The 144179-nt window shown below is 39.1% G+C and overlaps 1 protein-coding gene across 2 annotated transcripts; it reads left to right on the top strand.

The window, feature by feature from the left end:
- Positions 1-36962: 36962 nt before the first annotated feature.
- Positions 36963-122315, top strand: CCDC50 (coiled-coil domain containing 50). 2 transcript variants are annotated; one of them, NM_001429686.1, is made up of 12 exons: positions 36963-37335; positions 71739-71801; positions 72639-72765; positions 75970-76060; positions 86841-86958; positions 91888-92412; positions 100548-100663; positions 106085-106129; positions 106215-106319; positions 108943-109022; positions 113200-113306; positions 115809-122315. In NM_001429686.1, exons 1-12 carry the CDS (start codon positions 37287-37289, stop codon positions 115826-115828), a joined length of 1446 nt encoding a protein of 481 aa, NP_001416615.1. In that variant the 5' UTR covers positions 36963-37286; the 3' UTR covers positions 115829-122315. The 2 variants fall into 2 exon arrangements, with proteins under 2 accessions (NP_001416615.1, NP_001033236.2); NM_001038147.2 differs by lacking the exon at positions 91888-92412.
- The last annotated feature ends 21864 nt before the right edge of the window (positions 122316-144179 follow it).

Here is a 144179-nt window from a genome sequence, read left to right as displayed (position 1 = left end):
ATGTTGTATGACATCAATTTTTGTGTATTAAATGACATTTGTATTCCTGGGGTAAATTCCATTTGGTTGTGGTATATGATTTTCTGACTGTGTTACTAGATTCAGTTTGCTAGTATTTTATGGGGTTTTTTACACCTATATTTAAAGGGATATTATCCTGTAGTTTTCCTTTCCTTGCTATGTCATTTTCCAGCTTTGGTATGAAAAGAACAATGATGCCATTGTTAATATGCTAATGTAAATATGTTAATAATTAATATCCCAATTAAATTATTGGGAAGTGTTCTCTTATCTTTTAATTTTTAAAAGAGTTTTTGAAGGATTAGTGTTTACTCTTCTTTAAATATTTGGTAGAATTTGACAGTAGAGTCATCTGTTCCTGTACTTTTCTTTGTGGAAATTTTTTCTGAAATACTAGTCAATCTTACTTCTCATAGGGCTATTCTACTTCTTGATTTAGTTTTAGCAGTCTGTATTTATCTAGGAATTTGTTCATTTCATCTAGGTTATCTAAATGTTGGCATAAATTTTTTTCATAGTATTCTTTTATATGCCTTTTTGGAATAAATAATTTGATTATACATGTTTTAAATCTAGAAACAAAATACTGAGATACTTGTCACTTATCAAGAAGAGCCATGAGATATAGAGACCTCTCTGGCAGAATCTAATGCAGAGTAATAGTAATAATAGTATATACAACATATATTAAACAGCAATAAGAACCGAATCCAGAAAAGGCTTTACTACAGTGGATAAGCATGGCATCAGGAATTTCTGCTGCTGCTGCTGCTAAGTCACTTCAGTCGTGTCTGACTCTATGCGACCCCATAGACAGCAGCCCACCAAGGCTTCTCTGTCCCTGAGATTCTCCAGGCAAGACTACTGGAATGGGTTGCCATTTCGTTCTCCAATGCATGCAAGCATGATAAGTCATTTCAGTCGTGTCCCACTCTGTGCAACCCTATGGACCGCAGCCCACCAGGATCCTCTGTTCACAGGATTCTCTAGGTAAGAATACTGGAGTGGGCTGCCATTTCCTTCTCCAAGCAGGAATTTCTAGATACCTGCATAATATAAAGTAGGAGCTTAGCCTGTTTTCAAGTAGCATTTTTGATAATGATTGACAGCATGGTAAATATTTGAGTAGAAGTAGAGGCTTTGCCGACAAGGTTCGTCTAGTCAAGGCTATGATTTTTCCTGTGGTCATGTATGGATGTGAGAGTTGGACTGTGAAGAAGGCTGAGCACAGAAGAATTGATGCTTTTGAACTGTGGTGTTGGAGAAGACTCTTGAGAGTCCCTTGGACTGCAAGGAGGTCCAACCAGTCCATTCTGAAGGAGATCAGCCCTGGGATTTCTTTGGAAGGAATGATGCTAAAGCTGAAACTCCAGTACTTTGGCCACCTCATGCAAAGAGTTGACTCACTGGAAAAGATTCTGATGATGGGAGGGATTGGGGGCAGGAGGAGAAGGGGACTACAGAGGATGAGATGGCTGGATGGCATCACTGACTTGATGGACGTGAGTCTCAGTGAACTCCGGGAGTTGGTGATGACAGGGAGGCCTGGTGTGCTGCGATTCATGGGGTCGTGAGGAGTTGGACACAACTGAGCAACTGATCTGATCTGATCTGATCTGAGAGGCTTAGATTCTGGCCCAGATTGGGGACTTAAAATACATGCTTCCACATCTGTAGTACTTGATGCAAGACAGAGCATCATTCAGAACTGTAACCAAGGTGAAACCACAGAGCAAAAAATCATATGAAATACAGCCAATGGGAACAGAAAGAGAAAAATTGGGTTCAAAATCCAGGATCTTCCAGAGGATGTAAAATTAAATTAGCAATCTTTGATTAAAAAAAAAAAAAAAGTAGTTAGACTCTTAGAATTGAGATGAGAGGGAAAAAACTCAAGAATTTTGGGCCTCATTTTAGGTTTGGGCCTCCTTCGCGAACAGGGGACCTGGGTTATAAAAAATGTCTCAAAATTCACTATCTTCCTTCAGTTTCCACAGAGATGGTAGCTGTGAAGACAGTTTATCCTTCTATCATGAATCAGGAATTCCATGTGCCATAATCACTTCAGTTCAGTTCAGTCGCTCAGTCGTGTCCGACTCTTTGCAACCCCATGAATCGCACCACACCAGGCCTCCCTGTCCACCACCAACTCCTGGAGATTACCTAAACTCATGTCCATTGAGTCGGTGATGCAATCCAGCCATCTCATCCTCTGTCATCCCTTTCTCCTCCTGCCCGCAATCCCTCCCAGCATCAGGGGCTTTTCCAATGAGTCAACTCTTTGCATGAGGTGGCCAAAGTATTGGAGTTTCAGCTTTAGCAGCAATCCTTCCAATGAACACTCAGGACTGATTTCCTGTAGTATGGACTGGTCAGATCTCCTTGCAGTCCAAGGGACTCTCAAGAGTCTTCTCCAACACCACAGTTCAAAAGCATAAATTCTTCGGCACTCAGCTTTCTTCACAGTCCAACTCTCACATCCATACATGACTACTGGAAAAACCATAGCTTGACTAGATGAAACTTTGTTGGCAAAGTAATGTCTCTGCTTTTTAATGTGCTATCTAGGTTGGTCATAACTTTCCTTCCAAGGAGTAAGCGTCTTTTAATTTCATGGCTGCAATCACCATCTGCAGTGATTTTGGAGAAAAATAAAGTCTGACACTGTTTCCACTGTTTCTCCATCTATTTGCCATGAAGTGATGGGACCAGATACCATGATCTTAGTTTTCTGAATGTTGAGCTTTAAGCCTAACTTTTGCACTCTCCTTTTTCACTTTCATCAAGAGGCTTTTGAGTTCCTCTTCACTTTCTGCCATAAGGGTGGTGTCATCTGCATATCTGAGGTTATTGAGATTTCTCCCGGCAATCTTGATTCCAGCTTGTGCTTCCTCCAGCCCAGCGTGTCTCATGATGTACTCTGCATATAAGTTAAATAAACAGGGTGACAATATACAGCCTTGACAAACTCCTTTTCCTATTTGGAACCAGTCTGTTGTTCCATGTCCAGTTCTAACTGTTGCTTCCTGACCTGCATAGAGGTTTCTCAAGAGGCAGGTCAGGTGGTCTGGTATTCCCATCTCTTTCAGAATTTCCCACAGTTTATTGTGATCCACATAGTCAAAGGCTTTGGCATAGTCAATAAAGCAGAAGTAGATGTTTTTCTGGAACTCTCTTGCTTTTTCCATGATCAAGATTGGATGTTGGAAATTTGCTCTCTGGTTCCTCTGCCTTTTCTAAAACCAGCTTGAACATCTGGAAGTTCACAGTTCACGTATTGCTGAAGCCTGGCTTGTAGAATTTTGAGCATTACTTTACTAGCATGTGAGATGAGTGCAATTGTGTGGTAGTTTGAGCATTCTTTGGCATTGACTTTCTTTGGGATTACAATGAAAACTAACCTTTTCCAGTCCTGTGGCCACTGCTGAGTTTTCCAAATTTGCTGGCATATTAAGTGCAGCACTTTCATGGCATCATCTTTCAGGATTTGAAATAGCTCAACTGGAATTCCATCACCTCCACTACCTTTGTTTGTACTCAGGGCTTTTTTCTCTCCCATTTTAAAACAAACAGGAAATCAACTTTATTAGACTACTCACATAGTCTTTCAACTATGTTCTGAGTTTCTCCATTCCACCAAGGCCAAACTTCCTGAAATAATTTCCTGCCCCCAGTTCTTTCTCGTATATTTACTTTGCTGCTGCTGCTGCTAAGTCAGTTCAGTCATGTCCAACTCTGTGCAACTCCATAGACGGCAGCCCACCGGGCTCCCCGACCCCTGGGATTCTCCAGGCAAAAACACTGGAGTGGGTTGCCATTTCCTTCTCCAATGCCTGAAAGGGAAAAGTGAAAGTGAAGACGCTCAGTCGTGTCCGACTCTTCACGACCCCATGGACTGCAGCCTACCAGGCTTCCCCTCCCATGGGATTTTCTAGGCAAGAGTACTGGAGTGGGTTGCCATTGCTTTCTCTGATATTTACATTAGCCTATTTCAACCTTGCTTTCAGCTTCCTCTTCCCAACTCTATTGAAATGGTCCTTCCCAATGACCTTATTACTGCTTAGGTTTTCCTTTTTGTGGCTATCTTTTCAGAATCTCCTTGGTTGACCAAACTCTTCTTACTGAAAAACTCCCTGGTGTTCTCCTACTTTGCTAGTCATTCTTCTTCAGTTTCTTTTACCATTTCCTCCTCCTCTGACCTTTAAAAGGTGAACTTCCTCAGGTTTTGATTCTAGATTCTTTTTTCTTATCAGGCTTCAATCTCTTCTAGGAAATGTATGACTTTAACTATCTACATACCAGGGACTCAAAAATGTGTCTCTCACCTCACCTTTCTTTGGTTACCATGCCTGGTTTTCTTACAATTTTCTCAACCATATACAAAAGAGAACCATTCATTTTTCACTCTAGTGCTTCGCTTCTCTTCTAGTGTTTACTACCTGAGTAAATAGCAGGGCCCTTACCAAGTTACTCATGCAGGAAAACCCTTCCTCTCCATCTTTTCCAACCAAGAACAAAGTTCTGTCTAAACCTCATAAGTATTTTTCAGATCTTTCCATTTCTATCTTCAATACCACCTCCCTAGACCAAGAAGCTATCATTCGCACTTAGGTTACTGAAGTACACTTTTTAAGTCTCTTCGCATCCCCTTTTATCCCTTTCAATCCATTTTCCAGAAAGCTTTTAATCTTTTGAAACTGAAAATACCAGTCTGTATTACTCCTACCCTTCAACTTCTTTCCATTACACTTAGGATAAAGATCAAAGGCATAATATGGTCAGTGAGGTCCTACACTCTCCGCTTCTATCTACATCTTCCATCTTGTCCGGACCCACCTTTCTCTTACCACAGTTCAGCCACAACAACCTTCTTTCAATTCTTCAAAAATGTCATTTTTTTCTGCCACAGGGTCTTAGTAGCAGCAGAAAGTCACACTCTCCTCTCCCCCCTCCCCCCACCACACATACATTCCTCAGTTAAAATCATTTCCTTAGCAAAATCTCTGATTTTTCCATACTGGATGAGTCCTCCCATCATAGCCTCCCACCGTGCCATATTTTTCTGAATGGCAGATATTACTCATGTACGTTTTTGTGCATTGTCTGTCTCCACTGCACTATAAGGTTCATTCACTATACCTGTAAGGTTTATGTTTGTCTTGCTCATGACTATATCCCCAGCAACCAGAAGAGATCCTAGTCTATAACAGTCTTCCACAGAATATATAACGATGAAGGGTCCATTTGTAGTCCTGTTTGTGCTTGGATGTCTTCCATTAGTATGACTAATTTAAACTCCACCTGCTAGAGGCAAGAAGGCTCTGAACTATTCTAGACATAGAATAGGGCTATTTCAAGAAAAGTGGAAGGATGCCTAAAACGAGGCAGGGCTGAGAATCTCAGAGCCCAGAGGAAAAGAGGACAAGAGAAAACAAAGGCTGGCATACATTATGTTTCATTTTTCATTGTTCTCCTAAGTTAGGAAATAGCTGGCATTGAGCATGACTTTGAATTAATAGGCAAACTAATTGAATATATATATATATATATGAACATCTTAATGTGTATATAGACCAAGCAATAAACTATAATTATGCTTGCTATCCTTGAGAAAGAATGTTATTATCTATAGGGAAGAACAGTGTTGAAAACCAAATGATGTCAGAAAAGGAACCTGGCAGGCATCCTGCAGTTCACTTATAGCCTGAATCAAGGCTTCTCCTAGAGAAGCTCAGGAGCAAAAAGCCATTTTTAATGAGAATCTCTTCAAATAAAGAACTTCCCTATAAGTGTTTTTCTCTTTCTCCTTGTGTGTGACTTTGGGATTTGGACTGCAGATTAACTTAAAGATTTTGTCCCTTGTAAGTGTCTGACTCATAGAGTAATTCATATATGTTTGGCCATTCCTGACTTTATTCCTGTTAGGAACGAATCTCAGGAGTCCTATTTGCCCTTCTCTAACCCTAATTTCGGAGAAGGCAATGGCACCCACTCCAGTACTCTTGCCTGGAAAATCCCATGGACGGAGGGGCCTGGTGGGCCGCAGTCCATGGGGTCCCTTAGAGTCGGACACGACTGAATGACTTCACTTTCACTTTTCACTTTCATGCATTGGAGAAGGAAATGGCAACCCACTCCAGTGTTCTTGCCTGGAGAATCCCCAGGGACGAGGGAGCCTGGTGGGCTGCCGTCTATGCGGTCACACAGAGTCGGACACGACTGAAGTGACTTAGCAGCAGTAGCAGCAGCAACCCTAATTTCAGCTTTTTCCTTTCTCTTGCTCTGAGATCTGGTTTCTTAAAATTTGCCTCACTCTGCAGTGGAGTTGGGAAAACACTTTCAAGAGATCATTCTTTTGTTCCTGTAGTTCCCATCATTGAGAAGATTCTTAACCTTCATTTAACCTACCTTGGAAATTCATTTTTAAAAAACAGAAATCCAAGATTGTATTTTTCAATTAATAGTTATAAAATCTCCTTAGGGAAGAATAAATTGTTTGTTTTCCATATATTTATAGTATAATATAATTCTATGTGTTATGGCGCTTATTGCATAATATTGGTTGCTAATTAAGTCAGCATCTGGATCACTGTCTAAATCTGAGTTGCTTGAAGACAAGGATAGTTATTCTTTATTTTTCACTGTAACATATATCTTCCAGCCTGTGGTGAGAATTAAGCAAGAAAATATGAGATTTAAAAAAATTAGCATGGTTCATGTCACATAGTTTGTGATTATAAATGTTGGTCAAGGTGAATTAATGAATTTCACCATTCATTATCTTCATTTAGATGATCTCTTTACTAAGAAAATTTATTTAAGAAAACATTATTCATTATAAAATGTACTTAAATATGCTCATTTTTATCCAGTCAGGTTCAATGTTCTTTTGTCACTTACCTTAGAAAAACAATGAATACAAGTTGCTCTACCATGTAATATTGGGACTTTGAAGATCTGGACTCCAGTCTTCCCCATGTAAGATGCTGAGATTAATTATATCTTAGATTCTTTCTCCTTAAATATTCTGTGCAAAATTTGGCTAAATACTTTCTTATAAGCTATATTGTCATGCAAAATCATCTTAAAAATAATGCTAAATTCTTGTCATATATTTTCATACCCAAGATAGTACTGAACACAATAATAGATCCATAGTAGCCTCATAAAAAATTCATCAATTTAAACTATGAAAACATCACTGTTTTGTTTAACTTAGAATGTGTATGTGTGTTAGTCACCCAATCATATCTGACTCTTCAAAACCCCATAGACTGTCGTCCACAAGCCTCCTCTGTCCATGGAATTCTCCAGGCAAGAATACTGGAGTGGATAGCCATTCCTTTCTCCAGGGGATCTTCTGGACCCAGAGATTGAACCTGGGTCTCCTGCATTCCAGGCAGATTCTTTACAGTCTGAATTTCCAGGGAAGCCCTTAACTTAGAATGGTTACTATTTTTTTTTCTCATTAAATCGATTTTGTGTGTCTGTGTGTGTATTCTGGTTTATTATTCTTTTTCTTCCATTTATAGTAGTGACTTACTCCTTACCACAATATGTCACTTTCCTCTCCTTGACTGAGTCATCTCCTCCCCTTTTGTTGAATTCCAGGAAGTCTTTCTGGGTGGCTAAACAAATGTAAGAACTTATGTAAGCCTTAGTCAAACCAGCAAAAGAATTTGTCTCATTTTAACTGATGACCTGAAGATGTGAATGAAACACAGTCATTCAGATTTGCTTGGCTTCACATAATCCATTTTGCTCAGTCTTAGTTGATTCACAATGCTACCTTGCCACCCACAAATTTCCTTTTATTTCTCATTACAATATTTTTCAAGATTTCACTGTGAGAAATCTTCTATGCTATCAATACATTAAGTAATGGATGAAATTAGATGTTGAACAATTCAGTTTTATTAACTAAATTCTTGATGATATTAGTGCACCCAGAGAACTTCAGTGCAAAGAGCAGTGCTTTTGGAAGAAGATGCCATTATCATAATGAGATTTCTTCCTCTGACATAAACCATTAGGTGGAGTCAATATTTATGAAGCTTTTATCCTGACTTGTATAATTTGTAACTCCTGCCTGGGTACCACTTTTCAGCTCAGCTATTCTTAAGTCCATTAAGTACTATAACAGGATGAGCTGAGATTTATTGCCACTACTGAGAGCTTTTCTAAGATGTGTGAGTTGAGAGGAAAAGAGTCTTTGGGAAGTGAGGATGTAGAAACAATCAATTTTGTTGACTGCTGAGATTCACCTCCATACACATCTTCATCAGTACTCCTTGGAAGAAATATTTTCTCTGGGAATGGAGAACTTTAGAATTGGACAGGAGTACCTAGGGACATACTCTCTTTATTAAAAAAAAAACAAAAAAACAACTCACAGTTAATTCACAAGTACCTATTAAACCGCAACCATGTAACCATCAGTGAGCCAAGTGATATAAAGGATAAAAATGTTAGGTAGGTAGAATAGGGGAAAGGAATACAGAATAACGGTGACTAAAAGAAAGGGAAGGGAAAAGCCCGCAAAAATAGAACAAAGGAAGGTCCGAGGACCAGAGTGAGGACCTTGGGTAGAACAAACTGCACTTCTGGCTAGCCCAATTTACGTAGGGCAGGCCCAGGGGGAGGAAAAAATCATTTAAAAAGAGGAGCCAAAGGGCCAGGGGTCTCTCTCTCTCTCCCCCTCTCTCCCCCCACATCGCCCCCCCCCCACGGCCCCCACACGGCCCCACACACGCACACCGCTCCCCCCCACGCACACACACATGTGCTCTCTGTCTCTCTCTCTCTCTCTCTCTTCTCTTCGCGCCTTTTGGGTCGGCATGCCTTCACGCCTTGGGGATGTATTCCCCTTTATTTTCTAAATAAAACTAATCTGTCTGAGAACTATAACACGGACTGTCCAAGAGCTGTGATGCACCAAGGGTTTTAACATCCGTAGCTTCAAATTTTTGTTGAGACTAGACGAGACAGAACCCAGGAGCTTACATGCCCCTGACATCTATGGTGCCGTGACTCGGATTTAACCTGGCTGAAACAACCTTGGTGCAGTCCGAGCAAGGAGGAGGCCAAGCACAGCAGGAGCCCAACTCAGGGAAAGCTCCCAAGGTAGAAGCAGAATGCAAAGAAAACCCAGCGCAGGGGAAGTGACAGGAGGCCCATCGTGCTGGAAACCGGGACAGCGAAAAACGAACTCAGCAGAAAATTCACATAGCTCAGTCTCAGATTCCAGAAGACCTCCAATTAAGGTAGGAGGTCCTCGCTCCTATGTCTGGAGGGACATATGCCTCACAAAATCTTAATTCCTTTACAAACTCATGTTTCTTATTTCCTCGAACCCCTACCCAGTCTATTATTAAAATACCTTAATGCTCCTAACACAGCCAGATAACCCACTCCTTTGTCATTACTTCTGTTATTACCTAAAGTGGGTCTATGACAATGAAATGTTTACCATTGGAGACACCCTAAACTGCTCTTATGGAGGACTAGGGGAAGAAATCAGTGACCTACAATCCCTTAGAGCAGTAAGCGGATAAGGCTTATGACTGTTTCAGTTTCCCAGTCTTAGGGCACAGGCTTAGATTGCTTTACATCATGATATCTAGTCCCATCTGTAGTGAACAAACTGGCAATGAGTTAAAATTAAAACCCCTTAATCCTACCCAGCACTGGTCACGCTGGAGACCTTGGGGATGCCCAACTCCAGTCCAGGAGTCCCAGGAGGTCAACCTGCCTTTATCTGCCTAGGGATCTGGTCCTCAAAAGGTTGTCATGCCTCAGCTTGCTTGGGGATCCGCCAGTCCAGGGGTCCCAGGAGGTCATCACGCCTCAACCTGCCCAGGGACCCAATTCTCAGGAGGCCGACCTGCCTCAACCTGCCCAGGGATTCGATCTCCAGGAGGCTGTCATGCCTCAGCTTGCCTGGGGATCTGCACCCTGACCCAGGGACATCTGGCTCTCAGGTTGCAACAGTACTGGGTAGGATAATTTTCAGAAAGACTCACCCCTAAGGAAGTTGACCCATGGAAATTGAAGGAGCCCTATTAGTTGTTTCTTTTTCTTTTCCTCCCTGTCATGACTGTCTTTCAGAAGGGAAATAACCAATCCACTTCCCAGCAGATGCCCTTGAGATTTATCCTTGATAACTAGAAGCTGTTCGATCCTCTAAGAAGTCGCTTAAAATTCTTTTGTGCCACTGAGTGGCCACAGTATCCTCTGGGGGATGAGGAACACTGGTCTGAAGATGGAGTTTAAATTACAATGCCATCCTGCAGCTAGAATTGTTCTGCAAAAGACAAGGGAAATGGACAGAGATCCCCTATGTCCAAATTTTCTTCCAACTAAGAGATGTGAAGGAATCTGTGTTAAGTATGGGATTGTTGTATGCCCTAAAAGTGAGCCTACTAGGGAAATGGTGTTAGGCACAGGCAACCAAGAGAAGGAACCCCCTGTGAAGGCTCACCTCCCAAGCCCCCAAAGAGACTGGACCCTCCCACAGCTCCCTAGTTGCCTGGTGTTCTTTCCTTGTATCCAAATGTGCCCCCATGTCCCGGAGCACTCCCTCCACAAAAGCCAGCTCGAATGACCCTTAGTCAAAACTGGAGGAGAATTCAGACCAACCCAGGTCCATAAGCCCTTCCTCTTAGAACTAAGACAGATCAAACAAGACCTGGGAAGCTAAACAGATGACCCAGGCAAATATATAGATACATTCCAACACATTACCTTGGCCTTTGACTTGATGTGGAAGGACATCATGGTCATATTATGTCAAACTTTATGAGACCCTGAGCATGCTAGGGTCTTAAAGGAAGCCCGAAGGTATGCAACGTGGCTTCACATGTCAAGTGATAAATACCCAGTAGGAGAAACTGCAGTCCCTTCCTCAGATCCTAATTGGAATTATAATGGCCCTGAGCACATCTGGGAAAGGGATCATTTTCTAATCTGCATGAAGGCAGGACTGAAAGCAGCCCAGCAAAAAGTAATCAGCTATGCCCAGGTCTCAGCAATAACTCAGGAGCCCAACGAGAACCCTATTGCCTTTCTGGAAAGGCTAAAAGAGGCTCTCCAAAAGTTTACCAATCTGGACTTAGATTCTTATGAGGGGCAGGTGATTTTAAAGGACAAATTCCTGTCTCAGTGTGCATCAGATATCAGAATAAAGTTACAACAGCTACAGCAGCAGGACCCTGCTGTAGATGAGATGGTCCAGACAGCCACCAATACCCTTTATAACAGAGAACAGGAGAAGGAGGCCAAGGCCCAGGAGAGGGAGAAAGGGAAAGAGACAAGGCATACCCAGATGCTGGCTGCCCTCCAGGGAAGCCCTATGGCAAACCCTGAGACCTTAAAGGACAAGGCATGAGGCAAATGCTTAATCTGTAGACAGGCAGGGCATTGGGCCAAAGATTGTCCAAACCATGACAAGTCTCCTAAAACAGCTTGCTACAAATGCCATCAACTGGGATATTGGGTGGCACTCTGCCCTCAGGACCCAACAGCCTCAAGGTCAAGTGCCGAGCCTTCCCTCATGATGGTTCAACAGGACTGAAGAGGCCCTCTCCAGCCAGCCTCCTGTCACAGATAACCATCACAGGGCTGGAGCCAAGGGTGCAACTGCAGGTAGGTCCAAGAATTTCTTGGTTGACACAGGGGCTACCTACTCTGTCCTGACCTCCTACTCCAGAGCCTTCTCCTCCCAAACCTGTACCACTTTGAGTGCTGCAGGAAAAACATTTACAAAAAGATTCACCTAAGCACTTTGTTTTGGGGATGGATAAATATTTTCCCACCAGTTTCTAGTGATCCCCGACTGTCCTCCCTTATTGGGAAGAAATCTCTCCCTGCCTTTGAAACCTTGCAGCTATTGCATTCTTGATAGAAGATGTTTTAAAGCATCTCTCTCTTTTGAGGGCAAACTATTTTTACCAGCCACCAAGTAAAACAACTCCTAAATGGGAGAGGCCATTTATGGATGTCTTGATGAAAGTGAAAATGGAGAGTGAAAAAGTTGGCTTAAAGCTTAACATTTAGAAAACTAAGATCATGGCATCTGGTCCCATCACTTCATGGGAAATAGATGGGGAAACAGTGGAAACAGTGTCTGACTATATTTTTCTGGGCTCCAAAATCACTGCAGATGGTGACTGCAGCCATGAAATTAAAAGACACTTACTCCTTGGAAGGAAAGTTATGACCAACCTAGATAGCATATTCAAAAGCAGAGACATTACTTTGCCAATAAAGGCCCGTCTAGTCAAGGCTATGGTTTTTCCTGGATGTGAGAGTTGGACTGTGAAGAAGGCTGAGCACCGAAGAATTCGTGCTTTTGAACTGTGGTGTTGTGGTGTTGGAGAAGACTCTTGAGAGTCCCTTGGACTGCAAGGAGGTCCAACCAGTCCATTCTAAAAGAGATCAGCCCTGGGATTTCTTTGGAAGGAATGATGCTAAAGCTGAAACTCCAGTACTTTGGCCACCTCATGAGAAGAGTTGACTCATTGCAAAAGACTCTGATGCTGGGAGAGATTGGGGGCAGGAGGAGAAGGGGATGACAGAGGATGAGATGGCTGGATGGCATCACTGATTCGATGGACATGAGTCTGAGTGAACTCCAGGAGATGGTGATGGACAGGGAGTCTTGCGTGCTGTGATTCATGGGGTCGCAAAGAGTTGGACACAACTGAGTGACTGAACTGAACTGATCAAAGAGTCCTCAGACATCAAGTAGTGCTGATGGAAAATTCAGGCCTCACTATATCTCCTTGTGAGGTTCTTAACCCAGCCACCCTCCTGCCTACCCCTGAGGGCTCTCTCTCCTTTCACTCTTGCCTAGAAACCTTGGACCACTGGACAAAACCCCGAGAGGGATTGTCAGAAGATGCTCTGACCAATCCTGAGGAAATCTGGTACACTGATGGAAGCAGCTTTGTCTTGGATGGAAAAAGAAGAGCCAGATATGCAGTAGTCTCCAATTTTGAGACCATAGAGCCTAAGCTTCTGCCACCAGGTACTTCAGCCTGATTAGCTGAGCTCATAGCCCTGACTCAAGCTTTAGAGCTGGGAAAAGGAAAAAGAATAGCCATTTACACTGACTCCAAGTATGTCTTTCTTGTGCTACATGCACATGCTGCTATTTGGAAAGAAAAGGGCCACTTGACCACCCGAGAGTCCCCAATCAAATATGGTGATCTAATCCTTAGTCTCGTGGAGGCAGTTTATCTGCCCACTGAGATTTCAGTCTCCCACTATAAGGGACACCAAAAAGGGAGCACAGAAGTGGCACAAGGGAGCCAAGCAACTGATCAGGCAGCTAAGAGAGCAGCATTACAGAACCATGACCTAATAGGGGTTGCCACCTTAGTTCCACAGACTAATTTGCCAGAAACTCCTTCATATACTGAAGGTGAAACTCTTAAAGCTAAGAGTGAGGGCTTTCAAGAAGATCATATGGGGTGGTTCCAAAAGGAGGGACTCCTTTTTTTGCCTGGAAACCTCCAATGGAAGTTGGTTAACTCCTTACATGCCACTACTCATTTAGGGGAAAAGGCCCTCCAAAGACTACTAGAAAGGTCCTTCAGAGGAACAGGCCTCCAAACGACTATAAGGCAAATGGTCTCCTCTTGTCCCACTTGCTAATTAAACAACTAAGGAGCTTGAAGACCCCAGTTGGCCCAGCCCATCCAACTACGTGGGGCCTACCCAGGAGAGGACTGGCAGATGGACTTCATCCAGATGCCAGTTTCTCAAGGGTATAAATACCTATTAGTCATGATAGATATATTCACAGGATGGATTGAAAGCTTTCCCACCCAGACTGAGAAGGCTGAGGAGATGGTAAAAAAAAACACTTCTCCATGAAATCATTCCAAGATTTGGTCTGCCCAGGTCATTACAAAGTGGCAATGGAATATCATTTACTTCTAAGGTCACCCAAGGGGTTTCTAAAGCATTGGCCATTACTTATTATCTCCTTTGTGCCTGGAGGCCTCAGTCTTCAGGAAAAGTAGAAAGAGCCAATCAATTCTTAAAATCAGCAATAAAAAAGATAACCCAGGAGACCTCCCTGGGAAGGAAGAAGGCTTTACCAATAGCTGTCCTCCGCACCTGTACTGCCCCTAAGGAATAGGTTGGTCTTAGTCCTTATGAGATGCTATGTGGGAGGCCTTTTGTTTACATCAATGACCTCTTCTTATATCCAGAGGCTCAGACCCTCCCGTCTTATAGTATGGCCATTGGGCAATTCCAACAGGATATATGCTTGTGGGGTATAAACCAGGACCCAAAAGATTCTAAGGAGTCACCACTATATGATCTGGGGACACAAGTCCTAATTAAAATCTGGAAAGATGGGTCCCCTAAGGCTCAACTCCAGCCCACATGGAAGGGCCCCTACCCTGTAAGACTTTCTACCCCCACAGCAGTCAAGGTGCCAGGACACAACTCCTGGATTCACTACTCACGAGTCAAGCCTTGGAAGAAAAGAGAAGAGGACACTCAATACACCTATGAGCCCCTGGGAGCTCCCAGACACCTATTCAGAACTACAAATGAGTGCCATTCTAATGAACATGCCCAAAATTAAGTTTCTAGGGATAAGATTTATCAGGATCGCTCTAAAGAGCGAACACAGCTTGGCAAGGGTTGTACTCCAAAACAGACAGGAGATAGATCTTCTGATCCCTGAACAAGGAGGGACTTGAGCCATCCTAGCTATGGGAATTTGGAGTTGGCTAATGCACCTATGAGTCCTTGGTATGCCATATTGATGCTCCTTATGATTGTTCCATGTATTATCAATTTTCTAAGCCGTTTTGTCTCTGCCCAGGTCAAGCTACAACATGCAGTGACAGTTCAACAAGGATATATAAAACTACAGCTGACCACGGAAAATATCACTCACCCTTAGATGGACACCGCTATAAGGACTCTGAGGCCTGAGACTAGCAAGAGGGATAGGTCCAATGCCCCTCGCCATCCCAGTTCAGCAGGAAGTAGCCAGAAAGACCTTGACACCCCTATTCCCAAATAATTGGGTCTCTCATCTCTTGGGGGTGGGGGGGATATTATGTAGGTAGAATAGGAAAAAGGAGTCCAGAATGACATGGCTAAAAGAAAAGGAAGGGAAAAGTCCACGAAAATAGAACAAAGGAAGGTCCAAGGACCAGAGTGAGGACCTCAGGCAGAACAAACAGCACTCCTGGATAGCCCAATTTACATAGGGCAGGCCCAGGGGGAGGAGAAAACATATAAAAAGAGGAGCCAAAGGGGCCGGGGGTCTCTCTCTCTCTCCAGCGCACAGACTGTCTGTCTCTCTCTCTTCTCTTCGCACCTTTTGGGTGGGCATGCCCTCACGCCTGGAGGATGTATTCTCCTTTATTTTCTAAATGAAACTGATCTGTCCGAGAACTATAACACAGACTGTCCAAGAGCTGTGATGTGCTGAGGGCTTTAACATCCGTCGCTTCAAATTTTTGTTGAGACGAGACAGAACCGAGATTACACTCCCCTGACAAAATCATTTAATAAGCTGTGCTACCTAATAGTAAGAACCCATCACTAAGATTCAGAATGCCCAAGTTCAATCTGTGATGCACTATTCATGAATGTCACAATGCCTGGTGAATCTTGATTTATCTTCTTCCTCATCCACTCTTCTTCCCAGTATTTCAAGCTGATGGTACAATGAGCAACTGTTCATTGTCTGTGGAATGTTATACATATGATACAAACTCACAGCCAAGCCACCTGGAGTTATAGTTTTCTGTGTAGCCAGAGACATTACTTTGCCAACAAAGGTCCGTCTAGTCAAAGCTATGGTTTTGCCAGTAGTCATGTGTGAATGTGAGAGTTGGACTATAAAGAAAGCTGAGCACTGAAGAATTGATGCTTTTGAACTGTGGTGTTGGAGAAGACTCTTGAGAGTCCCTTGGACTGCAAGGAGGTCCAACCAGTTCATCTTAAAGGAAATCAGTCCTGAATGTTCATTGGCATGACTGATGCTGAAGCTGAAACTCCAATACTTTGGCCACCTGATGCGAAGAGCTGACTCATTTGAAAAAACCCTGATCCTGGGAAAGATTGAAGGCAGGAGCAGAAAAGGATGACAGAGGATGAGATGGTTGGATGGCATCACCGACTCGATGGACATGAGTTTGAGTAAACTCCGGGAGTTGATGATGGACAGGGAGGCCTGGCGTGTCACAGTTCATGGGGTTGCAAAGAGTCAGACTCGACTGAGTGACTGAACTGAACTGAACTAAGACATAGAATAAGATAAGACATACTTGTTTAGGGCCAACTTGGTGAAGGATCTATTGTAGAAAAGAGACTTAACTGATGGCTTTCAAATTATATCTAGTAAAGTTCCTGAGACAGTCTTCATCAATGAAGGGATTCAAGAAATAATTGTGTTGGCTTCCTTGTCCTTGACTGGGACAACTCTGAAGCATGTTCTTCACTGACAGCCCAGGTTCCCTATTAGATTATGCTCCAGGTTTCCACAATAGTGACCTACTTGATAATGTACTCTATCAGCCTTCTTCCTTTCCTAGGCTCATTACTCCTGTCCCCATCAATCTCTTCTGGTATTTCCTCCCAAATAAACTACTTTTATTGAATCCTTGTCTAAAGGTGCACTTCTACTGAAAGCAAATTAAGACACCTTTAATGCAGTGTATATATAATATTAACCTCAAAACTCCATTGTACATAAATTCAACAAAAACAAGTTATGTACATATTGTTTATCTTTTCCCTCACTTACCCTATAAAATAGAGGACTACATTAACATAAAAACATAAAGAGCACAAATTCACTTCAGAGAAATTGTCAACCTGTTCACAGATTTCATCATCTATAGATTAGATGTAATGATGATTTAACTCTAGTACGTTTACAACTTGCAGATAATCTGTTTAGGTTAATAGACATTTCTTATCTAAAATGTCCAATGGCATATTTGGTCCACACCAAATGGTTTTGGACAGGACCAAATGGTCATGCAAATATAAAAACATTTTGGCATGGACCAAATATCTAGTGGACCAAATGTCTTAGGGAGTTTCCGTGGTGGCTCAGTGGTAAAGAATCCAGCTGCCAATGCAGGAGATGCAGGTTTGATCTCTGGGTCAGGAAGATTCCCTGGAGAAGGAAATGGCAACTCACTTCAGTATTCTTGCCAGGATTATCCAAGGCCAGAGGAGCCTGGGGGGCTACAGTCCATGGGGATGAAAAGAGTCAGATATAACTTAATGAGCAAACAATAAAAACAACAACAAAGTATCTTACGTTTTGGACAGGACCAAATGTCCTGCAAAGATCTGCTTGTCATGCATTTTTTTAGTTTAGTCTATGTCTTTTCTTGTTTTATGCCCTGGCCCAAATTTAAGTCAGAAATATACAATAACCACTAGATTTGTTTCAGAAATTGCCTAAAGCATGATAGAGATATTGATAAATGGACAAAAGACCTGCTTTGGGGTTCTTTAGCTGCTTAAGCACTAAATCATCCCCTCCGGTAAGGATGGGGAAATTTCACGCTGGAGATTGCTGCAGAATTCTCATTAACTAATTCCCTGAAGAAGCTTTGCTTCACCTCTGGCAGACCTTTTCTCTCCAGCACATGAGAGATGGGCTACTGACAGGAATGAGAGTGCAACCCATGTAATTAAATGAAAGAGAGGTTCATAGGAATTATGTGAAGAGAAAGAATCAGCAATCTTCATTCCCTAGTTTAATTAGCTAATGAATGCCTGGACAGGCACCGAGTCACTTTATTGATGCAGAATTCCATTCGACCACTCTGTTTGAATACAGAATCATAGCTTCTTGAAACCTTCGCTTGCTTTGAATGCTGAAATTGACACTGAAGGCCTCCCTGACCTAGCCTAACCTGCCTCAACCTATCCCTATAGGTTCCTTGCTGACTACATTTCCATATAGCCTCTATATGCCAGTACACTGTGTTTTAGACCAAGTATTTTACAGAAGAAAACCTGTGGCAAAATTACATGCTGATGTTTTATTGGAGGGTACTGAAGGGTGACAGAATATGCCACTTTAAAATATGCCACTTTGACATAAGGATTATTTTGAGCTAAAGACACTTGAAAATTAAAAGAAGTGAAAGATGGATACTGTGCCCTCCTCTTTTTCTTCCTGAAAGCAGGAAATAAACCCCCCATATGCCCTTCTCATACCAAGAGGACAGTAACATTCTTCTCTGAGAGAAAACTATAAAAATAAACCTTGTTAAACTAACAGTTATCTTGCTGGTCACTTTTCTACTCAATTAACTACCCTAGCTCTAGGGTAGTTATTTTGCTACCCTCTCTATTTTGCTACATTCTCATGATTTACTACTCTTCATCCAATTCAGAATAAATATGCATTCAATTCTAACAGCTTCATTGGGTCTTCAGTTACTTTTGAGGGCTCTCTAGCCTGTAAAATACATATTAAATTCATTTTAATACATTTCTCCATTAATCTGTCTATGTCAATTTAATTCTGAGTCCCAGCCAAAAACTCTAAGAGGCTTAGAGGTACTATTTTGCCTCCCAAATGGTACAAAAAGGGAAAGTAAGTTGTGGAAAGAGGGAAACCAAATACAGAGCAATGTGCTGCTGTGCTGGCCACAGTCTCCTATGACTTACCTGAGTCCAGCCAGATGAATCCAGTCTGAGGTCAAGGAAGCCCTGCACCTCAAGAGTCCATGGTGGATCCGAAGGGTGAAAGTGAAAGTGTTAGTTGTTCAGTTGTGTCCGACTCTTGGTGACCCTGTGGAGTAGCCTGTCAGGCTCCTCTGTCTATGGAATTCTCCAGGAAAGAATACTGGTGTGGGTAGCCATTCCCTTCTCCAGGGGATCTTCCGGATCCAGAGATTGAACCCAAGTGTCCCGCCTTGCCTGGGAAGGCTAAGGGATACATCTTTTAGATCTTTTAGATATTTGATTGTGGTTCAAATCTCTTCCCCTGGAGAAGGAAATGGCAACCCACTCCACTACTCTTGCCTGGAAAATTCCATGGACAGAGGAGCCTTGTAGGCTACAGTTCATGGGGTCACAAGGAGTCGGACACGACTGAGCGACTTCACTTCATTTCACTTCAAATCTCTTCAATTCCTTTGGAATTGATATTGTTTCTTATAAAGTGCTGGTAATGCTATAGGAAATTGATTTAAAATTATTTATTCTCTAATTCTTGCTAGTATATAAAAATACAATGGATTTTTGTGTGTTGAACTGTACTCTATGCCTTTGTTAAACGTATTACTTCCAGCAGTTGCTTCCCTTCTAGTTTCTATTTACACGATCAGTGTTATGCTGCACACACAAAATAAATAGGGTCATGCTTCCACCTCCTGATTCATTCAAGTCTTCTCTTTTCACGCTTCAACCTCATAGTACTTCAATTTCATTTTTCCATCTATTACTTCATGCTTTTGTTATCATGAATCTAATTTTTAAATACTTTATAAACACTACCTATAATGAACTATTTGCTTTAAGCAATGAGTTGTCTTTTAGAAAAATAAAGGAAAAAGAAAAGAAGCTAGTCTTCCTTCAGCCTCTTGAAATTCTTGTAGTATTTCTTGTAGTGTAGATATTATGGCTACACATTTTCTGAGCTTTCATCTTTAATAAGTTACCTTTATTTATTTATTTTAAATATAAATTTATTTATTTTAACTGTTTATTTTATTTTTGAAGTGCCATTTTGTAACATATTGAATATTCATTTGATAGGTATTTGTTGTTATTACTTTACAGTTGTAATTTTTATTTTCTGACCTGTATTGTTTCTAGTTAGAAGTCAGTCATCATTTACATACCTTTTCCCTTGTATATATCTGATTGGTCAAAAACTTCTTTCAGGTTTTTCCATACAATGTTATGAAAAAACCCAAACCAACTTTTTGCCTAGCCCAATAACATGTCATTTTTCTTTGGATGTTTTGAAGATTTTCTGTTCCTCTGTGGTTGTCACCCATTTCGACTAAAGTGGTTTAAATGCTTTTTCTTTGTATTTCTCCCTGGGTTTTCCTGAGCTTCACGGACCTGTAGACTGACGCTTTGAAATAAAATCTGGGAAATTTTCAACCATTATTTTCTCAAGGGTTTTTGTTTTTTTTTTTTGACCTCATTACCTTTCTCTCCTATCTTGTGTCCTTAAATCCCTGTGTTATAAACAGTATGGTATTATTCCACTGGTAATACGGGTTTTTTTTTTAAAAAAAGAAATCTGTTTTCTCTCTTTTTTCTGACTAAATAATTTCTATTCATCTGTTCTCAAGTTCACTGAGTCTGTATCTGTCATCTCCAATATATCATTAAGTCCATCAGTGATTTTTTTTTTTCCACTTTAGAAATTGTAATTTTTGTTTCTAGGATTTCCATATAAGTTTTTGGTTTTTATCTGCTAAAATTCTATATTTGTTCATTGTTTTTTTGTGTGTAATTTTGATTTCACTACTGAGTTTCTCGGCTTCCCTGGTGGCTTAGTGGTAAAGAATCTGCCTGCTAATGCAGGAGATGCAGGTTTGATCCCTGAGTTGGGAAGATGGCCTGCAGAAGGAAATGGCACCCAGGCCAGTATTCTTGACTGGGAAATCCAGTGGACAAAGGAGCAAGGTAGGCTACAGTGTATGAGGTTGCAGAAGAGTTGGACATGACTTAGTGACTGGACAACTGAGAGTTTCTAGCTATTTATTCATTATGACCACATATTTTGCTCTAAGTCCTTAAAAATATTTGTAATAACTGCTAAAAATAGTCCTTTTATGTCCCTGACTGCTAAATTCAACATCTGGGTCATCTTGGTGTTTGTTTCCTCTGATTGCCTTTTTCTGTATTATTCATCACATTTTCCTACTCTTTTACCTGTCTAGTAATTTTGGGTGGGAAAACTTTTCTTTCCTCATGAACATTTTGAATGATACATTGTGAAAAATCTGGGTTAAATTAACTTTTTTTTTTAATGACTGTTGAGTTTTGTTTCAGCAGGCAGTTATATACTAGAAGTTCTTTCTGTCAAAGCTTGGTTTTAGGGTGTGTTAGATTAGATTAGCTACAGAACACTTTTTACAAGTAGGCTATCCATATAATTTATGGCCTTTTTGGTAGCTTACCTGAATACCAGATGTGTTAATGAGATCTCTCCACTGTCGGTGGATCTTGAACATTTTCCTGCATCTGGTGCCCTCTAGAATGGCCATTCCATCCTCTATTTTGTGCATGCTGCTTTTTTATTAGGCCTCACAGGGTTGGTTTCATCAGACGGATATGCAATGCCAGCTTTGACCAAGGACTTGGGAACTCCTGTGTGCAGTTTCTGCTTCTTCAATCCCCTGCCCCACAAGTTCTAAATGTGTCAGAAGCCCTGAACTCTATTTTATGACTCCCCAGAGAGAGTACTGGGATTCCACTCCCTTTATAAAAGTTCAGCAAAAGAGACACTGATGTATAGAACAGTCTTGTGGACTCTGTGGGAGAGGGAGAGGGTGGGATGATTTGGGAGAATGGCATTGAAACATGTATAATATCATATATGAAACGAATCGCCAGTCCAGGTTCAATGCACGATACTGGATGCTTGGGGCTGGTGCACTGGGACGACTCAGAGGGATGGTACGGGGAGGGAGGAGGGACGAGGGTTCAGGATGGGCAGATTCATGTTGATATATGGCAAAACCAATACAATATTGTAAAGTTAAAAAATAAAATTAAAAAAAAGAGAAAAAAAAAGTTGGAAAATTGTACCAAATTAAAAAGTTAATAAGAGCATGGGAGCTCATTCACATATTTGTCTTCTCCCAGGGATCATATTGCCTAAAGCCCAGGACTTTAAAACATTTGCCACATATGTTTTCTCTAAAATTATACTTGTTTATGGAGGGAGGACATGCTTGGAACTATTGACTCTATCCGAGCAAGAAGTGTAAGTCTAAATAAGCTTTTAAATTTTGAATGATGAAATATGTAATATTTTATATGTAAAGAAAAAAATGGAAAATATCTCCACATCCAGACCAAAGTCAGTATTTTTCCATACTAGCCTCAAATATGTGGCTTTTTTCTCAAAGAATCAAAACTTTTACGGATATAATTGAAATACACTCTTTTGGTTATTTACTGCTGGGCTTCTCTAATGGCTCAATGGTAAAGAATCTACCTGCAATGGGGGAGATGCAGGAAACTCATGTTTGATCCCTGAGTTGAGAAGATCCCATGGAGGAGGACATGGCAATACACTCCAGTATTGCCTGGAAAATCCCATGGACATAGGAGCTTGACAGGCTATAGTCAATGGTGTTCCAAAGAGTCAGACACAACTGAAGCAACTGAGCACAATATATCATTCTACAGCTTCTTAATTTTAAACAATAACATTCATTTCTTTATTCGATATTCAGAAAATTGAGGGCTTCTCTGGTGGCTCACAGTACAGAATCTGCCTGCAATGCAGGAGGTGAAGGTTTGATTCACAGGTCATGTAGATCCTCTGGAGAAAGAAATGGCAACCCACTCCAGTATTCTTGCCTGGGAAATGCCACGGACAGAAGAGCATGGTGGGCTACAGTCCATGGGGTCACAAAGAGTCAGACACAATTGAGCAACTATCACTTCCACTTTTTGACAAATTGCTCCAGATCAATGAAGACAGTTTATCTCTGTCCCATATGATTTTATCTGGAATGTCTCAACTGGATTTTGAAGATTCATTTTCTTTTTTTTTTAATTTATTTTTATTTTTTAACTTTACAATATTGTATTGGTTTTGCCATATATCGAAATGAATCCACCACAGGTATACCTGTGTTCCCCATCCTGAACCCTCCTCCCTCCTCCCTCCCCATACCATCCCTCTGGGTCGTCCCAGTGCACCAGCCCCAAGCATCCAGTATCATGCATCGAACCTGGACTGGCGACTCATTTCATCTGTGATATTATACATATTTCAATGCCATTCTCCCAAATCATCCCACCCTCGCCCTCTCCCACAGAGTCCAAAAGACTGTTCTATACATCAGTGTCTCTTTTGCTGTCTCATACACAGGGTTATTGTTACCATCTTTCTAAATTCCATATATATGCGTTGGTACACTGTATTGGTGTTTTTCTTTCTGGCTTACTTCACTCTGTATAATAGGCTCCAGTTTCATTCACCTCATTAGAACTGATTCAAATGTATTCTTTTTAATGGCTGAGTAATACTCCATTGTGTATATGTACCACTGCTTTCTTATCCATTCATCTGCTGATGGACATCTAGGTTGTTTCCATGTCCTGGCTATTATAAACAGTGCTGTGATGAACATTGGGGTACACATGTCTCTTTTGATTCTGGTTTCCTCAGTGTGTATGCCCAGCAGTGGGATTGCTGGATCATAAGGCAATTCTATTTCCAGTTTCTTAAGGAATTTCCACACTGTTCTCCATAGTGGCTGTACTAGTTTGCATTCCCACCAACAGTGTAAGAGGGTTCCCTTTTCTCCACACCCTCTCCAGCATTTATTGCTTGTAGACTTTTGGACTGCAGCTATTCTGACTGGCATGAAATGGTACCTCATAGTGGTTTTGATTTGCATTTCTCTGATAATGAGTGATGTTGAGCATCTTTTCATGTGTTTGTTAACCATCTGTATGTCTTCTTTGGAGAAATGTCTATTTAGTTCTTTGGCCCATTTTTTGATTGGGTCATTTATTTTTCTGGAATTGAGCTGTAGGAGTTGCTTGTATATTTTTGAGATTAGCTGTTTGTCAGTTGCTTCATTTGCTATTATTTTGTCTTATCCTGAAGGCTGTCTTTTCACCTTGCTTATAGTTTCCTTTGTTGTGCAGGAGCTTTTAAGTTTAATTAGGTCCCATTTGTTTATTTTTGCTTTTATTTCCGATATTCTGGGAGGTAGGTCATAGAGGATCCTGCTGAGATTTATGTCGGAGAGTGTTTTGCCTATGTTCTCCTCTAGAAGTTTTATAGTTTCTGGTCTTATGTTTAGTTCTTTAATCCATTTTGAATTTATTTTTGTGTATGCTGTTAGAAAGTGTTCTAGTTTCATTCTTTTACAAGTGGTTGACCAGTTTTCCCAGCACCACTTGTTAAAGAGATTGTCTTTAATCCATTGTATATTTTTGCCTCCTTTGTCAAAGATAAGGTGTCCATATGTGCGTGGATTTATCTCTGGGCTTTCTATTTTGTTCCATTGATCTATATTTCTGTCTTTGTGCCAGTACCATACTGTCTTGATGACTGTGGCTTTGTAGTAAAGCCTGTAGTCATGCAGGTTGATTCCTCCAGTTCCAGTCTTCTTTCTCAAGATAGCTTTGGCTATTCGAGGTATTTTGTGTTTCCATAAAAATTGTGAAGTTATTTGTTCTAGCTCTGTGAAGAATACCATTGGTAGCTTGATAGGGATTGCATTGAATCTATAAATTGCTTTGGGTAGTATACTCATTTTCACTATATTGATTCTTCCAATCCGTGAACATGGTATATTTCTCCATCTATTAGTGTCCTCTTCGATTTCTTTCAGCAGTGTTTTATAGTTTTCTATATATAGGTCTTTAGTTTCTTTATTTTATTTATTTTATTAATATAATAAATATTAATATATTAATATTATTAATATAATAAATAATATATATTATTTATTTTATTTTATCCTACATATTTTATTCTTTTTGTTGCAATGGTGAATGGAATTGTTTCCTTAATTTCTCTTTCTATTTTTTCATTATTAGTGTATAGGAATGCAAGAGATTTCTGTGTGTTGATTTTGTATCCTGCAACTTTACTATAATCATTGATTAGTTCTAGTAATTTTCTGGTGGAGTCTTTAGGGTTTTCTATGTAGAGGATCATGTCATCTGCAAACAGTGAGAGGTTTACTTCTTCTTTTCCAATTTGGATTCCTTTTATTTCTTTTTCTGCTCTGATTGCTGTGGCCAAAACTTCCAAAACTATGATGAATAGTAATGGTGAAAGTGGGCACCCTTGTCTTGTTCCTGACTTTAGAGGAAATGCTTTCAATTTTTCACCATTGAAGATCATGTTTGCTGTGGGTTTGTCATATATAGCTTTTATTATGTTGAGGTATGTTCCTTCTATTCCTGCTTTCTGGAGAGTTTTTATCATAAATGGATCTTGAATTTTGTCAAAGGCTTTCTCTGTATCTATTGAGATAATCATATGGTTTTTATTTTTCAATTTGTTAATGTGGTGTATTACATTGATTGATTTGCGGATATTGAAGAATCCTTGCATCCCTGGGATAAAGCCCACTTGGTCATGGTGTATGATCTTTTTAATGTGTTGTTGGATTCTGATTGCTAGAACTTTGTTAAGGATTTTTGCATCTATGTTCGTCAGTGATGTTGGCCTGTAGTTTTCTTTTTTTGTGGCATCTTTGTCAGGTTTTGGTATTAGGGTGATGGTGGCCTCATAGAATGAGTTTGGAAGTTTACCTTCCTCTGCAATTTTCTGGAAGAGTTTGAGTAGGATAGGTGTTAGCTCTTCTCTAAATTTTTGGTAGAATTCAGCTGTGAAGCCGTCTGGACCTGGGCTTTTGTTTGCTGGAAGATTTCTGATTACAGTTTCAATTTCCGTGTTTGTGATGGGTTGTTAAGATTTTCTATTTCTTCCTGGTCGAGTTTTGGAAAGTTGTACTTTTCTAAGAATTTGTCCATTTCTTCCACGTTGTCCATTTTATTGGCATATAATTGTTGATAGTAGTCTCATGATCCTTTGTATTTCTGTGTTGTCTGTTGTGATCTCTCCATTTTCGTTTCTAATTTTATTGATTTGATCTTTCTCCCTTTGTTTCTTGATGAGTCTGGCTAATGGTTTGTCAATTTTATTTATCCTTTCAAAGAACCAGCTTTTGGCTTTGTTGATTTTTGCTACGGTCTCTTTTGTTTCTTTTGCATTTATTTCTGCCCTAATTTTTAAGATTTCTTTCCTTCTACTAACCCTGGGGTTCTTCATTTCTGCCTTTTCTAGTTGCTTTAGGTGTAGAGTTAGGTTATTTATTTGACTTTTTTCTTGTTTCTTGAGGTATGCCTGTATTGCTATGAACTTTCCCCTTAGGACTGCTTTTACAGGTCCCACAGGTTTTGGGTTGTTGTGTTTTCATTTTCATTCGTTTCTATGCAAATTTTGATTTCTTTTTTGATTTCTTCTGTGATTTGTTGGTTATTCAGCAGCGTGTTGTTCAGCCTCCATATGTTCGAATTTTTAATAGTTTTTCTCCTGTAATTGAGATCTAATCTTACTGCATTGTGGTCAGAAAAGATGCTTGGAATGATTTCAATTTTTTTGAATTTACCAAGGCTAGATTTATGGCCCAGGATGTGATCTATCCTGGAGAAGATTCCATGTGCGCTTGAGAAAAAGGTGAAATTCATTGTTTTGGGGTGAAATGTCCTATAGATATCAATTAGGTCTAACTGGTCTATTGCATCATTTAAAGTTTGTGTTTCCTTGTTAATTTTCTGTTTAGTTGATCTATCCATAGGTGTGAGTGGGGTATTAAAGTCTCCCACTATTATTGTGTTATTGTTAATTTTCCCTTTCATACTTGTTAGCATTTGTCTTACATATTGTGGTGCTCCCGTGTTGGGTGCATATATATTTATAATTGTTATATCTTCTTCTTGGATTGATCCTTTCATCATTATGTAGTGACCCTCTTTGTCTCTTTTCACAGCCTTTGTTTTAAAGTCTATTTTATGAGTTTATTTTATTTTATGATATGAGTATTGCTACTCCTGCTTTCTTTTGATCCCTATTTTCATGGAAAATCTTTTTCCAGCCCTTCACTTTCAGTCTGTATGTGTCCCCTGTTTTGAGGTGGGGCTCTTGTAGGCAGCATATGTAGGGGTCTTGTTTTTGTATCCATTCAGCCAGTCTTTGTCTTTTGGTTGGGGCATTCAACCCATTTATGTTTAAGGTAATTATTGATGAGTATGATCCCGTTGCCATTTACTTTATTGTTTTGGGTTCGAATTTATACACCGTTTTTGTGTTTCCTGTCTAGAGAATATCCTTTAGTATTTGTTGGAGAGCTGGTTTGGTGGTGCTGAATTGTCTCAGCTTTTACTTGTCTGTAAAGCTTTTGATTTCTCCTTCATATTTGAATGAGATCCTTGCTGGGTACAATAATCTGGGCTGTAGGTTATTTTCTTTCATCATTTTAAGTATGTCTTGCCATTCCCTCCTGGCTTGGAGAGTTTCTATTGAAAGATCAGCTGTTATCTTTATGGGAATTCCCTTGTGTGTTATTTGTTGTTTTTCCCTTGCTGCTTTTAATATTTGTTCTTTGTGTTTGATCTTTGTTAATTTGATTAATATGTGTCTTGGGGTGTTTCACCTTGGGTTTATCCTGTTTGGGACTCTCTGGGTTTCTTGGACTTGAGTGATTATTTCGTTCCCCATTTTAGGGAAGTTTTCAACTATTATCTCCTCAAGTATTTTCTCATGGTCTTTCTTTTTGTCTTCTTCTTCTGGGACCCTTATGATTTGAATGTTGTAGCGTTTAATATTGTCCTGGAGGTCTCTGAGATTGTCCTCATTTCTTTTAATTCGTTTTTCTTTTTTCCTCTCTGATTTATTTATTTCTACCATTCTATCTTCTAATTCACTAATCCTATCTTATGCCTCTGTTATTCTACTATTTGTTGCCTCCAGAGTGTTTTTGATCTCATTTATTGCATTATTCATTATATATTGACTCTTTTTTTATTTCTTCTAGGTCCTTGTTAAACCTTTCTTGCATCTTCTCAATCTGGTGCTGTATAGAAGGAGAAGTTTTGAAACTACTGTAAAAAAAAAAAAAAAACCCGATAACTGGAAGCAGGAGGCTTAAGTCCAAACCCTGACTCCAGGGAACTCTTGACTCCAGGGAACATTAATTGACAGGAGCTCATCAAACGCCTCCATACCTACACTGAAACCAAGCACCACACAAGGGCCAACAAGTGCCAGAGCAAGACATACCAAGCAAATTCTCCAGCAACACAGGAACACAGCCCTGGGCTCCAAGATACAGGCTGCGCAAAGTTACCCTAAAACCATAGACATCTCATAACTCATTACTGGACACTTCATTGCACTCCAGAGAGAAGAAATCCAGCTCCACCCACCAGAACACCGACACAAGCTTCCCTAACCAAGAAACCTTGACAAGCCACCTGTACCAACTCACACACAGAGAGGAAACGCCACAATAAAGAGAACTCCACAAACTGCCAGAATACAGAAAGGACACCCCAAACTCAGCAATTTAAACAAGATGAAGAGACGGAGGAATACCCAGCAGGTAAAGGAACAGGATAAATGCCCACCAAACCAAACAAAAGAGGAAAAGATAGGGAATCTACCTAATAAAGAATTCCAAATAATGATAGTGAAATTGATCCAAAATCTTGAAATCAAAATGAAATCACAGATTCATTTTCAAAATGCTTGGCAGTCTTCTTGGTGTTAGCTGTCAATTGGGAGCTCCACTAGGGGTTCAGGCTTGGGATCTTTATTCCCCTACAGATAACCTCTCCACACGGCTAGATGAGCTTCACACAGCATGGAGCTGTTCAGATAGTCACATTTCTTACAAGGCAACTTACTTCTCTCAGAGCGTCAAAGCAGAAATTGCCTAGTCTTAATGCCAGGGCTTTCAAGTCTCAGAATGTTACTTCTGCTGCATTTTACTGGTCAATGTAGTCACAGATCCAGCCCAGATTCAATGGGAGGAGAATAGACTCCATGTGTTGACGAAGGTCTATAATGTCATTATGTAAGAGGGCATGTATGATAGGAACCAAGATTGTGGTCATTTTTGCAAATATAATCTACAACTCACAATCTTCTGCATTCCTTATTCCTTCCTCTCCTCCTCTACTCAGAGGTAGCCACTGTAATCAATGTTTAAACTTCTTATTCATATTTTTATACCTTTATTAAAGCTCTCTCTAGCACAGAACACCTTTCATACTTCAAGCATTCTTTACATAGAATCAAACAAAGTATTGAAGAAATTTACAAATGTGTAACATGACAGAAATTCCTTAGATGTATTTATCCAAGAATCTTCTAAGGCCATTACAGTGCTAACAACTTGAGTTACACAAGTTTATCCTGTTTCCTTCTCTCAATTTAAATTTATAGTCTTGCCTTTTAGTTATAGGTATCATGGGGAAAATAACATGGAGAAAGAAGATTCCTAAATTATGGGTCTCCTGCAGAAAAATTGAGTATGCAGTTCATCTTTAAGAGTGCATTCCAATCTTTTCTAAGTGGAAGATCTTTTAATTTAGACCTTCCTTCATTCATATTGTTTGCAGTTACTTTTGGTTGAAAAAAAAATATATACACAGAAAGTTACGCTGATCTTAGTAATGTTTATAAAAAATTTTATATATGAACCACAAATGTACCTGAGTTCATTAAAAAAATGGAATTGTGTTTTATGAGAGATTTATTATTTATACAATTTGCATATCATTTCATATATATGTGTGTGTGTATATATATATACATTAGTGGAACTAATGATAGTAACTCTATCACACAAGATTTTTCCCCCAGAGGCTAGGAATATTTTACTACAGCTCACATTGCTGTATCTTGCTTTAGCTCTGTCTTAGGTCATGATCCTCCACCTTGCATAGTCAGAACCTGTGCCAGTGTACTTAACATCCCTGGATGTGAAGCCTGTTGACATCTTACCCTAGTTGCTGCCAAGTCTCTTGGATGAGAGTCCCTTGCTCTGGCTCCATGTAGACTCACTTTCTTCATTGTTGTCTCTTGCCTGCACTCTCGTGGCAGCCATGAAAAATCTCCCAAATGACAGTGGTATCCATACTTACTTTTTATGGTCCTTACTTTTTCACTTAAGAAATGTATTTGTACATAAGAAATAAATGCCCCATAAGCAAAAGTTAGACTTCAGGACGTGGTTATAAATAAGTTAAAGTTTCCTCTTGGCAAAGTTAGAGTTCTGTCTTTTTAACCTAGTTGTTTCTCTAAATCTTTTCAAGGATGTCTACAATCTAGTAAGGTCTAGATTTTTTTTCTTAAAACTCATTTTTGAAAAGAAAATATTAAGAAATTTACTTTAAAAATATTATTTGATCAGCATTTTAATACTTCTTTACCAAATACTTTATTCAACAATGTATTCAATACATGTTTCATGAGCAGTTATTATATGCCAACACTATTCTATGTACTTAGGATTCAGTAATAATTCACATAGGCAAAGATCCAATCCTCTCACCCAACTAGACAGACGTATTGAATAAACATATAAACCTGTAATATCTGCAAGAATAACTGACGTGGAGAGAAAAAAAAGAGTGGACAGATATGGAATGACAGATAAGGTCAGGAAATATCTCTCTGAGGAGGTGGCATTTGAGTAGACACTTGAATGAAATTAGGGGAGCACATCATGAAGTTGTTTGGCAAAGGGTTGTGTAGGGGGAAGGCTTTCCAGGAAGAAGGACCAGTTAAGTCAAAGGTACTGATGCAAGGATATGCACGGCCTAGGAGGAACAGCAAGGTGTCAGAGTGAGAGAAGCCCTCTTCCTTTTTTCAAGAGGAAGGAAATGAAATCAGAGTGGTAGGGGTGATTCCAGTAGATTATGGTATGCACTTTGGATTATAGTCTGAAGAAGATGGAATGCCACAGATTCAAGTGCAAAGGAGTAACATTCTTTGACTCATATTTGAAAATGTAGGTGCAAAGGATTCAAGTGCAATGTAGGTGATTCTGCAGATACAGAGAAAAAAACTAGTGGTTACCAGTGGGGAGGGGAAGGGAAGGAAAGAGGAGCAACACAGAGATGGGAAATTAAGAGCTACAAACTATAAACTATAAATAAACCACAGAATATATGGTACCACATAGGAAATGTAGCATTTTATAACAACTATAAATGAAGTATAACCCTTAAAACTGTGAATCACTCTATTACACACCTGTAATGTATAATATTGTATATAAACTATAACTCATTAAAAACTCAGAAAGCAGAGAAAAGAGATAAAAAGAAAGGTATTTCTTTGTGTGTTTCATGTGATTGAGTCACTTGTGATTGAGTGTGATTGTGGTTGAGTCATTATATCCATCCTCACCTGAAATCTGTCCAGAGATGTTCAGTTACAGGAGCCAGCAAGCTTCCCTCTCTCATGCACATCAGTATGGGTCGTGTTTTCTGTTACTTGCCACCAGGCACCTCCTGCCTGCTAGGAGCAGCTTTCCATGTATATGCTGTCCACAGTTCTCAGGCAGTGTGCTCTCACCACCTGGCATCTCAGAACACAGTCACCCCAGAAAATGTGCAAACTATTTGAGGCTTAGGTTTGGAGAATTACATCATGTTCTGAGAGAGGAAAGACCAGCTTTGGAGCGTACACTGTCCAAAATCCTGGAGGAATGGATCCTGAGAACTGTCAGAGAACATCACCTGGCATCAGCTGATCTCAGCTGCTCCCTGAGCACTGAGGGCTAGGTGTCCTTCCTGAAACAGAGGGTCTTTGGCAAACTTGCTTCTGGATACTGATGTGTTTATGGTCATATCCATCAGTTGCCAGAAGCATGGGGTGGAAACTAATTCTGAATGCACAGTTTCTGTGAATACCGACATCATGCTTCAACATTTATTTCTGAAAACGTTTTACCAGTGTGTGCTCCTTTCAGGACAGTTGGGTTCATGATGAACAGGACTACCTGGACTTCTTCTCTCCTCGCTTTTCTGGGGCTGGTGAACCCAAGGGGTCCCAGGGCTGAGTTCAGCTGGCAGGTATGGACCTTACATTCCAGTCCCAGTAAATCCTTTGCTAGGCACTTGAGATCTTTTAGGATTGCCATAGGATGGGCTTCCCAGAGCCTGTTCTCCCCAGTTGTCTTGATTGTCATCAGTTTGAAAGGAATTCTAGTCTACTGACCATAAACATCAACAGCCTGCTGCCAGACTGTTGGGATCTGCATCTTAGATCCCCACCAAGGACTGTGCAAATGACCTTACCTCTCCCTGCTTCAGCTTCTTCCTCTGCAAACACACACACACACACAAATTTTTAAATTTATATGTCAATGGGAGTGTGGCTTTGGTGCATTTTCAGCAGAGAGTGAATTGGATACCTGGATTCAATCCACCATCTTTACTGAAACATCTCCATTCACTTTTTTTCTTCTTAATAAATATATTTTATTGAAGTTTAATTGACTTACTATGTTTCAGGTGCACAGTAAGGTGATTTGGTTATACATATACACATCAATTTTTTTCAAATTATTTTCCATTATAAGTTATTCCCTTTGTTGCTTATTACATGTCCATTTTTTAAAAGTATAAATCTAGCATTCTATTCATACTGAGTCAAACAGGTAGAATTAAAATGTCATACACTTTTTAGTTAGGTAAAAATTCATGTTTTCTAAAATATAAATATTATACATATATATATATATATATATATATATATATATATTACTGCTTGAAAGGAAAGTTATGACCAACCTATATAGCATATTAAAAAGCAGACACATTACTTTGTCAACAAAGGTCCATCTTGTCAAGGCTATGGTTTTTCCAGTGGTCATGTATGGATGTGAGAGTTGGACTATAAACAGAGCTGAGCGCCAAAGAATTGATGCTTTTGAACCAGGAGATCAGTCCTGAATATTCATTGAAGGACTGATGCTGAAGCTGAAACTCCAATACTTTGGCCACCTGATGCGAAAAGCTGACTCATTTGAAAAGACCCTGATGCTGGGAAAGTTTGAGGGCAGGAGGAGAAGGGGACGACAGAGGATGAGATGGTTGGATGGCATCACCGACTCAATGGACATGAGCTTGGGTGAACTCCAGGAGTTGGCGATGAACAGGGAGGCCTGGTGTGCTGTGGTTCATGGGGTTGCAAAGGGTTGGACATGACTGAGCGACTGAACTGAACTGAACTGATATGTATACAAAAAACTTTGTAATCTGATTACTCTCTCTCAACTCTCCTATTGCTACTTCCTTATGAATAACCTGGAAGTCAATCAAAAGTTCCCTTTTCCAGTCCTTTTTGCCCTTATTTTGTCAACATATTTGACACTACAGCCAATCAAACCTTTAAATGAATATGAAACTTAGCAGTTGGGTACATGAAGGTGGAACTCATGGAGAATTTGGGTAGAAAATATAAATTTTGGGGTTAGTCAGAATATTAGGTTGAACCACAGTAATTGTCAATTTTTTTTTTTCAGTCAAAACTGTGCCATACTGGCAATTTCATTTACCCAAGAGTTAATAATTAAAGCAAAGAGACTGGATTAATAACTAAAAGTAATAAGAACAGTTAGGAAGGAATAGTTTGAGTACTAAAGTGCAGTCTAAAACACTCCAGCATTTGAAGATCTAGGAAATTGGGAGGAACCCATAAAGAATGTCACATAGCAGTGTGTGTGTATGTGTGTTTAGTTTTGGTGTACATTCTAGGGGTTGTCAGTTGCCTAACTAGGAATACAAACTGCAGGTGTTATAACCTAGGATTTTACCAGAAGGCTACACTCCAAAGAAAATTGTAATAGGAACATTAAGCTATTTTTTTAAAAAATTAATAACAGAAATTTCATAGCACAATATAATGAATATTAGGAATCAGTTTAAATTTGGTGATATTTTAGATATATAGATATGTGAATTGGCTGAAATATTTTAAAGAAATTCCCCACTCTTACTTGGGTAGGGTGTAAGAACCAAGAGAGCCTTTCAGTCTTTAATTTGTACAATGGTGTTCAAGGCATGATTCCAAAATAATGTGTGTGTTTGCACAAATCTTTTATGGATTGTGTAGTTAGAGGCTATAAAAGGATAAGGAATTTAAGCTTTATTAAGTTTTCAGAGTGGATTTTATGACTTTTTGTACCTAAATGTGTGTATATATGAATTTGGTTTCAGACATACTTTTTTTATAACCTGGTAAAAGCAATTCAGATGGAATTGCTAGCTTATGTGTGTGTGTTCAGTTGTGTCCAACTCTGTGAACCCATGGACTGTAGACTGCCAGGCTCCTCTGTTCACAGGATTTCCCAGGCAAGAATAATGGAGTGGGTTGCCATTCCCTTCTCCAGGGGATCTTTCCAACTCAAGGATCGGACCCTGATCCCGCATATCTCCTGCACTGTCAGGCAGATTCTTTACCATTGCATGACCTGGGAAGCCTATAACTATCTCCAATAATTGGCAGATACCAGTATCCAGAAGAACCCTCAAAAGTGAACTTACATTATTTGAATCATTTTTTAACAACGTGGTTGCTGCTGCTGCTGCTGCTAAGTCGCTTCAGTCGTGTCCGACTCTGTGCGACCCCATAGACGGCAGCCCACCAGGCTCCACTGTCCCTGGGATTTTCCAGGCAAGAACACTGGAGTGGGTTGCCATTTCCTTCTCCGATGCATGAAAGTGAAAAGTGAAAGGGGAGTCGCTCAGTTGTGTCCGACTCCTCAAGACCCCATGGCCTACAGCCTACCAGGTTCCTCTGTCCATGGGATTTTCCAGGCAAGAGTACTGGAGTGGGTTGCCATTGCCTTCTCCGAACAACATGGCTAGTGAGGGAGATAATGAGTTAAGTGAAAACACAAAAACTGAAACAAGCCCCAAACAAAAAAAGTGTTAAGAAGATGAGTTGAATCATATCTATTACATGGGAATAACAAGCCAATAAGAGGAAAGCTGTGAATTGACTCCCGGATTTGGCAACATGGAGATCATTGTTAATTCTAATAAAAACAGCTGTTTTTCTGAGCAGTGAGGCTAAAAACTATGATTGAAATAGTTAAGAAAGACCAAGAGAATAGGAAGTGGAGATCATATGAATAGATGAATATGTTTTATGGTCTTACAGTGATCATAAGAAATGTAGATGTTGTTAAGGAAAACAAAGCAGTGACTCTTTGGCATATCTCAACTATATTAATCAGAGTCTAGGCAAAAGAAGGCATACTCAAAATGGTTAAACTGGAAAGAATATAATTAAGGGAGTATTTACAATGGTGTGGGTATGGTTAAGGGAACCAGTAACAGTGTGAAGCTATTACCATTCTAGGCCTAAAGGAGCATTGTAAAGAAACGGTACTATGAGAGACTCATGAGAGCTGGAACTCTAGGAAAGAGGCTTCTAGACAGGCGTTGTAGTCAGAGAGACACAGTATGATCAAAATTTTGGCCTAGCTAGCATAAAGGAAAGGCATGTAATACACACCCTGACATTTCCCTCCTCCTTTTCTTTTTTTTAATCTTTTGCCAGTGTTGTGCATTGGTCTAACTCAAAACAAAACCACAGGGCAAGGAGACCCTGGTGATGTTTTCATAAATGTCACCCTCCCAGAGCAGAGCATGACAGAGGAATGAAGACAATGAATTTGGGGGAGGAAAACAGACAATACTGTTATTATAAATATTCTCTATGACCATGGGAAGTTAAAAAGAAAAAAGTCATAGAAGGCAGGCAACTTAAAAATCCCCACAAAGCTACCTTTCTAATATTTCTATTTACATACTTAATTTGCTGGTGTTCTTTCTGCCTAGTAATAGGGTTGGCTAACCTTTTCTGGAAATGGTCCAATAGTAAGTATTTTATAATCTGAGTACAAAGAGGCGAGATTGAAAATATTATGTTGTATTTCCATAAGCAGTTAAATGTAATAATTTAAACACATAAAAAGCAGCCATTCAAATCCAGTGGCCCAGGGTTTGCCACCCTCTGGCTTAGAAAATCCTCTCTTAATTTTTCGGTAATCTTAAATCAATGGCAAGTCCAAATAAACCCTCCTCCACATGGCCTCTCATACAGTTACTCTTTGAGCTGTCGAGTGACAGAATATCAACTTTTACTAGTTTAAGGTAGTAAAATGTGCTAGCCTCAATTAAGATGCTGGAGGTAAATACCAGAATCCAGAGCAGTGGGAATCTCAGGGACCAGCTGGTTTTCTACTATGGTAACACCAGAACACACCCTCTTCATCTCTACTGTCTTCTTACCTTTACTTCTGTCTTCAGTTTGGCCTCATTGTCTATTAAGAAGAGTCAACCCTCCTCACAAGAAACAATGCCTATCTGTCCTTCTTCATATAATAACCCCAGAGAAGTATTCTGCCTGACTTGTCTTGGTCACACACCTATCCTTAGATGAATGTATGTAGGTGAGGGAGGAAGCTTGTTGATGGTGGAGAGGTTCTTTGATTGCACAAGCTTGGGAGAGGAGGCCCCTCCCGAAGAGGACTTCCCAAAGGCAGGGAGAATTCTGTTGCCAGGAGATGCTATTTCAGGGAAATAAAAATGTCACAATTATAGACCAATGTGTGACATGCCAGAAGAGGGAGATGTCTGACGCATGTTGTTATCACCCACAGAATCTAACATCGGACTCGGTAGACGTTCGTGCATTTTTGATGAATGAATGACTCAGTTCCCTCAACTGGTTGTGAACATTCTCTTTACAGGCCTAGCTTCTGATCAGCTGCTCTCTAGTTCTGTACATTGTAGTAGAGAGTTTTTAATGCCCAAACACCATCTTTCCTCTAATCCCAGGAAACAAAGAGTGCCCCAGAGAGCCAGGCACACAGGAAGCATCCTGTGGAAAGAACCCAAGAATGGGAACTACACTGGCGACAGTACCGACTCTTGTGGGGGATCCGTGCGACCTTTTGGCCGAGGCCTTCAGGACACAAGGCCCCCGCCGACAGACGCGACCCTCCCTTGGGAGGGAGGCAGGGCGCGGGGGCGGGGGCCTTAGCCTCGGGCGCGTCACTCGGCACAAAGGAGACAGCAGGGAGGCGGCCGCAGGAGCAGATCTGCGCTCGCCAGCCACTTGAATTGCGGTTACAGACCTGCAGCTCCCCTCCCCCTCCCCACCCAGGCCCGGCCGCCCGCCCGCCCGCCCGCCTTTCTGTCTCCTCTCTCCCTCCGTACTGGCCGGCCCGGGTCCATTTCCGGGCTCCGGGTATTTGGTATTGATCAGGGCCGGGGGCGCGAGCAGGTGGCTGCGGCGGCGCAGCCTGCTGCGCCCGGGTCCGTCTCCCGCCGCCCTTGTCGCCAGCCCTTGCACGGCGGCCCGCCCCGTTCTCCGGGCCTGAGCGCTGCCTCCTGGACTTTGCGCCGCGTCGGGCGCTGCTGCTGCTGCGCGCCGGGCCGTGCTGTGTGCAGGCGGCGGCCGGGAAGCCGGAGGCGAAGTGCAGCCCGGACCCCAGGCCAACATGGCTGAAGTCACCATCGACCAGTCCAAGCTGCCGGGAGTCAAGGAAGGTAGGGGCCGGGCCGTGGGGTCCTTCCAGCGCCGGGTCCTTCCCGAGGGAGGAGGGCCTTCCTAGTCTCGGGGGCCCCCCTCGGCCTTCGCTTGGCGCCCACCGGGTGCCGGCCCGCCCTGGCCGGGAAGAAATTGAATTCCGGTTCTGCTGTGGGACCTTGGGCAAGTCGCCTAAGTTCTGAGCCCCAGTTTTTCTCCACCGTCGGGAGATGGGGGGAGAGGCCAACACCACTCTCATCAAGTGGTTGTGCAGAGGTTCTCTGGAATAGCCGTGCCGTTAGTGAAAGCTCCAGACCTGGGTTCCTCTGACTTATTTCTCTTCTTAAAAATTCAGGCCCAGCCTAACTGGCTTGAAGGCTAGGAAGTGGGGAGTGGTTGACGTTCAGTTCCTTGTGGAACCTTTGTTTTGAAACTTGACTCTTTCCCTCCTTCTGTCTACGTTTCCTAGCGCTGCGTCTGGCTGGCTGACTTTCCCACCTTCTTCCAGGTTTAAAAGTTTAGTCTGGGCACTGCCCAGCGCGAGCAGCCAGATGGGAAGCTGCTATAAATAAGCGTTTTCTCACAAAAAGGAGTAAGCGAAGGGGAGCAGGGGACTCATTGTGATCTTGATTTTTACTAGCTTCCTATACTGATATCCAGATGTAAGAGCTTGATTACTACTGGTCTGGCTTGACTTCTAGCAAGAAGCCCATTGACTTCTTGCCTCTTGTCTTCATCCTAGACCTTTTTTTTTTTTTTTTAACTGAGCTCTTGGGTGCTGAATCGCCGTAATCTTTAGTAATCTTAGGCTGTTATTTGTCCCTGGGAAGCATGGAAGTCCCAGAGTGCTATCTGGGCTTGCAGATTGCTTCTGTAGTGGATGTCATTTGTTTCAGCTGACTCTTGTGGTCTTAGTTGTCCTGGGAAGGTGGAATTGAAAAGGATCTTTGCTTTCTTGGAACTGTGTGTTTCATTGCCAACCTGATTTGACTCATAGGGTCTTGTGGCTGCTAGGGCTGAACCCAGGATCCAAAGAAAGCTTGACTGCTTTAGGCCCCAGAGTTCCAAACACCAGGAGACAGTCGCTGGTTTTGTATAGAATTTTTAATGCCTTTCGGCCTGTCCTGTTGTTCCTAAAGGATGTTAGAGTTTTTTAGGCCGGAGATTTTTTAGCAAGCGGTGTTTTTCAACCCTTGAGTTCCCATCCTGGTTTTGGTAAAGGTTCTTGCATTCATATGTAAATGATTTTTTCTTTGCATTGTCAAGGCTGGAGCCAGAGTGGTGGGAAAGGCAAATTTGCTCTTTGAAGGTCCTAGTCTTAGAGATAGTCTTTAACCTTTGTGGTATGAAGTTGTGTGTGTGTGTTTATATATATCCTTGTATATATAATGCTTCCTTGGGGGGTGTGAGGAGTAGGATAAGAATTGGAGTTCAGACACAACCTCAATTTGTAAACTAGGGCTTCCCTGGTGGCTCAGTTGGTAAAGAATCTGCCTGCAGTGTGGGAGACCTGGGTTTGATCCCTGAGTTGGGAAGATCTCCCAGAGGAGGGCATGGCAACTCACTTAAGTATTCTTCTCTGGAGAATCCCGGTGGACAGAGGAGCCTTACAGGCTATAGTCTACAGGGTTGCAGAGAGTCAGACACAACTAAGCACAGCACACAGTCATGTAGTGCTATGAATTTACCTTGCTCCCTGTACATGTTAGTGACCTGAAACGAACTTGAAACTCACTTTCTTATGTATGCGTTTATATTACTCTTAGGTCTTTTGGTTTCTAACCAAGATATGAATGGTTAATTCTAGTATATTCTTTCTCAAGGGTTTCAACAAACACTTTCCATCTATAAATGCGAGATTTTTCCATTGCTCAACTCTGGCGTTTAACTCATTTGGATTGGTTTTTGTTTTACACAACTTGATGTGAGGCAGTCCAGTTTATATAATACGGTAAATTGGTATGGAAATTTATGTAGCTGTTGCATTACATTAGAATTACATATATTAATTTACTTTGAAGGTGGTCAGAAATTGTTGAGAAGATCTTTGTTTTTGTAAGCATGTGATTTTTCTGGTTCAAAGATCATCAAAGGAAATGATACACTATAGTAGGAATGTCCTAATGGCAGTGTGGTTTTTGTTCTGGGAGGTATTCACATCTAATAAAGTGTATCTTTCTCTAATATAAGTCTTGATTATAGTCTGGTTGCTCCCTAATGATTTTTTTTGGACCCTAATTAAAGAAAATAAAGTTGGTGACCATGATTGGGTAAAACATACACAAACATTGAGACTGTTCTTAATATTGAAACTCTAACTCAGTTTGAAAAGGAAGTTTAGTAATAATTTGATTAATATTCTGGCATAGATTTTTAAACTCCAGTTTTAAAAACTCTCTACTTCTCTTATTAATGTAAACCTTTATATACAATTACAATTTGGAATCATTGGGCAGATTCCAGTAGAGACTGAGAAGAACAATGCAGTGGATGTCTGCCCCTTCCCACTGCCCTTTTCTTTAGGAAGGGGCTGGGCGCCCTGGGACTTTTTTTGTGAACTTCTCAACAGAGGTCATGGTAGCGGCTGACTTTAGGGAAGGGGAATATTTGAAAACTTTCTTCTTCTAGGTTAAAAATCTAACACTTGCTTAGTTTTAAGATGGTCAAAGATACTCATCATTTGGACAGACCTTTGAAAAAATAACTACTGCAGTAGTTTTACCTTGGGAAATCCCTCTTAAAATAGGAGACAGAGATGTGTTTGAGTTCATTTGTAGTGAAAAGAATTAAGTCAAGAATTAAGTCTAAGATGAATTTTAACATACATCATTGTTTCTGGGTTTAAAAGCATTTTTTTGGGGGGAACATCTGCATACTTTTTGTAATGGAAATACTGTTGCCATTGTTTAGAAATAATGCTTTATTTCTTTGGAAACATTTGAGGTTCTCTGCTACAAGATTTGAAATAATTCTCAACCATTTTTTTGTATCAGTAGATGTATATCTCAAATGCATCGTGCAATTTGTGAATGCTAGACAAAAGTATTCTCCAATAGAAAAAAGTTCCAACAATATTCCACATTTTTTTTTTAGTTTAGATCAAAGCTTTTTTTCCCTTTAAAAAAAAAAAAAAGCACAAACTTAGATTTTTGGTCAGTTTTAGCTTCTTTGCTGAATTTTCTTTCTAAAACCACAATCCAGACTCCCCACTTTTTGCTGTCTCCAGTCTGATTCCCATCGCTGTATGTCTGACTCTTTGTGACCCCCAAGGACTGTAGCCTGCCAGACTCTGTTCATGGGATTTTCCAGGCAAGAATATTGGAGTGGATTGCCATTTCATTGTCCAGGGGCTCTTCCTGTCCCAGGGATCAAACCCATGTCTCCTGCTTTGGCAAGCGGATTCTTTATTGCAGAGACACTGGGGAAGCCGCTTCCATAGCTCTACTTAGTTTGAATTGCTCATGCTAATCTTGCTCTTTCCTGTATTTAGCAAAGTTTTCACATTATCTTAAGATTTTGGTTTGAGAGGTGTAGACTGTGCATCAAAGCCATTTCTAGACTCTTTAAAGTTTATTAATTCCTTTGCAGTTTTTTAGTCATTAGCGTTTTCCCACTTTTAAACATTGAGCATACAATCTACAGTCCTCTCATCTACCAGGCCAACCTTCTTTCTTCTTTCCTCTCAGCAGTAAGGGAATTTATTATGTATTATGTATTTTTACTGCCCTTCATATGGGAAGTTCCAACATCTCCAAAGTTAGTTTACTTGATTAGTATCTGATGAGCACCTGTGCACTTGTGGTAGAGACGTTTCTTGAAATGAAGGTAGCTAGCTATTCTGAGAGCAAATTCTTTTTCTTTAAAGATCAAAGTTAATGATTTTCAGAAATATGCCTAGAAAGCACTGATTCATTTTAGGTCCAGAACACCATAGTGGCAAGATGAGGGTAAATTAAATTAATGGCGTTAAGTCCAGAACTTTAAGCAGAAAGATATAAAATTATGTCTGTTACAGTAAGTTAATCAAGTAGTCCCAAAGATCTAAAGCATGTGGCATGCCCACAAGACACATAATGTGATGGAGGTCTCTAAGAGGTCCATTTTCTGGCTCTCAGACAAACTCAGTTTCTCTTTTCCTCAAAATTCTATAGGTTTTTTTGGGGGTAGGGGGTGGTTATTGTTTTTTAGTGAGACCTGTGCTAAATCTTGACTTAGGTATGTGTCTTGTTTTTCTTTACCTTGATCTGGCTTCACATCTTTCACATAGCTGGCAAAGATTCAGCAAATATGTGAATGTGTGAATGAATAAATGAGTAAATCATGGACTACTAAATTCTCTCTGTTAGTTTAGAAATCCTATCTCTGGCATAATTTCCTGTTCCTTCTCAGAGCATAAGTTCTTAGAGGGCAGAGATAATGCCTTTTAACCTTGATATCATGTATCTTAGTGCCACTATTACAGTTATGAAAATGTTTTATGTATTTTTTCTAGTGTTTTTTTTTTTTCATAGATATGTCTTATAAATGGAATCCATACAAAGTTATGGATAACATAGAAAGTAAAAAAAAAAAAGTCATTGCGTGCTCTTCCTTGTGATTTGGAAGGTAATCATTATTAAGAATAAAATTTTAGTAAAAACATTTTTGAAAATGCTATTTGGTGGTTTGAATTTTTTTTTTTGAGTAATAGGTTTAATTCCCCCCCCCCCCCCCCCCGAGGTAAAATGCAAAGCAGTATCATATGATTTGGAAGCTGAAAAGAACCTTAGATACATATTTTTTAGAGATACATGTGTGTCACCTATTGTGTGAGGGTAGTTTCACAGTAAAAAGTGCCCTGTGGTGGATGGTGTGATCTTGACTGTGCTGGAAAGGCAGTCCTAAAGAGTTCAAGGAGATGTTCAAGGAGTTGTTGTAAAGAACTCTTGAAATTCCACCCGGAATGCCTCTCACATTGCTATATGCAGGTATGTAGTACCTTCTTAAATAAATACAATGATTTTTAAAAACTGAAATAGCTGCTATTTGTAAAATAAAGATTATGTTAATAATTCAAGAAATGCCTTTTTTTTTTTAAACTGACAAGTACATAAAGGCCAACTTCTCCCTTGTGGGAAACTATTAGAAACCACTGCTCCACCAGATTTTCCAGATGAAAATCTGAGAGCCAGGATGGGGAAGTGAGTTGTAGTAAACCCCTTAGACTTAACATATCTAAAAATTGCCACATAGGGCCTAAATTTAGAGAAGTTTAGAGTTGAGTATTCCACAGCTCAGTCTTCCCTCCTCTCTCCTTTTTCACCTTCCCCTTCCTTTCCCGTCTCCTCCCTTCGTCGCTCTTCTTTTGTTCCGTCTCTGTGTTCTCTCTCTTTTCAGTTATTCTGTAGATAAAAAAGAATCACTCCTGATGTATTTCCTTAATGGGTGTATGTGTGTGTGCTCAGTCATTCAGTTGTATCCTTCTATTTGCAGCCCCATAGACTGTAGCCTGCCAGGCTCCCCTGTCCATGGAATCTCCCAGGCAAGAATACTGGAGTGTGTTGCCGTATTCTTCTTCAGGAAATCTTCCTGACCCAGGAATCGAACCTGCATCTCTTGTGTCTCCTGCATTGGCAGGCAGATTCTGTACTGTTAGAGCCCCCGGAGAAAAACAATGGTATAAAAATAATGAGTGGCAAAACAATTTCAGAGCTTTTTCTCAAGTTGTTTTAGGGATAATGTTTGATATGAATGTTAAAAAGTTGACCTAGGTTTCATTTTATTTTTTAATTAAAAGCTTTTTTTTTTTTCAGGTTTTTGTTTTGATTTAGCAAATGAATTGCTGCATGAACTACAGGAGGTCATATTCCTGCCTCAGTGGTTTTTCCTACACAGAAGATGCATTTCCTCTCTGTACACTCAACCTGAAGGGGCTAATGTTTAGAGGCTTGGATATTTTAAGACGATTAAACATGTTGTGGAAATAAAGCTGTGGGCCATTATCTTTCCTTAGTTCTCTTCAGAGATGTAGAGTTTTGATTGAGATAAGTGAATTTTTGCCTCAGTAACAAAAAACAGTGTGATACTGCACACTTCTCTTGAAATCCCAGTTTTTTAAGTAAAGGAGTGTATTTTACAATTAACTACCCTGAGCTATAGGGGGGAAAAATAAACCTTATCACAGCTATGTTTGCAATTTCAGATGTAGCCACTGGAAGGATTGTTGGATTAATGCTTTAAGCTGATGACCTATTTAAAAGTGTCCTGTGCTTCAAAACTGTAAAATTAGGGTGCCCTAGATCCTAAATAAGAACTACAAAGGATAATTGGTCTTATATACCTTGGGGTTATATAGACTGTTTATTCCCAGATGTTTGAATTTAGAAATCAGTACAAGGATTTCTAGATACTGTTGTGTGGTTTATGTGCTGTGCTTAGTTGCTCAGTTGTGTCTGACTCTTTGTGACCCCATGGAGTGAAGCCCACCAGGCTCCTCTGTCCATGGGGATTCTCCAGGCAAGAATAATGGAGTGGGTTGCCCTGCCCTTCTCCAGGGGATCTTTCCAATCCAGGGATTGAACCCAGGTCTCCTGCATTACAGGCGAATTCTTTACAGATTGAGCTACCAGAGAATCCCAGATACTGTTGTGTTGGCTAAAAGAGAAGAGTTTTTCAGTGAGCTGGAACAGAAGACCCAAACGAACTTTTTGGCCAACCCTCTGATTACGTTCTTTGCAGCCAAATAGAGAGAAGCTCTATATAGTCAGCAAAAATAAGACTGGGAGCTGACTATGGCTCAGATCATGAACTCCTTATTGCCAAATTGTTATCAGACTTAAATTGAAGAAAGTAGGGAAAACCACTATAGACTATTCAGGTATGACCTAAATCAAATCCCTTATGATTATACAGTGGAAGTGACAAATAAATTCAAGGGATGAGATCTGATAGAGTGCCTGAAGAACTAGAGGCAGTGATCAAGACCATCCCCAAGAAAAAGAAATGCAAAAAGGTAAAATGGTTGTCTGAGGAGGTCTTACAAATAGCTGAGAAAAGGAAAGATATGAAAGGCAAAGGAAAAAAGGAAAGATATACCCATTTGAATGCAGAGTTCCAAAGACTAGCAAGGAGAGATAAGAAAGCCTTCCTCAGTGATCAGTGAAAAGATATAGAGGAAAACAATAGAATAGGAAAGACTAGAGATCTTTTCAAGAAAATTAGAGATTCCAAGGGAACATTTCATGCAAAGATGGGCACGATAAAGGACAGAAATGGTATGCACCTAACAGAACCAGAAGATATTAAGAAGAGGTGGCAAGAATACACAGAAGAACTATACAAAAAAATATCTTCATGACCCAGATAACCACGATGCTGTGATCACTCACCTAGAGCCAGACATCATGGAATGTGAAGTCAAGTGGGCCTTAGGAAGCATCACTACGAACAAAGTTAGTGGAGGTGATGGACTTCCAGTTGAGCTATTTCAAATACTAAAAGATGATGCAGTGAAAGTGCTGCACTCAATATGCCAGCAAATTTGGAAAATTCAGTGGCCACACGACTGGAAAAGGTCAGTTTTCATTCTAATCCCAAAGAAAGGCAATGCCAAAGAATGTTCAAACTACTGCACAATTGCACTCATCGCACATGCTAGCAAAGTAATGCTCAGAATTCTCCAAGCCAGGCTTCAACAGTATGTGAACAGTGAACTTTCAGATGTTCAAGCTGGATTTAGAAAAGGCAGAGGAACCAGAGATCAAATTGCCAACATCCGTTGGATCATCGAAAAAACAAGAGTTCCAGAAAATCATCTGCTTTATTGACTACGCCAAAGCCTTTGACTGTGTGGATCACAACAAACTCTGGAAAATTCTTCAAGAGATGGGAATACCAGACCACCTGACCTGCCTCCTGAGAAATCTGTATGCAGGTCAAGAAGCAACAGTTAGAACTGGACATGGAGCTACAAACTGGTTCCAAATAGGAAAAGGAGTACGTCAAGGCTGTATATTTTCACCCTGCTTATTTAACTTATATGCAGAATACATCATGAGAAATGCTGGGCTGGATGAAGCACAGGCTGGAATCAAGATTGCCAGGAGAAATATCAAAAACGTCAGATATGTAGATGACACCACCCTGATAGCAGAAAGCGAAGAAGAACTAAAGAACCTCTTGATGAAAATGAAAGAAGAGAGTGAAAAAGTTGGCTTAAAACTCAACATTCAGAAAGCTAAGATCATGGCATCTGGTCCCTTCACTTCATGATGAATAGATGGGAAAACAATGGAAGCAATAACAAACTTTATTTTTGGGGGGCTTCAAAATCACTGCAGATGGTGACTGCAGCCATGAAATTAAAGGACGCTTGCCCTTGGAAGAAAAGTTATGACTGACCTAGACAACATATTAAAAAGCAGTGACATTACTTTCCCAACAAATGTTCATATAGTCAAAGCTATGGTTTTTCCAGTAGTCGTGTATGGATGTGAGAGTTGGAGTCTAAAGAAAGCTGAACGCTGAAGTATTGATGCTTCTGAACCATGGTGTTGGAGAATACCCTTGAGAGTCCCTTAGACGGCAAGGAGATCCAACCAGTCCATCCTAAAGGAAATCAGTCCCGAATATTCTTTGGAAGGACTGATGTTGAAGCTGAAGCTCCAATTCTTTGGCCACCTGATGTGAAGAACTGACTCATTGGAAAAGACCCTGATGGTGGGAAAGATTGAAGGTGGATGGGAAAGGGGACAACAGAGGATGAGATGATTGGATGGCATCACCGACTTGATGGACATGAGTTTGAATAAGCTCCTGGAGTTAGTCATGGGCAGGGAAGCTTGACGTGCTACAGTCGATGGCGTCGCAAAGAGTTGGACACGACTGAGTGACTGAACAGACTGACTATTTTTAAAAGGACACCACAAACACGCATACTCGAAGTGGTTTTTTTTTTTTTTAATGTCACTATTTCAATAAAACAAACACACACATTAAGATATGTAGGTCTTCATATGATATTGGTAACCATACACTGACAGAAAGGCACTGAAAACTTTCTAATAAACCAGAACCAGTGTAAAACCAGTCTTGCTTATATATCAGTGTTTTTTTCTTTTTAGCCAGGCTCATTGATGTGTAATTCATGTATAGTAAAAGTTCTTCTTAATGTGCAGTTCTGAGTTTGACAAATGTTTGGTCTTGTAACCACCACAGCAGTTAAGATATAGAACAATTGCATAACCCCCAAATTGTTCTACCCCTTCCTCCCCACCCCAACCAACCACTGATTTGTTTTCTGGCTTTGTACTTTTGCCTTTAGAAAAATGGCATATAAATGGGATCACGCAATAATAGCTTTCTGTGTTTGACTTCTTTCGCTTAGCCTAATACATCTAATACCATGTGTATATCAGTAATTTTGTTCCTTTTCATTGCTGAATTCCAGTGAATGGCTGTACCACATTTGCTTATCCATTCACTAGTTGATGAATATTGAGGTGTTTTTACTTTTGGTGGTTATAAATAGTCTCTATAAACATTTGCATACAATTTTGTGTGTGTGTGTGAATGTGTTTTCACTTCCCTTGGGTTAGCACCTGTGCTTAGTTGCTCAGTCATGTAAGACTCCTTGTGACCCCTTGGATTGCAGCCCGCCAGGTTCGTCTGTCCATGGGGCTTCTCCAGGCAAGAATACTGGAGTAGATTGCCATGCCCTCCACCAGGGGATCTTGCCAATCCCAGGGACTGAATTTAGGCCTCCTGCATTGCAGGCTGATTCTTTACCTACTGAGGCACCAGAGAAGCCCAAGAACACTGGAGTGGGTACTCTATCCCTTCTCCAGGGGTCTTCCTGACCCAGGAAACAAACTTGGATCTCTTGCTTTGCAGGCGGATTCTTTACCAGCTGAGCTACCAGGGAAGCCCTGGATTAGAACCTGGGGTAGGATTACTGGGTTGTATGGTGAATATATGTTTAGCTTTATAAGAAACTACCAAACTGTTTTTCAAAGTAGCCGTACCATTTTGCATTCCCGCAGGCAGTGTATGTGAGCTCCAATTGCTCTGCATCCTTGTCTGTACTTTACATTGTCAAGATATATTTAAAAAATTTTTAAGCAATTTTCTTAAGGGTTTAAATTCTGGTTCTGTTGTTTTGTAGCTGTGATCTAAGTTTTAACAGTATAATATTACCTCATGTGGCTTTAATTTGCATTTCTGTAATGACTAGTGATTGGAGACTCTTCTTGTGCTTATTTCCTATTCTTACATCATTTGTTGGAGTGTTCTAAAGTTTGCCTTTAAAAAAACATCAGGCCGTTTTCTTGTTATTGAGCTTTGAGAACTCTTTATGTATTTGAATTCAACTCTCTTTTCAGATATTTTGTAAATATCAGTGGTCTTTGAACCTTGGTGCAATGTTATGAGCTTTGCTGTGAGCAGGTTCCTGCTCTACTTGATATCAGCTGAATCTCTTGGAGATAGTCCCAGGAAACTGTAGTCTTTTATACCCAGATTATACATTGGGCTTACAATGGACATTTGGAATATACTGACTAAAAATACTGTGGCCACCGTAATGCAGGGATGCATCCTACCCTACTTTAATTTTTTGTTTTTTCAGTAGCAACTCATTACCTTTATCAGCGTTAAAGAATGGCAGCATGTTTTTCCTTTTGGTAATTGAAATTTGTTCTTCTAGGATAGAAGTTTGCAAACTATGGCCTGTGGGCCAGTCCAGCTATCCACTGCTTGTTTTTATACAGTGGAGCTGAATATAGCCTTTACATTTTTAAATGATTGAAGAAAAAGAAGAAGAAGAATGTTTTGTGACAGGTAAAAATGATATGAAATTCAAATTTCTGTGTCTAAAGTTTTATTGGATCATAACTTTGCTCATTTGTCTACATACTGTCTGTGGCTGCTTTTGTGCTGTAAAGGCTGAAATGAGTGAGTAATTACAGCACAGACTATGGTCAGAAAAACTTACATTGTTTACTCTATGTTACTCTGTGGAGAAAAGATAATTTCTCTTGGACCATTTCAGTGAAACCTTTTAAAAACTTCCCTAATGGTTTTTTTTTTTTTTTTTGATGCTTCATTAATCACTATAAACATCAGTTATCAAAACTTTTTTTTGATACAGTGGTGCACTGTTGGAGACTATTATTGGTTGAACCCATGTGACAGCATGTATTATTTTTGTAGTGACTTTTAAAAATATAGACTTACATTTGATTTTCATTTTTTAAAGAAGAACATGTGCTTCTTTGAAAACATCTAGGTACTTCAAAATTGATTATCAAAGTAGAAACCTTATGTAAAGTAAGAATAATCCATTTGCCAGTTCTGAGTAAGGGCCAGTGGGGCTTTCATAGGTGAAGTGTATGAATAAACAAGTTCAACTTTTGAAAAGTTTGCTTATGATTCTTAGTTTATTACTTATTACTGACTCTCTCCAAAACACGCAAACTAACATTTGCATGAATGAAGTGTCACTTTGTCTCTTGGAAACTTGCATCAGAAGTACCTAGGTTGATTTACCACTAAACTTTGAAGGCTCAGTGTGTGATGAGCATTTCCAGTCCTGATGCAGCTTCTCAAGGACCAAAATCAGGGGAGTCTCCCCTGGACTTTTTGGCTGTTATTTTTCCCGTGACTCATAAAGACTGAGTCACTTTCCGTTAACATTACTCAAGGACTTTAATTGCATTTAGTAAAAGCAGGGATGATTTACAAGGATATCTTTACCCCTTCTCTGCCTCCCCATCAACAATTTTTTGTTGTTGTTGTCTTTTGACTATATAGAGAGTCCGTGGTTTACTTTAAATATTACACTCACTAATTTTTGAGTTGCACTTCCCATTAAATACCTTAAAATATTGGCTTTTTCTTTCATATTATGAAATTCTGAAAAATTCAGAAAGTTAGGTTTGGCAAATACATTCAGACAAATTTTTATTGTCTAGATGGGAAACCAGAAGTAGAGGAGGACAAAGAAGGGACTCGATTAAGATTCATATCCTCCCATCTGCACATGTTCAGTTTGGCCTAACATCTGCCAGCGTCTGTTTTAGAAAGGATTTTGCACTCTCAGTGTCTGCCTTTACAAACGTTCCTTATCCTGTTAGTGATTGCCAGATTCTAACTTACCATATCTGCTTCTGTTGTTTCCCCAGTTTTCCATGGTCAGACCTCATTATTTTATTTAAATTGGACTTTAGCTTACCCATGAAGCCTTTCTTTTTTTCTTTTCTCCTTGTAGTTTCCCCATGAAAATGCCAAAGAGCTGATCTTTGAAAGATTATTTTAGCTGTGTGTGTGTGTGTGTGTGTTGGAGGGGAGAAGCTGGAGGTTTAGAAAATGGTTAGTTAGGGAGCTCTTATCAATAGGACCACAGTTTAATGTGCTTTCAATATCCCCAGATTCCAGGAACTTGGTTGCAGTGTCACTCAAGCTCCTCAAACTGGGATACCTATTGAGGTTTAAAAGCAGCGCTGCCAAATCATTTATAGGACAAACCAGACACTTTGTGAGTAAAAAGGGCAATTTTAATAATTGTACCAGAATAGATATATAAGAGACTGCTGAAATACCACAGGCAGTTGGGTATGATCAAGTGAGGTCCTTGTTAAAAAACCCTGTCTGGATATATAAAGTTTTCATTGACACTTACAGCATAAAGAATACCTGTCTCCCATAGACTGTCTTGAGATTCTTAATGGGTTTTCTATTTCATAACTGATACTAAATGAAACATGAAATCGGTTCTATAGAAGGTAGTAAGATTAAAGTTTCATTAAGCTGTTCATAAATGAGTTTCCCAAAATTCTGCTTTTAGTTAGTTTTCTTTTTGTTTCCTGTTTATCTGTTCTCCCCATATATACCCCTTGAAAGTGGGCAATGGGTGTTGAAAAGATTTGTGCAACTGAGGAGAGGTAAGAAATGCACACATTTCTGATGTAACACAACTATCATTCTCTTAATTTTAAAAGGAGTAGTAAGCTACCATTTTACTCTGTACGTTTCTGCTTATGTATCTTTTCAATAATTGAGCTCCTTCTGGAATTATTTTGCAGTATTTGCTCTAGTTTACCGATACATTAAATAATTTGTCCAGGTTGAAGTCAAGCTTGTGTAAAATTTAGTTTAAGCAGACTAACTTCTTTGGAAAGAGAAGTATTTTGAACCTAGGCTTGTAAGACTTGGTTTCACATTTCCTCATTACTACTCATTTGATGTAAGAACTCAGAGAAAACACTCAATGTCGTTCTTCAGTTTCCTTATCTGTTTATTGGAAATAACATTTACTATGTCTAATACATGGATTTTCCATGAGAGTTAATTGAAGAAATGGATATGAAAATTTTTGCAAAATGCAGTGTTGTATATTCAGTCTCAGTGATATTACTGTTCAAGTTACCCTGTAATACTCCCACTTCTCTTTTTTTCCAGACCATTGTTCTTTGAGCCCTAGTCCTTGACATGATATTTCCTTCTATACTATCCAAATATAGCCTGTTTCTCTCCGCTCATCCTCTCATCACCTCCTCAGGCCCAGCTCAAATGCTGATTCTCTGTTACATCTACCCTGCTTCTTTGCTGTGTGTCTCCCTAACCTACTTTTGAGGTACTTAACTTCCTTAAGCCACATGTCTCACCCACTGTATTGGTCTGCTGGCTCTCTGTCAAGACAAGACTGGTAGCAGACTGGGCTCAGTACTTTCTGGGGATCCTTATTCATAGGAGATACTCCGGAAAACTTGTCAGACTATCTGACAGGCCGACTGACCTGAGCTAACTACACTCATGACACTCAAATAAGAGCTGTGATCATTTACATGAATACAGTGGGACCGAACAGAGGATTAGAGGCAGTCACTTTCACTTTTAGTTGCATGAATTTTCCCCATCTCTCAGGTTTCTGTAGGAGGCTGATTGGTGTTAAGGTTAACTCAAGGCCTAAACACATAGTAGGTTCCTTTGGAAACAATGGCCTTACCTGTTTATGGGTTGATTTTAGTTATGTATGACCATATTACTGTGTGTAAATTTTCCAGGATTGTGATATGGTATCGTTTTGTTGCTGTTACTAAAGGATCCAGTTGGTTTCTTAGACAGCATTGGATTCTATTCAGAATTTTTATGTTTACTATTTTCTTTAGATTTATCCTTAGGAAGAGGGGTCAGAGTTTTAACAAAATAAGTCACATGTAACATGTATTTTTAAGTTCTTGATTATGGAGGTGATTGTGAAGAATGTAAAAGTTATGAGTTAGAAACTAAGAAGATGAATGTACAAATTGTAAACTTGGTGTGGTTTATGAGATGAAGAGAGAGTAGGAAGGCATGAGCAAAAGAGCTCAAGAGTTTCTTGCTTTGGGGATGGATATGTTTAATTCATACTTATCTGAGGGTGGTTTTGTCAATTAGGACATACAGTTTAGTCTGTTTCAGCTTCATTCTGATGTATTAAAAGTTAACCCTTTTAAAAACATACTATGCTACAAAAACCAATTTATATTGGTAATTAGATATTATAATGGTATTTTTAAATCATCAAAATGACTTTGAATCCTTAAAAAACAAATGAAACAAGTGAATGCTCTAGAGCAGAAAAGGTTGGACAGCTTGTCTTCCTGTTCGCCAATGCAGGCTGCCTCTGATTTTCTTTCACTTCCTCTGCAGGGGAATTACATGATAACCAAATATACTGTATTGAAGCCAATTTCGGTAACAACACATAGGGAAATAAATCCAAGGCATCTAGAACCCATTCTTGGTGAAGTTAAATTTGGTGATCTTCAAGATTTCTGAGTATGAAAGGTATTCGCTTTCCCAGGCTGTGCTCCGATCATCTGGCCCCAGGTTAACTAACCTTTTAGTAAATTGCACAGTCCACAGTTGAGTTCATTGGACAGTAAATGAGTCTTAACATGGTCTCATTTTATCATGAAATTGAAGGTTCTATGAGAACCGCTAGTTTAGACAGGATGAGTCTGCCTTTTTATGTGGCACTCCCTGGTGGCTTAGACGGTAAATCGTCTGCTTGCAGTGCGGGAGACCTGGGTTTGATCCCTGGTTTGGGAAGTTCCCCGGGAGAAGGAAATGGCAACCCACTCCAGTACTCTTGCCTGGAAAATTCCATGGACTGAGGAGCCTGGTGGGCTACAGTCCATGGGGTTGCAAAGAGTCGGACACGACTGAGCGACTTCACTTTCACTTTTCAGAGTGAACAAAAGATTATTTTAAGATTTATTGGTTGTTACTGGTGGCTCAGACAGTAAAGAATCTACCTGCAATGCGCGAGACATGGGTTTGATCCCTGGGTGGGAAAGATCCCCAGAGAATGGAATGGCAGCCCACTCCAGTATTCTTGCCTGGAGAATTTCATGGACAGAGGAACCTGGTGGGCTACAGTCCATGGGTTTACAAAGAGTAGGACATGACTAAGTGACTAACACTTCCACTTTCAAAACTACTGTGGGTGGTGGTGGTTTAGTCAGTCGTTCGTGTCCGACTCTTGTGATCCCATGTATTGTAGCCCGCCAGGCTCCTGTGTTATAAAATTTCCCAGGCAAGAATACTGGAGTGGGTTGCCATTTCCTTTTCCAGGGGATCTTCCTGACCCAGGGGTTGAACCTGGGTCTCCTGCATTGCAGGCAGTCTCCTGCATTGCAGACAGATTCTTAACTGACTGAGCCACCAGGGAAGCCCACTGTATAAATATGTAAAAGCAGATTTTTGCCCTTTTGTATGGCAGAAATAAAACCATCAGCAACAGTGAAGAAAACAATATCTGGTATAGAAGAAAGTGTAACAGTCTTCCTGTATGGATAGTCTACATAGGCTGTGCTTATCACGTTTTTAGATGATGTGCTTATATACTAGAGACAAATGTATATCACTTACACTGAATCAACTACACTTCATACTACTCTCTAAGTTGGAGGAATTACTAAAAATAATTTGAACCATTTCCTTAATAGGTCAGGACATTGAGGTTCTGATTTTGGAAAGTTCTGACTGGTATCTGGAATGAAGAACTGGGCTTTTTGTACTTCAACCTGGGAAAGAGATATCTAAATGCATGTAGCATTTTGGTATCTTACTAAATTTTTGTATAGTAAGATACCAAAATGCCATGTGAATTTGGCAGAAAGCTTTTACAGTTCAAGGAACAGAAATTAGGAAATTTTATCTAGGTTTAGGCATGCAGTATTTTAAATCTACATGTTAATATATTGTTTAGATTTTGACTGGCTCTACTTCTACTCAATAGTCTGCTCTCCCACCATACCTGATGGTGATACTTGGATGATTCTTATATTTTGATAAACTGTAACTACCTGACTTTCACATAGAATTCTTCTTTACTTTCTAATCATTAATATTCAACTGAAAAAAGTTTGGTGTGGTGGAGCTTATTAAACATTCTAGGCATTCTGATTTTCTTATAACTCAGGCCCACAGTGTATATGTGTGGAAAATGTGTTCTCCCTCATGAGAAAACCTATAATGTAGGAAAGAGCTATTGAAATGTGGTCAACTGTTGATTATATTGTAATTCCTTGCCAGAAAATATTTTCATGCATTCATAAGAGAAAGTAGTGATTGCTTATTCCGTTATAGATTCTATATTAGGGAAGTGATAGATCTGTGTTAATCCGTGACTTAGTGGGACCTGACTAAAAGAAATACTTAATAAAAAATAACTAATTATAAAAATTCATTAATTCTGATAAAAAAGTGTTAGTTGCTCAGTCATGACCAACTCTCTGTAACCTCATTGATTGTAGCCCACCAGGCTCCTCTGTCCATGGAATTCTCCAAGCAGGAATACTGGAGTGGGTAGCCATTCCCTTCTCCAGGGGATCTTCCCGACCCAGGGATCGAACCTTTGTCTCCTGAATTGTAGGCAAATTCTTAACCATATGAGCCACCAGGGAAGCCTCTAATTCTGATGATACCAATAATAATTGGAAGTTCCATTTATTGAACTTCCTCTTACCAAGTGACAGATATTTTCTTTGGCCCTTCATTACTTGTTTAGTCCTCACAACATTTATCTTCATTTCACAGATGAGAAACCTGAGGCTCAAAGAGATCAAATAACTTGTCTAAAATCTTTTAGCCAATAAGAGTGCGGTATTTGAATCCTGATCTATATAGCTCTAAAGGTGTTTTTTCTTTTCTGAAATACTTTTTAAACATTAAAAATCCAAATCAGAACCATGATGCCATTTTATGTACTCTGTTTACATTTGTGTGAAGAAACCTCAGCATACCCCTTATTGGAATTTATTACTGAACTTCAATTTTTGCTTCTCTCTTCCATTCACAGAGTTTCCAGTTTTCTTTGGGAATAGAGGACAATCAAAAGTTCACATCTAATTTAAATACCAATAAGGTGAATACAGATTTCTTCCTCAAAAAGAAAAAAAAAAAATATCCCCTCTGATGAACTATCAATACACGGAAACCCGAAGTGATTGATAGAATCCTTTTTTAAAATCTGCACACATCTCCCTATTACCTGCTTAGGAAGTTTCTGGCTGTACTGTGGAACTCAGGCTCACGTCTTCCAATTTGCTGTTGGGTCCTTAACCTTCTTCTGTATAGAGTATTTCTAGGAGAAGAACTCTGATTTTAGTGTAATCCTGCTTATAAGAGAAATCTCCTGGTATTCCAAGGAGGCAATCCCCTGGTAAGTGTAAAAACAGTTGATTCTAGGAATGTACCCATGATCTTAAGATACTTTACCAAAAACCACATTTTTAGTCAGTAAACATGACCAATTATTGAACATATGGCAGCATATCAGAGTAAGATTCCAGAAATCTCGAGATCACCCATTTGTAGCAACCCACTCCAGTACTCTTGCCTGGAAAATCCCATGGACAGAGGAGCCTGGTAGGCTGTAGTCCATGGGGTTGTGAAGAGTCGGACACGACTGAGTGACTTCCCTTTCACTTTTCACTTTCATGCATTGGAGAAGGAAATGGCAGCCCACTCCAGTGTTCTTGCCTGGAGAATCCCAGGGATGGCGGAGCCTGGTGGGCTGCCGTCTATGGGGTCGCACAGAGTTGGACACTACTGAAGTGACTTAGCAGCATACTTTGAGATTTACATAGTCCAAGATGACTGGAAATGTTGTAGAATTCTGACAAATGGTTATCACAGTGGAACTGTGAGTGTTGCGGTTTGCTTTATGGGAACAGATTGTAAGAATATTTTTCCCATACCTACTTATCCCATGAGCAGTTTTTTTGTTTTTTTTTTAAACTTTGAGTATTACTGTTCTCTCAGATTTTTGAAGCTGAAATTAATTTACTAATCCTAACATGAAAGTGCTAGCTAATGTATCTGCTTGCAGAAAAGTTGAAAGTGGAAATGTCTGACTCAAGGATAAATCAAACTTGCAGTAGCTAGTACTTAAGGAAACTTGTCATATGAAGCCAATAAAGGCAAAATGGTTTTTCTTCCCTTGGTGTAAACTTGTACTTAAGTTGGATTGGTGTGATCTTTTGGGTTTTAATGGGCATGACTGGGTTTAAGCCACCATCTCCTTAAACCTTAACAGAGGTTTAAGGAGATGGGTGGCTTTTCTTTCTAGGCTAAGGCAAACAGAGAAACCAAACCATTTGAGGCCTGCCAAACCATTTGAGGGCTTAAGTGCCAGGAAAAGTGCTTCAAATAGAGGACCAGAACATTGTAGTTTCTTTAGGGATACGTGGAGTAAAAATTAAAGAAATAGTTTTTGTTTTTTTTTTTCTATGAGGATATTCATAGTGGAAAATTGCTTTGAAAAAATTGTCTGCCACTGCTTATCTAGGGGTATTTTACCCTTTTGAAGACCCCTGTGGTTATCAGTGGTCTGTTGTTTTCTACATAAAAGGTTTATCTCTGTTGAAATCAGTTTGTGAGTACTTTTTTTTAAAAGAAACTGACACAACATTGTAAGGCAATTTTCCAACAATTAAAAAAAATGTAAAAAATACAAATTTCCTCTGATGCTTAAGTACTATAATGGTTATTACTACTCATATTACAGGTGAGCAAATGTAAATGATATTAATTTATTTGAGATTATTCATCTGGTGAGTGTTAGAGCTAGTATTAGAATCTAAGTAAGCATAGTCTTGGTTAAAGTGCATGTGTATGCAGTAGGTATTCACAGAATATCTCCTTACCAGGACTTTATGCAGCACACTACAGAAAACACTGTTTAAGAGATTTCATATTTTCCTAAGTGTAATTTGATAGTCATCTTTTTTATGTTTAAATATGAAATTTTATAAATCTATTTGGAAATCAGCTGAATCATTTTAAAGCAGGAGTGCTTCCTTTTTAATCATTTTTAGGTAATGTACACAGTAATTAGCTGCTGTGTAAATTCATATTTTCCTGAATTGTTCTGAAGTGAAGCACCCATGTAAAATGTAATTGTTTTTTAAGAAAACCACTAAAGACAGTAAATTTAGAAGTGTTCTCTGGTTATGATTAATTTAATTTTATAAGACAGTTTAAATTCACAAATGCATTTCTTTGATAATGAGAATCCAGCATTCTTCGATGAATAATCAGTAAGGTATTAGAGATCTGATAAGTTTATTTAGTAGCAGTTGTATTTCACAGAATCAAATTACTGTAACTGTATTGAATTAACAGCTCACTTTCCTTTCCAAGAGGATATTTGTTCACTTTGTTTCTGTGACTATATCTGCGTAGTGATTACTTGACAATGTAGAAAATCTCTTTTTCTTTTCATGCGGCTGAGGTTAGCAAAACTACCATCACATTAAGGCTGAGGAAAAGAAACAAAAAACACTTTGAAATTAAATCAGTAGCTACTACAAGACTAGAACTATATTTAGGATGGTTGATTGTCCATACTGGCAAAGTGAGTTATATCTGTTGGTTAAAATATAAGCGTGCATTCTCTCTCTCTCCCTCTTGTACACACACACACACACACACACACATTCACGCACACGATTAAAATGGTTTTAAATGCTGCTGAGTGGTCTGGTTGTCTAAACTGATACTGTCCTTTCTATTATACTGTGATTATTGTACAGAGCAGTGTTGTCCAACAAATCTTCCATGGTGGTGGAAGTACTCTGTATTTCTCATTGTCCAAAATGGTAAGCACCAGTCCTATATGCCTGTTTAGCACTGGAAATGTGGCTAGTGAGACTGAGGAATTGGATTTTTATAATTTAACTTTAGTCAATTTAAATAGCTAGCTATATGTGACTAGTAGCTGCCATAAACAATGTGAAAACAATTTTTTTTCTGACCCTCAGATCAGATCAGATCAGTCACTCAGTCGTGTCCGACTCTTTGCAACCCCATGAATCGCAGCACGCCAGGCCTCCCTGTCCATCACCAGCTCCTGGAGTTCACTGAGACTCACATCCATCGAGTCAGTGATACCATCCAGCCATCTCATCCTCTGTAGTCCCCTTCTCCTCCTGCCCCCGCTCCCTCCCAGCATCAGAGTCTTTACCAGTGAGTCAACTCTTTGTATGAGGTAGCCAAACTACTGGAGTTTCAGCTTCAGCATCATTCCTTCCAAAGAAATCCCAGGGCTGATCTCCTTCAGAAAGGACTGGTTGGATCTCCTTGCACTCCAAGGGACTCTCAAGAGTCTTCTCCAACACCACAGTTCAAAAGCATCAATTCTTTGGCGCTCAGCCTTCTTCACAGTCCAACTCTCACACCTATACATGACCACTGGAAAAACCATAGCCTTGACTAGACGGACCTTTGTTGGCAAAGTAATGTCTCTACTTTTCAATATGCCATCTAGATTGGTCATAATTTTCCTTCCAAGGAGTAAGCGTCTTTTAATTTCATGGCGGCAGTCACCATCCGCAGTGATTTTGGAGCCCAGAAAAATAAAGTCTGACACTGTTTCCCGTTTCCCCATCTATTTCCCATGAAGTGATGGGACCGGATGCCATGATCTTCGTTTTCTGAATGTTGAGCTTTAAGCCAACTTTTTCACTCTCCACTTTCACTTTCATCAAGAGGCTTTTGAGTTCCTCTTCACTTTCTGCCATAAGGGTGGTGTCATCTGCATATCTGAGGTTATTGAGATTTCTCCTGGCAATCTTGATTCCAGCTTGTGTTTCTTCCAGTCCAGCGTTTCTCATGATGTACTCTGCATATAAGTTAAATAAACAGGGTGACAATATACAGCCTTGACGAACTCCTTTTCCTATTTGGAACCAGTCTGTTGTTCCATGTCCAGTTCTAACTGTTGCTTCCTGACCTGCATACAAATTTCTCAAGAGGCAGGTCAGGTGTTCTGGTATTCCCATCTCTTTCAGAATTTTCCACAGTTGATTGTGATCCACACAGTCAAAGGCTTTGGCGAATAATGGATGGATAAAACATACAGAATTGGTTCAGTTTAAGGAAATCTTTTCTAATACCTGTTCCGTCTGATGCTGGGCCGTCTGAACACCTCCTGACTTGGGGTTTTGGAGAATTGTAGCTTTTCTTGGGTAACTTTTTTATTTTGTTACTGCCAATACAGAAAGGTTTGGCTTCAGAGCACCATTCCATAAAGTTTATGCCTGTAGCCCAGAAAGCTTGTGAGGTACTTTGTGGATATTTTTTTTTTTAATCATTTATGATAACTTGAGTCAAATATTTCCTAATGGAAAGTCTTCTCTCTGTCCAACAGTTCTACCTGGATAAGTAAAATTTGCTGTGTTTTCACCCTGCTACCTCCCTCCCTGTTTTCACTGTCCTGTTTTTCAGTATTTTTCTCATCGCCAGTCTTTCTCCCTGTCATACGGAAATTTCTGACTCAGCCATTTTCACTTTTCCAATAAGCTACCCAGTTACTCTGTGGTCTCTGATAATGATGTAGATGGTTTGTGATATTAAAGTAGTGCTTCTGATTTGAGGACATATTATCTCAGCATTTTCAAACCCACTTGCCTGCAATCTAGTGTGTCTGTGGTTAGCAATAATATATCTCCTTGCCAAACAAGTGGTTTGGGTTACTGAGGTTTTCATTTAACTTTGGGGGAGGTTGAGGGGGGTGCGGGGAGAAACTCAGGAACCTATTTTGATAAATTGCATCAGAGTTAAATGTTTGGATTAAATCACTTATTCTGCTTTTTTAACATCTCTTTACTGAGCTCAGGCTTGTGCTTTTTATTGAAGCTGTGTGTATGTTTGTATATATGTAGACACAAGTTTAAAACTCATACTTAAACTGTATATGAGTCTATTATATAACTTAAAGTTTGCACTAAAGTTCCAGTGTGTTAACTGACCTTGCTTTCATGTTTGGTGCTAGTAAAGCATTTCTCTTCAGTCAGGAACTGGTGTTTTTTCTCCTTTTTGATAATGGGAACTGAGCATCTTTACATATTTTCCTGATTGCTTTGGTTCTCAGGAAGATCAGATACAAATTTGGGGCCTCATGTAGACTTTGTTTTTGTTAGCATACTTTTTTCCTTAAAGAAAAAAATAGCTTATTCTCTAATCTTAGGGAAACAGTATTAATATAATTAAATTGAGTAAATAAACATTGCTACTGCAACTCGTTTTTTCCTCTAAATATTTGCTGCTTCACTGTTTAGGTGCTTAAATAGGATTAAAAACATATATCTATCTTTTAATTATAAAATTTTATAAAATATTATGAAAAGGATTATGAATAATAAGATTCCATTTCATGATTTTAGGGTTAGGGTTAGGGTTAGAAATAGAATAAATTAGAAAATAAAATATAAACACGTTTTAGAAGAAAAACAAGCTACATTATAGTCCTACAGTACATAATGAGTGTTAGGACTTTGATGTTTATTCTTTCTAGTATTTTCTAAATGAAATTTAAATTGAAAAACCAGATATTTCTACCGTAGTCCATGTACACTATAGCGTACCTGTGTGCTCAGTCATCTGTGACTTTTTGTGACCCTATGGACTGTAACCTGCCAGGCTCCTCTGTATATAGAATTTCCCAGGCAAGGATACTGGAGTGGGTTGCCATTTCCTACTCCATTGGTTCTTCCCAACCCAGGGATCAAACCAGCGTCTCTTTCATTGGTAGGCAGATTCTTTACCGCTGAGCCCCATCTGGGAAGTTCCCTGCTCTGTAGTATAGGCATATACTAGACAGAGGCTCAGAGATCAGCCTTGGGCTCTGCCCTTATTGTGTCGAGTCTTCAGGACTTCCTTCACCTGGGCATAGCTCATGTAATATTCCACGTGAATAGTCATCTATCATGTATGTAAAATAACAGACTTCTGAGTGCCAGTGCTTTGTACAAAGCATCTACGTACATTCTAGGAAAAGGTGAGTGCTCTGAGGCTGAAACTAGGCCCAGGGAATATCTATAGATTAGCAGGAGAGTCCTTCCACAGACAATTTTGTAGTTGTCTGAAAGCTATATGGAAGGGAAGTTGGCTTCCTGTGGTTAAATATTTAGGAGGAGTCCAAATGATTATTTGGACAGGATACAGCTGGACATGGCAGCTACTCACACTCTTTCTGATAATCGGTTTCTATAATTTTAAGAAAGTGATGAATCAGTCAGCACCTTTTTATGAACAATGACTGACATGTAGAAATATTTGACAAAACTTGGGAACCTCAACCTATCATCTAGGAACTTTATTGTTTTCATGATATTTTGAGGGGATTAAAGCCTCTTGATATTCTAAGACATTTTGGATTTCTGATCAAGGATTTGTAGATCAGATATTTGGTGGAGCTTTGCAGAAAATCTTGAGTTACACTGTTCTGGTCTTTGTGGAGTTTTTTATTAAAAAGGGTAGCTTTCTGACTTTCTGTAATGTTTATGGAAGGGTAATTAATCTTGAAAACATCTTTCTGTTACTAGACTTCTTAAGACTCCCCCTCTACCTCCCTCTTTTTTTGTCTCTGTCAATTTTGATTCGTTTTCCATTCACCTTATACTTATTAACATTTTCTAATTTTCGGGACTATTTAGCAGCCTGCAGCTCCAGTATTCTTGCCTGGAAAATCCCACGGACAGAGGAGCCTGGCAGGTTGCAGTCCTTGGGGTCACAAAGAGTTGGACACGGCTGAACGACTGAGCACAATTGCAGAGGACTTCTGAGGACATGAGACAGTTTTTTCAAATGAATAACTCAGGGGATTAGCTCCAGATTCTGAAAATTCATGCCAGCACATTAGTGCACAGTGTGTTCTGCTTCAAAACACCATGTACATCCTATGTACCCTGTCAGGTTGATTAGTTTAACAAACATGTCCTCATGTATACACATTTTTCATAGCCCTGAGGTCTAATCTGAAAGTGCCACATATTTAACTATGTGATTCTTGGCATGTTATCCCAACTTTCAGAGCCTTATTGAGTGATGTGCTTAATTGTCATCTAAAGGAACCAACAATTAACCACCTTACTGAGTGTACAAATTTTCCAGGTATTCTAGGAGTCTGTCAGGTCATTATCCTTTCCATTATAATACATCTGAAATCTGGATGTTGGGAACAGAAACCCTTTACTGTCACTTAAGGCTGTGTGGGTATATGTGAAGCTTCTTAGCTTTGTTTTGGTGGAGAATCAGGATGGATCACACCTCCAAAAAATACAGAATTTCATGGCACGTTATTTACACTAGTCATTTTTCTCAGGAGCCATCCTTTCCATAGGGATTTATCAGAAAATTATTATCCTAGATACTGGGATAAACGTTAGCAAGAAGATCATAAGATATTTTTCTGCCTTTCAGGGTCTTGAATGTTTGCTGGGGAAAGAAATGAATACATGTATTTATAATATGATTAGTCCTCAAGTATTATGTTTATTACATTTTATGAAATCATTGGGGAAAAGAGCATAAGTAAATCTGCTGGGTTTTGCAGAGTGTCAGTTGTGATGGTTTTGGTTGTATGTCCTGTAGGATTGGGTTCATAAAGAGGTGACATTTGGAAAGGTGCCACAGGCAGAAAGGAAAGGGTCCCTACCTCCACCATGTATATAGTGGTCACTGAATTCCCCTCAGACTTACATGGCTCTCCTGTTCTGTGTGTTTCACACCCACACTGACCAACCAAGAAAAACTCAAACCAAAACCAATAACCATAAAAATCCCCAAACAACTGACACATTGGTTAATGATACTTGGTGCCCTGATCAGTTGTACAATATGTGGAATGAAAATCTTTGCCTTTCACAAAGGAATTGCAGAAATCTCTATGTACTTTGTGGGTAGTTTAGTAAGTAGGGGTAATTATACCAAGGATAGTAAGTACAGGAAGGTGGATCTGATTTAATTACCATATTTTATAGATTTCTGCTGAGAAGGATCCTCTGTCTCCCAGACAGATGGAGTAACCGTAGTAAATTGGAAAGAACAGGGGATTTGGAGACTTGAGATCAGAAAAGTAACACTTCTTTCCATTGGCTACTTTTGAGCAGGAACAAAGTAAATGAAAATGGAGCAGCTGTGCTGTTAACATCAGCCAAAATTAGGTGCCACTGTGTTCTCTCTGTCATATTGTACCTCAATTTCGTTCATTACCACAAGATGGAAATTAGAATCACTAAAAGTCAGAGAAGGGTCAAAGGTTTCAGTTACCATTTATCCCTGAAAAATCAATTGCTCAAGCATTATTCAGATGTTATTCTAGTTGTTTTCAGCTTTCTACCTGAAAGTGGGAAATTTCACTTTTCAGAGTGACCCAGGGACTCAACACTATTTTGAGGCTCCTAATTTTGGGGTTTTTGGGGACTCATAATTGGGGCAAGTGGTTAGGAGAGTGTTTCCATTAAGAGACAAAGCTGAGCCTCTCTAAGAAGCTGATGGTGGTGGTGATGGATGGGGGTTGGTTTTGGAGTTGGTTTCAGTGGTGGTGATGTTGATGTCGCCTTACTACCTGGACATAAACTTTGCTGGGATTGAGAGTATGGAAGATTTGGCATTAGGATGAGGTCTGTTCACAGTTTACCTGCATCCCATTTCTCTTCTACTGAGGCAGTTTTATTAAAACTTTAAATACAGGGAAGAGACTCTTCTTTAATGGTTTAGAGACATTTCTCTTGTAGGGTAGTGAACAAGAACTTAGTGACTTACATATGCTATCATTTCTTAGTTAAAATTGTCTTTAACAACTATTAGACACATTAGTCTGAATTCATTAATACTATCTTACCAAAGGAAAGGAAAGCCATTGATTTTTGGATGGAGATAGGGGAAGGTTGTTAGATCCCAGAGGGAGATTTTCCTTGGAATTTCCCACTGCAGTTACTACCTAGGGTTTTTCTTATAGGTCATCTGTGAAGCACTGTACAAATGACAGGAATTTTTTTTTTTTTTGTCCTTGCTTTTCAAAAGTGAACATAGGCCAACTGTGATTGTTAGTGAGACAAAGTAAACTATGTCCCATTTTTATTGCTCCACCTTCTGACCTGAATTTTATTTTGTCCTCAATTTCAAAGAACCTAACTCATATTTGTCTTATCTTAATTAGTATTTAATAATACCACTCTTTTCTGACATACTTAAATATAGACCCATTTCTTCTACGAGTTCTTTGAACAGAAGTATTTGAGGCGAGAATAGTTCAGTTTGGTTTCCAATTCATGTGCTCATTTGTTGTGTTATTTTGGTCAAGGCACTTTATTTTTCTGAGCCTTAGTTTCCTCATAAATAAAGTGAGGATACTGATAAAACCTCTACCTTCAGAAGGTTAGGAGAGGTAGGTGTGAAAGTGCATTGTGATCCCCAAAGTACTCTATCAGTGTCAATTGTAGTTGACTGTTATTACCAATTTTTTTTTTTTTTTTTATTACCAGCTTTTCAAGACAACATCTTCCCCATGCATAGAATGTGTACCCGTGTGTACAGAGAAAAGGAAAGCAAGCCTAAACCCAGCTCTCAGTATTGAGGATATATTCCATCTGCTACTAATAGCATTTACACTAAAACAGAATAATTCACAAAATTATACCAGAACATAAAAGGTAATACAGACAGTTGAAAGATATAGTTTCTAGTGAATGTATTACTAATCTAGGCATTTTTATGTGGGAGGAAGCTTGTTAAGATTGAGTCATAGCAATTGTATTTTCAGAATGTTAGCAATGTGGGTAAAAAAATGACAAAGGGGAATGACTTCTTTACTCCTCTTTTAGTTTGTATGGTTAAATGGTCCCTCTGCTAAGAATGCTTACCGCTTAAACCTTTCTGTGACATTGGCTTTGTATCTTAGCTACTTTAAGGTTTCCTCATACAGCATTGCAGGTCACTTCCACTCCTTGTACCTGTCCCTCCCCTTCACCCCCCTTCATAACAAGCATAACTGCTCCATTGTTCTGCCTCCAAAGAATTTTCTATAGGTTTTTATGTGTGTTTGCGTCACTTAGTCATGTTTGACTCTTTGTGACCCCATGGACTGCAGCCCACCAAGCTCCTCTGTCCATGGCATTCTCCAGGCAAGAAAACTGGAGTGGGTTGCCATCCCTTTCTCCAATAGGTCTTTATAACCTTTATCAAACTTATTGTTTTGTCTGTTAACCTGTCACTTCCACCTCCTTGATGACTTGTAAATGACTTAACCCTTCTAATAATAGAATTCAGTAAATGTTTGTTGAATAACTGTGTTAACTAGGTGAATACTATGCCATTTATTTATTTAAGGGGATCCACGGATGAGTGAGAATCATCTTTCTTTTTGAGGAAAATAGGTGAGAGATCTATAAATCTTACTTCCCATTTATAAGACTTGCTTGCTTTTATGTAAACTGTTCTACTGTATATATGTACATATCTGAATTTTAAAAATCACTAAAACTCTGTTCTTTTCATGGGAAGGGAAGAGGTTTCTAGTTTTTATTTGAATGTTTGGATAATTTTACAAGCCTCTGTGATGCTGTCATCAAAAACAGAGCTTAATTCTTTTTATTCATAAGATATCATCTTCGTCCTTTGTCTATGGAACTCTGACTTTTTTTGACCAGTTTTTCTTCCTTTTTTTTCTATTAATGAGCATCTCCATCTCCTGAAGTCTTACTTTATGCTATATCCAGGACTAATTGGGTGGAATACATAGAGACTGCAGGGTTGGATGAGAATGGAGAATGATGCAGTTGGCTATTCCTGGCAAAAAGATAGCCTGAGATTAGGGTGAATGAGAATGAACATGGGAGGGAAAAGTTTGAGAATAGGGAGGGTAAAAGCCCAGGGTCCAGTGGTTCCTCTTAAATGTGCCTGCAGGGAAACAGTCAGATAAGTTGATGTTCTTTATTCTCAGTACAGTTTCTAGCTGTTTGCTTCAAAGTAGGTTAGAGGAGGAGCAAAGATCCTGTCTGAACTTGTCCTGACTGAGTAGTGTTTTCTGTAATTCCCAACCTGGTTACTGATTTACAAAAGTGGCTGGTTGTGTGACTTCCCCATCTTGAATTAGAGTAGAAATGCAAAGAATGTAGAGGCTGATTTTGAAAGGCACTAGGGAGGACTATCACAGTAATCCAAGTCTATGCCCCAACCAGTAACGCTGAAGAAGCTGAAGTTGAACGGTTCTATGAAGACCTACGAGACCTTTTAGAACTAACACCCAAAAAAGATGTCCTTTTCATTATAGGGGACTGGAATGCAAAAGTAGGAAGTGAAGAAACACCTGGAGTAACAGGCAAATTTGGCCTTGGAATACGAAATGAAGCAGGGCAAAGACTGATAGAGTTTTGCCAAGAAATGCACTGGTCATAACAAACACCCTCTTCCAACAACACAAGAGAAGACTCTATACATGGACATCACCAGATGGTCAACACAGAAATCAGATTGATTATATTCTTTGCAGCCAAAGATGGAGAAGCTCTATACAGTCAGCAAAAACAAGACCAGGAGCTGACTGTGGCTCAGACCATGAACTCCTTATTGCCAAATTCAGACTTAAATTGAAGAAAGTAGGGAAAACCACTAGACCATTCAGGTATGACCTAAATCAAATCCCTTATGATTATACAGTGGAAGTGAGAAATAGATTTAAGGGCCTAGATCTGATAGATAGAGTACCTGATGAACTATGGAATGAGGTTTGTGACATTGTACAGGAGACAGGGATCAAGACCATCCCCATGGAAAAGAAATGCAAGAAAGCAAAATGGCTGTCTGGGGAGGCCTTACAAATAGCTGTGAAAAGAAGAGAAGTGAAAAGCAAAGGAGAAAAGGAAAGATAAAAACATCTGAATGCAGAGTTCCAAAGAATAGCAAGAAGAGATAAGAAAGCCTTCTTCAGCAATTAATGCAAAGAAATAGAGGAAAACAACAGAATGGGAAAGACTAGGGATCTCTTCAAGAAAATCAGAGATACCAAAGGAACATTTCATGCAAAGATGAGCTCGATAAAGGACAGAAATGGTATGGACCTAACAGAAGCAGAAGATATTAAGAAGAGGTGGCAAGAATACACAGAAGAACTGTACAAAAAAGATCTTCACGACCCAGATAATCACGATGGTGTGATCACTAACCTAGAGCCAGACATCCTGGAATATGAAGTCAAGTGGGCCTTAGAAAGCATCACTACAAACAAAGCTAGTGGAGGTGATGTATAATATCATGTATGAAACGAGTCGCCAGTCCAGGTTCGATGCACGATACTGGATGCTTGGGGCTGGTCCACTGGGACAACCCAGAGGGATGGTATGGGGAGGGAGGTGGGAGGAGGGTTCAGGATGGGGAACACATGTATACCTGTGGCGGATTCATTTCAATATTTAACAAAACTAACACAATATTGTAAAGTTTAAAAATAAAATAAAATTTAAAAAAAAAAAAAAAAGAAAGCATCACTACGAACAAAGCTAGTGGAGGTGGTGGAATTCCAGTTGAGCTATTCCAGGTCTTGAAAGATGATGCTGTGAAAGTGCTGCACTCAATATGTCAGCAAATTTGGAAAACTCAGCAGTGGCCACAGGACTGGAAAAGGTCAGTTTTCATTCCAATCCCAAAGAAAGGCAATGCCAATGAATGCTCAAACTACCGCACAATTGCACTCATCTCACACGCTAGTAAGGTAATGCTTAAAATTCTCCAAGCCAGGCTTTAGCAATATGTGAACTGTGAACTTCCTGATGTTCAAGCTGGTTTTAGAAAAGGCAGAGGAACCAGAGATCAAATTGCCAACATCCGCTGGATCATGGAAAAAGCAAGAGAGTTCCAGAAAAACATCTATTTCTGCTTTATTGACTATGCCAAAGCCTTTGACTGTGTGGATCACAGTAAACAGTGGAAAATTCTGAAAGAGATGGGAATACCAGAACACCTGACCTGCCTCTTGAGAAATTTGTATGCAGGTCAGGAAGCAACAGTTAGAACTGGACATGTAACAACAGACTGGTTCCAAATAGGAAAAGGAGTTCGTCAAGGCTGTATATTGTCACCCTGTTTATTTAACTTATATGCAGAGTACATCATGAGAAACGCTGGACTGGAAGAAGCACAAGCTGGAATCAAGATTGCCGGGAGAAATCTCAATAACCTCAGATATGCAGATGACACCACCCTTATGGCAGAAAGTGAAGAGGAACTCAAAAGCCTCGTGACGAAAGTGAAAGTGGAGAGTGAAAAAGTTGGCTTAAAGCTCAACATTCAGAAAACGAAGATCATGGCATCCGGTCCCATCACTTCATGGGAAATAGATGGGGAAACGGGAAACAGTGTCAGACTTTATTTTTCTGGGCTCCAAAATCACTGCAGATGGTGATTGCCGCCATGAAATTAAAAGACGCTTACTCCTTGGAAGGAAAGTTATGACCAATCTAGATAGCATATTGAAAAGTAGAGACATTACTTTGCCAACAAAGGTCCGTCTAGTCAAGGCTATGGTTTTTCCTGTGGTCATGTATAGATGTGAGAGTTGGACTGTGAAGAAGGCTGAGTGCCAAAGAATTGATGCTTTTGAACTGTGGTGTTGGAGAAGACTCTTGAGAGTCCCTTGGAGTGCAAGGAGATCCAACCAGTCCATTCTGAAGGAGATCAGCCCTGGGATTTCTTTGGAAGGAATGATGCTAAAGCTGAAACTCCAGTACTTTGGCCACCTCATGAGAAGAGTTGACTCATTGGAAAAGACTCTGATGATGGGAGGGATTGGGGGCAGGAGGAGAAGGGAGCTACAGAGGATGAGATGGCTGGATGGCATCACTGACTCGATGGACGTGAGTCTGAGTGAATTCCAGGAGTTGGTGATGGACAGGGAGGCCTGGCGTGCTGCGATTCATGGGGTCGCAAAGACCCCATTCAGTCAGACAGGACTGAACGACTGAAGTGAACTGAGGGAGGATGTATAAGAAATTATGGATTAAGCAAGTAGTACTTCGGTATAAATGAGATGATGATTTGGAAGTTTTTAGTAAACCTGAAAGGCTAACTCTCTGTGTGTTGCAGCATAGCCTCATGCAGGTAGGGATTCTTGTACATATTTGTAGTCATGGAAGATCTTCTAGGTTCTTTTCTAGCTCAGGCCTTACCCATATTTTATGGGTACCAGTTTAGCCTCTACTGTAATAAGATTGAAGGTCAAATAACAATAATTGAATGTATTTCAGCCTTACTTTTTAAATATTAAGAAATGATTGACACGAGTCTTAGTAAGTTAATCATAAGTTCATAAATTCCTTGGCTTATTATGATATGTCATATATGTCATCATGTGTTTGGTTTAGTAGTGTGTGCTGCTACTGAAATAAAAGATGTGAATTTTATAAGTTTTTATATTGTTTTTATATTAACAATTCTGGTTGTAGAATTTAAGTGTAATATATATAAAACATTACAAAAAGTACAGAAAACATAGAAAATAAATATATATAAAATATACCATAAAAAACCCCAGGAACCTACCACCTGAATTTAATAGATATTAATATTTTTCCTTATTTGCTTCAGTCTTCTCTGTAAAACAGTGGAACAGGGTTTGTGGTAAAGGCACACTTGCTCATGTACTTGTGTCTCTGGGGTCACCACTGTTCTCGATTCAGTTATATCACTGCCAAATACTAAAAACTTATGTTTTTTCTACAGGCATATGTATCCATAAACATATTTTTAATGTCATGCTGACTTCTTCACATGGTTATCCACATGGAAAACTGCACTAATTTTATAATTTTTATTTTATTCAGCATAATATTAAAAGTATAGAAAAAATATATTTTTGACAGAACTTTTTGCCCTAATAACATAAATTGAAGTGGCTTTTAAACTTTTTTGAATGTAATTGCAGAATGATAATTTTTTACATTGTGGCCTAATGCATGTCGCATACGCATGTATGTGTATATAAAGCTGAAAAAGATTTCTCCAAACCATAGTTTCCTCTACTGTGTGTGATATACTCTATTTTCCAGGTTGGTCATTCTGAAATGCTTGTCCCAGGCTCAATAAATTGCTTTTATAATCTAATAATAGATTGCCATCCATGGTTTGAAAAACATTAGTAATCTAAAAAATTAGTCTTAATCTAAAATTAATACTGCCTTTAGTTTGCAAATAATAAAAACTTCTGTAGTTTAATAAATGTGCTTCAGATAGTAAGGTAGTGTGACTCAGCGGTAAAGAAACCATCTGCAGTTCAGGAGACACAGGAGATGTGGGTTCAATCCGTGGATCAGGAAGATCACCTGGAGGAGGAAATGGCAATCCACTCCGGTATTCTTGCCTGGAAAATCCCATGGACAGAGGAGTCTAGTGGGCTACAGTCCATGGGGTCACAAAGAGTCAGACACAACTGAGCAACTGAGCACTCGTATTAAAATAGCATTCTTCTGCAAGAGGTTTGATTACATTTATTTTGGCTAACTCATTCTGAATAGTTGTTTTCTATGAAAAATATCCATGCATGTCTAGCCATTTAATTAATTGATGTTAATTATTAATAGCTAAGTGTTTTAGAGAAAGCATCTTAGTCTTTGTATCTCCTTTCAGTCTGTCCTGACTGTGGTCTTCCATGAGTCCAGGAGGGCTGTCATGGCGTCAAGAACAGAAGGAATTCTTGCTTGCCCAAAAACTGACTCCCAGCCCTGCCACCAACAGTCTGTGTATAAACCCTTAATAAGTCCTTTCTTCCTTGTGGGCCTCATTTCCTCACCTATTAAACAGAAGGTTTAACTAGCTCTTCTTAAAAGTAGGTTCATTCTGTGATATATGGGAGAACTTTGACCTGGGCCTCAGTTATTAAAATTTTATGAGAATATATCTGGTGTGAAAGAATAGGACTTTCTATTGAAATTGCTGGTTTTGAGGTTGCATTTGAGCCAGGGGTCAGCAGGTCATATTTGGTTTAATATGATTTTGAGACAGAAATGGTTTTCCATCATAAAGCCTTTTCAGAGTAATCTGGTGTCTCCAAGCTCTGCCTGCTTTTTGGTTTTATCATCTCTCAACTAGGGACAGGGCTGTGTGAATGTGTATGTGAACATTCATAAGTGCTAAGAATGGCAAAGGAATATTTCTGCATTCTGTTTTAATTAAATGTCCTTACAAACAAAACCAGAGCTGCAGGAAAAAATCTGTAAACTCTGGTAAAAGCCCTGGAGGACAGGTTCTTGAGTCTTACACATGGCAGGCATCTGAGGCTTTGGGAACTGTGCTCTTTAATGTGAGGTACATGTTTGGAATAGAGTAAGGATATATCACCTAAGCCACACATCCTTAAACAGAACAGTATTTTTCATGACAAGAGTCCTTCATGTGTGTGTTTGCTTTAAGAAACAGTTTTAAATTACAGTTTGGGTGGAATGAACCTTTAAGACCATCTCTTCCTATTGGTGTCTAAAAAAATAGTCCAGGAAATACTCTGGGTGGCTGTCCCGGTGGAGGCAGTTAGTGGCAGATGCTTAGTTTCAAGGTTCTTACTGTCTTTTGGTTTGCGGATTCTTTTTAGGTATCTCTACATTTAGAGAAACCTAGAGAACCAGTTCTAACTCATGTGTGAAAGTGTAGACCCACTGAATGTGACTACATTTTAAGTAGAGATTTGCTCTTGCCTGAGGGGCTAATAAAGGTATGTTTTTCCCTGAGAGGATCAGGATAAACGTAAGTCTCTGGGAGAGGATCTGCTGAACCCCAGATGGCTGAGACATAAGCTGTGTGTGTGTGTGTGTGTGTGTGTGACTGCAGTACTTGCCCTCCCTTTATAGACATGGATTAGAATTTCTGGACCTCATCCTTAGGCCAGGATCTCACCATTATTTTGTTACTTTGTTGTACACCTGTACATGGCATTGAGCAGGTACTATCTGGATTTGTGTGAATGAAGACTTCTTACCAACTAATTACTCTTTTGTACATTGCCAGTTATAAAGTTGATCATCCTGAACTATAAGAATGGATTCTTTGAAGTCCTGAACAAAGCCTTTTTCTTTTTGTGTTGAAGCGCTACTAATGAGCTTTTCTGTCTGCCCTTCTCCATCCTCTGCAGTGTGCCGAGATTTTGCTGTCCTGGAGGACCACACCTTGGCCCACAGCCTGCAGGAACAAGAGAGTGAGTAATAGCCCCCTGCAAGCTCCTCCAGTTTTCTTTTTTAGTGGTAGCCTTGAGGCAGATTTCTTGCGGTGAGGCGGGGAGAAGACAGAGTCATCAGGCTACACCACCCATCATCCCAAGGGATCTGTCTAGGCAGGTGACACCTTGGTGAAGAATGTACTTTTCCGTGTTTTGAAGTGAGACAGCTGCTGGGGATGAGAAGACCGTTGGGTGTATCGGAGGAAAAGAGGGACTTGAGCCATTTCCTTTGCTTTAATGTTGTAGGAGGGATACAGTGGTTATATGTGGATCAGGAGTATATAGAAGGCTGGCATAAGAATAGGGGTCCAAATACCTTTACTTAGATTGGTAAAGATACCAGTTGGTAAACATACCTAGTGGTATCTAGATTTAGAGTTTTCTGAATATTTATGTATGTAATTATGAAAAGTAAATCTAAGTTATATGTGTTATACAAAAGTACATATATGTGAACTTGTAATTTGTGTGTCAGTATAAAAATCAGGTGTTGAAAAATGTAGTTTTTAAATGAAGTGGCAACTTGTGGAACAGGAGGAGCACCGGCCCTGGCTTTAGATGGTTTGAGTAGAAGTTTAGGCACTGCCACTGCTGACCAAATACTCATGACTTAACCTTTCTGATTCTCTTTTTCCTTAATGAAAAGATGAGAATGCCAACTCCTGTGCTGCATATTATGCAGCATTACTAAGTGTATACGTGGAAATGATGGCTGTGAAGTTCTTTTTAATTGAAAGGCTCTTCTTAAGTTTATTCTTAAGTTTATTACGAATAAGCCAAAGCATTGTAATTCCTCTCTCCAATCTTCCTGTCCAGTTGAGCATCATTTGGCATCGAATGTTCAACGGAACCGTTTGGTCCAGCATGATCTGCAGGTGGCTAAGCAGCTTCAAGAGGAAGATCTGAAAGCCCAGGCTCAGCTGCAGAAGCGCTATAAAGACCTGTGAGGACTTGGGGAGTGGGAGAGCATTGTGCCAGGACTGGTTTTCAGGGAAGAGCACTTTCTGTCTGTCCCTTTGATTCCTTTCACTATTAGATTATAAATCCTACAGTGACGATCCCATAGTTTTTTTGATTTATAAAAATTGTCTTTGTTGTTGGGATTCCTTTCTAGGTTTTGGGACATGCAGTTTCTGGTAGGACTTAGCACTTTTCACTGATGGCTTTGAGCCATCTGGTCCAGCTCTGTGTCTCACTTTTCCTTAACTGTGCGATGGGAAAATGATCTCTGTCTCCTCTGCCTCCTGTGGTTTTGGGGGGAATCTAGCAAAATACTGGATGTCACAGAATTTTCTGAAGTCTACTGGGTTCCTTTACTATTTCCTAGTAATGTTTGTTGCTCTTATTTTCCTTGAACCCCTTGCCTTTTGGGGGAGGGGCATGCCACTTGACCTGTGGGATCTTAGTTCCTTGAGGGATCAAACCCATGCTGTAGCAGTAAAAGTGCCAAGTTCTAACCAGTAGACTGCCAGGGAAGTCAAGAACCCCTTGCTTTTTATATGGAGGCAGAATCTTTTGGAAAGTTCTGAATTGTACCCTCCGTTCACTTCATAACTTCAGTGTCTGACCAAAATTACTTCTCCATCTCCTCCTAAATAGAGAGATCATGTCTAAGGTCTGTTCCATCATAATGACTTTTTAAACTTCTTTTTTAATGTTTTGAAAGCTCACAGAATACATCTCTTCTTTGAGAGAGGTTCCTGTACTTCAATCTGTAGTGGTAGACTTAACTACAAAATCATTTTGAGAAGGAAGGAGTAAAGGAAGAGGTGAAGGGACCCTTCTATTTAGTTTATTTGTCTTATTTAAATAAACATGAGAGCCTATTACTTTTCCATCTTTGAGGAAGGGTTTTTCTGTTCTGTTATTTGCAGAGAGGACTTTATTCATTATTTTATTCAGTTTTCTTATTTTGTTCATAAACATTCTTATTGACTCTTGCTAAATAAAATAACCCTTTCAACCATGAAAGGCACCAGAGAACATACATATGAATAAAAAATAGCCATTGTTTTTAAGGGACTCAGGGAAAAAACTCTGAGCACTTGCCAAAGTGACTTGAAAATTCATGAAGAATTCCATATTTTTAAAACTAGATTAATAAATACTTTTTTATCAGTTCAAAAAAGTGAGTGAATGAAAAGAGGATATAGAAATAATGAATGAGTAGATTTTTATTTTCAGTTCTGTGGTTTGGATGATTCAGAATCCTATAATATTGTATCTGTAATATGAAGTCATTAAATCCCAAAACTTTTGCAGCTAATAAGACAACATGAGAGGGCATGATTCACTGGTTAATAGTGGCAGGACCGGAAATCAGGTCTCCAGGTATCTTGTCCAGTAATTTTCCTACTAGTGACCAAAACAGCTTGCCGTTTCCACTTCCGGCCTGCGTTCTCTCTCATGTGTTCCCTTTCCGCTTCCTGTCCGATGTGCATGTTCTACATGTACATACACATCCCTGTATGTGCGCCCATCTGCTTTCATCTCCAACTGTCTATGTCCAAACATGTTGAAAAGGACCATTTCCTTATACAAACAAGAATAGTGTTCATCCCCTCACTTTTGTTAGAATAGAATGTGTGGATTTCTATTCCTCCAGAGAAGTTAGGATATTACCGCCACCCCCGCCCCCAACACTTTTCAGGTACCAAAGGCTGCTTTTAAACAGGGAGTATACAACCAAGACTAGATTTGTTGAATACTCTAAAGTTCAACTGGCAGGGCAAGAATAAAAGGGAATATTGGTTTAGCAAGTGAACTGCATGTGTAAGCCACAACTGTAGTTTTGTTCCAGCATCTTTTAGATACTAAGCTCTAAGCATATGTATATCGCTTCAGGTAACAACTAAAGGTTGTAAGGGCCATGTAAACACTGGCTCCCCAGCATTATCACACTCTGTAGAGTTATAAGCTGCCTGTTAACTTTTCCTGGGTTCAGGAAGATCCCCTGGAGGAAGTCATGGCAACCCAGTCCAGTATTCTTGCTTGTAGAATCCCATGGACAGAGGAGCCTGGTGGGCTACATTTCATAGGGTTGCAAAGAGTTAGACACAACTAACGCGACTTAGTCTAGTCTGACTGTTCCTGAAACCTGAAACCAAAAGACCATCTCTGTGATATCCAAACCCCATTTCTTGTTGAAACTGCTGTTTCATTTGTGCTGTTTGTAAGGACATGTTTCTCCCCACAAAATGATGTGTCTGGTTTCTCCCAGCAGAGTATATTGTGGGGTTCTGAGTACAGGATGGAGATTTATTTAGTTTTGTGTCCTCAGTGTTGAGCATGGTGCCTGGATGACAGCACGTGTTGTGTGAGTCCTTTTTGAATCCATGAATGCCAGTACAAAACAGAACTATGGGAGCAGCAGCATTACAACCTTTGGTTGCCTTAGTGGCCTGAGTGTTAAGAAAACTGGCATCAGCCACAGAGGTTTCTCCTGGCACCTGAAGCTGTGGAATATACATCCACCCCCCCCATTTTTAAAGTTTTATTGAATCTGAAAAAAATGTACTTAATTAAAAATATATAAAAATTGTTTTGAAGTCATACCACCACCTCTAAGTGACCACAGTATTACTGACATTTTAGTGAATTCACTCTTACTTTATGTGTACTTTGTGCATACTTGGATATTTGTGGATCTTATTCTCATAGTGTATATCTCTTTTGCAGAATCTTGAGGGACTGTGGTGGTGGTTTAGTCACTATGTCACGTCTGACTCTTGCAAGCCCACAGACTGTAGTCTTCTAGGCTCCTCTGTCCATGGAGTTCTCCAGGCAGGAATACTGAAGTGGGTTGCCATTTCTTTCTCTAGGGGATCTTCCCGACCCAGGAATTAAACCTGGGATATGATCATACAGAAAAGGCCCGGAGCTTTCCATTATAGTATCTGGGGATCATGTTCTGATTCTACCACTTATTTTCTCTGTGACCTTAGGGAAAGTGATTTTACTACTCTGGGCCTCAAGTTTTTCTAGCTATAGGATGTGATGGTATTGACCTCTTTGCATCATTATTGTAAGGATTAAGTGAGATAAAAATATGCCCTGGCTCTTAGTGAGTATTCAGTAAATTGTGTTGTGGTTAGAAAAATCATTCCTTGTGTTCTCCATTCATGTTGTTTTCTCCTTTGTTTTTCAGTGAACAGCAAGACTGTGAAATTGCTCAGGAGATTCAGGAGAAGCTGGCTATTGAGGCAGAGAGACGACGCATTCAGGAGAAGAAGGATGAGGTACAACTTGTTTAATGCCCCTCCACCCCATGGAGGAGGGCTGCTCAGCTCTGACTCTCTGTGTTCACAGGCTCAGTGTAGGGTTGCTGGCCGGGCAGGAAAACTTTCCCCTTTTGGGGGTGCATTGTCCAAGGGTTGCCCCCTCCATGGACCACTGTTTATTGCCCTTTGGTCGTTGTTTAAGTGGTAAAATCTTAAAAGATGACAATGGTTAATTTGACAAAAGGTGTGAATTCTTTCTGTAGGCTGCTGTAACGAATCACTACAAGCATGGTGGCGTAAAACAATAGAACTTGGTTCTCTCACAGTTCTGAAGGTTGCATGTTGAAATTAAGTGTTGGCAGGGCAATGCTACCTACTAGGGGAGACCCCTTCTTTGCCTCCTCTTAGCTTCTGGTGGCTCTTGGCCGTCTGCGTTCCTTGCCTTGTGGTTGCATCATGTCAGTCTTTACCTTTGTTGTCACATGGCCTTCTTCCCTGTATCTTTTTGTCCTCTCGTCTTCTTGTAAGGACACCAGTCATTGGATTGAGGGCCCACCCTAATAGAGTATGATCTTCTCTTAAATAATTCTGCCTGAAAGTCCCTATTTTTAAATAAGGTCATGTTCTGAAGTTCTTGATATAAATGAATTTTTAAGAGATAATTCAGCTCCATACAAGATACCTGCCTATGGGTTATTCCCACAACTTTAGGGAGAGCAAACCTTGAATGTAGCCTGAACAGGAGTCATGGACTGGTCATTGGTCTCCCTCTTTTTTGTTAGTGGGTTCACTTTCCTATGATACCCTGCCTCAAAACAGTGATCCATTTAATTCTGTATATATTTTTAAATTATATTGTCTTTAAGCTGAAAATGACTAAAATTAGCAGTAGTATATGGTTTGTAAAAAGACTTGAATTTTACTTACTGATCATTGCTTTTGTGTTATATTTTCAGCATTTCTTACAAACAGTTCCTTTTTCATTGTGTTGACTCTGTGTCTGCTTTTTAAATACCTATTCTGCTATTCGTGACCCTTGTCTTAACTTATAATAAAGAAAAAAAATGATTTTATCATTTTTAATAGTAGAATGACCATATGATATTTTGTGTACTGAGAAATTTTGTGTACTCTCCTGGGCACACTGGCACATGCAGTCACCCTATTAAATAAATATTTCAGGGTTATTAGTGAACCAGTCTGCATCTTCTCTTTCTCCTACTGAGCCACTCTGTTACTCTGGAACTCCTTGTTCAGTGCCAGGCGAGTGTGAGACACCTGGTGTGAGTTTATTTAGCTATTTCTTTAAGAAACAAACCATGATTATGTGATGATCAGAATTGTAAGTAAGAAAGAGGGATCCCTTTTCATCCTTCTGTTATCAACACAGGAGCTCTTTCTTACTGCAGGATGTGTTGCTTCTCTATAGTCAAGACTTCCTTGGAGATGAGTCTGGAAGCTGAAAGAAGTGATTATGTTTTATAGACAGGAAAGCGTCTATTTTAAAAATCACAGAGTAATGAAGTTGGCTTCTTATAAATGCTCCTGGTGTCCTGTAATATTTTTTCTTTCCGTTCAGGTGAAAGCAGTATTAGGGAAAACAAAATGCTTTATTTTATGCCTGTGGAATCTAAATAGCAATCACAATAAATAATCTCATTGTTATACTATATAAAGTATACAGTGTTGTGAATAACTGCATTTCTCAGATGAAGAAATTAAGTGTTAAAGAAGTATATGAATGACTGGTCCCGGCTATAGTAAGATGCCAGAGAAATGTCTCTGCAGTTCTGACTGCCTCCGACCTGGGTATACTGTGACACAACACGGAACACATAAACTATGGAGTTTGAATCTTATCTGTTTAACTTTTAGCTGAGACTTCCATCGTCTCATTTAGCCATGTAGCCCCTCAGGTTCCAAACTAAAGAAGTCATGATAACTCTACATTACCCTAAAGGGCTGCTGTGAAGTTTAAAATCATGTATTTAAGGTCTCTGCTACATATTAAGTTAATAGTTGTTCTTTCCTTTTTGCTTTCTTGCCCGGTGTTTCCCCCACCATTCTCCCTTTGTAACAACTCTGATTTGTGCTGAATTAAAAGGTGGGGGTGAAATAAGCAGAGTTAAGTGTGTTCCGATACGGTATGATTTGAGGAATCTTGAGGGGTTTTCTTGCCTTTGCAGGCCTCCTGTTACCTCCACTACTGTTTGACCTACTGAAATGTTTCCCCTTGTCCAGTGCAGTGGAGAGATGAGATGAGAAATCTAGTTGTGGAGGTTTAGTGAGACTAGCCTTTAAAAACTCAAGACTTTTTTTTTTTTCCAGACGTTTTTGACTTTTCGCTGATGCTTTAGTTTAGAATATGGCTGTCCTATCAAGAGATTCTTTAATTGTAGAAAACTGTGACTTCCAGCTGACTAGACTGCTTTAATATTAAATAAAAATTTGCATTATTCAAGTTTGATGTTGAAGGATGTATGATAATGCTTATTTGTTTATTTTAGTCCAAGGCACCTCATAGGGGAGACTGAAACAACAGTGCTAATTTTTCTGATCAACTTTGCATCGCCTGTTACTCATCAACTGTCCGGATTCTTTGTTTTGTTTTGTTTTTCCTCTCTCTGTGCTCTTCTGCTTCCTTGTAGAGTCTGCTTAACTAATAAGTTCTTACCCAGCAGCGGGGCTGTGGAAAACTCCTCTCTGGATTTTCACCCAGATCTCTTTTTACAGATTTTTGGAGTCAACTCTCTTTTGTAGCTTATAATCATCCAGAACAACCTAATGTAGAATTCAAGGTCCTTTCCTCTTGGGATAGATACTTTTTTTCTGAACAACATTGTTCATGAGAAGTAGAGTTATACAACTTTCTGTGGGTGAATTAGAATGTCTAACTTTGTTGTTGTATAATATTATTCTGTTTTTTAACAGAGTACAAATGTAGGCAGGTAGCATTTCCATTGGGGAGACAGATGTATAAGAGTTTAAAAAGATCTGTATTCTTACCACCACTGTGGCCCCTTCCCTTCCTTCTTCTTTTTCCTCATTCCCTCCTCTTTCCTTCCTTCCTGTCTTCCTTGCCTTTTTTTTTAACTCTTACATGGTGTCTTGAATATCGTAGTAGTAGCATTTCTTTCTTGGTGCCCTGTTGAAGGAGCATGTACCCTTTGTAATACTGGACTGAGTTTATGGGAGTACTTGCCTCATAATCACATGAGTTTGTGGTTAATATGGGTGGACAGATTTTATTGGGATCTTTCTCTTTGGTCACAGGTTTAGCATTTGTCAGTATTGTTTAATCAAGCCAAGAAATGTGTTTTTAGTTTATTTAATTTAGTTATTCTTAAATAACTAAAAAAATAAATAACTAAAAATCCTTAAATAGCTAAAGAGAGTTCCAGAAAAACATCTACTTTTGCTTTATTGACTATGCCAAAGCCTTTGACTTTGTGGATCACAACAAGCTCTGGAAAATTCTGAAAGAGATAGGACTACCAGACCACCTGACCGGCCTCCTGAGAAATCTGTATGCAGTTAGAACTGGACATGGAACAACAGATTGGTTCTAAATCGGGAAAGAAGTACATCAAGGCTTCTTGTCACCCTGCTCATTTAACTTATATGGAGAGTACATCATGCAAAATGCTGCGCTGGATGAAGCACAAGCTGGAATCAAGATTGCCAGGAGAAGTATATCAATAATGTCAGATACTCAGATGACACCACTCTTACGGCAGAAATAAGAGCCTCTTGATGAAAGTGAAAGAGGAGAGTGAAAAAGTTGTCTTAAAACTCAACATTCAGAAAACTAAGATCATGCTATCTGGCCCCATTACTTCATGGCAAAAGATGGGAAAACAATAGAAACAGAGAGACTTTATTTTTTGGGTTCCAAAATCACTGCAGATGGTGACTGCAGCCATGAAATTAAAAGACGCTTGCTCCTTAGAAGAAAAGCTATGACTAACCTAGACAACATATTAAGACAGTATATTAAAAAGCAGAGACATTACTTTGCCAACAAATGTCTGTCTAGTCAAAGCTGTGGTTTTTCCAGTGGTCATGTATGAATGTGAGCATTGCACTATAAAGAAAGCTAAGTGTCAAAGAATTGATGCTTTAGAACCATGATGTTGGAGAAGACTCTTGAAAGTCCCTTGGACTACAAGGAGATCCAGCCAGTCCATCCTAAAGGAAATCAGTCCTGAATATTCATTGGAAGAACTGATGCTGAAGCTGAAGCTCTAATACTTTGGCCACCTGATGTGAAGAGCTGACTCATTAGAAAAGACCCTGATGTTGGGAATGATTGAAGGCAGGAGGAGAAAGGGATGACAGAAGATGAGATGATTGGATGATATCACCGACTCGATGGACATGAGTTTGAGTAAGCTCCGGGAGTTGGTGATGGACAGGGAAGCCTGGTGTGCTGCAGTCCATGGGGTCACAAAGAGTCGGATGTGACTGGGTGACTGAACTGAACTGAACTTATTCTTAAATAAAACTCTTAACTACTTTGTGTATATGTGAATATTGATTTATATATGTGCCTTTGAACCTAGGTATAAATATGTGTGAATGTGAAACTATTTTTAGGGAAAGCCTTTTTTTTTTCCTTGAATAAATAGTATCATGGCCAACCATGTAATGAAAAGTCTGTGGCACTAATCCAACAATTTGGAGCCATTTATAATGTGAACTATTCAGGGATGAACTTAGTAACCAATTTACATTAAAAATTAATCTAGTGTGAGCCATGGTACTTTTTCATAGCATTCTTAATGTGACTAGAAATTCATGGTCTAAAAATATATTTATGTAAATTGGTAGTATCTAGAAAATAGCTCAGGTAGTAATAATTTAAGCTACTTATTTTTTTCACTATGTTGTGGCACTTTAAAAATAAGTTTACACATACATAGCCAGACAGGGGGAGTGAGTGGGAGGCCTCTGGTTGAGAAAATTCTTCTCTCCTTTTATCCTAGTTATATTGGTGTTTTTACAGTCATGAATTTGGTACTATCCTGTTTTTCTGGTCTTACAGAGTGACCCTTTTGGGATTATACCTGATTTGCATTTCCTACTGAGTTAGATATTAATATAGTAATTGCTAGGTAATAAAAAAGTTTAGCAATCTAATGGAATGGCTTTCCTTTTTTTTGTTCTTCTGATAGTCATTTGACAGTCACATTTTCACATCTCCCTTAGATTGTCTTTATGCCCAAGATTTTCTCATTTTGAATCCCACTGCTATTATGATAGAGGTGAAAACCTTAAGGGAGAAGTAACCCTGATATATAAAATTGTATAAACCATAAAAGTACCCAAAGGGATCCAACAGTTCAGTAATTTGTCTTCTATTTGAGAAAGTTGCATGGGGCTCCTCTGCACCTTACTGTGTGAATGTCTGTCTTAGAGCAGTCATCTTTGCATGTCTTACATTATGTTAATCATTTTGCTTCTAGCACCTAACAGACAAGGACATTAATGATAATGACCATGTATCTTGTTTCTCTGTAGGAGGTCTCTAGCAGAATATGTGAGCCATTGAAAGGAATTGGTGAATCTGTTTTCTTGACATAGCATTCCTGTAGCATTCCAGGAATCCTTTTTTTGTTTGTTTACCTTTGTTTTTATTTATTTATTTTTTATTATAAATTTATTTATTTTAATTGGAGGGTAATTACTTTACAATATTGGTTTTGCCATACATCAACATGAATCCGCCACAGGTGTACACGTGTTCCCCATCCTGAACCCCCCTCCCACCTCCCTCCCGTACTATCCCTCTGGGTCATCCCAGTGCACCAGCCCCAAGCTTCCTGTATCATGCATCGAACCTGGACTGGTGATTCATTTCATATACGATATTATACATGTTTCAATGCCATTCTCCCAAATCATCCCACCTTCGCCCTCTCCCACAGAGTCCAAAATACTGTTCTATACATCTGTGTCTCTTTTGCTGTCTCACATACAGGGTTATCGTTACCATCTTTCTAAATTCCATATATATGCATTAGTATACTGTATTGGTGTTTTTCTTTCTGGCTTACTTCACTCTGTATAATAGGCTCCAGTTTCATTCACCTCATTAGAACTGATTCAACTGTATTCTTTTTAATGGCTGAGTAATACTCCACTGTGTATATGTACCATAGCTTTCTTATCCATTCATCTGCTGATGGACATCTAGGTTGCTTCCATGTCCTGGCTATTATAAACAGTGCTGTGATGAACATTGGGGTACACGTGTCTCTTTGAATTCTTGTTTCCTTGGTGTGGATGCCCAGCAGTGGGATTGCTGGATCATAAGGCAGTTCTATTTCCAGTTTTTTAAGAAATCTCCACACTGTTCTCCATAGTGGCTGTACTAGTTTGCATTCCCACCAACAGTGTAAGAGGGTTCCCTTTTCTCCACACCCTCTCCAGCATTTATTGCTTGTAGACTTTTGGATAGCAGCCATTCTGATCGGTGTGAGATGGTACCTAATTGTGGTTTTGATTTGCATTTCTCTGATAGTGAGTGATGTTGAGCATCTTTTCATGTGTTTGTTAGCCATCTGTATGTTTTCTTTGGAGAAATGTCTGTTTAGTTCTTTGGCTCATGTTTTGATTGGGTTGTTTATTTTTCTGGAATTGAGCTGTAGGAGTTGCTTGTATATTTTTGAGATTAGTTCTTTGTCAGTTGCTTCATTTGCTATCATTTTCTCTTATTCTGAAGGCTGTCTTTTCACCTTGCTTATAGTTTCCTTTGTTATGCAGAAGCTTTTAATTTTAATTAGGTCCCATTTGTTTATTTTTGCTTTTATTTCCAATATTCTGGGAGGTGGGTCATAGAGGATCCTGCTGATATTTATGTCGGAGACTGTTTTGTCTATGTTCTCTAGGAATTTTATAGTTTCTGGTCTTACGTTTAGATCTTTAATCCATTTTGAGTTTATTTTTGTGTATGGTGTTAGAAAGTGTTCTAGTTTCATTCTTTTACAAGTGGTTGACCAGTTTTCCCAGCACCACTTGTTAAAGAGATTGTCTTTTCTCCATTGTATATTCTTGCCTCCTTTGTCAAAGATAAGGTGTCCATAGGTGTGTGGATTTATCTCTGGGCTTTCTATTTTGTTCCATTGATCTATATTTCTGTCTTTGTGCCAGTACCATACTGTCCAGGAATCCTTAACTCTGCCTTTACTTATGCTCACAGCTTCCCATTTTCCAGAGTTGAGTGTTATTTTAATAAATGTGTTTACTTAGAAAGTCTTCTGTGAGAGGAGAGGAGGGAGCCTTAAGAGGGAGCAGATATATGTATAATGATGGCTGATTAGTTGTATGGCAGAAGCCAGCACAACATTGTAAAATAATTTTCCTCTAACTAAAAAATAAATTAAAAAAAGAGAAAGTCTTCTGCACAACAGTTATTTCTGCATATTAACCCAAAGTAAGTCTACCTGATTAATATTATTAATTAAAAAATAATTGAATGTGACTTCAGAAGGATTTTGGAGTTCTTTTAGATTTGTTTTTTCCCCAAGTTATATTTTGTCAAACACTAATTTAGTAAGGCTTATATATATGTATATATTTTATGTAACAAAAAGACTTATGTCACAAAATAAATTTGGAAATTCTGGGGTTGCAAGAAGATAACATTACTTTTCTTTCATTAGAATGTTAACATGAGCTAATATGTTTAAAGAATTAGATATAATACATGTTTTCTGTTGAATGTTTTTTATTTTTTGGTGAACTTTTGATACCAGTGTTCTCAGAAACAGGTTGGGAAATGCTGTTATAGACCAACCTTTAACAGGAAGGAAGCAGAGGATCAAGGAGGTTGTTTATGTCAGGGATGACTAAGCTGCATCCAAGCATGGTGACTAATAATTGCTGTCTTTAGCTTGTTTCAGGGGAGATTTTTTTTTTTTTTAATTGAAATCACCTAACCAAACCCACTGTGCAGTAATGTTGGAAAGCAGGGAAGAGAGCTGACCTGGCTGAGCCGTGGTTTATAGTATAACAGCAGATTCCCGTTGAAATCCTTTTTCCTTTCCCACCTTAAGTACAGCTAGCTGTTCTTATTCTTGTCAGCCAGAAGAAGCTTACTCATAAAAAAGGAGCTGAGATGTTAAAAGAACAAAGGTTTGAGTGCTGAGATGCATGACACATTATGATTATTATTTTTCTACTTGGTTAAAAGCACTCCTTTTGACCAGCTAATACATTGTACAAAACAGGTATCACTTTGTTTCTCTTTGGTTCATTTTTGGCTCTTCACATTGAGAAAGTGCCCTATTACTATGTATTCATTAGGAATAAATTTGATAGGAAAGCAATTATAAAGTCCCTTGGAGGGCAGTTTAATAACTTTGGCTGACAGTTGGACCTGGTAGTTTTCCTCTATATTTTTATTCAGTTACATAAAGGGAGACTTTTTGTTTTCAGGAAAATAAACCACTTAAGAAAATGCAGTGTTGGGTGTTTAGTCAACATGACAACTCAGGGAAGTGTTTACATTTTCTTCTACTTTCATAGTAAGATGTATATGGATTTAGGAAATTCTGAAATAGATATTAGTGTGAGGAGAATAAATTATCTTGTCACACCCCTCCGTAACTGGTTACTTGATTGTAACGCATAAATGTAATGAACCTGGCACAGAGGAGGGCACCCAGTAACATTTCCAGATTATTACAGTGTGTGTTGGGATGTCAAGACATTTGACTTTTAAGGTTCACTAGCTCAGACTCTTCATTTTACAGATAAAGAATTCAGGCCCAAAGAAATTCATTTTAATAGTTAATGTTTTTCTTCCAATGTCTCTGAAGCATCTCTGACTTGAACTGGAACTTACCAAATATATGTATATATTTACACAGTTTCATGAGAAATTTCCAGCATAGAAGTCAGTTACAGAATATATGTTAATAATATAAATTTGAATTTAAGCCTATTTCGTGAACATTAAAAGCTACGTACATGGATGTGTGTGTGCTTACATGCATGCTCAGTCACTCAGTCGACTTTTGTCCGACTCTTTCATGGTTTGTAGCCTGCCAGGCTCCTCTCTCCATGGAATTTTCCAGGCAAGAATACTTGAGTGGGTTGCCATTTCTTCCTCTAGGGGATCTTCTTGACCCAAGGATCGAAGCCAAGTCTCCTGCATCTCTTGCATTATCGGGTGGATTTTTTACTGCTGAGCCACCTGGGAAGCCTTCCAAGAATACTGATAACCTCTGCTAATTCATCTAGCCTCAGCATCCAACTTTTTTCTACACTGATATAAGAGAAAATTAAGTCATTCAGATGAATTTTATTTGCCTTGCAGTCTTAGTATATTCTTCATTTGACTTATTCAGAAAAATGCAGAAAGAATGGTGATTAATTCTTGCCTCAGAAGTAAGCCCCTCAGAACTGCCTGTGATTTTTATTACCATTTGTATCAGTGAGTACTGTTGCCATATTTGTAAGATCTTTAAGAACCTAGTAACATCTAGGGATATTCTTTTTTAAAAAGTATACATAAACAAAGTTTATGTGCTATTTTATTGGACCTTTTATAGAAATAATCTTCAAATTCCAAACTCTATCTCCAGCTCAAAATCTTTAGGAACTTTTCACCCCTTACATTATAGACCAGACTTTTAACAATTGACCTATAAAGGGTGCCTAGCATCCAGCCTCTGTCTGTTAAACCTCATCTTTCTCTAACACCCCACATACAGTGTTCTAATTGGACTATTGGTTGTTTTCTAGAGTGATGCCCATTAAAATATTTATAACTTTGCTCGTGTTGTTCTCAGCAAAGAATATCTTCCCTTGCCTGTTGGAATCCAGTTCTTTGTTTAAAACCTAACATTAATGCAAAGCCTTGAACTAATTCATATAAGCAGAAGTAGTATTCCCTTTTTTCTGCGCTCATAGACATTTTCCCCCTTTTTTCTGAGGCATTTACAATTTGATTGTGTTATAGTTATTTGTGTATTGCTTTGTTTTCAAAGTGGGGTGGTGATTTTTTAGGGGATGAAATCAGAATGTTATTTGCCACTCAGCAGCTGCTGAAAACTTGCCTGGAGATGGAGCATAGGAGAGACAGGAGGAGGACTGTTTTCTGTTTTGTTTTTTTTTAAGTAAGACAGCCATCCTCTAATGCAAAGTTAAATCACAATCAGCTGAAAGATTCTTTAAAAAACTTTTTTTAAATGGAATGAAATCAGTGTATATATACATTACTATATATAAAATAAACAGCTAATGGGAAGTTAATGGAGCTCAATGTAGCAGTCTGTGACAACCTAGAGGGGTGGGGAGGAGGTTCAAGAGTGAGGGGACATATGTCTGCTTGTGGCTGATTCATGTTGTTGTATGGCAAAAGCCAACACAATATTGTAAAGCAGTTATCCTCCAATTTAAAATAAATTTTAAAAAAGGTTATAGATTATGGCAGTCTTCCTCATTCAGACTTAGTGAATCATCATCTTGGAAAAAGGGCCCATAAATATGTATTTTAAAAATTCTGTTCCATAACCAGTTTTAGGAATAGTATATTTGAATATCTTCAGGTTGAGTTAGATTTAAATTTAATTAAAAAACCTTTCTCCCTCATCTGTATCTTGTGCGCTTCCTGTTAAGCAGTCGTCTTTGACATTTGGACAATGTGAGCATAATACCAGAAGGTCTAGAAGACCATAGGCAGAGCCACAAAAGCCTGGGAGTGGAATGTCAAACCACTGACCAGTAGGGTTACTGTATGGCGTTTGTTCTTTCTCTGAAGTATTTATTTTTCTTCTCTCTGTATTTGCAGGACATTGCTCGACTCTTGCAAGAAAAGGAGTTACAGGAAGAGAAAAAGCGAAAGAAACACTTTCCAGAGTCTTCTGGAGTCAGTGCTTATGGTGATAGTTACTATTATGAAGATGGAGGTAACAATTCCTGTCTTTAGACTCAGTTGCAAGACACCCTTTAAATTTGTCTGTAGTGACTCTAGGGCCCATTTAGATTGTGGTGAAATTTTATCTTATCTAATGAATCCATCTGTTCTTTAGATGGATGACCGGAGTCATTTTTATGGCTGTAAAATGTGAATATAGTTTAGCAAAATCTGACATGTGTTCTTTTGCATTATTGCTACTTAGAATGTTATATTACATTCTAAGCACATAAACTAGGGTATGGAAAAATGGCAAATGAGTCTCTGCCTGAAGGAAATCTGGGCAGTACTGTTTGAAGCCTCAAAGTAGCATAAATAATAAAGGAGGTACAGCATTTATAGATTACTGAATACCAAAGCTTTTTTCCTATGCCTCTTATCTTTTAAACCTAGGCCAATGGATTATCCTGCTGGTGACAAAATTGAATATTATGATTTTCTGTTGAGGTTTCGCTTTTGATGCTTTCTTTGCTATTTCTACCATATAGAAAGTTTTCTGAGAGAGAGAGATCCCTTCTCTAGTGCCTGCTTCTGCAGTGTGGTGGTGGTGTGGTGGTGGTGGTAGCACTTGTGGTAATGGTGATTCTTTATCTTAAAAGTGTGTTGGGAAATGAGTATTTGCAAGTATTATTTAGTTCTTTTTAATGACATGTCAAAGGAAGGCTATTTCCTATAGTTTTTAGTGTCAGTATTTAACTGTAGTTCAGCTTGGAGACCATGTGCTGTGCTGTACATAGTCGCTCAGTCACATCTGACTCTTTGTGACCCCATGAACTGTAGCCTGCCAGGCGCCTGGAGATTGCCTGGGGATTCTCCAGGCAAGAATACTGTAGTGGGTCACCATGCCCTTCTCCAGGGGATCTTCCCAGTCCAGGGATCCAACCCAGGTCTCCTGCATGGCAGACGGATTCTTTACCCTCTGAACCAACTTGGCTTCTGTGGTAGCTCAGTTGGAGACCATATTTAGGATACCAAATACCAACCAAATAACATCTAAAGGCAGCTTCTAGAGAATAAAGATTTTAAGATGAGTAATCCCCAAGGCCCCTGAAAATTAATTATCAGTTGCTTTTCTATAGTATCATAAAACGTAAGTAGGTATTTTTCTTTGGTGAGTAGAATGAAAAGTATGTGTATGTAGATAATAGGATTATTATAGTTGAGTCTTCCAGTCACATTGTTCTAAATCTTTCAAAATGAGTAGAGCTCAACTCGAACACAATTAGTAAGCAGATTGATTCTCTACTTGTGGCTCGGTGTGTTCTTCCACATGTGAAATGCTCAACTCTTTTTTGATAGCCATTTTCCTTAACCTGTTTTTTTTTAATAAAATGATGTAATACATCATTCAGGAAGAAAAATTGCCAGTATTTTTCTGTACTAGAGATCAGAAGGTAAAGAGTTACTCATCGGCTTTAATTAAAATCTTAGAGATATGATCTAGTGTTTTTTTGTTTTTTTGTAATTCTGCCAGAAGGCACGTTCATTGCAGATAAAAATATAACCATTCTAAACTTGAATCTAGAAACATTAGGGTGGTAAATAAGTACACTAAAGTACTGATTTTAGCAATCCTCTTTTAAAACCTGTCACTTACTTGAATTGGGACTCAAACCTGATGGTTTTGACCAGAGTATTGTCATTGTGATTTATCTCTGTAGACATTCAGGGATACCTAAATTTTTAAAAAAATTTGCATTTAATGCTTTTGTAAAGTTACAGAGAATGCTGTATGTGCTTTTCTTGGAGTTGGGGCTGGGGGATTGGGAATAGGATCTAGGGATCTCCTGAATGTGTACCTGTAAAGTAGTGTTGGAATTTCTCTTCAGTTGTGTTGTTGCTGGGAGATGATACATTGCTGAACATGTGATCTTCGTTTATATGCCTTTGAGTTAGACCAAGGTGAGTTCCACAGAAACCACATTGTAGTCCACCCGACGTTTACAAAGCAGCTGTATGTTCTTTGCAGTGGTCCTTTCCCAACACATAAGGGATATTCTTGAATTGTACTTCTCTGCCTTTGCGTGCAATATAATTTTTGTCTTCTTATATAATAATCACAGTGAATCATTATGGAAATGGTCGCTTTAGCTTTAATTTTACTTAAACTTTAATAAATTAATCTTTAAAAAGTAATCATTTATAGATTTTCTACAAATCTGGAATTATCCAAAACCCCTGTCAGATTTATATCAACTGAAATTGTATATCTTATTTATGAAGCCATGTTTCTCTTTCAAAGCCCCTTACCTGTATGGCTGGCATATTAGAGGTTTTTTTTTAAGTCATTGTCTTTGGAGTCATTAGACCTTGATTCAAGTTACATCCCTTCCTTAGAAAAATTGTAATATTAAGGAAGTTATCCACTATAATCACTGTAATCCTTTTTCTCATCTGTAAAATGGAGATTCTAAAAATACATCCTTCACATGGATGTTGAAAAGATTAAACAATGGAATTTTTGTGAAGACTTATTAAACTCTAAAGTATTATTATTTGTACATATATTAATGTAAAGCGGACTTCCCTGGTGGCTAAGATGGTAAAGCGTCTGCCTACAATGCGGGAGACCCAGGTTTGATCCCTGGGTTGGGAAGATCCTCTGGAGAGGGAAATGGCAACCCACTCCAGTACTCTTGCCTGGAAAATCCCATGGATGGAGGAGCATGGTAGGCTACAGTCCTTGTGGTCACAAAAAGTCAGACACGACTGAGTGACTTCACGTTTCACTTTAATGCAATGTGTGTATTAAATATTTGGTCTGTCCAAACAAAAATCATTTTGTTTTGAAAGACAAACATGGAAGAATACAAAATGTTTGCAAATATATTTGTGTGTGTGTGTATATATATATATATATATATACACACACATACACACACACACATATATATGTATATGTATATACATATATGTATGTATTGCCTGTAAGGAAGTTAATTATATTTGCCAAATAACTTGGTCTCAAGAAATATAGACGTCTCAGTCCTTAACTGGACAGGGTTTTAAAGGATTCAAACATTCCTCCATCCGTGTCTTCTTTTTTGCCTCAGGTTTAAAGATATCACAAGTGATCACAATAAATATTTTTCCCTATCAACTCTGTGAAAATGTAGTAATAGCCCTGTTCTAATTGTTGCAACACACTTCGCTAAAGTACAACTGTTAATATCTGTTAACATATTAAAAGAAGTAAAAGTAAAACAATCATGACTTCACAAGTCGATGTTAAAAACAAAACCTTTCTTTTCTCTATGTGGGTTTATAGGCAGGCTTCACTCCTGCAGTTTTCTGTGGGAACATTGGTATTAACACTAAACCATTGTTTCCTCCTTGTGATCATCCTTTAAGTAGCTGGTCAGTATTATGTTAATTCACAGCAGTAGTAAATAGATTCTTTGTCAGTTGTCAAGATACATTTAAAATAATAGTTTGCGTAAAGCATACTTTTTTATTACAGACAGTAATTGTCTGTTTCACTTTTGCTTTATGTAAAAAATAAATTCTATCATAAATTATGAAGATAAATACCTCTACAGACTTTTTAGAAGACAGGTTTTAATTTAGATGTCGTCTTTGAAGCAAATGTTCTTTTCTTCTGGAAAGCTCAAGAAGAAACCATTTAGAGTTTTGAATGCAAGCTTTTTTTGCATCATTGATGCATTTAAGACATATCCATATCTCCCCTTCCTGTATTCCTTCACTAGATTAACAAATATTAACAAAAGCAAAGAGCCCAAAACCAAACCAAACAAACAAAAAAAACCCGATAACTAAGGAAAGGTATGGTTATTTATTTTTTCTACATCCCATCCAGTTGCAAGAGCTGTTGCAAATGCAGTTCAGCAAGTGACTAATTCCAATGGGGAATCTTGGCTGTTTTAGCAATTTTCCATGTAATTAGGATTTCTTTTTGTTATTTCCCCATTATAGTAAAAATCTTTGGAAATGTTAAATATGCTATTGGAATATGCGTTTTTAATTCATTTCCTTTGTTTTCATAGTTTTGCTGGTTCCTAAAAAAGACCTGACAACAAAGCACCATGTATGTGCTGTTTCTCTAGTTTCTGTTAAACTTAGGGACTTGTATATTTAGCACACGTTGTATTTCTATATACAGAATACAGTATCATAAAGTTTTCTGAAATATGTTTAGGAATTGGCTTCTTTTTATGTATTCCGTTATGACATCTATTTTTAATTATTTTCCTCTGCACAGCTTCAAGTAAGATTTGAAACAGAGTCATCCAAAGATAACAGGGTCATTTACTCACATAAAATTCTCCTTTGCTCCCTCTTCTTCCACACTGAACTGTAATTTTTCTGGGAATGTTTGCTTTGGCCACCTAAGGGGAGAGTGTGGAGGAGTACAAAATCTGTGGATCATCTGTCTGGACCAAGTAGAAACTAGCAATATTCTGATCTAAATTTATTGTTATTTCCAATAAGAATATTTGAAAGTCTGTGACTGGAATCACAAAGTATAGTTCTTTTTCTATTTTTATAAGATTCCCTCATCTCTTACTTACCACCCTCCCCCACCATATACTAGTTCCAAATTGATTTTATAAATAGAAAAGAACACTTAATGACTAGAATTTTTGTTATTGGCAAATATTAAACTACTGTGTTAATCCTTCCCTAATCATGATCAAACTCTTCTTTCAGATTTAACTTATTTCATTTAATTTCATTATAGTTTTATTACCTTTTTGGCTGTGTACCTAGAATCCTTCATGTATGCACAGACCATTCTGGCAAATACTCATCCATTCGTTTCAGTTTGTTAAGCTGAAAAAATGGTCTTCTTCCCTTTAAAATATATTAAGCTTGAGGCCTGTCTCCATCCTGTAGTGAGTTCATACTGAATCATTAAGCTAACCTGCATTTCTGTTTTTCACGTTCCTCCACCTCCGCTCAGACCAGCCACGGTCAAGGAGGGCAAGGGAGGTGGGTTCAGGAAGCTCAAGGCCTTGTAGACTCCAACATGAGGAAAAGACTGTGAAGCACAGGAGGGAGAGACCCAGACATCCACAGGAGAACTTGGGAGAACCGGAAGAGCATTGTGCATCAGAGAAACCTCCGTCATCTTCTAGCTCGGGTCAAGTGAGGGACGATCCCCAAGGTAACACTGAGCCTGAAAGAAAACGCTGTGGCCACGAGAGGCTCCGGAGACCTCCCCTCCCCAAGATCAGCGGTGAGGTGCTTCTGAGCACCGAATCGGATGACTGGGAGGCTCACTCTAGCCATCGAACTCGGAAGTGGGAAAAACAGTTCAGACAGCAAGACCAGCTCTCTCCCAAAACCTCACGGAAAGCGGGGCTTCCCTGCAAGGAAGCCATTTATAGGTGGGACCATGGGCAAGGTGAGCACAGAGAGAGGAATCGCAGGCCCCGGACTCCTCCCTTCTCAGAGAGTGAGGAGCAGCTCCCACTCCGTGACACAGGTAATGAAGGCCGGCCTGGTCGGAAGTGCTGCTACTGTGTATATACATACAAACAAATGTATCTGTTAAGCACTGTAGACATGTCCTTTCTCTCTGGTTTATGCTTATGGCTTTGAAATAAATCCTGGACCAGGTATTATAAAAGGTATTTACTTAATCTCAAATCTCAAGAAGGAGAATATCTGTACCTTTTCCCTTCTGCTTTCTAAGAGAATACACACTCCTTGCAAGGTTCTTCCAGCCCCACAGTTGCAGTGGAGGTACTCGTCCCAGGTACAGTTTTTAATCTGCCAAGACCTTACATCAGAGGTTCTGATACTAAAGCAGTGCTACTGAGTTTCTGATTTTGATTCCGTGAACCCAGAAGGTCTAATGACACCACCTTCATAATATTTGCCTCCAAAGAAGACCTTCAGGGCTGGAAGTACTGGATTTTCTTCACCTCATCTTTCTCAGTTGTGAAGTGAGAGATGAGACAGGTGGTCTCTTAAGATAGTGTTTTCAAATGGTGAGCCTCTAGTTTGTTTTCATCAGAATCAGCTGGGCTATTTCCTAAAAATGCAGATTTCTGGATCTTACATGTGTTATCAATCCCTGGAGTGCAGCCTGGCAACTCGGGCTTGTTTTACCAGGAGGTGATTCTTATGTTCTTAAAGTTTGAAAACAGTTGTTTTGAGTTCCTTCCTGTGCTTTAACCAGCTTCAGCTCTACAGTTGGTGCTCTGAAGCACCAGTGTCAGGTAAGTTCTTGGTACTTACTTACAAATGAGGTGAATGAGCCTCCCATTTCTGGCATCCCTGAGGCCCTACTCTGAAGTCCGTCAGTGACACGATAATGTTCTCTCCATGCTTTTCTGGAAACTGCCACTGTGATGTTTTTCCATATGGCTGTACCACTACGAGTTGTAGCACTGGCTGTCTGATGTTTCAATTAGACTGTACTCATCTCCCTAGTTTTCTTTTGCTCTTATGGAATGTTTACAGAGACTCGGGTTATTGGGGGGAAAATACGAAGGAGGCGACTCTTCTTACTTCCTTCCATTTACTGTTGCCCCGCCAACCTCTGCTTCTGGTTTGGAGAGTGGTTTCTAGGTTGCAGGTTCATGTTGATTCTTTTGGTTCCCCCTATCATTTTATCTCTTCCTGCATGTTAGTCCTTTAAGTTTTTAAAGGACTTGGTGATAAAGAAAATGAAAATCCAGTTCAGCAAGTATCTATATGCCGCAAATCTTGCCTCAGGCTTTATGTTTAGGGGTATGTTTATGGATCTGAGCCTCAAACAGTTCATGAGTCAAGCCGCAAAGGTGGATATGTAAACAAGCAATTGCAAATTCGATATACTGTGAACAAAGAGCTCTGGGGCAATAGAGGAGGAAGTGATAAAATCTACCTGGAGTATGTTTTGTAAGTTACTTTATATCAGATTTAGAAAGACGTAGGAGTCCAAAAAGTCTCAGGGAGGAAGGCTGATTTCATCGACCTCTGTGTTTCTGAGTTTGTGCCTCCAACCCGCTAAGTGTGCTCTGAGGGCTGGTTAACCTCTATGGCTTTTTTAGTATGCTCAAGGGTATTTTAAACAGACTCAGAAAGGGTGGAAATAATATGAAAGAAACTCAGTGACTCACAAACCCTACTACTGGAGTTGTAGGCAAACGTTTTGTTCCTTTTATTTTAATAGCATAAGAGTTTTAAAAACAGTGTGACTAGGCAGTTACTAAAATGGCAACAACATAGCTGCTAGCATCTGTCATCTCATTTTCAGCTTACTTTGCAGATTTCACCTACAAAGACTTTGTTGGCATTTGATTTTGTGATCCACCCACCACCCTAGAATAGGTCAGAAGATTACATTAAAGTATAATTATGTACTGGTGTCTATTCTTGCTGTTGTAAAAGTTCTTAAAGTTGTTAGCATAGGCCAAAGTTTTGTTTAACCTAAAAATGAAAAAACCAGCAGGACAACAGAGAGCTAGTTCTAAGAGCACTGGTTTGTGGTACGATCCATTGAAAAAGGAACACAGAATAAAACTGCTAAATTAAATATATGATTGGCTAATTTTCTAAAGAGCAGTAAATCCATATTACCTTTGAGGGTAACATCACTATTGGGCTATTAGATTGAAACAGCTTATTAATTTTCTGCAGTTTAACTTCCAGCCTCTCAGAGCCATTAAACACCATTCTATGATATTTCCCAAGGCTGGCTTTTTACAAAATATGCGTGAATGGTATCAGGATCCATGTGTCACCATATTAGCTTATTCCATAGTTTGAGATAAGTTTATCTTGAATACCAGTACTTTTAGCAGTTTTATTTTATCAAAATTTCTTTAAAGGTAAGCTTTGTTTGTTTATTGAGGGAGGTTCTTGTTTTCTCACACTGGAGAATGTTGAACAGAAAAAGATAAGCAAGAATTTGATTAAAAAGTGATTGTGGAACTGTTGAAAATATGGCTTACCTGGTTTTTTGAAATCTGGTTTCCAGATTATGTTTAGGTTACCAAAATGAAGACCGCCATTTTCTTAATTTCTTTGAATTAACTATATTTAATAACATTTTGAAGCATCTCTATTTTCCGTAATGACAGGCTTACAGTGTACTATCTGGAACTCCTTCTTAGGTACTTAGAAAAGCTCTTTTCACCTTTGGTATGAAATATGCTGCAGTTAGTCAGCAGCCTTGTCAGTCTAGAAATCTAGTATTCCAGGCTGTAGAAATTTTCTACTTAATGAAGTCCACAAGTTCCAAACAAAGAGTTCAAATAAACTCTTCTCTCTCCCTCTAAATATTTAACCTAGGGAGAAATTACCTCAAAATTTAACACTTTTTATTTTTATTGGGGTATAGTTGACGTATAACATATAAGTTTCAAGTGTATATTTGTATTTATTGCAAAACAATCACCAGAATAAGTCTAGTTAACATCATCCCCATACTTAATTACAATTTTTTTCTTGTGATAAGAACTTTAAAGATGTATTCTCTTAGCAACCTTTAGCTGTACAGTATAATACAGTCTCCATACTGTACATTATATCCCCATGACTTATTTATTTTATAACCGGAAGTTTGTATTTTATGACTTTCTGTACCCATTTTGCCCATCCTCCAATCCCTCCTCTGACAATCACACATCTGTTCTCTGTATCTTTGGGCTCAGGATTTTTTGTTTTGTTGTTTTGTTTTAGATTCCACATATAAGTGAAATTATATATTATTTACCTTTCTCTTTATAGTCCAGCTCTCATCCATACATGACTACTGGAAAAACCAAAGCTTTGACCACACGCACCTTTGTTGGCAAAGTGATGTCTCTGCTTTTTCATATGCTGTCTAAGTTGGTCATAACTTTTCTTCCAAGGACCAAGCGTCTTTTAATTTCATGGCTGAAGTCACCAACTGCAGTGATTTTGGAGCCCCAAGAAAAGAAAGTCTGTCACTGTTCCCATTGTTTCTCCATCTATTTGCCATGAAGGGATGGGACCAGAGGCCATGATCTTAATTTGATCAGATGTTGAGTTTTAAGCCAACATTTTCACTCTCCTTTTTCACTTTAATCGAGAGACTCTCTATTTCATCTTCACTTTCTGCCATAAGGGTGGTGTCATCTGTATATCTGAGGTTATTGATATTTCTCGTGGCAATCTTGATTCCAACTTGTGCTTACCTAGTCCAGCATTTCTCATGATGTATTCTGCACATAAGTTAAATACAGCCTTGATGTATTTGGAACCAGTCTGTTTTTCCAAGAGAGTTGGACTATAAAGAAAGCTGAGGGCCAAAGAATTGATGCTTTTGAACTGTGGTGTCGGAGAAGATTCTTGAGAGTCTCTTGTACTGCAAGGAGATCCAACCAGTCCATCCTAAAGGAAATCAGTCCTGAATATTGGAAGGATTGATGCTAAAGCTGAAACTCCAATACTTTGGTCACCTGATGCAAAGAACTGACTCATTTGAAAAGACCCTGATGCTGGGAAATATTGAAGGTGGGAGGAGAAGGGGATGACAGAGGATGAGATGGTTGGATGGCATCATCGTTTTGATGGACATGAGTTTGAGTAAGCTCCAGGAGTTGGTGATGGACAGGGAAGCATAGTGCAGTCCATGGGGTTGCAAAGAGTCAGACATGACTGAGCGACTGAACTGAACCTTTCTCTTTCTTACCTTACCTACCAAGATGCCTTCAGGGTCCATTCCTGTTTTTGTAAATGGCAAGATTTAATTTTTTTTAATGACTGAATAATATTCCTCTGTGTGTGTATGTGTGTGTATAAATCTCACATTTTCTTTATCCATTTATCCATCAATGGGCACTTAGGTTGTTTCATGTCTTGGCTATTGTAAATAATAATACAGTGAACACAGGGTGTACATATCTTTGAGTTTGCATTTTCATTTCCTTCAGATAAATTCCAAAAATAGAATTACTGGATTGTATGGTGGTTCTAATTTTTTTAAAAAAAAATTTTTGAGAGACTTTTATACTGTTTTTCATAGTGGCTACACCAACTTACATTCTCACCAAGAGTGCACAAGGGTTTTCTTTTCTTCACATCCTTGCCAGCACTTGTTGCCTCTTGTCTTTTTGATAATAGTTATTCTAAAAGTGTGCCCTATGATACCTCATTGTGGCTTTGATTTGCATTTCCCTGATGATCAGTGATGTTCAGCACCTTTTCGTACCTGCTGGCCATCTGTATGTCTCCTTTGAAAAAATGTCTGTTCAGAGCCTCTGCCTATTTTTTAATCAGATTGTGTTTCTGCTATTGAGTTGTATGAGTTATTTATACATTTTGGGTATTAACCCCTTGTCAAATATGTGATTAGTGAATATTTTCTCCCATTCTTTTTTTCTCCCATGCCTTTTTGTTTTGTTGAGCTTCCTTTGCTATGAAGAAGTTTTTTAGTTGGATGTAGTCCCACCTGCTCTTTTTACTTTTGTTTCATTTGATTTTGGTGTTGAATCCAAAAAATCATCTCTAAGATAACGTCAAGAAGCTTACTGCCTGTGTTTTCATCTAGGAGTTTTATTGTTTTGGGTCTTATGTTCAAGTATTTAATCCATTTTGAGTTAATTTTTGTGTATGGTGTAGGTAGATGGTCAAGTTTCATTCTTTTGAATATGGCTGTCCAGGTTCTGTAGCGGTATTTACTGAAGAGACTGTCCTTTCTCCATTGTGTATTTTTGTCTTCTTTGCCATAAATTAATTGACCATATATGCATCTAGGTTCTCTGTTTTGCTCCGTTGATCTGTGTGTCATTCTCTCTCTCTCTCTCTTTTTTTTTTTTTTTATTTTTGGCTGCACAACTTGCAGGATCTTAGTTCCCCAAGCAGGGATTGAACCCACACTCTCAGCAGTGAAAGCTCGGTGTTCTAACTACTGGACCCCCACAGAATTCCCATGTGTCATTCTCTTTATAGCTGCCAGGAAGTCATAAACTTAACACCCTTTCAAATCAATTAAAACTGTTCATTTTACCATTGCATTTGAATGCCTTCCAAACATCCTTGAGTGATAGTAAAGCAAAATATTTTCTTAGTTAATTGTATGGTATAGAGTAGGTGGCACAGCCATAGAGAAAGTTTAGTTCTCGAAATCTGAGTGCATTTCCACTGTATTTCTTCACTAGATGGATTACTTGAAGGAACAGGGTGTGCTCTCCCCTGTTGTCCTCATCTAAGCTTTGGACTGCTCGTGGAAGTGTCATTTCCCTGTAGATGGGCATGAAGTGAAATTGTTAGTCACTCAGTAGTATCCGACTCTTTGCGACCTCATAGATTGTGGCCCACCAGGCTCCTCTGTCTGTGGAATTCCCCAGGCAAGAATACTGGAGTGGATTGCCATTCTTTTTTCCAGGGGATCTTCCCTACCCAGGGATCGAACCTAAGTCTCCTGAGTTGCAGGCAGATTCTTTACCGTCTGAGACACCAGGGGGCTCTGTAGATGGGCATATGGTACAGAAATCCATCTTGTCCATTGATTTTTCCCAATGCTTATCTAGTTCTATTTATTTTTCCCTAAAATCTTCCCTTTTAGTTACAACCAAGCTAATCATAACTCAAGGAGGTTTATCTACTCTTGGGAGTGAGTATGCCACTGTTTCCTGATTGTCCCCAACAACTTGGAAATCTGCATTAAAACTAGCCCAGCCAGCATAAGATCTGGAAGCTCTAAAGATGATGTGAAGTTGAGTAGTTTCCATATTTTGTGTTAGCTGGTGCTAATCAAGCCTAACCTAAGAAACCCAGGTTCACTAGTCTTCACTTGTGGTAAGGCAGATGAGCCTGTGGCTTTTGGTTTTACCACAGTGCTGGATTTAAAGCTCTATAAGAGGCTGCACCAGATAAGTAAACTCTTCATTTGCCCAGAATTTAGTTGTATTTTTTTCCTTTACATTTTCCTCTTTTATTTAAAGCAAGTGAATCATAAAGTAAGGCATTTTGATAAAAATTATGTTCATGTGCAGTTAATTTGATGGACATAATACACTAGTAGTTCCAGAGGTGATACAACCAGTGCATCCTAAAGGAGACCAGTCTGGGTGTTCATTGGAAGGACTGATGCTGAAGCTGAAACTCCAATACTTTGGTCACCTCATGCGAGGAGTTGACTCATTGGAAAAGACCCTGATGCTGGGAGGGATTGGGGGCAGGAGAAGAAAGTGATGACAGAGGATGAGATGGCTGGATGGCATCACCAACTTGATGCACATGAGTTTGGGTGAACTCTGGGAGTTGTTGATGGACAGGGAGGCCAGGCTTGCTGCAGTTCATAGGGTCACAAAGAGTCGGACACGACTGAGCGACTGAACTGAACTGAACAAAAGCCAGATCTCACCCACACTACATGTATTAGAATCTCAGGGGTTTGGGTTAAAAATGTTCACGTGTATTTAAAGTATTCCAAGTGATTCTGATGTATAGACATGATTGAGAACCACTAATATAAAGAAATAGACAACTAGGAGTAAATTACTTTTCCTCCCTTCAGTGACACAGTTACTGAAAGTCACTGTTCCAGATGGTTAATCTTGTTCACTGCATAAAACATTTTTATTATTTTTGAAAATAATATATTGTTGAATACATTGTTGAAAAATTGTAATTTATAAAGGATAACAAGAGGGCAATACACACAATTTTGGAATAACCATTAGCATTCACCACCTAAGAGTTATAAAAGGAATATATGCTGCCCTAGTGGCTCAGATGGTAAAGAATCTGCCTGCAATGATTCTTTATGATTCTTTCATGTAGGAAACTTGGATTTGATCTCTGGGTCAGGGAAGACACCCTGGAGAAGGGAATGGCAACCTACTTACCAGTACTCTTGACTGGAGAATCTCCTAGACAGAGGAGCCTGTTGGGCTACAGTCCATGGGGTCACAAAGAGTTGGACATGACCGAGTGACTAACACACATAACATTTCAAAGTAAAAAGTCAAAGATCCCTACTAGTCTCCATGTTCCTTTCTCCTCAGAGCAAATAAAACTCTCAGGGTCATGTGCTGTCTGACATTTCACTTAAGTTATATCCTCCTTAAAATTTAAGAACATTAAACTGATCAGAGCGCTGAGAGAGATCTAAAGCAAGTGAATTTGGAGACCATCAGAGCAAAACCCAGGGCACGGCCACTGGTTGGTTAGTAGGCACTGCCACAGAACTCCCAGGCGATGCTGTTTCTCTTCCCTCTGAAGTAAGGTGTGCAAGGCTGAGGCAGAAAAATGCAAAGCCTCTCAGCTCTTCCAGCCTTGACAACTTAGTCTCTTCAGAATTCCAACTAACTTTCTTTTCTCTAAATTCTTTTTATTTCAGGGACTTAATCTTTTTTCACTTCCTGTTTTACAAAACCTTCACTTACAGTTCTTTGTATGGTTTACTTCTGTTGGAGAAACTGAGAGGCAGTTTTTACCCGGCAGGTTTGGGCGGGTAACTGTGTTTAAATGTGTGGATTACCTGTATCTCCTCTCCCATGCCTAGGGGAAACAGTCATTTCCATCACACCCTACACTGAATTTTAGAGTCGATGCAGTATTGTCACAGTTAGATACTGAAGACAAACTTCCTTTTCTTAAATGTTGCAACTTCTCATGAAATTACCCAATAGCCTTATTGCACTGACTTTTTTCTAGGAATGAAGCCCAGAGTGATGAAAGAAGCAGTTTCTACGCCATCACGAGTGACCCACAGAGATCAGGAATGGTATGATGCTGAAATTGCCAGAAAACTTCAAGAAGAAGAAATTTTGGTGAGCAGAATTTAACACAAGATTTTAGGTGAATCAGGTTTTTTTGTGAATTAAATCAACCTTGGCATTTACATAATAGGTGTTTTAGTCCTTTCTGTTGAGAAACTGATACCTTTTTTTATGGATGCAAAAAGCAAAACAACAGGAATAAAGTGTCCAGTTTAATTCATTGAGTAAGCAGTCAGTTCAGTTCAGTCCATTTGCTCAGTCGTGTCTGACTTTTTGTGACCCCGTAGACTGCAGCACGCCAGGCCTCCCTGTCTATCACCAATTCCCAGAGCTTACTCAAACTCATGTCAATTGAGTTGGTGATGCCATCCAACAGTGTTGTCCTCTGTTGTCCTCAGGGTCGTTTCAAATGAGTCAGTTCTTCAATCAGGTGGCCAAAGTATTGGAGTTTCAGCTTCAACATCAGTCCTTCCAATGAATATTCAGGACTGATTTCCTTTAGGATGGACTGGTTGGATCTCCTTGCAGTCCAAGGAACTCTCAAGAGTCTTCTCCAACACCACAGTTCAAAACCATCAGTTCTTCAGTGCTCAGCTTTCTTTATAACCCAAATTTCACATCCATATATGACTACTGGAAAGACCATAGCTTTGACTAGACGGACCTTTGCTGGCAAAGGGATGTCTCTGCTTTATAATATGCTGTCTAGGTTGGTCATAACTTTCCTTGCAATGAGTAAGCATCTTTTAATTTCATGGCTGCAGTTGCAATCTGCAGTGATTTTGGAGACCAAAATGATAAAGTCTGACACTGTTTCCACTGTTTCCCCATCTATTTGCCATGAAGTGATGGGACCGGATGTCATGATCTTAGTGTTCTGAAAGTTGAGCTTTAAGCCAACTTTTTCATTCTCCTCTTTCACTTTCATCAAGAGGCTTTTTACAGTTCCTCTTCACTTCCTGCCATAAGGGTGGTGTCATCTGCATATCTGAAGTTACTGCTATTTCTCCTAGCATTTTGATTCCAGCTTGTGCTTCCTCCAGCCCAGAATTTCTCATGATGTACTCTGCATATTAGTTAAATAAGCAGGGTGACAATATATAGCCTTGACGTACTCCTTTTCCTATTTGGAACCAGTCTGTTGTTCTATGTCCAGTTCTAACTGTTGTGGCCTGACCTGCATAGGTTTCTCAAGAGGCAAGTCAGGTGGTCTAGTATTCCCATCTCTTTCACAGTTTTCCACAGTTTATTGTGATCCACACAGTCAAAGGCTTAGACATAGTCAATAAAGCAGAAATAGATGTTTTCCTAGAACTCTCTTCCTTTTTTGATGATCCAGAGGACGTTGGCAATTTGCTCTCTGGTTCCTCTGCCTTTTCTAAAACCAGCTTGAACATCTGGAAGTTCACGGTTCACATATTGCTGAAGCCTGGCTTGGAGAATTTTGAACATTACTAGTGTGTGAGATGAGTGCAATTGTGTGGTATTTTGAGCATTCTTTGGCATTGCCTTTCTTTGGGATTGGAATGAAAACAGACCTTTTCCAGTCCTGTGGCCACTGCTGAGGTTTCCAAATTTGCTGCATACTGAGTGTAGCACTTTCACAGCATCATCTTTCAGGATTTGAAATAGCTCACCTGGAATTCCATCACCTCCACTAGCTTTGTTTGTAGTGATGCTTTCTAAGGCCCACTTGACTTCACATTCCAGGATGTCTGGCTCTAGGTGAGTGATCACCCCGTCGTGATTAACTGGGTCATGATGATCTTTTTTTGTACAGTTCTTCTTTGTATTCTTGCCACCTCTTCTTAATATCTTCTTCTTTTAGTTCCCTACCATTTCTGTCCTTTATTGGGCCCATCTTTGCATGAAGTGTTCCCTTGGCATCTCTAATTTTCTTGAAGAGATCTCTAGTCTTTCCCATTCTATTGTTTTCCTCTATAACTTTACATTGATCACTGAGGAATGCTTTCTTATCTTTCCTTGCTATTCTTTGGAACTCTGCATTCAAATGGGTATATCTTTCCTTTTCTCCTTTGCTTTTCACTTCCCTTCTTTTCACAGCTATTTGTAAGGCCTTCTCAGACAGCCATTTTGCTTTTTTGCATTTCTTTTTCTTGGGGATGGTCTTGATCCCTGTCTCCTGTACAGTGTCACGAACCTCCGTCCATAGTTTATCAGGCACTCTGTCTATCAGATCTTTCAGAGATGGCAGTGGCAACCCACTCCAGTACTCTTGCCTGGAAAATCCCATGGACAGATGAACGTGGTAGGCTGCAGTCCATGGGGTCGCTAAGAGTCGGATACGACTGAGCGACTTCACTTTCACTTTTCACTTTCATGCATTGGAAAAAGAAATGGCAACCCACGCTAGTGTTTATGCCTGGAGAATTTCAGGGATGGTGGAGCCTGGTGGGCTGCCCTCTATGGGGTCGCACAGAGTCGGACACGACTGAAGCAACTTAGCCGCAGCATCTATCAGATCTAGTCCCTTAAATCTATTTCTCACTTCCACTGTATAATCATAAGGGATTTGATTTAGGTCATAGCTGAATGGCCTAGTGGTTTTCCCCACTTTCTTCAATTTAATTCAGAATTTGGCAATAAGGAGTTCATGATCTGAGCCACATTCAGCTCCTGGTCTTGTTTTTGCTGAATGTATAGAGCTTCTCCTTCTTTGGCTGCAAAGAATATAATTAATCATCAGGGTCTTTTCAAATGAGTCAGCTCTTCGCATCAGGTGGCCAAAGTTTTGGAGTTTCAGCTTCAACATCAGTCCTTCCAATGAATATTCAGACTGATTTCCTTTCGGGTGGACTTGTTGGAACTCCTTGTAGTCCAAGGGACTCTCAAGAGTCTTCTCCAACATCACAGTTCAAAAGCATCAATTGTTTGGCGCTCAGCGTTCTTTATAGACCAACTCTTACATCCATACATGACCACAGGAAAAACCATAGCCTTGACTAGACGAACCTTTGTTGGCAAAGTAATGTCTCTTTTTTAATATGCTGTCTAGCTTGGTCATGTAATTAGAGATACCAAGGGAACATTTCATGCAAAGATGGGCTCAATAAAGGACAGAAATGGTATGGACCTAACAGAAGCAGAAGATATTAAGAGGAGATGGCAAGAATACAAAGAAGAACTGTACAAAAAAGATCTTCATGACCAAGATAATCACAGTGGTGTGATCACTCACCTAGAGCCAGACATCCTGGAATGTGAAGTCAAGTGGGCCTTAGAAAGCATCACTACAAACAAAGCTAGTGGAGGTTATGGAATTCCAGTTGAGCTATTTCAAATCGTGAAAGATGATGCTGTGAAAGTGCTACACTCATTATGCCAGCAAATTTGGAAACCTCAGCAGTGGCCACAGGACTGGAAAAGGTCCGTTTTCATTCCAGTCCCAAAGAAAGGCAATGCCAAAGAATGCTCAAAATACCACACAGTTGCACTCATCTCACACACTAGTAATGTTCAAAATTCTCCAAGCCAGGCTTCAGCAATACGTGAACCGTGAACTTCCAGATGTTCAAGCTGGTTTTAGAAAAGGCAGAGGAACCAGAGAGCAAATTGCCAACATCCTCTGGATCATCAAAAAAGGAAGAGAGTTCTAGGAAAACATCTATTTCTGCTTTATTGACTATGTCTAAGCCTTTGACTGTGTGGATCACAATAAACTGTGGAAAACTGTGAAAGAGATGGGAATACTAGACCACCTGACTTGCCTCTTGAGAAACCTATGCAGGTCAGGCCACAACAGAACTGGACATAGAACAACAGACTGGTTCCAAATAGGAAAAGGAGTACGTCAAGGCTGTATATTGTCCCCCTGTTTATTTAACTTATATGCAGAGTACATCATGAGAAACGGTTGGCTGGAAGAAGCACAAGCTGGAATCAAGATTGCCGGGAGAAATATCAATAACCTTAGGTATGCAGATGACACCACCCTTATGGCAGAAAGTGAAGAGGAACTGTAAAAAGCCTCTTGATGAAAGTGAAAGAGGAGAGTGAAAAAGTTGGCTTAAAGCTCAACATTCAGAAAATGAAGATCATCGCATCTGGTCCCATCACTTCATGGCAAATAGATGGGGAAACAGTGGAAACAGTGTCAGACTTTATCATTTTGGTCTCCAAAATCACTACAGATGGCGACTGCAGCCATGAAATTAAAAGACGCTTACTCCTTGGAAGAAAAGTTATGATCAACCTAGACAGCATACTGAAAAGCAGAGACATTACTTTGCCAACAAAGGTCCGTCTAGTCAAGGCTATGGTTTTTCCAGTAGTCATGTATGGATGTGAGAGTTGGACTGTGAAGAAAGCTGAGTGCCAAAGAATTGATGCTTTTGAAGTGTGGTGTTGGAGAAGACTCTTGAGAGTCCCTTGGACTGCAAGGAGATCCAACCAGTCTATTCTGAAGGAGATCAGCCCTGGGTGTTCTTTGGAAGGACTGTTGCTAAAGCTGAAACTCCAGTACTTTGGCCACCTCATGTGAACAGTTGACTCATTGGAAAAGACCCTGATACTGGGAGGGATTGGGGGCATGAGGAGAAGGGGAGGACAGAGGATGAGATGGCTGGATGGCATCACCGACTCGATGGACATGAGTTTGAGTGAACTCCAGGAGATGATGATGGACAGGGAGGCCTGGCGTGCTGCGATTCATGGGGTCACAAAGAGTCAGACACGACTGAGCAACTGAACTGAATTGAACTGCGGTTGGTCATAACTTTTCTTCCAACGAGTAAGCGTCTTTTAATTTCATGGCCGCATTTACCATCTGTAGTGATTTTGGAGCCCAAAAAAATTAAGTCTGCCACTGTTTGTACTGTTTCTCCATCTATTTGTCATGAAGTGATGGGACTGGATGCCATGGTTTGTTTTCTGAATGTTGAGCTCTAAGCCAACTTTTTCACTCTCCTCTTTATTATGCAGTGTATAATATGGTAAAAATAGACCCTGTTCTGGCTAATTAGTGCCAGGAGCAATATCAGTATCCTCAGATATGCAGATGAACTGACCTGAAAGACCTGTCCCACCAGATCGTCTGGAGCACAGAGTGCCTTACTCTACCCTGAGCTCCCTCAGGTTGTGTTGAAGGTCAGCAGCTGCCACAGTGCAGGGTTTAGTCTTTACAGGGGCAGATGGTGCATGCCCTATTTGTTCAGTCGTCTGCAACAATCTTGGCATGTTTCAGCTTGTAGTTGACTATATATATATATGTATAATGGAATACTGTTCAGCTATGAAAATGAGGAAATCCTTCTGTGCAACAGGCTCTGTGACTGAACTGAACTGGCTAATCAAAGTATACAAACTGATTGTCGTCTTCAGGGATGTTGATCACAATTAGTTTCAAATACCAGGGTTCTTTTTTTTTTGTTTTTTAATGTAAGCTTTTTTTCTTTCCAATGGCCAACTAGATTCCAGTTAAATTATACTTTTTTTGTATTTTCTGTACCATAGGCTACCCAGGTGGACATGAGAGCAGCTCAGGTTGCTCAGGATGAGGTGCGTGCATGTTAATTTGTTTAGCCATTATCCTTTGGAAATATCCCAATAATTTTCTACTTACAGCTTTGCAATTTTTGTTTAGGAAATTGCTAGACTTCTAATGGCTGAAGAAAAGAAAGCTTACAAGAAAGCCAGGGAGCGGGAGAAATCATCTTTGGACAAAAGAAAGCATGACCCTGAGTGGAAGGTAGAGTCTGTTTGTTTTTAAAGAGAAATACAGGTAAAACTATAATGGGGAGTCCTCTTCCAAGGTAAGCTCAAAGATATATTTAGGGCATATAAATTACCTGTCTCTCGTGTGAATCTGACTTATACACAATGGAGTATTACTCAGCAATTAAAAAGAATACATTTGAATCAGTTCTAATGAGGTGGATGAAACTGGAGCCTATTATACAGAGTGAAGTAAGCCAGAAGGAAAAACACCAATACAGTATACTAACGCATATATATGGAATTTAGAAAGATGGTAACAATAACCCAGTGAACGAGAAGCAAAAGAGACAGTGATGTATAGAACAGTCTTATGGACTCTGTGGGAGAGGGAGAGGGTGGGAAGATTTGGGAGAATGGCATTGAAACATGTAAAATATCATGTATGAAATGAGATGCCAGTCCACGTTCGATGCACAATACTGGACGCTTGGGGCTAGTGCACTGGGACGACCCAGAGGGATGGTATGGGGAGGGAGGAGGGAGGAGGGTTCAGGATGGGGAGCACATGTATACCTGTGGTGGATTCATTTTGATATTTGGCAAAACTAATACAATTATGTAAAGTTTAAAAATTAAATAAAATTAAAAAAAAAAAGTTGTTTCACCATGAAAAATCATATTGAATTCTTGAAAGTAACTATGTAAAGAAGTTACTTATGAGGCTGAAAAACTCATTTCCTTCATTTTAAGACCTACTGAGAGGTAGGTGCCTATGGCCACAAGCAGACATAGTTTTTTACTCTGCTTGCCTTCTAGGAAAATACAGTGTTTTCCACATGCTCTTAAATTTCCGCAGGGGCCTTTCCCTCTTCTTTGAACTTTTCTCCTTGCTTATATTGTCCTTCCTTCTTGATCCTATGCCAGCTTTCTCTCTTGCCTTTGGCATCACTTGATCCATGGCAGATGGACAGCCATTCTTATCACCAGCCATCATTGCTTATGAAACTATCTACTGTGAGCTTCAATTGTTACTTCTTCTCGTTAATCATAAATAGTAGAGGTAAAATAGTGACTGCTGTTCATTCTGACATAGTCTAATTATTGTATGTGGTGACTGCAAGTTTAGGTGAACAGATCTTACTCAGTAGTTTCTGTGTGCAAAGCACGATTCTGGCCTTACTGGGAGACACAAAGATAGATTTTCCTCAGAATAATGTATAATGTTGGGAAGAAGACAGACTATAGACAGCTAACAAATGTGAGGTCAAGCTGGCTGAAAAATGCATAATGGAAAAACAAAAGGAGCTGGAGTGATGATTTATACTGTAAAGGCTTTTAGGGAGGCAGTCTGTACTGGGCTGGAAGGATGCAACCAGGTGTGTATCCATGATATGGTTGAGGTTGCGCTCCGTTCTTCTCCCCGCTTCCCTCCCTCTCCAACAAAATCCTTCCTTGGGCCGCTGGTCCTGTCACAGTCTCGGCATATGTTTTGAGAAAAATGAAGAGAAAGTATTGTAATAGTATTTCTCTACTGTTGCCTATTGCTCAGTTGTGAATCCAAAAGCAAATGAAAATATTATTTCCACGTTATCTATTTACCCTGTTCGTAATTCAGGATTTCTCCAAACAGACATATATCATTTTCATAGAAGGCTTCCCAAATGCTCTTGTTACTTAAATTAAGCTGCAAGTAATTGCCCAAGAGTTCCTCAAGTTCTTTGTTAACTCAGCTATGCTGGAAGTAGGTATTTTTAAAGATTACACATCAGGAAGGGAAGAGGAAGAAGGTCACATTTCTAGCAAGCATCAGGACTTCTGATATTTTTAGATTCTGTCAGTGGGGCTGGAGTTGTTTCTAGAAAAGTTGGCATGAATATGCCTTATTTCTGGGCTTGAAAGTTATCATCCCTAAGTCAGATGTTAAGAAACAAGTTTAATAGCATGAAGCTGGATTCCATAGACTCTGGGAGTCCTCCAGTTCTGTTACTGAACCAAACTTGGATCTGCTTGCTCTTGCACAGTAAAGCAAATCTACTGATATTCCGGGTTGTGGTAAAGGAAAGTGTAGCGTTTATTGTAAGGCTCCATACATGCAGTCAGGGACAGCTAGTACTCAAAAGGGCCGAACTCCCCGGTGGGTTTCAGGAAAGCATTTTTAAGAGATCTGGAGACTGTGTGCTTGTGGTCATCAGGTAGTTCACGTCTTCCATTTGGTGGGGGTTTTCACATCTGTAAAACCACTTAGGAAGTGAGCACCGTATACTTTTATCTAAGTGCTTCATAAAAGAGCTGAAGCAGAGGATATGGGGGAGGGGAAGGCTTGAGATTCATGCTCAGTTACAGTTCTTGTCAGCTGCCATGCAGCTGCCTTGTTACTAATGGGTGACCAAGCGCATCTCTGTGGTAGAGCCTGTTTGTGAGGGTTTAGTCCACTCATCTGGTTGTACTGATAACCTGCAACACTCTTTCATAACTACAATTTTCTGGTCTCTAAGTGACTGTTTAAAAATATTTTATGTTGCTAAGCTAGGTGTAAGTAACCTAAAATTATGAAAGGAGAGTTTGACATTATTTAGATAATCTATAAATCTAATCTTTCTCTGTTTGCTGTTTTCTGTGTGTGTGTGTGTGTGTGTGTTTTCTTTCCCCCTTAGCCCAAAACAGCTAAATCAGCCCACTCAAAGTCAAAAGAGAGTGATGAGCCTCACCGTTCTAAGAATGACAGACCAGCACGGTAAGATGACACCTGAAAAGGGGAGTGTGGATCTTGACCTTGGAGTGAGCAAGAGATATTGGCTGCCTGAAAAGAGTGTTTGTTCATTGGAGAGGAGATCCAGAAATCTGCAGTTGTGAGGTGGTATCAAGTCTTGCAGGATTATTTTTAAGCTTTGTTTTCTGTTTTAAATTGTGTTGAACAAGTCAAGTCAGGAAAATGGGGAATTTTACAGAAGCTGAGGTAAGGAGAGATGCACTTTTTTGTCAGGACCAGTTCTTATCTCTGGAGTCACTGAATTGACTGCCCTCAGCTAAGAAGGGATGAGATTAACCATTTTCGTAAGTAAAATCTCAGGTTTTAAATGTTCACTGAGTTCCATGATCACACGGGTGTGTGCATGACATTTACACATGTCTAAATTCATTTCCGTGTGAGTCTCAGTGTCCTAGGCAAATGCTCATTTCAGGCATTGCAGACTGTTCTTCATCCCACAACAACAGGTAGCTGTGGCTACAGCATATGTATACTTTCTAACTTCTCTCAGGCAGTCTGGGGTCATGGTTATGGAGGAACTGCTACTTTTCCACTGCAGATTGTCAACATTTAAGTCTTTGGGAAGCAACCTTTATTTTTTCTTTATTGCTTTCTGTTGCTTTTCAAGGGAAAACTGATGGGAAGAGGAAGAGCGAATGTTAAATACAAAAAGACAAAAGTAACACTAAATCTAACATTTGAAAACTCTAAATTATTGAAACTTTATACAGTATTTTGGTCCTGATTATTAATAATATATTTACTAATTATAAAGCATAAGTTTTATGACATTGAAAAATATACACTCTTGTTGTCACTTATTGCTCACGCTTAAACTACTAGACTTATTTCCTTAAATAGAGTATATTTAGTGTTCTTGAAAAGCCATACTCTATTTTTAAACCCACGGGCTTTCAGAAGATAATTGTAAGACTTTTAGGGCACAGTAGTGTACTTTGTTTGCTGCTGCTGCTGCTAAGTCGCTTCAGTCGTGTCCAACTCTGTGCGACCCCAGAGATGGCAGCCCACCAGGCTCCCCCGTCCCTGGGATTCTCCATGCAAGAACACTGGAGTGGGTTGCCATTTCCTTCTCCAATGCATGAAAGTGAAAAGTCAAAGTGAAGTTGCTCAGTCGTGTCCGACTCCTAGCGACCCTATGGACTGCAGCCCACCAGGCTCCTCCATCCATGGGATTTTCCAGGCAAGAGTACTGGAGTGGGGTGCCATTGCCTTCTCTAATTGTGTACACTTGCTGCTTCTTATAGCTTTTAGTTACACACACGCCAAATGTCTTTTAAAGCAAATTTTAGATTTAGTTCAGCTTTATTTATATCCCTGTACGACATCCAAGTAAAATAAGAACTAATCTGTTTTCAGTAGGTAAATAGGTAGGTGTTGCTTATTATGCCTTTTTTTTTTAAATAAAGGGAATTAAAATCATCTTTAGAGTTATTTTGCAGCCTTTGAAGTCCTTGGACTTTTTAGAACACCAGTATTTTTGACAGCATATGATAGAACAGTCTGAAACGTCTATTTAAAGGATTTAAATTGAAAACAACTTTCTGAAATGTAATGGGTTCTCTTAAAAATATTTAATATATTGAAAGAACAAATAATCAAATGACCCTGTGTTAAAACTGGCCATTGTAAATCAGTGAAAAGTGGCCTATGACTAGTAAAACTGAAGTCATTTTTTGACTTAAGAGGAATATTTGTCTTTAACGATTAAAATAAAAATTTTACTTTTTTAATCAAAAAATAAAATACTAAAAGAAAAAAATATCTTTCTTTGCAGAAAGACTATATATATGGCAAAACAAAATGAATAAGAATTTTATGAAACCTGTGTTTTTATAGTTAAAACTTATAGCTTATGATCTTATTATAGATAAGTTGTACAGTTAATGTTAGAACGTATGCTTTGTTAACGTTAGATTCTGTGGTTTCCTCTTTCACATTTAATCATGGTGGAAGATGAGTTAACCATTTGTACAGAAAGAGATGGTTTCCAGGATTGAGAAACTTGGTGCTAGTTCAAGGTGTTTACTTCACTGTAGTACTAATAGTGGTACAGGGGAAACAGATTCTCATGTAGAGCTTGTAACAGTCGTGGTTAAAAGTCATTTTCATTGTCCATTAAAGATTTCTACTCTGAAAAACAGAAAACTAGTTGGCAATCTGAATTAATTCCAATTCTTTGTAATTGGAAAAAGTTTAACCTAAGTTCTAAACTGTTTTAACAGTTTAAGATTTTATGTTAATAATGCTACCTGGTATTTTGATTTTGTATTTTCCCTTAGAAAAACTTAAGAATTTTATAAATATCATTTGGTTCCCACAGTGTTCTTATGAATATGAAATATATTTTTCTCCACTTATTCATTTGTCCAGTATTTATTGAGCTCCATAGTAACTGCCCAGACCCAGAGTAAGTGGCAGTCAACAAAAATTTTCTTGCTCTTATGAAATTTATAATCTAAACAGACAATTATACAACTAACTACTATGATTGTGTTAAATGCTAAGGATGAAAAATGCAGGTTGTTAGAAGAGCATAAGGAGACATTTAACCTAGTCTGGGTGTCTGGGAAGGCTTCTTGAAGAAATGAATTTTGAGTGAATTCTGAAGTATATTTGGTTTTATCACTAGCTTAAAGATATAAATCATTTCATAAGAACAGTTGGAAACAGGTAATCCTAATTCATCAGAAACTATAAAACAATTAGTTAGCAAGATTTTTCCAACTTTGGATTTAAATACCCCTAACTGAAATAACTGTCTCCAGTGCAACAAATAATTTGGTAGGACCCCTGGAAGCATTAACCCAAGATTTGTTCTCCACATAAGCAAAAAATTAATAAAACAACACACCAGATAACTGAGGGCATCCTAGATTGATTTGTTTATCCTCATGGATTTGTTGACATCCTAAACTTTGTTCAGCACTTCAGCATCCCTTTCCTTGGTGATGAGTTTTTCTGATAGTACCAGTTAGCTTGTGTTTCTCCAGTATTTGGTCATCTAATGAGGGTAATAAAGAGTAAAATATAGATCCTGCCACCCTGATTACAAATCGTGTTTTCTTGAGTGTAAGTTACTTCTTTAGTTAACATTCTTAATTCTGGAGTCAGATTGCTTTGTCTCAACTTTACCTGCCAAGACTTATGTTACTTTTTAAAGGCAAATGTTCTAAATGTCTGTGAATAATGAAAGAAAAACACTTATTTAATTTCTAATATTTATAAACAAAGGATTCCATGCTCTTAACACACAATCTGAGCACACCTTTGGGAAACACCAAAAAAATGAGAGATTTTGTTTTACAGCCTTATCAATGCCAAGTGTCTGAGAAAATCAGTTATATAATTAAAATAATAAAAGTTTGGAGTGTTAAAAATTTCCTATATATTTTTTTACAGTTGACTTGTTTTGACAGGAAGTTGCACATGTGTTAAAACTGTCCTTTCCTTCTCTAAGCTCTACTCTGCCACCTAGTGGTTTAACGAACTTTGCTCTAAATTTCCTGTGTTGACCAATGTCCCATCTCCCTCCCTTCTTAGCTGCTGCCTTCTCTCCCTTAATTACTTTCTTCCCCCATCTGTCTTTTCCTTTCTTTCTCTTTTGCTTGATGAAACCTGCGAAAACAAAATGTATTTCTCATTAATGGCAGTGATCATATCTCATTAATGTTTATCTATCGCTTAGCACAGTGAATGAATATGAATGTATTAGTAGCTCAGTCGTGTCCGACTCTTTGCCATCTCATGGACTGTAGCCCGCCAGGCTCCTCTGACCATGAGATTTTCCAGGCAAGAATACTGGAGTGGATTTCCATTTCCTTCTCCAGGGGATCTTCCTGACCCAGGGATTGAACCCAGGTCTACCGCATTGCAGGCAGATACTTTATTGTCTGAGCCACCTGGGAAGCCCACCCAGTGCCTCAGAAGATACTTGTTTTTATTGAATTATATGCATCAAAACAAAGAAACAAGTTAAATAACTTACCCAAGGTTATACAACCGGCTAGGAACTACCATGAGGATTCTGAAATATTCTGGCTTTGCTTCTCCACTGAAACTGTGTTTTCTAAGTGATCCAGTGAGGGCTGGAATCGTAGTCATCACTACGTAGAGTATCTCTTTAAATCTTGACTTTTCTTAGGCCACCACCACCTCCCATGACAGATGCTGAGGGTTTGGATTTCACTTCTTCTGGAAACCAGCATAATTCCACACGTCACTACTCAAAGTCAGAGTCTTCTCATAAAGGTAAGACAAATGTATATGGTCAGCTGTAAGATCTTTTTTAATAACTGCCATGCTATAGTGGAAAAGCCAGGTGCTATATTATAGATCACTAGAGTGTAAAAATAAGTTAGTCTTCTTCTGAGCAAATCATTATATTACTCTTCATTTATTAGAGGGCTTCCCTGATAGTTCTGTTGGTGAAGAATCTGCCTGTAATATGGGAGACCATGGTTCTATTACTGGGTTGGGAAGATCCACTGGAGAAGATCATTATGTTCAGTTCAGTTCAGTCGCTCAGTCATGTCTGACTCTTTGCGACCCCGTGAACCGCAGCACGCCAGGCCTCCCTGTCCATCACCAACTCCCGGAGTTCACCCAAACCCATGTCCATTGAGTCGGTGATGCCATCCAGCCATCTCATCCTCTGTTGTCTCCTTCTCCTCCTGCCCTCAATCTTTCCCAGCATCAGGGTCTTTTCAAATGAGTTGGCTCTCCGCATTAGGTGACCAAAGTATTGGAGTTTCAGCTTCAACAGCAGTCCTACCAATGAGCACCCAGGACTGATCTCCTTTAGGATGGACTGGTTGGATCTCTTTGGAGTCCAAGGGACTCTCAAGAGTCTTCTCCAACACCACAGTTTAAAAGCGCCAATTCTTCTGCACCCAGCTTTCTTTATAGTCCAACTCTCACATCCATACATGACCACTGGAAAAACCATAGCTTTGACTAGACGGACCTTTGTTGGCAAAGTAATGTCTCTGCTTTTTAATGTGCTATCTAGGTTGGTCATAACTTTTATTCTTCATTTATTAAAAAACAAAAAATGATTTAAAAACAGAAAGCAGACACCTTAAATTGAATGGAAGGTTTTCTGTGTGCACTTTAGTTGAGCTTTGAACAACACAGTTTTGAACTGCTCAAGTGTCCACTTTATACATGGATTTTTTTTTTTCTTCCTGTGAAGAAATTCTTCTATAGTGAATACTGTAGTACTACACCATCCATGTTGGTTGAGCCAACAAACAAATACACAGAGGGCCTCTGTAGATTGTACATGGGTTTTCAGCTATGCAAAGGGTCAGTGCCTCTAACCCCCTCTGCATTGTTCAGGGGTCAACAGTATTTATTTGCATATTCTCCAGGGAGAGTTCATAGCTTTTATCAGATTCTTAATGGGTAGCTATGTCCCCCATTTAGATCTATTAGACTTTTACTGTCCTGGCTATTGTTTCCCATCTGCCCATGACTCTCTCTTAATTAGATTAAAGTACACAGATACACATCACACATAAGAAAAATGGGGCAAAGAAAATGAGGAAAGAACATGAGATCTAAGTTGGACCAGATCTTTAAAATGAAAGGAATAATCAGGTCTGTCTCCTTTAGCAACGATGGGCATTGACTTAATGTGTAATTTTATGACAGTCATAAAATCAGATAATGAAAATGTAGTTTCTCATTAATTTGCTCTTCTAAAAATATAGGTGATTTTAGTGGTGTCAGCATTGCCAGGATTATATAAGTAAAATACATGAAAGCAGATTGCCATAGACTTCACAAATATTAGGTCTTATTTGTTGATGTTTTTTATTTTTTATGTTTTTTGAAGATTTCTTAGGCGATGTTTTCATTATCTTTTCCCAAATCTAACGATTACCTTTCCAAGCTTACTTAAAGTTTCGCGTCTGCAATGATATACAAGATACCAATGCACAGGTGCCGCTCCAGACCCATTAAATTAGAATTTTGAGGACACGTTTTTCCAGGCATTGTATTTTTTTTTAATCTCTCCTTATTATCCTCCAATTAAAAATAAAAGTAATAAAAAGCTCTCCTTCTCCTGCTCCCCTATCATTCTGCCATTTATCCAATGTTGAGAATAAGACAAAAAAAGATTAGCAAAACAACCCATACACTACGATTTTCATCAGTTGGTAACCTTTTCAGCATCCCTTGTTTATTTCTTTCTCAAATATATACAAGCATTTCTTTTAGGAGGTGCATTCCTGTCCTTGCCATACATTTTATACATAATACTAAACCAACACATTGATTATGAATATAAGTACAGTTTCCCTAGGTACCTTTCTGCAGCAGATTGGTTCCAGAATTCCCGAGGATTTCAAAATCCCCGGATTCTTAAGCCCCTTACATAAAATGTCGTAGTATTTATATATGACCTACATACACCCTCCCCTAAACTTTAAATCATCTCTAGATTACTTATATTAATAATGTATAATACAATGTAAATGCTCTGTAAATACTTCAAACATATGTCAAATTCAAAACTTGAACTTTCTGGGATTTTTTTTTCTGAATATTTTCAATCCATGCTGGATGGAGAACCCACAGATACGGAGAGCCAATTTGTGTGCTTACAACCAAGAACAAACAAAACACGTGAACCATTTGAAATGCATAGAAATATAGATAACATTGTTTTATTTGAACAGGGAGAAAAACAGTGTCTCAGAGATTTTTTCCTTAATCGTTTTTCTTCCTTTTTCCTTCTCTCCTCAGGTTTCCATTATAAACCGTAAAAACCTAGGAATCTGCCTTGAAAACGGACTCACTGTAGCAAAATTACTGGATAATACAGAACACATTCCACGCTTATTTTTTTCTTCCTCTATTTTGTATTCCTGAGATTTATCCTCAAGTGTTTTTTGGACCATGAATAATTTTCATTCATTTAAAATATTTTGGTTATTCCTGATCACTTGGGCAGTACAAGAAAATCTAGCTTCTGAATAGTGGCCGTCTCTATGGAGCATATGCTTCCAGGGGTATAGTATCTAAGAGCTCTATAAAATGCCATTTTCATTAGGTATGGTATTGATATTTAATGAATAGGCTTTACTTAGCAATTAGGATTTTGTGGAGGTAATGATCAAAGTAAAACAATGTTTGGATGCAATGCAGAATAAAAGAATATAAGAAATAGCTTTTTTGGTGCATTAGTGTATGATATATTAAAAGATAAGAGACTTTTGCTTTTTTTTTTTTTTTTTTGCTATTCAGGGAAAGAAAAAAATCACAACCATAAAGTATTTAAAAAGAAAATAAAAAGGAACAGTTGAATATGTAACTGACTATAAAGACTGTAGAGGTTTTATGTATCTTTACGTATCCTCCTGGGAAAATTGGCCTAGATGTCATTAACTAACACTGTCTCTGCCATTGCCTCCTCATTAGCAAGAATGCTGAAGCCTCTGCGCATTGAACCATTTTTTAGTATTTATTGGCAAAAATTTAATTCTAAGAAGTTTTAACTCAAGTCTGCAAGATCAATTAAAGATGAAAAATTTTGTATCCCTTCTCTTATTTTACATTTACATATAAAGCCAAGGGAATTAGAATTGGAAAGATGTTTATGTAAGTAATGATGCTGTCATTTTCTCTGGCTGTAAGATTGAATTTTTCCTCTTGCATATAAAACATAGCAGCATTGGTTGGCAACCTCTCAAAAAAATTTTGTGTATCTGTCAATAAGCAGATTAATTGGACTTGAAGTTGATAAAGTTCTTCATCCAAGTATTCGATCCTGCACATACGTTAGTGACACATGGGCGCTGGATTCCTTTGTGCCAGACCTTAAACCTCTCTTCAGGAAATCTGGAATTTTGTTAATCTTCTAGCCTCATGGAAATGCTTCCTTTTCTATACCAGTTAGTTAACATAAATATCAGTCATGCTGTATATTCAGCATATTTATACTTGAGAAAAAAGTTGTTAATCCATTCCTTTCTGGCAGGGAACTGCCTTCTGTTTGCCTTATCTTTTGAAATAGTCTTTCTAGTTGGGCAATATTCATGAAGTTTTTTAGACTAGCTTCTCAGAGGATTTGGGTTTTTCATTTTGAGGAATAGCTTTAGTTTCATAGTTTTTGGATTGTATGAACTTAAGTAAAGGATACTTAAGAGTTAAGTTTTGAGAAAATAATAATCTAGAAATAAAATCCTTAAGGTTATAGTCATTTTGGAGAAATAGGGAAAGGAAAAAGAACAGAACTTTGCATGTCCAGGATGAAATGACTGAGGAAGAAAAATCTTCAGTTAAGTAGACTGCTGCTGCTGCTAAGTCGCTTCAGTCGTGTCCGACTCTGCGCGACCCCATAGACGGCAGCCCATCAGGCTCCACCGTCCCTGGGATTCTCCAGGCAAGAACACTGGAGCGGGTGGTTAAATAGACAAGAGGAGACCAAATGGAGGTCCTAACCTTAAATCAAATTCCAGAAGATGTTTTCAATATCAAAGGTTAGACCTTTTGATTCATAGTAATGCTATATTTTTCTTTGTCTGCCCTGTGATTTGCTTCATGTTTTTAAAAGTTTTTTATGGTAGCTTTAAAGAAAAGAAAAACAATGTATTTTTATTTGAAAATCAGGCAAATGGGCAACATCATTTGCCATATTTTTATTTTATAAATGTTTATTTTTCTATCTCATACAATGATCAGTTCTTTTCAAATTCTCCATTTATCCTCTCATGTACTACTTCATGCAATCATATTTATTACTGTAAAATGCTAACTGGGTGTATTTTACTCAAAAAATATCAGGTCACTTTACACATAACCAGGATGTTAGTGTTTCAGCTCTGTTAGTAAGTGACCAAGGGTAGTATTTCCCTCGTTACACACAATTCAGCATCTGTATTGAAAATTTGTTATTTTTTTTAATGTTTTTAAAAGATCAAAGTTTTTAAATATTTTAATTTAATTTTTTTTTGTAAAGCAAACACTTTTTAAGGAGTATCAGAGTAATTCTTTTCCTGTGAATAAGAAGACACATCAAACAACCAGTTGAATTCCTCTTAATCTCATTCAAATAGTTTAATTGTTAATTATTGTTAATTTTGAGACTGTAGAAGCAACTGTGTGTGTCCATGGAATTTTCCAGGCAAGAATACTGAAGTGGGTTGCCATTTCTTACTCCAGGGGATCTTTCCAACCCAGGGATCGAACCTGGGTCTCCTGCATTGCAGGTGGATTCTTTACCAGTGCGCCACCTGAGAAGCCCCATTTAGAGGCAACTAGCACTTTATTTTAAGAAACTGCCAAACATCTTCACTGTGTTCTCTGCTTTCCACTTGTCATTTTTATATAAATATGGAAGCATTTATTTTATTTCTTTTCCTACTGCTGGAACACACACAGTTTAATTTTTAGATCCACAGTGTATTATGCTTTAATGTTGTGATGTAAAGTAATCGTTCTGGCCTTGGAAAATCTTCCTGTTTCCATACCTCTGTTCTCCCAGGGGCCAGACCCCATTAACATCAGCGTTACTGAATGAGCACAGTGTGTTGTGGAACCTTATCATGAGGCTGCTGGACATGGACACCCCATCGCCCCAACCTAACTTTTTGTAAGTCATCACCTGGAAGCAAGGTTAGAAAAGGGTCAGTTTAAATGTTCTGAGTTGAAAAAAATGTGACTGTATTGTCAAATTGTTGTTAGACATAATTGTATTGGGCGACTAGACGATTGCTTCACATGCTTTAAAATGACATTGAGATTTTTAGAAGGTGACTTTGCACACAGTGACTTAATATTTATCAAGTGAATTTACAATAACCAGCAGCAGACGAACTGCAGAAAAGACTTCATGGGTTTTGATCATAGGGAAACATCTGAAGTGGAAAAGATAGGGATAGATGCTCCCAAGAGAAAAACCTTTCTAGAATAGCAGTGGCTGCTTGGATCTAGATCAACATATTCCAAAAAGCAAAACCTTGGGCCTGTGCTCCACTGAACTCACTTGAGAAAATTAGCAACCAGACCTGTTTTCCCTTTTTCTTTGCGTGGCCTGCAGCAGAACTGGATGATGAATAAATCCATTGCTGACTTTGTTCATACCTTTCGCATAATGTCGGGACTTTTTAGTATAAAACTAATGTTTATTAGTTTTATTAAATAATTGATAATTATTTTTCTTTAATTCTGTCAGATATTCTCTGAATTTTGTCTTGTGCCAAATTGCTCTTTAGAAACCCCCGGTATAATATGGTGCATTTAGTTTACCACATGAGTGGTTAACATTTTAGGGCCTTGATTTTTAATGAGTGTTGCCTTTATATAAAAATCATGTTGGGGGAGATTATTCATTTATTCAGTGTTTATTTTCTTGAAAAGTAACTGTGGTGATTGTAATGTCCTCAGCCTATTAAAGGCACGAGACTGCCATGTCAGCAGCTTTCTGAAGAACTGGGAACAAAACAGAACTTGCTCTCAAAGCCTCGTTTCCCTTTAGTTTGTGTTGGGGACTTTAATGTAGAAACGGAACCTTCAGGTAGATCTCACTGTTACATAGTGTGTCATATTCTGATAACATCAGTTTTTTGGAACCAAACATACAAGAATCAAAACCTGCTGTTTGAGCAAAAAGGAAAAAAAAAAAAGGAACATTTGTAATAATACTTTGTCTACTGCTTACAGCTCAGAGTCAGAGAAGTGATTAGATAAAGTGATCCCATTTTTCCTTCTATCCGGTGGTGCCTGTGTCTTAAAGCCATAACTGCTGGTCTTCCTGGTGATAGGATCTTTTTTCTCCCTCGTCTGTCGTAGGTCAGCTGGGCAGGGAGAAGCACACCAGAGACTGTCCTGATAGTGCTGTGCGGGGCGCAGTGTCACCCAGGGTTCTCCAGGAAGAGTCTCTTTCATCCCTGGTGGTACATAAGATTATCAAAGGGAAGAGTTGAGGCTGCTGTTGCTCCTGCTGTTTAACTCTCATTAGAAATGGTAGATTTATTTCTAGAGAAGTCAAGAACAGAAGGGTAAAGAAGGAAACCCTCACTTGTACAGAGTCATTTCTCTTATGAGACTTACACTTAGGTCAGCAATGTCTGTGAGGAGCAGTATTGCCTTAAATTAGTTTGATTCTGACCAAGGTCAGTGTACTGTACTTCCTATAGATGAGTGACTGTCAACTCTCCATTGAGGTATCAAATTCACAGGTGAGCCCCAAACCTCCTTGTCATCAGACGTTTTGGACTTCCTCCCACCGAGCTATGAGTGACGTGCACACTGATAGGCGTGTCGTTTCATTTCCAATTGCCTCTCAGTCTGTGAATGAGCAGTGGCATGATCAGGAAGGCTGGTGGTCGGAGAGTGAGAATTTCCTGAGCATATTCTTCAGGTGATCACTTCCTGAATAGCTGAGAGTTGACTGTCTTCATTTCCTATGGTGTTTGTGTAAACGATGTTTCCAAAGGTTCTGTTACACAGTGAAGTCAGTTATTCTGTAAAAATTTTGCTAACACTCTTATGTATTGAAATGCATACATACGTTAACAAAAAAGGAGAAAAACCAAACAAAACAGAGACATTTACTCAAATGGGAGATTTGTTGATGTGAAAAGTGTTTCTATTTACTTTCAAGAGAAAATCAGAAAAACTTTTGCTAGGGCAGGGAAGACACCAGAGTGGTTTTTTAGGCTTGCATTTGATGCCACAGAGTAATACAATGTCATCTAAGTAATCATGTTGATTTGTGGAAATGTCTGGTCCTAAAGATCACTCTTTCTGCCCTTAAATATTTGTGAACACTGCCTAGAAATATGTTCCTAATAGACTTAAATGTTTTTATGTATTCTCTGCAAACTAGAAAATGTTTCTCTGACTTTTGAGTAAATGTGCATAGCCTAAGGAGCCGGCACTGTGCTGATTTCAGCATTTCAGGTAAGGACAGAGTTAATTGTGTAACTTAGTGCCCCGTGACTCATTGCTGAGGTTCATATAGAAAGAGTGGAAGAACTGAAAGACAGGGTCTGAGTGACATTTCCTTCACAGAAGAGCAAGGATTAAGGACAGCAAAGAGAAAGTTGAGAGGATATACTGTTACACCTCATATGCTTGGGAGAAGCTTTTGTTGCCCTGAGTTTCAGACCATCATTGGTAAAATAGTTTCTAGCTGTTAAATATAATCGGAAGGTTTTTGATGTTAGAATTTTTTAAATTTCTCATTGAATTAGCCGCTGGAATCCTTGTAGGCTATAACTTCAGGTTTGCCATCAACTGAAAGCCAAATGCCATTTCCCAGCAATAGCTGTATTTTCCACCTGCCTCTTGAAAGCAAGGTAGTATTTGTTCATGAAGTATTACGAGATGATAGGGTATAAAAATGATATTCCGAAGTGAGAATTCTCTGTAAATGTGGTTGTCCTTAAGAAGAATCCATCCCAACACAGTTGTATCTTGAAAGGTACTGAATTATAAAGTACAGGAGTTTTTCATATGAATCAAGTTGCTCAGGAAATTTGAGGTGTGCTGTCATTTGTCTCAAATTTTGGAAAAGTACGCTCTTGAGAGAGAGAGATTAATAACTGCACAGTGCCCAAAAGGTTTTGGATGCTTTGGTAAAAAGCCCTTTGACATTTGGAATGTGGATGTTTAAACAAGTGGAGTGTTATATCCCAAGCACTTACGGTTTGTAGCCACGCCCTAGGGGAAAGGCAGCTTTGACATAGTTTTCTCACAGAACCTTAATGGAATAGAGTTACTGGCCTCAGTTCAGAAAAAGAGGAGGCCACCTCAAATCACACGCCTGTCTAGAGATTAATGAAACTGAGAGACATTGTGGATGCCTTAAAGGTGACTGATTGGGTGCTGGCGGGTATGTGTGCATCCTTCTGGACGAGGCTTATGGAAACAGACTATTTCAGTTCACCTTCGTACAGCACACATTCCTGCTCATGACCTCTTTGGAGAAAGTGAGAAGCGTGGTGCTGGAGACGTTCCTGTGTCTTGGGCGGCTGAGGTGGTGATGACTCTCCGGTACTCAGGCCTCCCTTCAGTGCCACTTATACATCTCCATCTATTCATCTATGCAAGCTTGTGTTTCAGTGCTTCATTTTTTACACCTCGCATCCCATGTGATTCCTTTAACGTCAGGTTTAACATTGATATTATGAATAATTTTTAAACCAAAGTATTGTATAAGTCTGTGTGCTTGTATTCCTGAATGGTTGGAGGCAAACACCAACCTTGTCATTTTCTCTTAATAAAGTCATTCATTTGTTGCATCAATGGTCTCTGTCTCATGTTTTCTTTACTGCATTCAAGGACTTGGGGAGTTATGGGAACATTCATTTGTTTTTGTTTTTTCTTTATAAGGTTAACCCTAAAATGTCATTTAATGACAGCAGCTTTTTCTCTTACACTGGTTACTGTAACCATGTGTAACATTATACTGATGCCTATGTGCTGTGCTTAGTCACTCAGTTGTGTCCGACTCTGTGTGACCCCATGGGCTGTAGCCTACCAGAATCCTCTGTCCATGGGGATTCTGCAGGCAAGTATACTGGATACTGGAATGTGTTGCCATGCCCTCCTCCAGGGGATCTTCCCAACCCTGGGATCCAACCCAGGTCTCCCACAATGCAGGCAGATTCTTTACCGGGTAGGCTGCCCCTTCTCCAGGGGATCTTCCTGATCCAGGAATTGAACTGGGGCCTCCTGCATTGCTGGCAGATTCTTTACCAGCTGAGCTAGCAGGGAAGCGTATATTGATGCCTAGTACATTAACTCAATGTATTCAACTCAGTGTACTCAACAAGTGTTCCCAAATCTAAATCCATTAGAGAAGTGCCTTTGTTTTGTGTGTGGTGGTTGATAGCTTGGTTGATTTATTTGAGAGAAAAACAGATGAGTGAATGTTCACACAATAATCAGAGTGATTACACCCCGTGAGGCCAAAAACAGTCTGCACCACACATGTATTCCATGGATGTTGAAAATAGGCATCGATAATAACTACCATTTATTGAACATTTTAGCTTTATGAGGTGTGTTTCTTTATCTAATTTTGTTTGCTAGACCAGCCATGATGTGGAAAGTGATTCTGCAGAAATTCAGCTGGTTCCTTAAAGCTAAGACACTATTTTCAATGACTATTAAACTGATTTAAGAGAGATAACTATTTAGTTTCCGTGGACCAGACCCTAGACTTCACTTTCTTCTTTGGCAAATGTTACAGGGAGTCTAAGTGATCTGCATTATGTATTTATACTACTGTGAAAATGTGCTAAGGAAACCCAATCCAAAATTGGAGTTGGGAAGCCACGAGAGGAGGGCTCTCACACGTCCCACGCGTTGCTGCTCGTGTAATTTAGCAGGAAGAAGGAAGATTTCCTCTCACTTGGCAACTCTAAGCTGCCCTATGCTTCAGCCAATGAGAAGACACCACCACTTTGAAATCTCATTCTCCTCAAACTTTCGTTTGAGACAGTCCTTCACTTTGTTCTCCTGACTTGCTTATGTTTCAACATAGCTTGCTTGTCCCAAATTGCAAGTCCTTTCCCCAAATACACTCATTTTTGCCTAAGCAAAATTGCTCTTCGCTCTGTTTTAACACCGTGTCAGTGCCAGACACCCAAGGAGCACCAGTGATGTGCAGACATTACTCTCCATTTTTTAAGTTGAAGAAATTCAGTGTGCTGATTCAGCCTTCATTTTCTAAAGAATGGATGAAGCTTGGTAGGGATAAAAGTGTGCACTCTAGAAGACAATTAAAACTTTAAGTACGTAATTAAGGTAACTTCCTGTAATCTGCAGCAGGAGGTACCCAGTATTCTTGGATAGGTCTTGTGCATATGCCTGGATCTGAATGTCAGGTTCTGGCCATGTGATGTGGAGAGGAAGCACACGAGACACCCCCCTCCTTTAAAGGCATCGAGAAGAACCATAGCCACCTCCTACACTGGAAATTTGGAGACATCTCTGAGAGGACTTTGGGCTACGCCATGTCATAGGGTAGGGATTTGAAAAATCTCACCCACATATCAAGAGGCAGAAAGATCATGTGTTTCCTCCCTGTTATATCTGAGTCACATTCTTAAACAAGAACTGAACACTGCAGCAAAGCCATGACTAAAGAAATCACCAGGAGTAAGGAGACCTCCTGGGTCCCAGTCCTGGCTTTGCTGTGAACTTGGTTCAGGGCCTCGGGGCACCACTTAATCTTTCTACTGATAAACTTGTTGCAGTGAGGGTTGGTAATCTGTAAGTACTCCTGCAGTTGTAACATTCTAGGATCCTGTCAAGATGTGTAGGCTTCCTTTAAGATGCTCCGGAAAGAAGAATCTCATGCACTACTAGGGGCCTGGAAAACCACAAACTTCCTAGGCATTCATTTGAAAGGCCTCATTTCTGACCTTGTATCCTTTAAAAAAAAAAACTGTGCTTATTTTTGACAAATATATGTTTAAGAGGTACAGTGTGATGTTCTGATGTACGTATACACTGTGAAATGATTATCACAATCAAACTAGCATAACCATCACCTCTCATAGTTACCTCTGTGTGTGTGTGTGTGTGTGTGTGTGTGTGTCTTGAGAACGCTTGGGATCTACTCTTAGAGCAAATCTCAGTATGGAGGTTCCTTACAAAATTAAAAAATAGAATAACTGTTGTTCAGTCACTAACTAGTGTCTGACTCTGCAACCCCATAGACTACAGCACATCAGGCTCCCCTGTCCTCCACTATCTCCCACAGTTTGCTCAGATTCATGTCCATTGAGTCAGTGATGCTATCTAATCATCTCATCCTCTGATGCCTTCTTCTGCCTTCAGTCTTTCCCAGCATCAGGGTCTTTTCCAATGAGTCAGTTCTTCACATCAGGTGGCCAAAGTATTGGAGCTTCAGCTTCAGCATCAGTCCCTCCAATGAATATTCAGAGTTTATTTCCTTTAGGATTGACTGGTTTGATCTCCTTGCAGTCGAAGGGACTCTCAAGAGTTCTCCAACACCACAACTCAAAAGCACTGATTCTTCAGTGCTCAGCCTTCTTTATGGTCTAACTCTCACATACAGTACATAACTACTGGAAAAACCATAGCTCTGACTATATGGACCTTTGTCAGTAAAATAACATCTGCTTTTTAATACACTGTCTTGGTTTGTCAGGCTATGGTTTTTCCAGTAGTCATGTATGGATGTGAGATTTGGACTGTGAAGAAAGCTGAGCACTGAAGAATTGATGCTTTTGAACTGTGGTGTTGGAGAAGACTCTTGAGAGTCCCTTGGACTGCAAGGAGATCAGTCCTGGGTGTTTTTTGGAAGGACTGATGCTAAAGCTGAAACTCCAGTACTTTGGCCACCTTATGCGAAGAGTTGACTCATTGCAAAAGACTCTGATGCTGGGAGGGATTGGGGGCAGGAGGAGAAGGAGACGACAGAGGATGAGATGGTTGGATGGCATCACCGACTTGATGGACGTGAGTTTGAGTGAACTCCGGGAGTTGGTGATGGACAGGGAGGCCTGGTGTGCTGCGGTTCATGGGGTCGCAGAGTCGGACACAACTGAGCGACTGAACTGAACTGAACTGGTTTGTCCTAGCTTAGGAAGCTGTCAAAGAAATTAAGATTGTGTCAGTATATCCCCAGCCAGCCAAAGAGAGGATAATTTGTGCATCAACAAGGATAATAACTGAAATGGATAGAAACATATCAAATATATTTAAACCAATGATTTAAAATGATTTTATCTGCTTAAGATGACCCACACTGCTCACCTGTGGCAGATGCTGTGGTGGTTTTTGTTCAGCTGCTAAGTCACTTCCTACTGTTTTGCAGCCCCATGGACTGTAGCCTGCCAGGCTCCTCAGATGCTGTGGGTCAGTTTGTTATTTTGAAAACTAGTGAATAAGAGGGATAATCAAGGATTTATTCTGCCAATTAAAAAAAAATTAAGATCTATACCTTATTGGTGAATAAATGAATTGTTGATTATGATAAATTTCCCTTTATAGAACATTTTAACTAATAGTCAAATTTTTAAAAATGACAGAATGATATTATAATCATTTTGCAACCCTCAAAGAATTAATAGATCTATACAATGATCACCAACATTTGGTATTTTAAAAGGAAGGAAAATCAGGTATTATATCCTTCCAAATGAAAATAACAATATTATCAACAAAATTACCAAGTTTCTGGTAATGTTAGTTTATATACTAATATATAGGAATTATAGGGCATTGAGGACCATTTTAAATAGCAACATAAAATTGAACTGCAAAATTCAGACTGATAAACTTTATCAAACAAATAGCAAAAATTCTTCAAAATAAAATATACTTGTGAGGACGATGGAGAATTGGGAGGGTATAAGATACTAGCAATACTTCAGTTGAAAATAGACTGAAATCTATAAGGTGATATGGGAAATGTGAACACTGACTTCATATTTGTTGATATTAGGAATTTAGTATTAATTTTTTTTGGTCTGATAATATTGGGGTTGTGTTATAAACAAAAGAGTTCTTTTATTTCAGAGATATACACTGAAATATTTACAGATGAAATGATATGGTGTCAGGGGATAGGATATAAATGAAGTATAAAAAAGAAATGATTGGCCACATATCAATAATTGGGAATGGGTAAATGGGGTATATTATGTTATTCTCTCTATTTTTGCATGTCTTTTTCTTGGGCATGATCTTGACCACTGCCTCCTATACAATAAAGGACAGAAATGGTATGGACCTAACAGAAGCAGAAGATATTAAGAGGAGATGGCAAGAATACACAGAAGAACTATACAAAAAAGATCTTAATAACCCAGATAACCACGATGCTGTGATGACTCACCTAGATAACCAGGATGGTATCACCGACTCAATAGATGTGAGTTTGAGCAAGCTCCAAGAGTTGGTGATGGACAGGACAGCCTGGCATGCTGCAGTCCATGGGGTCACTAAGAGTCAGACACAACTGAGCGACTTAACTGAACTCTCTCTATTTTAGTACGTTTTTGGAAATGTCCATAATAAGGGGCACTAGTGGTAAGGAACCCACCTGCCGATTTAGGAGACAAGAGACAGTGATTCAATCCCTGGGTCAGGAAGATCCTCTAGAGGAGGGGAAGGCAACCCATCCCAGTTTTCTTGCCTGGAGAGTCCTGTGGACAGAGGAGGTTGTGCTGGTTACAGTCCATAGGGTCGCAAAGAGTTGGACATGACTGCAGCAACTCGGCACACATCAACGTCCATAATAAAGTTTTTTAAATGACACGGAAACAAGTTTTGAAACAAAAACTATGAAAAGCTATACTAAAGATGGATACATACTGCAGGCAAAAGCAAAAAGATCTTGGGTGAAAAGTCAGAAATACAGAAAGGAAAAACATAAATGAAAAGTATATATTTGTTGGTAAATATAAGTGAATAATGATAATCTAAAACAGTAAGGTATCTTGGCAGTTTCATACATAAATATACAAAAATTGTATATGAATTATAAAAATGTAAATGGAGTTAAAGTGCCACAAAGCAATATTTCTCAAACTTTCAACATATGAATCACCTAGGGATCTTGTTAAATCATAGATTTTAATCAAAAAGTCTAGAGTGGGACTGGAGATTTTGAATTTTAACAAGCTCCCAGGTGATATTTATGCTGCTGGTCCCAGAACATACTGAGTAGCAAGGTAAAGTTTCTGCGATATCTTGGAAGAGTAAAAATGCTAACTTTTATTAGACTTTGGTATGTCAAATATGCTTGCTGTAATCTTTATTATAACAACAAAAAGTAGTAAAAGAATGTAAGACTACTAAGATAGAAAATACTGAAGGAAATGGAAAAATAAAATATAATGACTCTAAAAGGAACATGGGAAAAGTGAAATAATTAGAAAGCCAGCAGTTAGATGGTAAATTCAAACCAAAACATTTCAGTAGTTATATTGTTTGTGAACTAAATGTTCTAGAGAAAATCCAAATTTATGCTGATTATAAGAGAAATATTTAAAATATATGATTCAGAAAAATTGAAAGTAAAAAAAAAAATGTTCCATGAAAACACTAACCAAAAGAAAGCTGTGCTAAATTTCAGAAAAAGCAAACTTTAGTAAAAATATTACTAGTGAAAAAGAGGCATTTTATAAATTTGCAAACTTTACCAGGATGAATTTGACAAAGTGGTCAGTGAAATTTTCTAACAGTTAAAGCTGTTAGGCTGCCTCAGGAAGTAGTAAGTTACCTATCAAGCTATGCTCCAACCCCAGTGAAATTGCTTTCTCCAAACATGCAGGTTGTTTTATAATTCTATTTTAGATGTAAACAAAATCTTTCTAATACAAACAATTTCTCAAGGTGAAATAGGCTACACTGAGAAATAGTGATTTCTAATCAAATACAACCCTGGCTAGGACTGCATCTTATTTTTGCCTAGCACAGTATCTGACACATAGTAGGAACTCAGCGTAGAAGTTTTCATGGTGAATTGATTGATGGAAAGAAGACTCATAAGGCCCTCTCCAACTTTGACATTCTTGGGATCCTCATAACTATGCAGAGTGTTAAAAAATTATTAAAGAAGATAATTTAGGTGATACAAATGAACTATTTAAGCAGACAAACTGAAGCAGAGTCTTCTTTTGGAGAACTGTAAAATGGGGTGAAAGGCTGGAAGCATTTATAGGATGAAGAATAAAAGAACAAGGGAGAACAATGCCAGCATCATGGTAGAGTGAGGTGTTTCCTTTGTCCCATTCAATCTACAACCAGTATAGCATCCACAACTCAACAAAGATTCCTCTACCCACCATACCAGGATGCTAGAGAATTCCACACATCTGTACATCCAAAGGTGGGTGGAACAGAGGAGATAAAGCCAGGGGAACACTGAAGGCTGTGCCTGTAGTCTGGTCCCCTGGACATGGCAGATGAGCCTGCAGCCCCACAGAACCCAGGATCAGCAAGAAGCGTGGTGTACAGGACTCCAGCCCCCCAGCCGTAATGGTGTCTGTGGCCACAAGTAACTGAAAAGCAGAGGTGGGTGTTAGTCGCTCAGTCCTGTCCAAATCTTTGTGACCCAATGGAATACAGTCCACCAGGCTCCTCTGTCCATGGGGATTCTCCAGGCAATAATACTGGAGTGGGTTGCCATTCCCTTCTCCAGGGAACCTTCCAGACCCAGGGATTGAACTTGGGTTCCCACATGACAGGCAGATTCTTTACCATCTGAGCCACCAGGGAAACCCAACTGAACAGTAGAGGTAGTGGCATCTGATACCACATCTTTTCAACTGTGGAGGTGCCCACAAATTCAGCCCCCTGACTGTGGCCTACAGTGTCGGGACCTGGGAACCTGACATCCCTGGACAAGGCAGACCCTGGCTCCCTGTCTTCCCATTTCTCTCCCCCTGTGGGAGCAGAAACTAGAAAGATCTTTATGCTGCGGAAGTGCTCACCACCTTAGTGCTCCAGGCGAAGTGCCAGCATCTGCAAAGGCGCAAGCAGTGCTAATCAAAGCACTTGACCAAATCTCTTACAGAGATGGTGGAGGGTGGTACAACCAGAAACAGCTCAGAGAAGAGAAACCAAATGTGCTGTAGTGCCACTTACTGGGAAATAAAAGAACCCGTTGACTCACTCTTTAGAATCAAGTTAGAAAAAAAAGAAAGCTTTATCTCAAGCAGGAATGCTACTTTAGTAGTATTTAGTGCTTTCACTACTTTAAATGCACCAGCAAAAGAACAGCTCATCAAACACCATGAAGAACCACAAAAACGTTGTATCACAGAAAGAAAATGACAATTCCTCAGAATTCAAACTTAAAATCACAAAATATTAGAATCTGTTAGAGAATTCAAAAGTGGCTGTCATGAAGAAACTCAACAAGCTGCAAGGAAACTCAGGAAAGCAATTTAATGAGCTCAGGGATAACATTAATGGACAAGATTAATTGATTAAAAAATTAATTTCCTTACCAAAGAAATTAAAATTCTGAAAAAAGAACCAAACAAATTCTGAAGCTGAAAAGCTTAATAAATGAGATGAAGAATTCATTTAAAAGCATTGGTAATTGAGCAGGGGATTTGGAAGAGGAACACAGTAAGCCTGAAATAGAAATGACACAGGTAGAAGGGAAATGACAATTAAGATGTAAAAACGTGAGGAAATTGTCTAAGAACAATCAGCTCTTTTAGAAAGGGCAACCCTAAGGTAATGGGTATCCCAGAAGGAAAAGACAGCAGAGAGCTTATTGAACGAAATAATAGCTGAGAACTTCCAAAAACTTAATATTTTAACCTTAATTTTTCCAATAATAAGTTCTGGAATATGGTGTGTATTTTATATTCACAAAACCTGTCAATTCAAACATTTCAAATATAGGAATCGGACTTGGCTAGTGGCTCCTCTAACAAACAGCACAGGTCTATTACATACCATCAGTCCAAACGGAGCCTAGGAGAGTCCCATTTTATCATGTTAACTAGCTCTTATACAGCAATGGAAGTGAAGGCATTTTGTAAATTATAAAGTGATTGATCAATAACAAATGGTGTTTTCTAATCTTCAGTTCAGTTCAGTCGCTCAGTCGTGTTTGACTCTTTGCAACCCCATGGACTGTGCAGCATGCCAGGCCTCCCCGTCCATCACCAACTCCCGGAGTTTACTCAAACTCATGTCCATTGAGTCAGTGATGCTATCCAACCATCTCATCTGAGCTATTTTTGAATTCTAACCTTCACATAACTGTAAATTCCATTAGTTTGCCTGTTGTACCCAAACTTTACCAGCAGAGGGCGCTCGTAGCTGACAAGTCGTCTTTAACTCGGACGTACTAGAGACTTACTCTTAACTGACTGGATTGGCTGGATGTAAAAACCAATACAGTGGTTCAATTAGGAAAAATAATACTCTTACAAAACCAATACCTTATGAAACTATTAGGTGCTAATTACAGAAATTTTTATAATTGTGATAAGTAGAATTTATATTAATTAATGCATCACCCCCATAGTCCCGCCAAAACACAAATACTTTTTACTATGAATAAAAGTTCCAGGCTCTTTTCTGCACATAGAATTTAATTCTATGTAATCGTGGTTACATTAAGGGGAATGTGGGCTCAGAGAGATCCGGGTATGTTTCAAAGCTGATGAGACTGATCAACCATGATGAAAATAATTATTCAGAACTTGCACTATTAATAGAGAAATTTCACTACTCAGAATAAAATTTCTGATATGGTGAGGAACCAGAGACATAGTCATATATATACATATGTGTATATATATATGTATATAATTAGGTATTTGGCCTTAGAGATCACATTATAGAATAGGTTATATATAATATAAAGGCAAAAGAAAAAGTATAAATGACATAGATTTGGTGGTAGGAAGTAGATGGAGTTTCATTTCTTCCTTCTTTCCTTCCTTCTCTTTCTTTCTTTCTTCCTCCCTTCATTCCTTTATTTTTCTTCTGTGTAGCAGAAAAGAATTTCCTGTGCTGAGAATGAGGAGATAAGCCTGAAAGTCTGAGGAGTGTGAAATAAGAAGCAAAGTTCTATTCTATGAAAAAATGTGGGATTTAGAAGCCAGTGGAGAATGGTGACAGTTTGGAAAAATGGCAGTGGGAAATGATGAAGGGGACGCCTAGGAACTGCTGAGCATGTAGATCGACAGAGCAGCTGGGATTGGAATCTCTACATTTATGGTGGCATCAGTCTTCACGAATGCTTGCTTTCCAGCAGCTACATCAGTACCCCATATGTAGAGACAGGAGATCTGAATGGTTGGAAGTGATCTATTGTTGGGGTTTAGATGGACACGCGTGGCAGAGTCACAGGGCCGGAAAAAAAGAAGTTGAGGTGAGGTATGATGAGATCTTGGGTTGAGCTCCAGGGGTCAGGGGAGTAACGTTCTTGAAGAAGACACAACAGTTTTCCAAGAGATCATGGTGATCAGGGTGCAGGGGTCAGGGAATGAGGGAGTGAGTGTAAAGAATAAAATGTTTTGGTCAGAAGGTGGATATTTTACATATGGAAAAGGACTTAAACCCAATAAGGTAAGTGACTGAAGTGCAGTGCCAAGAATGATGGCTATAGTTTGGGGTCAAGGACACTGAACCCTTAGTGATCTAACGTCATTTATGTGGGCCAAGACTCACGGAGCATGACAGAAGTTGTCATCACAGAAGTTTGCATTGATAGCGAATGAAACAGATCTGGGAAGGGCAAAAAATGTATGATGCTGATCTTGAAGGCAGTCCTTGAGGAACCAGAAATTTGTGTCAATTTCTAGGCATAGAATTTGGTAATGAAACAAAGGCTCCTAGAGCAAAATGAGAAAAAATATTCTTTCAAGGTAATAAATTTAAACTGTTTTCAGGCCTCACACCCTGGGATTTAAACATTAGATAGATTTGGTTTAGAAGTAAGTTTTTGACTCTCATGCTGGTTGTGCGACTTGAACAAATTAAATATCAACTCTGAAACTCAATTTCCCTACCTAAAAATGGGGATAATAAAATCATCTACTTAAAAAATTTACAGTGCCTTTTTCATAGAAAATATTCAATGAATGATAGTTGTAATCAAAACTAAGGGAAAAAAACTTAGACATATTTATTGATAAAAGCCAGAACATATTCAAACTGGAAGGATGTTCTGAGTTCATCAATAATAAATTCAATCGTGGGCAAAGAAAAACAGAAGCCAGGAGATGTTCAAGATCAAACTGCAGGATTATCAAGATCTCTAACTTTTTGTTAAAATCTGTAAGTTCCTCCCCTTCGCTCTGCTCCCCTCTACTCCTTTTCTCTTCTCTCCTTTCCCCTTCTGTCTTCTCTCTTCTCTTTTTCTTTCCTCTTGACGGCTGTAAGAGTTAAGAGTTTTCTCTTTCTGTAGCATAAATCTGTTTTCCTTGTTTCCAGTCATCTGACCTTATGCCCTCCAGCAGTTTTGCTTTCTCTTCTCATGACAGTTCCTCAGACATTTGGAGTCAGTGACTGTCTCCCTGTAGTCATCCCTGGGTCTTCAGTGTCCTTTTGTGACGCGGACTAGGGCTTTGGCACCACTGATCACTGCTGTGCCTTAATCTGTCTCTGTCCCCACAGGTACCTCACCTCCCAGCTGAATCCCACAGCGCTGAGTAGGGCCGTCACCATCTTAAGTATGGACACAGTTCATGCAGTTAAAGCCCATGTGCATGCATGCTAAGTCACTTCAGTTATGTCCAACTCTTGGTGACCCTATAGACAGCCTCTGGCAACGTGCTTCTTCCAACGTGAACCAGAGACAAGGGGCGTGTGAGCTCCAGGGTTTGTGCCAACACTGGCCCTGACGATCTTTTCTCATCAAAAGCAAAAGAACAGTTCCTTTTTAAGAAGGATTGTTTTTATTTTTCCAATTGTACCCTTTCTACTACTTTGAATTTAAGTGTTCTTTAATTTACAAAATGGATGTGGTGGGAAATAGAATTTTTTTATCTGCTTACTTGGAAAAATAAAATTTGGCCAACTGTTGACCTACCAAATTAGAGAGTATTAGTCTCTATTTTATTTACATACATTAAATAATACATTTAGATACATTAAATGATGTTTTCACTTTGTAGAGAAGGGAAAATTTTTCCTTTACCCTCTTACGGTTCTTGGCAGGGTCTGAAAATAAAACTGACAAGGATTTAACAAGAGAAAAGCATAATTTTCACATGTCCATGGGACGTTTTACAAGAGAAGGAAGACCTGAAGAAATGACCAAATCAGGAGACTTTTATATCTTTAAGACAAAGAAACATTGTTGTTGTTTAGTCGCTGAGTTGTGTCTGCCTCTTTGTGACCCTGTGGACCCTAGCCTGCCAAGCTCCTCTGTCCATGGAATTTCCCAGGCAAGAATACTATAGTGGGTTGCCATTTCCTTCTCCAGGGGATCTTCCTGACCCAGGGATCAAACCCAGGCCTCCTGCATTGGTGGCGGATTCTTTATCACTGAGCCACCAAGGAAGGGCAAATAAACAATAAATCCATGAAAAAATGGCAAGATGGCAAGGTATTTGAACTTGAAGTTCTAAATGGTGAAGAAGTAACTGGGAAGACAAAGGCAAGTTTAACAAGGTTTATTTATACAGATTCCTCAACTCCAAACTCCCCAACTCAAGAAGTAAGTTGATACAAGGGAGGGAACTATCACATGAGAGGTTTATGACCTGCTTCAGGGAAGAAGAGCAAGGAGGGAAGATCAGGATGAACTTTCTAATTCTGCTTTTTTCTCAAACTCTTCCAGCCCCAGATTTTCAATATGCCCAGACGCCATAATTCAGGTTTGTCCTGGACCCATCAACCTTCTGAATACTAATTTCCACATAATTAAGAGTCTGTGAGTAGAATTCACTATGTGTTCAGACCAAGAGCTTTGCCAACACTGACCATCTTACTTCTGTAACTTCCCAATGTACAGAAAAAGAAGCTAATAGGTGGCAGGACCAATGAGCACAGTAGGCTTGGTTTTCAATCCTACATGGAATTGTCTGTCTAGGTCTTAATCGGATTCTTGAAACACTGCGAGCCTGGGAATGTAGCCATGCAATGAAAGTGTGCATCGCCCAGAAAGCAGGGTAGGAAGGAAAGTGTTTGTGCAAGTCAGCCCTGTGCAAGTCAGCTCAAATCTCTGGATCTTCATTCACTGATTTTTAGACTCTGTATGGTGAAGCCCCCTTGCCGCTCTAAGAATCAAGTTTTTAGCCATGTCATTAATTACATACACACATTCCATGAATGGAATGTAACAGGAAAGAACAAAGGACGTATAAGTGAATGAAAAGAACTGGGGCTTCTTTCCTCATATTTGTGTGTGTGGTTTGGGAGATTTCTTCTCTCCTGGAAATATGTAGCTAGTTCTAGGGACAAACCCTTTTGCTAAAGAAGAGAACAAATGATAGGAAAGAGAAAAGTCTGCTAGAGTAGGGCAAAGGAGACAGACACTGCAATCAGTTGCTGTGCTCGTGGTGGTGCTGGGAAATGAACTGCCCATTAATCAGGCAGGACCATGGGGCATAAAGAAAGCCATCAACCCATCAGGGAATGGGTTATCTTGGTAAATGCCAGATCTCTCTGCCCTCTTCCACTCTATTTTAATTGACATGTTCAGTACTTTCTGATCTATAGCAATTAAGAGGCAGCTTCTGCCAGTGGAATCTGGTCAGGCCTTTGAATCTGACACCAGGACCAGAGGGAGAGCTGCCACGGGAGTCTGTGCTGTCAGGAGATGACAGGGACCTGTAGCAGGAGTAAGTGCCTTCACCCAGAGGCAGCCTTGCTAGTGAGATGAGAGCGGGCTGCAGCAAGTTAGCAGACACAGAGGAGTGAGCTGGCAGAAAGAATCACATCACATCTGCCAGAGAAGGTGATCAAAAGCAACAGGACTCAGGCAGCTGGCAGAAGGTGACCCTGGATACTCATCTGCTTCAAAAACACAGCTGATCCTGACATTTGTGAGGAAGTAAATGAATGTGTTCAGGATAAGGCTTGACCAAGTTTTTTTTCTTTTTTTAATAAAACTTCTCTCACTATTTAAAAAAGTAATGTATTTAATAATGTAATCAAACATTTTAATTTGATAGTTATTTTTGTTTTTGCTGCCTAGGTCTTTGCTGCTGTGTAGGCTTTTCTCTAGCTGTGGTGAGCAGGGGCTAATCTGCAGTTGCAGTGTGCAGGCGTCTCATTGAGGTGGCTTCTCTTGTTGCAGAGCACAAACTCTTTAGGGAGTCTGGGTTTCAGTAGTTGTGGCTCTTGGGCTCTAGAGCACAGGCTCAGTAGTTGTGGTACATGGGCTTAGTTGCTCCATGGCATGTGGGGTCTTCCAAGATTAGGGATTGAACCCATGACTCCTGTATTGGCAGGTGGATTGTTCACCATCCAGCCAACAGTGACGACCTCGACCAAGTTAAACTATCTCTGTCTGTCTGTCTCTGAATTTAAAAGCTCCATCCTTGCTATTTGATCACTTGCTGATTATTATGAAATAAAATTTTGTATAATGTCTATACCTTTGGATTTTTAGTCTCCCAGTTTTGTTCCTTGGAGAGCTCTGCCAATACTCATCTGAACGCTTCCTTAAGCAAGAGACTCAACACTTGATTTTTCTTTACCTCCCATCAGTTCAGGGACAGATGTTGAAAGGAAAATCTGCTTCATTCCAAGTTCAAAGAGTGTATTTTGCTAAAAGCCATGCCTGAGGCAGAAAAGTAGTATATCCATTTTTTTATATGAAAAGATACTTTAATCTTCTGGTTCATGGTTTTTGGTCATGTTCTTTGTTTATTGTGTCATTCAGCTTGTGACTGTAAAAAGAAAGGGTCACTTTCTTATGGAGGTAATTTAAATTTTCATTTTCCATAAAATCACATGGTAGCTATTTGGAGTGGCACTCTCAGCTGGAAAAGATTTACCATTTTTAAATAAATATATTTACTGCAATTAAACCAATTATAGTTTATTCATCCTAAAGTCTTAAATTTTCTTAAAGTTTTATTGAAAGCATACCTTATGTCCTAGAAAGCAATTCACTCTTCTACTGCAGATTTCTACATTGTGGAAACTGAAGCTCAGAATGATTAAAGGATCTTCACTGATGGCAGACAGGGCTTGGATTTCTTATCCTAAATCCACCCCTGTGCTCTTTCCAACCTGCTGTTCCACCTCCATTTTCAAGGAAAAATCTATTATTTAGTGGTAGGTAATTGATCTCTACATTTTTATTCAAAATGTGGTCTAGCAACCAGTGCCATGCCCTACCTCCAATCCTGGCAGAATGTTCAAAAGCAGAATCTTTGACCCTAGCCCAAACCTATGAAATCAGAATCTACATTTTAACTCTATTCTTGGAAGAGTCATGTGCATGTTGAAATCTGCAAGATAACTAAGTTCTCAGATTGGACTTGTAATTGATGGATATATTTGGTTAGCGTAGCCTCTCAGGCTTTATAGAATTTGAAAACAACACATGTGTATATATGTTTTCATTTCAATTCATAAAGCTATTGATTGTTCTTTAGCTTAGCTTGTTACATGACAGAAGTTCAGCATTACAAATAACTAAGGAGATGATTAGTTAAAATCAAGTAAAACCTAAAAAATGATCTTTAACATTACATTGACTAAGTGTTTAGGTCCTGTCTTAATTGGAATATTGGGCTTCCCTGGTAGCTCAGACAGTAAAGCGTTTGCCTGCAATGTGGGAGACCTGGGTTTGATCCCTCAGTTGGGAAGATCCCCTGGAGAAGGAAATGGCGACCCACTCCAGTACTCTTGCCTGGAAAATTCCATGGATGGAGGAGCCTGGTGGCCTACAGTACATGGGATCACAAAGAGTCGAACATGACTGAGCAACTTCACTGGTTAATTGGAGTATAATAATAGGGACTGTGATGGTACAGAAGGACTTTTAGAAATGAAATGGGAAGGTGTGAAACTGGGCTCTCCCCTTCCACTGAGAAATAGGCAACTCATTACAGACTCAATCTTAAGACATCCTTTGTAAGCATAAGTTAAAATCAGGGAACATTCCTTGTCTTCTTATGTGTGAATTTTCATACCAGTGATAAGAGCAGCTCTGGCATTGCAGACTTAAACTGTTTTATTGCTGTTATGGAATATCAGTGTGGGGTGACTGTTGCACACTGGATTTTCATTCGTCTCTTATTTTCCCTCTTCTCTAACCATACAGTCTCTACCTTGTCCTCCTTTCTCTCATGATTCCAAGAATTTATTAAAGTACCTTTTTCTATAAAATAATTTTCTGTTTAACAACAGAAATACCTTTTGAAAAAATAAAACAATCTCAAAACCTTCCCTCCTGCTTAAAACCCCCAGTATCTTCTATTTTTATAAGATTAAGTAAAAAATTCTTAATAGACCTACATCTTTTAAAAATATTAATTCATTTATTTTTTATTGAAGTATAGTTGATTTATAGTGCCCCAGGTGTACAGAAAAGTGATTCAGTCACACACATACATATATGTATGTGCATGCTGTTGTTCACTCACTTAAGTCGTAGCCTACTCTTTGTGACTCCTCTGTCATCCACTGTCTCCCAGAGTTTGCTCAAATTGTATCCATTCAGTCAGTGATGCTGTCTAACCATCTCATTCTCTGCCATCCCCTTCTGCTTTTGCCTTCAATCTTTCCCAGCATCAAGGTTTTTCCAATGAGTCAGCTCTTTGCATCAGGTAAACCCTGAAAAAGACACCTACATATATGTGTCTTTTCCATTACAGGTTATTATAAGATATTGAATACAGTTTCCTGTGCTATACAATGCATCCTTATTGTTTATCTATTTTATATAGTGTATATATGTTAATCCCAAATTCCTAATTTATCCCTTCCCTACCCCTTACCCCTTCAGTACCATAAGCTTCTCTTCTGTGTCTGTAAATCTGTTTCTGTTTCATGAATAAGTTCATTTGTATCAATTTTTTGTTTTAGATTCCACATGTAGGTGGTATCATAGAGTACTTGTCTTTTGCTGAATAGTCCTACATCTTAATGTTCACCCTGATTTGACTCTTACTCAACTTATTAATGCAATGTGTGGTCATTGATTGGTCCCAGATAAGAAAAAAGAAAATTTCAATTCTATAAAAGACAGTAATAGGACAATTAGAAAAAGTTGAATAAATTCTGTGTATCAGAAGTATCATATCAATGTTAATGTCCTGATTTTAATCTTGGTAGTGTGTTTATGCAAGATAATATCCTTCAGTTTAGAAAGTTGCATGCTACTTTTTAAACAGGTATCACTTTCTCTGTGGCTTACTCTTAAATGGTTCGAGAAAATAAGTGTAGTATACACATGCATACACACACAAAGAGGAGTCAAAGAGGCATGCACACAGACACACATAGGCAGGAGAATAATAGAGAATTTAGGTGGGAGGATTTTAGGATTTCTTTGTAAAGTATTATTACTGTAGCTATTCTGTAAGTCTAAAATTTACATGAAAAAGAATTTGGACACCTAATCATGTAGATCATTCTTTTGTCATTACACTTACCATTATGAAATCTTAATCCATAGAATATCTTCATGATGTATTTTTGAATGAAATGAAGGCTTATAAAGAATAAGCATGCTATGATTCAAGTTATATAAGTTGTGCATACACATATATTTTTGAATAGAAAATAGACTGAAACAATAAGCTTATAAATGGCAAAGATCATTCCTTAGCAGTGAGATTGATGGGTAATTTTAATATATTTTTCTTTTGCTTATCTATTTTTTCTTAATTTATTCAAATGGCTGTATTATTTGCTAAAATGAAAAAACAATAGTTATTATACTTGCAAATTCTTCATTAGATTTTATTCCATCTTGCTTAGAAATTAAAATTACAAGTAATAAATTTAGTTTTCATCTCAATTTGCAAAACATTAGTGCCTATTTTAACCTTGCTGAAATCAGAAATACAATGGTTTCTCTTATATTTGGTTTTTCCTATTTGTTGACATGGAGAAAAATTGAAAAAAAATCTCTTGTTCTTTCCCAAACTTTAACCAATTTTTCTCACCCACTTTAACACTTGGGGTTTGACTGAAGCTGCTAAAAAAAGGGCAAACTGAGTCATCTGGATAAGTATATATGCAGTTGTCTTGAGCCCATTTGGCAAAAGTGCTAAAACATGCCTTGTCAGATACAGAGAGAAACTAAAGACACAAAGGCCCTAGATACTGTGGCTATTGAAGGGATACAAGTAGTTACATTTTTGTTTAATGAATAATGCCCCCCAGTAATTGGCCCCATCAAGACAGTCATGCTCGTGAAAAGGTGATTTGGCAATTTGGAGCTTTCATCAAAAAGGACAAAAGATTAAGAATTTGAACAAGGCTGGGTGAACTTTTTCTTAGATTTTATCTCTTTTTCATCCATTATCAGCCTTGGGAGAAAGACTGTACTTTTTGAAAGTTATCAATACTTTTTTCTTATTTTTTTTTCTAGTTAAAAGCCATATATATCATAGATAAAATAGAAAACACAGAAAAGAAAACAGAAGGGGGAAACACTTTGTAATTCCAGAACAAAAGATGACAAGTCATTTATTAATACATTCTCCTCAAGCCAAATATACATGCAAATACACATATTTATTTTATTAACATGGGATCATATTATTTTGTAAATAAAGGTTTTTCTAGGTAAATGTTCCACTGTATAATTTTACCATAAACAACTGAACCTAGTTCACATTTATTTCATATTTATGTCATTTCAATTTTTTTTCTCTCTTCCCTAAAAGGGACACCATTTTGATGACTATCTATAGCTATATCTTTGTGCACTTAAATATTTGCTTAGGACAAACTCCTGAAAATATGATTACTGTGATTTTTTTCTAAGGAATTTTGATACATATTTCTTCTTTCAGAATGAAGCAATGTTGTATACTCTCACTTTGAGAAACAACTTTATCCTGCATAACCTTTCCCATTATTTTTAATCCTTGAAAAGCTGATAGTTGAAAAATACTATGTATTCTAAATGGCATTTCCTTGCTACTAGAGAGAATAAACTTTTTTCCTATCCTTATTGGCTATTTATGTTTATTATGTAAATTTTCTTTTCTAACTTGTAAAATACTAAAATATGAGAATGCCAGAGATGAGTTCTTTTTTCTTTCCTTTCTTTTTTTTGAACTAGGGAACCCATTATCAAATAAAATATTGGAAGGAAACTCTGTATATCAAGTGGATAGAGTGTAGCCACACAGTTGAAGCAGATTGTCAGGGAAGGAGAACAAGAGTCAGTGAAATATTGCTGAGCAAGGGAGGAGAAACTTGCAGAAAGAATGGAAGGGAGAAGAGTCTGTAGGCCAGGAGACCAGGTTGTTGTTGTTTAGTCACTAAGTTGTGTCCAATTCTTCTGTGACCCCATGGACTGTAGACTGACGGGCTCCTCTGTCTGTGGACTTTTCCAAGCAAGAATACTGGGGTGGGTCTCTTCTCCAGGGGATTTTCCCAACCCAGCAATCAAACCTGTGTCCCCGACATTGGCAAGTGGACTCTTCACCACTGTGCCATCAGGAAAGCCCAGGAGATCAGGAGAGGACATATAATCATGCCAGTGACCAGGACGACACTGTCTGTATTTACCATGAATTGGGAAAATTTCAGGTAAACCTGATTACTGCTTTCTCCTTCCCTCTCACTGACTCTTTTGAGAAGTTCTTCAAACTTGGAGCATATTCCCAGGCTTGATTCAGTCTGACGTAGGAAAAATCAGGGAACCAGGATTGTAACTTAGTTATTGACTTCTGTATGGCTAGAGTTGCAAAGACATGAAACACTCAGTTCAGTGCTTCTCATACTCAAATATGCAAACTTGCCCTGAGACTTCTTAAAAACATAGCATTGAGGTGGGGGGTTATGTTCTGCCTTTTTAATAATCTCCCAAGGGATGCCCAGGTCATTACTCCAGGGAGCACACTGAGGAGGAAAATCTGGTCCAACTCCCTTATTTCAGAGAAAAATCCCTGCAGACTTAGAAAGGTGAAGACTTCTAATAAAACTACCTGTATAGCAAGAATACATCCCCCCACAAACATACACAGCTACCTGGGATGCTGAATAAAAGGTAATCGAGTATGGCTGATTCACTTTGCTGTACAGAAGAAACTAACACAGCATTGTAAATCAACTATGCTCCAATAAAGAAAACAATTAAAAAAATAAAAAAATTCACACAGAAAAGTAGATAGGTAACTGATATCTTACTGAAAGCACACAACTAAGCTTGAAGTAAGAAATCTCCAGCAACACTAGGAAAGGACTGAAAACTAGAGAATAAGTACATGAACTGCAATGGTGCACAGTGAGAACCACTCACCTCATTTGCTAAGTGACTTCCAGAGAGCCAACGCGACTTGATCAAAATTACGTTTTTGCGAACCCAGTGTAAGGACTTAAATGTTAGCCAATTGAAACTGAGGAAGATATTTTTGTATTATTTTTCCATATAAAATTATACAATTTTTAAACATTATATTCCATTTACAGTTATTTTAGAATATTGACTATATTTCCCATGTGTACAATACACCCATGTAGCCTATCTCATACTCAATAGAAACTGAAGATTTTGGCAAATAATAATGGAGGAAGACCTGCATATCAGATTTAAAACAACTTAATGCTGCTGCTGCTAAGTCACTTCAGTTGTGTCCGATTCTGTGTGACTCCATAGACAGCAGCCCACCAGGCTTCCCCGTCCCTGGGATTCTCCAGGCAAGAACACTGGAGTGGGTTGCCATTTCCTTCTCCAATGCATGAAAGTGAAAAGTGAAAGGGAAGTCGCTCAGTCATGTGCAACTCTTCGAAACCCCAGTGACTGCAGCCCACCAGGCTCCTCCGTCCATGGGATTTTCCAGGCAAGAGTACTGGAGTGGGGTGCCATCGCCTTCTCCAACTTAATGCTACTATGATTAATAAAAACAGAAATAGACAAATACATTGGTAGATCAGCATAGAAAGCAGAAACAGTGCACCTGTAAATATGTATTTTCTTTGTATCTGTGTAGCCTGCATTTCAATTCAGTGGAGGGGGGAAGGTAAATTTAATAATGATAATGGGACAGCTTACTTTGTTTGAAGGAAATCAGGAATGGTACACTGCAGTCCAAATGAAAAAAATATGAAATAAGTTATGTAACTGTGAGAAGAAAATAAAGGATACTCTTTGTATAAATCACAGGAATCCAGAAGCCCCAAATAACAAGAGGACAAATTTAATCACATAGAATAAAAACTTCTGCACAGCCAAAGGCACTATTAAAGCAAAATCACAAAATGAACAGTAATCTAGGAGAAACAGCCTAATGCTTATTGATAAAGGGTTGCTACACCTAATATAAAAAAAGTTTCCCAACAAATGAATCAGAAAAACACAAACAACCCAGAGAAAAATTTTCACAAATACAAACAGATGGTCTGGAGAAGAAATGCAGATGGGAACTTAATGGTAATCAGAGAGATGCAAATTAAGACTGCAGTGTCCACTCTGCCCGACCAGTGGTGTTGGTTTAGGTTTGAACTGTTAAACTCATGCGAGAAAGAACAGGCTTTACTCAGCACCGTGTTTATTTCACTCTACAACAGGACAAATGAAAGGCAGTAACAAGTCATGTACGGCACAAACTGAGTGGGGTCTTCTGACTATTAGGCAGGATTTGCCATCTCCCTTTATCTCTACACACTCAGGACATGTATGGTCACAGGGACAGAACTGAGCTCTTGGACGCCATCAGCCCTGGATTTGAATACCCTGCTAATTGTACCAGTGCTGGTACAGCAGCAGCTGAACAGTATCATTTATTTTTTACTTGAAAAAGCATCTTGATGATAATGTGCAGGTGTTTGGCCCAGTACATCGACCTCAAGCTTCTTATCATTTATCTTTGATATGCTTTGGACATAATTCTAGTTGTTAGCAACATAAGAGTTAACCAAATGTCAAATATGTATGTGTGTATCTGTATATATACATGTGAGAAAGTTAAAGTGATAGTGTTAGTTGCTCAGTCATGTCCAACCCTTTGTGACCCCATGGGCTGTAGCCCACCAAGTTCCTCTGTCCCCGTAAGGAATTCTTTAGGCAAGACTACTGGAGTGGGTTGCCATTTCTTTCTCCAGGGGAACTCTTTCATGAGGAGGCCTTACAAATAGCTGTGAAAAGAAGAGAAGTGAAAAGCAGAGGACAGAAGGAAAGATATACCCATTTGAATGCAGAGTTTGAAAGAATAGCAAGGAGAGATAAGAAAGCCTTCTCAGTGATCCATGCAAAGAAACAGAGGAAAACAATACAATGGGAAAGACTAGATCTCGTTAAGAAAATTAGAGATACCAAGGGAACATTTCATGCAAAATGGGCTCAGTAAAGGACAAAAATGGTATGGACCTAACAGAAGCAGAAGATATTAAGAAGAGGTGGCAAGAACACAGAAGAACTGTACAAAAAAGATCTTTATGACCCAGATAATCATGACGGTGTGATCACTGACCGAGAGCCAGACATCCTGGAATGTGAAGTCAATTGGGCCTTAGGAAGAATCACTATGAACAAAGCTAGTGGAGGTGATGGAATTCCAGTTGAGCTAT

The sequence above is a fragment of the Bos taurus genome, chromosome 1 (genome assembly GCF_002263795.3).
Source record: "Bos taurus isolate L1 Dominette 01449 registration number 42190680 breed Hereford chromosome 1, ARS-UCD2.0, whole genome shotgun sequence".
Taxonomy (NCBI): domain Eukaryota; kingdom Metazoa; phylum Chordata; class Mammalia; order Artiodactyla; family Bovidae; genus Bos; species Bos taurus.
Note: the sequence above shows the minus strand (reverse complement) of the source record. Positions and strands in the feature narration are given on the sequence as shown.

Coding starts and splice junctions, on each gene's coding strand:
- CCDC50 (NM_001429686.1), top strand. CDS start 37,287: ATGGCTGAAGTCACCATCGACCAGTCCAAGCTGCCGGGAGTCAAGGAA. Junction 37,336..71,738: donor GCTGCCGGGAGTCAAGGAAG/GTAGGGGCCGGG, acceptor CATCCTCTGCAG/TGTGCCGAGATTTTGCTGTC. Junction 92,413..100,547: donor GCTCCCACTCCGTGACACAG/GTAATGAAGGCC, acceptor ACTTTTTTCTAG/GAATGAAGCCCAGAGTGATG.